We start from the raw sequence: 122,884 nt of genomic DNA on the forward strand, positions 1-122,884 counted from the left end.
TCTCCGACCACTCCTGCGTTTTTTCCGGAAACGGTAGCGTTTTCAGCCACACGCCCCTAAAACGCCGTGTTTCCGCCCAGTAACACCCATTTCCTGTCAATCACATTACGATCGCCGGAGCGATGAAAAAGCCGTGAGTAAAATTACTTTCTTCATAGTAAAGTTACTTGGCGCAGTCGCAGTGCGAACATTGCGCATGCGTACTAAGCGGATTTTCACTGCGATGCGATGAAAAAGAACGAGCGTACAACTCGGAATGAGGGCCAGTGTCTGGTGAGAGATAGAATGAGATGGGCAAGATGGGAACAGGCAGAAGAAGAGAGGTAGCGGAGGAGGTGGGAGGTGATAGGGTCACATGGGGAGGTGGAGGGGTGAGGAACGGCTGAGGGCCATGACTTCCACACTAGATAGAGAGAAGAGAGATGTCAGAGTTGGTAGGAGGTAAGGAGAGAGAGAGAGAGAGAGAGAGAGAGAGAGAGAGGGAGGGAGGAGGGGTCAGGAAATGGAGGAGGGCGTTGCTCAGGGTCTGGTGGGATGTGATATCCTGCCATAGGGAGTGAATTCTGGATGGGAAGTAGGTGGCAAAGTGAAGAGCAGAGAGTGAGCTGTAGCGGATCTTGCCACGGGCAAGCAGGACTTTTGCACCAGGGCAAGGACTTTTGCACCAGGGCAAGATCCGCTGCTGCTGTGCCCCCCGCTGGCCGCTGTGAAGGGAAACTAGTTTCCCTTCGTAGAGAGGTCCTTTACTGTGCGGTGCGCAATTACGTCATCGCGCAACGCACATTAAAGGACCTCTCCACGAAGGGCTTCACAGCGGCCAACGGCAGCACATTTCAAAGCGCTACAGTAGTCTGTACAGGGGGCGTAAATGACCATGCCCCCTGTATGAAGCCACGCCCCCATTGCCACCTGGGGCGCGCAAAGCCCCAGAACCGGCCCTGAGAGTGAGGGGGCGGGGGTGTGTAGAGGAGCGAGTTGACAGTGGAATAGGGGCGCCGGGGTTTGATGACTGGGAGGAGATGAGGTTCTTGACGGAAAGTGTACGGTAGGAATGCATGTGAAGTACCAGGGTTGCGGTGTCACATCAGGTGAGGGGGATAGAAGGGGACAGGCAGGGGACAGCAGGTGGGGGGATAGAAGGGGACAGGCAGGGGACAGCAGGTGGGGGGATAGAAGAGGACAGGCAGGGGACAGCAGGTGGGGGGATAGAAGGGGACAGGCAGGGGGCGGCAGGTGAGGGGGATAGAAGAGGACAGGCAGGGGACGGCAGGTGAGGGGGATAGAAGAGGACAGGCAGGGGGCGGCAGGTGAGGGGGATAGAAGGGGACAGGAAGGGGGTGACAGGTGAGGGGGATAGAAGGGGACAGGCAGGGGACAGCAGGTGGGGGGATAGAAGGGGACAGGCAGGGGACGGCAGGTGAGGAGGATAGAAGGGGACAGGAAGGGGGTGACAGGTGAGGGGGATAGAAGGGGACAGGCAGGGGACGGCAGGTGAGGGGGATAGAAGGGGACAGGCAGGGGACAGCAGGTGGGGGGATAGAAGGGGACAGGCAGGGGACAGCAGGTGGGGGGATAGAAGGGGACAGGCAGGGGACAGCAGGTGGGGGGATAGAAGAGGACAGGCAGGGGACAGCAGGTGGGGGGATAGAAGGGGACAGGCAGGGGGCGGCAGGTGAGGGGGATAGAAGAGGACAGACAGGGGACGGCAGGTGAGGGGGATAGAAGGGGACAGGAAGGGGGTGACAGGTGAGGGGGATAGAAGGGGACAGGCAGGGGACAGCAGGTGGGGGGATAGAAGGGGACAGGCAGGGGACGGCAGGTGAGGAGGATAGAAGGGGACAGGAAGGGGGTGACAGGTGAGGGGGATAGAAGGGGACAGGCAGGGGACGGCAGGTGAGGGGGATAGAAGGGGACAGGCAGGGGGCGGCAGGTGAGGGGGATAGAAGGGGACAGGCAGGGGGCGGCAGGTGAGGGGGATAGAAGGGGACAGGCAGGGGGCGGCAGGGGGGGTATGGGAGGCAGGCAGGGGGGTGTGGGAGGCAGGCAAGGGGGTATGGGAGGCTGGCAGGGGAAGCAGGGGAGGGGGGTTATGGGAGAAAGGCATGGGGCAGGAGGGGAGGGGGGTCTGGGAGGTAGGGGCTGCAGGGGAGGGGGGTATGGGAGGCAGGCAGGAGGGGAGAGGGGTATGGGAGGAGGGCAGTGGGGGTATGGAAGGCAGGGGCAGCAGGGGACGGGGATATGGGAGGCTGGCAGGGGCAGCAGGGATGGGGGGTTATGGGAGGCAGGCAGGAGGGGGTTATGGGAGGCAGGCAGGGGAGGGGGGTATGAGAGGCAGTTAGGGCGCAACTGGGAAGGGACAGGAGACAAGGGGCAACTGTATTCACCCCCTATGTGTGTATACCGCCCCCTATGTGTGTATACCTCCCCCTATGTGTATATACTGCCCCCTATGTGTATATACCGCCCCCTATGTGTGTATACCACCCCCTATGTGTATATACTGCCCCCTATGTGTATATACCGCCCCCTATGTGTGTATACCGCCCCCTATGTGTATATACTGCCCCCTATGTGTATATAGCGCCCCCTATGTGTATATACTGCCCCCTATGTGTGTATACCGGCCCCCTATGTGTATATAGCGCCCCCTATGTGTATATAGCGCCCCCTATGTGTATATACTGCCCCCTATGTGTGTATACAGCCCCCTATATGTGTATATACTGCCCCCTATGTGTATATAGCGCCCCCTATGTGTATATAGCGCCCCCTATGTGTGTAAACCGCCCCCAATGTGTGTATACTGCCTCCAATGTGTGTATACCGCCCCCTATGTGTGTATACTGCCCCCAATGTGTGTATACTGTCCCCTATGTGTATATACCGCCCCCTATGTCTATATATCGCCCCCCTATGTGTAACACCCCTGTATGAGCAGTGACAGCAGTGTGAGCAGCGCTGTGTGTGTGTATGACACTGGTAATATACTCTACATGCACCACACACTGCAGCACATACACCCTGCCCGGCAGGAGAGGGGGCGGCGGCCATTACCTGGAGGAGACCGGGGGCGGAGCTGTGTGTACAGGAAGGGGCGGGGCTCTGTTTCCGGGTCACCGTCTAGAGCATGGGATCAGCCACCAGCCCCGCCCACTGTCTCATAGGCTGTAGCAACCCGTCACTCAACACAGCCCCGCCCCTGTCTCTAGCTATTGGTCGCAGGGTCCAGTCACTCACTCACCTTTCTCCCGCCCATAGGTCGCAGCACCGCCCCCTCCCCCTCCTACACATGTCACGATGAGTGACGGGGCAGTCCGACCAATGGCGAGTAGAGTGGGCGGGGATGTATGATGGACTCCTTGGTGTATGAAATAAGGTGTGGGCGGGGCTATAAGATGAGTGACGGGTTACTACGGCCTATGAGCGGGAGAGCTACTGGTTGCTTAGTGACTGCGGCTGTGCCTACCCATAATCCCATGCGCTCCCCTCCAGTATATACAGGTCAGTAGCATAGTTTTCCCCCATTTATATTTATATATATCTATCTATATCTATATATATATCTATATATATATATATCTATATATATATATATCTATATATATATATATACATTTATATTATGTTTCTTTGGTGGTGGCTTGTGTTTGGGCTTTTTTTATATATTTTATTTTATGAATGTTGTTACTGGCACCGCCCATCAGAGGTGTCTTTCATACAGTCATTCCTCACACAGACACAGGGAGACGCTGCGGATGAATAGATGGGGTGTTACATTGTGTCACATGGCTGGCACGTGACATAATGATAGTGACCGGCGCTTCTCTGCACGCTATGGACATTATTCAGAGTTTTATCAAAATCTGCGACCACCAGAATGGCGCGCTGGGGGCGCCCAGAACAGTGTGGTGCTGCCCCGCCATGCCATCGCAATTCACATAGTGACTGACCCCGGCCTATGCATAAGCACCGCCGCCATGTTTCCAATCGCAGGAAATGCCATGACACGTCTTACTGTGACACTCCCCGCCAATGTCACAACACTGCCCACGGACACCCGTCGCCTGTCCATTATGATAGGAATGCATCCTTCCAGCACGCCATCGCATCATCATAGCCTGCGCAGATTGCTGAGAATCAGTCTGTGTCAGGGTCTGAATAAGGCCCATAATGTCTACAGGGGGTACACAGGGAGAGATCAGTGTGTAAGCAGGGATCTTCCGTGTGTTCCCCCACAGCGATAGCGATGCACGACCTGCATGCAGACTCAATCTAGTGGGCCGATGTGTGAAGTGAGCGGCCCCCGTCGTCATCCCCCCTCGCATCGCACTGTGCTGAGCAGGGGGAGAAATGTGTGCTGAGCCGTCTATGTTAAGATCGCCCCCGTCAGAATCCCCCTTACCACCGACTGGACGGGATGTAGTTACCCAGCTGTCGTGATCCCGGCATTAAGGATCCTAAAGCCGAAATCCTGACAGACGGGAATGCCGTCAGCGCTCGCCGCGGTTTTTCCCACTCGTGTGTCCACTACACCCATAGAGTGACAATAAAACCTGTGGTGAGTGCAGTGAGCCACCGTGCCGTGGCGAATGTACTCTTTGCGCTTGCCCCGCTGCCAGTATTCTTGCGGCCAGGATGCCGCTGTTGGTATATTGACCCCTGGCACCCCGTCTGCCGGGATATCATTACCATCCCGACTGGAGAACCAGATACCAGAAGAAAAAGTTCAAGAAACTGAAACTATCCACCTGACTTCAAGATCCAGAACTTATCTTCAGTCCATCCAGCAGCCAGACATAGCACTAATAATGACACTATATCCAAAAACTTAAGTTGGGCTTTTTTGGCAGCTTTTTAGTAACGGTTTGAGCTTGTTTTGGGCTTATTTTTTAGTCATCAGTTACTTGTTTTTCATTTAATAACACTGGTCAGTAGTTATTGCATATATACTTACACTGGTATGTATATATATATATTTCTCTGACGTCCTAGTGGATGCTGGGAACTCCGTAAGGACCATGGGGAATAGCGGCTCCGCAGGAGTCTGGGCACATCTAAAGAAAGCTTTAGGATCACCTGGTGTGCACTGGCTCCTCCCCCTATGACCCTCCTCCAAGCCTCAGTTAGATCTCTGTGCCCGAACGAGAAGGGTGCACATTAGGGGCTCTCCTGAGCTCTTTGTGAAAGTTTTAGTTTAGGTTTATTATTTTCAGTGAGACCTGCTGGCAACAGGCTCACTGCATCGAGGGACTAAGGGGAGAAGAAGCGAACTCACCTGCGTGCAGAGTGGATTGGGCTTCTTGGCTACTGGACATTAGCTCCAGAGGGATGATCACAGGTTCAGCCTGGATGGGTCCCGGAGCCGCGCCGCCGGCCCCCTTACAGAGCCAGAAGAGCGAAGAGGTCCGGAAAATCGGCGGCAGAAGACGATCCTGTCTTCAGATAAGGTAGCGCCCAGCACCGCAGCTGTGCGCCATTGCTCTCAGCACACTTCACACTCCGGTCACTGAGGGTGCAGGGCGCTGGGGGGGCAGCGCCCTGAGACGCAATAAATCGATAAAAACCTTATGGCTAAAATAAATGCATCACATATAACTCCTGGGCCATATGGATGCATTTAACCCCTGCCAAAACATACAGAAAAACGGATGATAAGGACGCCGAGAAAGGGGCGGAGCCTATCTCCTCAGCACACTGGCGCCATTTTCCCTCACAGCTCAGTTGGAGGGAAGCTCCCTGGCTCTCCCCTGCAGTCACTACACTACAGAAAGGGGTTAAAAAAGAGAGGGGGGCACAAATTAGGCGCAGTATAAACAATACAGCAGCTATAAAGGGAAAAACACTTATATAAGGTTATCCCTGTATATATATAGCGCTCTGGTGTGTGCTGGCAAACTCTCCCTCTGTCTCCCCAAAGGGCTAGTGGGGTCCTGTCCTCTATCAGAGCATTCCCTGTGTGTGTGCTGTGTGTCGGTACGTTTGTGTCGACATGTATGAGGAGAAAAATGATGTGGAGACGGAGTAGAGTGTCTGTAATAGTGTTGTCACCCCCTAGGGGGTCGACACCTGAGTGGATGTACTGTTGAAATTGCGTGACAGTGTCAGCTTTGTATAAAAGATAGTGGTTGACATGAGACAGCCGGCTACTCAGCTTGTGCATGTCCAGACGTCTCATACAGGGGCTCTAAAGCGCCCGTTACCTCAGATACAGACGCCGACACGGATACTGACTCCTGTGTCGACGGTGAAGAGACAACCGTGATTTCCAATAGGGCCACACATTGCATGATTGAGGCAATGGAAAAAGTTTACACTTTTCTGATAATATGAATACCACCAAAAAAAGGGGTATTATGTTTGGTGAGGAAAAACTTCCTGTAGTTTTCCTGAATCTGAGAAATAAAATGAGGTGTGTGATGATGCGTGGGTTTCCCCCCGATAACAATTGATAATTTCTAAAAAGTTATTGGCAGTATACCTTTTCCCGCCAGAGGTTAGGGTGCGTTGGGAAACACCCCCTAGGGGGGATAAGGCGCTCACACGCTTGTAAGAACAAGGGGCTCTACCCTCTCCTGAGATGGCCGCCCTTAAGGATCCTGCTGATAGAAAGCAGGAGGGTATCCTAAAATGTATTTACACACATACTGGTGTTATACTGCGACCATCAATCGCCTCAGCCTGGATGTGCAGTGCTGGGTTGGCGTGGTCGGATTCCCTGACTGGAAATATTGATATCCTAGATAAGGACAGTATATTATTGCCTATAGAGCAATTAAAAGATGCATTTCTATATATGCATGATGCACAGCGGAATATTTGCCGACTGGCATCAAGTATAAGTGCGTTGTCCAATTCTACCAGTAAAGTTGTCAGGTGATGCGGATTCCAAACGGCATTTGGAAGTATTGCCTTAAAAAAGGGGATGTACCCCAGGTCGCCTCTCAAAATAAGACGCCGTATTATCAGGCGCAGTCCTGGTTGGCAAGCGGACAAAAGGGTTCCTCTTTTCTGCTCGTGACAGAGGGAGAGGAAAATGGCTGCAGAGATCAGCCAGTTCCCAGGAACAGAAACCCTTTTCCGCCTCTGCCAAGCCCTCAGTATGACGCTAGGGCTTTACAAGTTCAGGCACGGTGGGGGCCCGTTCTCAATGAATTTCAGTGCGCAGTGGGCTCACTCGCAAGTAGACCCCTGGATCCTTCTGGTAATATTTCAGGGGTACAAATTGGAATTCGAGACGTATTCCCCTCGCCGTTTCCAAAAGTCTGTTTTACCGACGTTTCCTGCTGACAGGGAGGCAGTTTTGGAAGCCATTCACAAGCTGTATTCCCAGCAGGTGATAATTAAGGTAGCCCTCCTGCAACAGGGAACGGGGTATTATTCCACACTATTGTGGTACCGAAGCCAGACGGCTCGGTGAGACCGATTTTAAAATCTAAAATCTAAAATCTTTGAACACTTACATACAGAGGTTCAAATTCAAAATTGAGTCACTCAGAGCAGTGATTGCAAACCTGGAAGAAGGGGACTACATGATGTCTCGGGACATCAAGGATGCTTACCTTCATGTCAAAATTTACCCTTCTCACCAAGGGTATCTCAGGTTATGGTACAGAACTGTCACTATCAGTTCAGACGCTGCCGTAGGGATGGTCCACGGCACCCCGGGTCTTTACTTAAGTAATGACCGAAATGATGATTGGACGATTCCCTGATAAGGGTAAGATCCAGGGAACAGTTGGAGATCGGTGTAGCACTATCTCAGGTAGTGTTGCGGCAGCACGATTGGATTCTCAATATTCCAAAATCGCAGCTGGTTCCGACGACTTGTCTTCTGTTCCTAGGGATGATCCTGGACACAGTCCAGAAAGAAGGTGTTTCTGCCGGAGGAGAAAGCCAGGGAGTTATCCGAGCTAGTCAGGAACCTCCTAAAACCGAACCAAGTCTCAGTGCATCAATGCACAAGGGTTCTGGGTAAAAATGGTGGCTTCCTACGAAGCAATCCCATTCTGCAGATTCCACGCAAGACTTTCCAGTGGAACCTACTGGACAAATGGTCCGGGTCGCATCTTCAGATGCATCAGCGGATAACCCTGTCACCAGGGACAAGGGTGTCCCTCCTGTGGTGGTTGCAGAGTGCTCATCTTCTAGAGGGCCGCATATTCGACATTCAGGACTGGGTCCTGGTGACCACGGATGCCAGCCTGCGAGGCTGGGGAGCAGTCACACAGGGAAGGAATATCCAGGGCTTATGGTCAAGCCTGGAGACATCACTTCACATAAATATCCTGAAGCTAAGGGCCATTTACAATGCTCTAAGCTTAGCAAGGCCTCTGCTTCAAGGTCAGCCGGTGTTGATCCAGTCGGACAACATTACGGCAGTCACCCACGTAAACAGACAGGGTGCCACAAGAAGCAGGAGGGCAATGGCAGAAGCTGCAAGGATTCTTCGCTGGGCGAAAAACCATGTGATAGCACTGTCAGCAGTTTTCATTCCGGGAGTGGACAACTGGGAAGCAGATTTCCTCAGCACGACCTCCACTCGGGAGAGTAGGGACTTCACCCAGAAGTCTTCCACATGATTATAAACCGTTGGGAAAAACTCGACAGGTATTGCGCCAGGTCAAGGGACCCTCAGGCAATAGCTGTAGATGCTCTGGTAACACCGTGGGTGTACCAATCAGTGTATGGGTTCCCTCCTCTGCCTCTCATACCCAAGGTACTGAGATTGATAAGATGGAGAGGAGTAAGCACTATATTCGTGGCTCCGGATTGGCCAAGAAGGACTTGGTAACCGGAACTTCAAGTGATGCTCACGGAGGATCCGTGGCCTCTACCTCTAAGAAGGGACCTGCTCCAGCAAGGACCTTGTCTGTTCCAAGACTTACCGCGGCTGCGTTGACGGCATGGCGGTTGAACGCCGGATCCTGAAGGAAAAAGGCATTCCGGATGAAGTCATCCCTATCCTGATCAAAGCCAGGAAGGATGTAACCGCAAAACATTATCACCGCATTTGGCGAAAATATGTTGCGTGGTGCGAGGCCAGTAAGGCTCGACGGAGGAAATTCAACTGGGTCGATTCCTACATTTCCTGCAAACAGGAGTATCTATGGGCCTGAAATTGGGGTCCATTAAGGTTCAAATTTCGGCTCTGTCAATTTTCTTCCAAAAAAGAACAAGCTTCAGTCCCTGAAGTTCAGACGTTTGTTAAAGGGGTACTGCATATACAGCCTCCTTTTGTGCCTTCAGTGGCACTTTGGGATCTCAAGGTGGTTTTTGGGTTCCAAAAGTCACATTGGTTTGACACACTTAAATCTGTGGAGTTAAAATATCTCACAGAAAAAGTGGTCATGCTGTTGGCTCTGGCCTGGGCCAGGCGCGTGTCAGAATTGGTGGCTTTATCCTGTAAAAGCCCTTATCTGATTTTCCATTCGGACAGGGCGGAATTGAGGACTCGTCCTCAGTTTCTCCCTAAGGTGGTTTCAGCGTTCACCTGAACCAAACCTATTGTGGTGCCTGCGGCTACTAGGGACTTGGAGGACTCCAAGTTGCTAGACGTTGTCAGGACCCGGAAAATATATGTTTCCAGGACGGCTGGAGTCAGGAAATCTGACTCGCTGTTTATCCTGTATGCACCCAACTAGCTGGGTGCTTCTGCTTCTAAGCAGACTATTGCTCGTTGGATTTGTAGTACAATTCAGCTTGCACATTCTGTGGCAGGCCTGCCACAGCCAAAAATCTGTAAATGCCCACTCCACAAGGAAGGTGGGCTCATCTTGGGCAGCTGCCCGAGGGGTCTCGGCTTTACAACTTTGCCGAGCAGTTACTTGGTCAGGAGCAAATACGTTTGTAAAATTCTACAAATTTGATACCCTGGCTGAGGAGGACCGGGAGTTCTCTCATTGGGTGCTGCAGAGTCATCCGCACTCTCCCGCCCGTTTGGGAGCTTTGGTATAATCCCCATGTTCCTTACGGAGTTCCCAGCATCCACTAGGACGTCAGAGAAAATAAGAATTTACTTACCGATAATTCTATTTCTCGTAGTCCGTAATGGATGCTGGGCGCCCATCCAAAGTGCGGATTGTCTGCAATACTGGTACATAATTATTGTTACCAAAAAAAAAAAAAAAAATCGGGTTATTATTGTTGTGAGCCATCTTTTCAGAGGCTCCTCTATTATCATGCTGTTAACTGGGTTCAGATCACAAGTTGTACAGTGTGATTGGTGTGGCTGGTATGAGTCTTACCCGGGATTCAAAATCCTTCCTTATTGTGTACGCTCGTCCGGGCACAGTATCCTAACTGAGGCTTGGAGGAGGGTCATAGGGGGAGGAGCCAGTGCACACCAGGTGATCCTAAAGCTTTCTTTAGATGTGCCCAGACTCCTGCGGAGCCGCTATTCCCCATGGTCCTTACGGAGTTCCCAGCATCCACTACGGACTACGAGAAATAGAATTATCGGTAAGTAAATTCTTATTATATATATATATATATATATATACACACACACCGGGTACTGTGACGTCACTATGCACAGCGCAGACCCCAATACCCCAACTCACTGTATACACTGTGTCCTGCCCTGCGTGTATATATAACTATGTCCTGCCCCGCGAGTGTATATAACTGTATCCTGCCCCGCGTGTATATATAACTGTGTCCTGCCCCGCGTGTATATATAACTGTGTCCTGCCCCGCGTGTATATATAACTGTGTCCTGCCCCGCGTGTATATATAACTGTGTCCTGCCCCGCGTGTATATATAACTGTGTCCTGCCCCTAACTGTGTCCTGCCCCGCGTGTGTATAACGGTGTCCTGCCCCGCGTGTGTATAACGGTGTCCTGCCCCGCGTGTGTATAACTGTGTCCTGCCCCGCGTGTGTGTATATAACTGTGTCCTGCCCCCGCGTGTGTATATAACTGTGTCCTGCCCCCGCGTGTGTATATAACTGTGTCCTGCCCCCACATGTGTATATAACTGTGTCCTGCCCCCGCGTGTGTATATAACTGTGTCCTGCCCCCGCGTGTGTATATAACGGTGTCCTGCCACGCGTGTATATATAACTGTGTCCTGCCCCGCGTGTGTATATAACTGTGTCCTGCCCCGCATGTGTATATAACTGTGTCCTGCCCCGCGTGTATATATAACTGTGTCCTGCCCCGCGTGTATATTTAACTGTGTCCAGCCCCGCGTGTGTATATAACTGGGTCCTGCCCCGCGTGTATATATAACTGGGTCCTGCCCCGCGTGTATATATAACTGTGACCTGCCCCGCGTGTGTATATAACTGTGTCCTGCCCCGCGTGTATATTTAACTGTGTCCTGCCCCGCGTGTGTATATAACTGTGTCCTGCCCCGCGTGTATATATAACTGTGTCCTGCCCCGCGTGTGTATATAACTGTGTCCTGCCCCCGCGTGTATATATAACTGTGTCCTGCCCCGCGTGTGTATATAACTGTGTCCTGCCCCTAACTGTGTCCTGCCCCGCGTGTGTATATAACTGTGTCCTGCCCCGCGTGTATATTTAACTGTGTCCTGCCCCGCGTGTGTATAGAACTGTGTCCTGCCCCCTTGTGTGTATAGAACTGTGTCCTGCCCCCTTGTGTGTATAACTGTGTCCTGCCCCCTTGTGTGTATAACTGTGTCCTGCCCCCTTGTGTGTATAACTCTGTCCTGCCCCCGCGTGTGTATCACTGTGTCCTGCCCCCGCGTGTGTGTCACTGTGTCCTGCCCCCGCGTGTGTGTATATAACTATGTACTGCCCCTTGTGTGTATCACTACGTCCTGCCCCCGCGCGCGCGTATCACTGCGTCCTGCCCCCGCGCGCGCGTATCACTGCGTCCTGCCCCCGCGCGCGCGTATCACTGCGTCCTGCCCCCCCGCGCGCGCGTATCACTGCGTCCTGCCCCCCCGCGCGCGCGTATCACTGCGTCCTGCCCCCCCGCGCGCGCGTATCACTGCGTCCTGCCCCCCCGCGCGCGCGTATCACTGCGTCCTGCCCCCCCGCGCGCGCGTATCACTGCGTCCTGCCCCCCCCCGCGCGCGTATCACTGCGTCCTGCCCCCCCGCGCGCGCGTATCACTGCGTCCTGCCCCCCCGCGCGCGCGTATCACTGCGTCCTGCCCCCCCGCGCGCGTATCACTGCGTCCTGCCCCCCCGCGCGCGCGTATCACTGCGTCCTGCCCCCCCGCGCGCGCGTATCACTGCGTCCTGCCCCCCCGCGCGCGCGTATCACTGCGTCCTGCCCCCCCGCGCGCGCGTATCACTGCGTCCTGCCCCCGCGCGCGCGTATCACTGCGTCCTACCCCTGCGCGCGCGCACTACTGTGTCCTGGCCCCGCGCGTACCGTAGATGGTGCCGGCCTATCTGTATATGAATAGCAGTCTCACTACGGGTTCCGCAGATACCGTAGATGGTGCAGGCCTATGTGTATATGAATAGCAGTCTCACTACGGGTTCCGCAGATACCGTAGATGGTGCCGGCCTATCTGTATATGAATAGCAGTCTCACTACGGGTTCCTCAGATACCGTAGATGGTGCCGGCCTATCTGTATATGAATAGCAGTCTCACTACGGGTTCCGCAGATACCGTAGATGGTGCCGGCCTATCTGTATATGAATAGCAGTCTCACTATGGGTTCCGCAGCAGCGGTACTAAGGGGTGTGTGCACAGCGTTCGTCCCTATATTACACCTAGGGCTGCTCCAAATCCCATTAACATTCCTTGGGCATGTACTGAGTGCTGGGGTGGAGCTTCACTTACGACTCATATGCGAATTGGATGTCCATTCGTTACTCCCCCCACGCCTTCTGCCTCCTCCTTACTGAGCAACGCTGGTCGCCTCCTGTATCACATCCCCCGTTTCGTAGGCTGCAACTCTACCATCTTGTACTGCGTAGGAACACCCACCTGATGGGCACGTCTTTCACTATCCGCCACCGCTGCTTATGTATAAAAGGACACCCAGTGACCCTAGAGGAGCCGTCACTTGCCGTCGCTAACTAGCGGTACGCCCGGTCGGTGCAGCGCGACCGAATCTCCGGTCTCCGCGGTCAGGTCACTCCCCGTTTCTTCTGCCGAACTGCCTCTGCTTGTATCCAGGCCGCCGTCACACCACCAGTTCAGGCCAGGCTCAGGGACTCGGGACTTCACCCGCTGCCACCCGTCCACTCTCCGCCCTCTGCACCACACCGCCTCTAAACTCCGTTTACCGGTCAGTTCTTTTTCCAGTTAACGGTCTCTCTCCTTAGACGCTGTATCCTCATCCCCCAGCACGCAAACACCACTTTGTCCTGGCGCGTGGGATTCTAGTAGAATTTTCTCCAGTCCCGTCGTGCCCATCTACTCCCATTGTTCTGCTGATCCCATTGTACAGGGTGCATTGAAATAGGATCACCCTCAAGGGCATATAACTACCATATAAATTTCATTTATTTACACTCATACAAATCATAGCATCATACTAGGGAGCTACACTTATAGCTATAGTAATAATACAGGGACATGACTTGGGAGGTGAGGGGATCTGGGAGTGTCACAGTGACATCACATATCTATAGTAATAATACAGGGACATGACTGGAGAGGTGAGGGGGATCTGGGAGCATCACACCGACATCACATATCTTTAGTAATAATACAGGGACATGACTGGGGAGGTGAGGGAATCTGGGAGCATCACACTGACATCACATATCTTTAGTAATAATACAGGGACATGACTGGAGAGGTGAGGGGATCTAAGAGCATTACAGTGACATCACTTACATCTATAGTAATAATACAGGGACATGATTGGGGAGGTGAGGGGGATCTGGGAGTGTCACTGTGACATCACATATCTATAGTGATAATACAGGGACATGACTGGGGAGGTGAGGGGATCTGGCAGTATTTACAGGGATATTGATGCCTCCCCTATTTCGCAGGATTGCACAGTAGTGAAGAAGACATCCAATGAGTGTGAGACACCCAGCAGCCATTCCCGTTTGTCAGAAGGACTAAGCAGAACCCAGAGCTCCATTACGGTGCCTCCACCTCACTCACTGATACATGAGAGACACAGTGACCAGAAGATCCTTGAACTCACCAACAAGATCATTCATCTGCTGACTGGAGAGGTGACTGCTGGGAATGGGACATTATACAGTGACACCAGGGGATGTGTCTGGGTGATGACTAGAGAGGTGACTGCCGGGAATGGGGCATTATACAGTAACACCAGGGGACGTGTCTGGGTGATGACTGGAGAGGTGACTGCTGGGACTGGGACATTATACAGTAACGCCAGGGAACGTGTTTGGGTGATGACTGTAGAGGTGACTGTTGGGAATTGCACATTATACAGTAACACCAGGGGATGTGTCTGGGTGATGACTGGAGAGGTGACTGCTGGGAATGGGACATTATACAGTAACACCAGGGGACGTGTCTGGGCGTTGACTGGAGAGGTGACAGCTGGGAATAAGACATTATACAGTAACACCGGGTAATGTCTCTGGGTGATGACTGGAGAGGTGACTGCTGGGAATGGGAAATTATACAGTAACACAAGGAGATGTGTCTGGGTGATGACTGGAGAGGTGACTGCTGGGAATGGGGTATTATACAGTAACACTAGGGGATGTGTCTGGGTGATGACTGGAGAGGTGACTGCTGGGAATGGGGAATTATACAGTAACACCAGGGGACGTGTCTGGGTGATGACTGGAGAGGTGACTGTGAATTACACATTATACAGTAACGCCAGGGGATGTGTCTGGGTGATGACTAGAGAGGTGACTGCCGGGAATGGGGCATTATACAGTAACACCAGGGGACGTGTCTGGGTGATGACTGGAGAGGTGACTGCCGGGAATGGGGCATTATACAGTAACACCAGGGGACGTGTCTGGGTGATGACTGGAGAGGTGACTGCTGGGACTGGGACATTATACAGTAACGCCAGGGAACGTGTTTGGGTGATGACTGTAGAGGTGACTGTTGGGAATTGCACATTATACAGTAACACCAGGGGATGTGTCTGGGTGATGACTGGAGAGGTGACTGCTGGGAATGGGGAATTATACAGTAACACCAGGGGACGTGTCTGGGTGATGACTGGAGAGGTGACTGTGAATTACACATTATACAGTAACGCCAGGGGATGTGTCTGGGTGATGACTGGAGAGGTGACTGCTTGGAATGGGACATTATACAGTAACACCGGGGGATTTGTCTGGGTGATGACTGGAGAAGTGACTGCTGGGAATTGCACATTATACAGTAACACCAGGGGATGTGTCTGGGTGATGACTGGAGAGGTGACTGCTGGGAATGGGGCATTATACAGTAACACCAGGGGACGTGTCTGGGTGATGACTGGAGAGGTGACTGCTGGGAATTGCACATTATACAGTAACACCAGGGGATGTGTCTGGGTGATGACTGGAGAGGTGACTGCTGTGAATTACACATTATACAGTAACGCCAGGGGATGTGTCTGGGTGATGACTGGAGAGGTGACTGCTTGGAATGGGACATTATACAGTAACACCGGGGGATTTGTCTGGGTGATGACTGGAGAGGTGACTGCTGGGAATTGCACATTATACAGTAACACCAGGGGATGTGTCTGGGTGATGACTGGAGAGGTGACTGCTGGGAATGTGACATTATACAGTAACACCGGGGGATGTGTCTGGGTGATGACTGAAGAGGTGACTGCTGGGAATGGAACATTATACAGTAACACCAGGTGATGTGTCTGGGTTATGACAGGAAAGGTGACTGCTGGGAATGGGGCATTATACAGTAACACCAGGGGATGTGTCTGGGTGATGACTGTAGAGGTGACTGATGGGAATGGGACATTATACAGTAACACCAGGGGATGTGTCTGGGTGATAACTGGAGAGGTGACTGCTGGGAATTGCACAATAAACGGTAACACCAGGGGATGTATCTGGGTGATTACAGGAGAGGTGACTCCTGGGAATGGGGCATTATACAGTAACACCAGGGAACGTGTCTGGGTGATGACTGGAGAGGTGACTGCTGGGAATGGGGCTTTATACAGTAACACCAGGGAACGTGTCTGGGTGATGACTGGAGAGGTGACTGCTGGGAATGGGGCTTTATACAGTAACACCAGGGAACGTGTCTGAGTGATGACTGGAGAGGTGACTGCTGGGAATGGGGCTTTATACAGTAACACCAGGGAACGTGTCTGGGTGATGACTGGAGAGGTGACTGCTGGGAATGGGGCATTATACAGTAACACCGGGGGATGTGTCTGGGTGATGACTGGAGAGGTGACTGCTGGGAATTACACATTATACAGTAACACCAGGGGATGTGTCTAGGTGATGACTGGAGAGGTGACTGCTGGGAATGGGACATTATACAGTAACACCTGGGGATGTGTCTGGGTGATGACTGGAGAGGTGACTGCTGGGAATGGGGCATTATACAGTAACACCAGTGGATGTGTCTGGGTCATGTCTGGAGAGGTGACTGCTGGGAATGGAGTATTATATAGGAACACCGGGGGATGTGTCTGGGTGATGGCTGGAGAGGTGACTGCTGTGAATTACACATTATACAGTAACACCAGGGGATGTGTCTGGGGGATGGCTGCTGGGAACAGCACATTATACAGTAACACCAGGGTACAGTAACACTAGGGGATGTGTCTGGGTGATGACTGGAGAGGTAACTGCTGGGAATTGCACATTATACAGTAACACTAGGGGATGTGTCTAGGTGATGACTGGAGAGGTGACTGCTGGGAATGGGGCGTTATACAGTAACACCAGGGGACGTGTCTGGGTGATGACTGGAGAGGTGACTGCTGGGAATGGGGCTTTATACAGTAACACCAGGGAACGTGTCTGGGTGGTGACTGGAGAGGTGACTGCTGGGAATGGGGCATTATACAGTAACACCAGGGGATGTGTCTGGGTGATGACTGGAGAGGTGACTGCTGGGAATTGCACATTATACAGTAACACCGGGGGATGTGTCTGGGTGATGACTGGAGAGGTGACTGCTGGGAATGGGGCATTATACAGTAACACTAGGGGATGTGTCTGGGTGATGACTGGAGAGGTGACTGCTGGGAATGGGGCTTTATACAGTAACACCAGGGAACGTGTCTGGGTGATGACTGGAGAGGTGACTGCTGGGAACGGTGCATTATACAGTAACACCAGGGGATGTGTCTGGGTGATGACTGGAGAGGTGACTGGTGGGAATTGCACATTATACAGTAACACCGGGGGATGTGTCTGGGTGATGACTGGAGAGGTGACTGCTGGGAATGGGGTATTATACAGTAACACTAGGGGATGTGTCTGGGTGATGACTGGAGAGGTGACTGCTGGGAATGGGGTGTTATACAGTAACACCAGGGGATGTGTCTGGGGGATGACTGGAGAGGTGACTGCTGGGAATTACACATTATACAGTAACACCAGGGGATGTGTCTGGGTGATGACTGGAGAGGTGACTGCTGTGAATTACACATTATACAGTAACACCAGGGGATGTATCTGGGTGATTACAGGAGATGTGACTCCTGGGAATGGGGCATTATACAGTAACACCAGGGAACGTGTCTGGGTGATGACTGGAGAGGTGACTGCTGGGAATGGGGCTTTATACAGTAACACCAGGGAACGTGTCTGGGTGATGACTGGAGAGGTGACTGCTGGGAATGGGGCTTTATACAGTAACACCAGGGAACGTGTCTGGGTGATGACTGGAGAGGTGACTGCTGGGAATGGGGCATTTTACAGTAACACCGGGGGATGTGTCTGGGTGATGACTGGAGAGGTGACTGCTGGGAATTGCACATTATACAGTAACACCAGGGGATGTGTCTAGGTGATGACTGGAGAGGTGACTGCTGGGAATGGGACATTATACAGTAACACCTGGGGATGTGTCTGGGTGATGACTGGAGAGGTGACTGCTGGGAATGGGGCATTATACAGTAACACCAGTGGATGTGTCTGGGTCATGTCTGGAGAGGTGACTGCTGGGAATGGGGTATTATATGGGAACACCGGGGGATGTGTCTGGGTGATGACTGGAGAGGTGACTGCTGTGAATTACACATTATACAGTAACACCAGGGGATCTGTCTGGGGGATGACTGCTGGGAACAGCACATTATACAGTAACACCAGGGTACAGTAACACTAGGGGATGTGTCTGGGTGATGACTGGAGAGGTAACTGCTGGGAATTGCACATTATACAGTAACACTAGGGGATGTGTCTAGGTGATGACTGGAGAGGTGACTGCTGGGAATGGGGCTTTATACAGTAACACCAGGGGACGTGTCTGGGTGATGACTGGAGAGGTGACTGCTGGGAATGGGGCTTTATACAGTAACACCAGGGAATGTGTCTGGGTGATGACTGGAGAGGTGACTGCTGGGAATGGGGCATTATACAGTAACACCATGGGATGTGTCTAGGTGATGACTGGAGAGGTGACTGCTGGGAATGGGGCATTATACAGTAACACCAGGGGATGTGTCTAGGTGATGACTGGAGAGGTGACTGCTGGGAATTGCACATTATACAGTAACACCTGGGGATGTGTCTGGGTGATGACTGGAGAGGTGACTGCTGGGAATGGGGTGTTATACAGTAACACCAGGGGATGTGTCTGGGGGATGACTGGAGAGGTGACTGCTGGGAATTACACATTATACAGTAACACCAGGGGATGTGTCTGGGTGATGACTGGAGAGGTGACTGCTGTGAATTACACATTATACAGTAACACCAGGGGATGTGTCTGGGTGATGACTGGAGAGGTGACTGCTGGGAATGGGGCATTATACAGTAACACCAGGGAATGTGTCTGGGTGATGACTGGAGAGGTGACTGCTGGGAATGGGGCATTATACAGTAACACCATGGGACGTGTCTGGGTGATGACTGGAGAGGTGACTGCTGGGAATGGGGCATTATACAGTAACACCAGGGGATGTGTCTAGGTGTTGACTGGAGAGGTGACTGCTGGGAATGGGACATTATACAGTAACACCAGGGGACGTGTCTGGGTGATGACTGGAGAGGTGACTGCTGGGAATGGGGCATTATACAGTAACACCAGGGGATGTGTCTAGGTGATGACTGGAGAGGTGACTGCTGGGAATGGGGCATTATACAGTAACACCAGGGGATGTGTCTGGGTGATGACTGGAGAGGTGACTGCTGGGAATGGGGCATTATACAATAACACCAGGGGACGTGTCTGGGTGATGACTGGAGAGGTGACAGCTGGGATTGGGACAGTATACAGTAACACCGGGGGACGTGTGTGGGTGATGACTGGAGAGGTGACTGCTGGGAATGGGGCTTTATACAGTAACACCAGGGGATGTGTCTGGGTGATGACTGGAGAGGTAACTGCTGGGAATTGCACATTATACAGTAACACCAGGGGATGGGTCTGTGATGACTGGAGAGGTGACTGCTGGGAATGGGACATTATACAGTAACACCAGGGGATGTGTCTGGTTGATGACTGGAGAGGTGACTGCTGGGAATGGGACAGTATACAGTAACACCGGGGGACGTGTGTGGGTGATGACTGGAGAGGTGACTGCTGGGAATGGGACATTATACAGTGACACCAGGGGACGTGTCTGGGTGATGACTGGAGAGGTGACTGCTGGGTAATGGGGCATTATACAGTAACACCAGGGGACGTGTATGGGTGACTGCTGGGAATGGGACATTATACAGTAACACCAGGGGATGTGTCTGGGTGATGACTGGAGAGGTGACTGCTGGGAATGGGACATTATACAGTAACACCAGGGCATGTGTCTAGGTGATGACTGGAGAGGTGACTGCTGGGAATGGGGCATTATACAGTAACACCAGGGGGCGTGTCTGGGTGATGACTGGAGAGGTGACTGCTGGGAATGGGACATTATACAGTAACACCAGGGAATGTGTCTGGGTGATGACTGGAGAGGTGACTGCTGGGAATGGGACATTATACAGTAACACCAGGTGACGTGTCTGGGTGATGACTGGAGAGGTGACTGCTGGGAATGGGACATTATACAGTAACACCGGGGGATGTGTCTGGGTGATGACTGGAGAGGTGACTGCTGGGAATGGGGCATTATACAGTAACACCAGGGGAACGTGTCTTGGTGATGACTGGAGAGGTGACTGCTGGGAATGGGGCATTATACAGTAACACCAGGGGATGTGTCTGGGTGATGACTGGAGAGGTGACTGCTGGGAATGGGACATTATACAGTAACACCAGGTGACGTGTCTGGGTGATGACTGGAGAGGTGACTGCTGGGAATGGGACATTATACAGTAACACCAGGGGATGTGTCTGGGTGATGACTGGAGAGGTGACTGCTGGGAATGGGACATTATACAGTAACACCAGGTGACGTGTCTGGGTGATGACTGGAGAGGTGACTGCTGGGAATGGGACATTATACAGTAACACCAGGGGACGTGTCTGGGTGATGACTGGAGAGGTGACTGCTGGGAATGGGACATTATACAGTAACACCAGGGGATGTGTCTGGGTGATGACTGTATCACTGTGTGTGTCAGGTGTCTATAAGGTGTCAGGATGTCACTGTCTATGTCTCCATGCAGGAGGGGGAGTATATAGAGGAACACAGGGGTCTGTACAAGGACGTGATGATGGAGAATCACCGGCCCCTCACATCACTGGGTAAGAGGAGACTGTCATGTATTGTACAGGGGAGAGCAGGTATGGGGCCCCCTATATACACACATCACCTGATAATCACATATATACACTGTACTCAGTCACTGTGTGTCTCCTACAGATGGGCCCAGTAACAGAGATACCCCAGAGAGATGTCCCCGTCCTCTGTATTCCCAGGATTGTACAGAGGAGAATCAGAGGACCCCACAGGAGGATCAGGTAGGTGGGATTTAGGGTCTCAGCAATTTACCAAAGTGACTGTCACTATATGATGTGTAGAGGAGCTGTGTGTCTTATACACTGATGTTATACTGAATAATCTCACTGTATGCAAATGTCAATATAGTGGTTTTTGTTTCTCATACGTCCTAGAGGATATTTCGGTCCACTTCATGACTATGGGGTATAGACGGTTCCGCAGGAGACATGGGCACTTTAAGACTTTTCAAGGGTGTGAACTGGCTCCTCCCTCTATGCCCCTCCTCCAGACCTCAGTTTTAGAAATGTGCCCAGGCAGACTGGATGCACTCTGAGGAGCTCTACTGAGTTTCTCTGAAAAGACTTATGTTAGGTTTTTTATTTTCAGGGAGGACTGCTGGCATCATACACAGGAACTGCAGGGTGCAGGGCGCTGGAGGGGGGGGGGGGAGGGGGCACCCTGGGCAGCATATAACCTACAAAACTGGCAGAAATAGGACATAAGATGCCGAGGCACAGCCCTACCCCCGCCAGTATAATAAATTTACCTCATAAATGCTGAGGAGAGATGCGCCATTGCGGGGGCAGGGCTTCATCCTCAGTCAGTCAGCACACTGCTCAGCGCCATTTTCTCTCTCTCCTCAGGCTGCAGAGACAACGCTGGTCCTCCTCCACTACTGAATACAAGTATCAGGGTGCAAAACAGGGGGGCACAGTGAAATTGGTGCTTTATAGTGTGTATTTACATCATAAAAAGCGCTGCATGTCAGTGGGCATTTTGTGTTTTCACAGACATTGTGTTACTGGCGCTGGGTTGTGAACTGGCTGCTCCTATCTGTTTCCCTCTGACAGATTTTACTGTGGGTCTGTCCCCTATAAGCCCCGGATTGTCTGTGGTGTGATTGTGCACGCGTGTGACATGTCTGAGGCAGGGAGTTCTTCCCCTGAGGGAGCCATTTTACGGACACAGAGTTCTAATGTGGTGGCGCTGCCGGCTCACCACGAGCCTGAATGGGTGAAAGAATTACGTGATAGTGTGCATCATATCAGTAAGAGATTGGATAAGTCTGAGTCTCATGCAGAGCTGGAGAAAATCAGTGGAAGATGTGATTTTTTTTATGGTTCTGCCTTTTCATCCACAGGGGACCCCTCTGGGTCACATAAGAGATCATTTGCTCAAATAATACATACTGATACCGACACGGACTCTGATCCCTGTGTCGATGATAGTGATTCCAGGGGGATAGATCCTAATTTGGCAAAAAGCATTCAATACATAATTGTTGCTATAAAAGTTACGGAAGCCCCTCCTGTACCTCAGAAGACGGCTTAGTTTTATAAAGAAAAAAAAATTAATGTAACTTTCCCTCCTTCTCAGGAGCTAAATACTCTTTCTCTGACGTCCTTGTGGATGCTGGGACTCCGTCAGGACCATGGGGAATAGCGGCTCCGCAGGAGACTGGGCACAAAAGTAAAAGCTTTAGGACTACCTGGTTTGCACTGGCTCCTCCCCCTATGACCCTCCTCCAAGCCTCAGTTAGATTTTTGTGCCCGAACGAGAAGGGTGCACACTAGGTGGCTCTCCTGAGCTGCTTAGTGAAAAAGTTTAAGTTAGGTTTTTTATTTTCAGTGAGTCCTGCTGGCAACAGGCTCACTGCATCGAGGGACTAAGGGGAGAAGAAGCGAACTCACCTGCGTGCAGAGTGGATTGGGCTTCTTAGGCTACTGGACATTAGCTCCAGAGGGACCGATCACAGGCCCAGCCATGGATAGGTCCCAGAGCCGCGCCGCCGGCCCCCTTACAGAGCCAGAAGACAGAAGAGGTCCGGAAAATCGGCGGCAGAAGACGTCCTGTCTTCAACAAGGTAGCACACAGCACCGCAGCTGTGCGCCATTGCTCTCAGCACACTTCACACTCCGGTCACTGAGGGTGCAGGGCGCTGGGGGGGGGCGCCCTGAGACGCAATAAAAAATAAGAATTTACTTACCGATAATTCTATTTCTCGGAGTCCGTAGTGGATGCTGGGGTTCCTGAAAGGACCATGGGGAATAGCGGCTCCGCAGGAGACAGGGCACAAAAAAGTAAAGCTTTTACCAGATCAGGTGGTGTGCACTGGCTCCTCCCCCTATGACCCTCCTCCAGACTCCAGTTAGGTACTGTGCCCGGACGAGCGTACACAATAAGGGAGGCAATTTGAATCCCGGGTAAGACTCATACCAGCCACACCAATCACACCGTACAACTTGTGATCTAAACCCAGTTAACAGTATGATAACAGAAAGAGCCTCTTAAAGATGGCTCCTTAACAATATAACCCGAATTTGTTAACAATAACTATGTACAGTATTGCAGATAATCCGCACTTGGGATGGGCGCCCAGCATCCACTACGGACTCCGAGAAATAGAATTATCGGTAAGTAAATTCTTATTTTCTCTATCGTCCTAAGTGGATGCTGGGGTTCCTGAAAGGACCATGGGGATTATACCAAAGCTCCCAAACGGGCGGGAGAGTGCGGATGACTCTGCAGCACCGAATGAGAGAATTCCAAGTCCTCTTTTGCCAGGGTATCAAATTTGTAGAATTTTACAAACGTGTTTTCCCCCGACCACGTAGCTGCTCGGCAGAATTGTAATGCCGAGACCCCTCGGGCAGCCGCCCAAGATGAGCCCACCTTCCTTGTGGAATGGGCCTTAACAGATTTAGGCTGTGGCAGGCCTGCCACAGAATGAGCAAGTTGAATTGTGTTACAAATCCAACGAGCAATCGTCTGCTTAGAAGCAGGGGCACCCAACTTGTTGGGTGCATATAGTATCAACAGCGAGTCAGATTTTCTGACTTCAGCCGTCCTTGAAATGTATATTTTTAAGGCTCTGACAACGTCCAACAACTTGGAGTCCTCCAAGTCGCCAGTGGCCGCAGGCACCACAATAGGTTGGTTCAGGTGAAACGCTGATACCACCTTAGGGAGAAAATGCGGACGAGTCCTCAGTTCTGCCCTATCCGAATGGAAGATTAGATAAGGGCTTTTATAAGATAAAGCCGCCAATTCAGATACTCTCCTGGCGGAAGCCAGGGCCAGTAACATAGTCACTTTCCATGTGAGATATTTAAAATCCACCTTTTTCAATGGTTCAAACCAATGGGATTTGAGGAAATCTAAAACTACTTTTAGATCCCACGGTGCCACCGGAGGCACCACAGGAGGCTGTATATGCAGTACTCCTTTAACAAAAGTCTGTACCTCAGGAACTGAGGCCAATTCTTTTTGGAAGAATATTGACAGGGCCGAAATTTGAACCTTAATAGATCTCAATTTGAGACCCATAGACAATCCTGATTGTAGGAAATGTAGGAAACGACCCAGTTGAAATTCCTCCGTCGGAACACTCCGATCCTCGCACCACGCGACATATTTTCGCCAAATGCGGTGATAATGTTTCGCGGTGACTTCCTTCCTTGCCTTAATCAAGGTAGGAATGACTTCTTCTGGAATGCCTTTCCCTTTTAGGATCTGGCGTTCAACCGCCATGCCGTCAAACGCAGCCGCGGTAAGTCTTGAAAGAGACAGGGACCCTGTTGTAGCAGGTCCCTTCTCCGAAGTAGAGGGCACGGGTCGTCCGTGACCAACTCTTGAAGTTCCGGGTACCAAGTCCTTCTTGGCCAATCCGGAGCCACTAGTATTGTTCTTACTCCTCCTCACCGTATAATCTTCAATACCTTTGGTATGAGAGGCAGAGGAGGAAACACATATACTGATTTGTACACCCAAGGTGTTACCAGTGCGTCCACAGCTATTGCCTGTGGATCTCTTGACCTGGCGCAATACTTGTCCAGTTTCTTGTTGAGGCGAGACGCCATCATGTCTACCATTGGTCTTTCCCAACAGTTTATTAGCATGTGGAAGACTTCTGGATGAAGACCCCCCTCTCCCGGGTGAATATCGTGTCTGCTGAGGAAGTCTGCTTCCCAGTTGTCCACGCCCGGGAAGAACACTGCTGACAGTGCTATTACGTGATTCTCCGCCCAGCGAAGAATCTTGGCAGCTTCTGCCATTGCACTCCTGCTTCTTGTGCCGCCCTGTCTGTTTACATGGGCGACCGCCGTGATGTTGTCCGACTGAATCAACACCGGTTTTCCTTGCAGGAGTGGTTCCGCCTGGCTTAGAGCATTTTAGATTGCTCTTAGTACCAGAATGTTTATGTGAAGAGACTTTTCCAGGTTCGTCCATACCCCCTGGAAGTTTCTTCCTTGTGTGACTGCTCCCCAACCTCTCAGGCTGGCGTCCGTGGTCACCAGGATCAAATCCTGTATGCCGAATCTGCGGCCCTCCAATAGATGAGCCTTTTGCAACCACCACAGAAGATATACCCTTGTCCTTGGCGACAGGGTTATTCGCAGGTGCATCTGAGGATGCGACCCTGACCATTTGTCCAACAGATCCCTTTGGAAAATTCTTGCATGGAATCTGCCGAATGGAATTGCTTCGTAAAAAGCCACCATTTTTCCCAGGACTCTTGTGCATTGATGTACAGACACCTTTCCTGGTTTTAGGAGGTTCCTGACAGGTCGGATAACTCCTTGGCTTTTTCCTCGGGAAGAAAAACCTTTTTCTGAACCGTGTCCAGAGTCATCCCTAGGAACAGCAGACGTATCGTCGGAAAACAGCTGCGATTCTTGGAATATTTAGAATCCAGTCGTGCCGTCGAAGAACTACTTTAGATAGTGCTCTTCCGACCTCCAACTGTTCTCTGGAACTTGCCCTTTTTAGGTCGTGCAAGTAAGGGATAATTTAGATGCCTTTTTTCTTTGAAGAAACATCTATTTCGGCCATTACCTTGGTAAAAAGGCCCGGGGTGCCGTGGATAATTCAAACGGCATCGTCTGAAACTGATATTGACAGTTCTGTACCACGAACCAGAGGTACCCTTGATGAGAAGGACAAAATTTGGACATGGAGGTAATCCTTGATGTCCAGGGACACCATATAGTCCCCTTTTTTCCGGTTCGCTATCACTGCTCTGAGTGACTTTATCTCGATTTGAACCTTTTATGTAAGTGTTCAAAACATTTTAGATTTAGACTATGTGTCACCAAGCCGTCTGGCTTCAGTACCACAATATAGTGTGGAAAAATAATACCCTTTTCCTTGTCGTAGGAGGGGTACTTTGATTATCACCTGCTGGATATACAGCTTGTGAATTGTTTCCAATGCTGCCTCCCTGTCGGAGGGAGCCGTTGGTAAAGCAGACTTCAGGAACCTGCGAGGAGAAGATGTCTCGACTCTCCAATCTTTACCCCTGGGATAATACTCGTACGATCTAGGGGTCAACTTGCGAGTGATCCCACTGCGCCCTGAGACTCTTGAGACTACCCCCCCACCTTGAGTCCGCTTGCACGGCCCCAGCGTCATGCTGAGGACTTGGCAGACGCGGTGGAGGGCTTCTTTTCCTGGGAAAGGGCTGCCTGCTGCAGTCTACTTCCCTTACCTCTATGTCTGGGCAGATATGACTGGCCTTTTGCCTGCATGCCCTCATGGGAAAGGAAAGATTGAGGCTGAAAAGACGGTGTCTTTTTTAGCTGAGATGTAACTTGGGGTAAAAAAGGTTGGATTTCCCAGCTGTTGCTGTGGTCCCCAGGTCCGATGGACCGACCCCCAAATAACTCCTTCCCTTTATACAGCAATACTTCCATCTGCCGTATGGGATCTGTATCACCTGACCACTGTCGTGTCCCTTGGGAGATATGGACAACGCACTTATCTTGATGCCAGAGAGCAAATATCCCTCTGTGCATCTCACATACATATATATAGAATGCATCCTATTAAATGCTCTACATGAATAAAATATTTTCAGTCAGGGAATCCGACCAAGCCAACCCAGCACTGCATCTCCAGGCTGATGGCGATCGCTGGTCGCAGTATAACCACCGTATGTGTGTATATACTTTTTAGGATATTTTTCCAGCTTCCTATCAGCTGGCTCCTTGAGGGCGGCCGTATCTGGAGACGGTAACGCCACTTGATAAGCGTGTGAGCGCCTTATCACCCTAAGGGGTGTTTCCCAACGTACTCTAATTTCTGGCGGGAAAGGGTATAACGCCAATATTTGCTATCGGGGTAACCCTACGCATCATCACACACTTCATTTTATTTTATCTGATTCAGGAAAAACTACAGGTAGTTTTTTCACTCCCACATAATACCCTTTCTTGTGGTACTTGTAGTATCAGAAACACGTAACACCTCCTTCATTGCCCTTAACGTGTGGCCCTAATGAGAAATACGTTTGTTTATTCACCGTCGACACTGTATTCAGTGTCCGTGTCTGTGTCTGTGTCGACCGACTGAGGTAAATGGGCGTTTTTAAAACCCCTGACGGTGTTTCTGAGACGCCTGGACCGGTCCTAATAGATTGTCGGCCGTCTCATGTCGTCAACCGACCTTGCAGCGTGTTGACATTCTCACGTAATTCTCTAAATAAGCCATCCATTCCGGTGTCGACTCCCTAGAGAGTGACATCACCATTACAGGCAATTTCTCCGCCTCCTCACCAACATCGTCCTCATACATGTCGACACACACGTACCGACACACAGCACACACACCGGGAATGCTCTGACAGAGGACAGGACCCACTAGCCCTTTGGGGAGACAGAGGGAGAGTCTGCCAGCACACACCAAAAACGCTATAATTATATAGGGACAACCTTATATAAGTGTTTCTCCCTTATAGCATCTTTTATATATATACAATATCGCCAAAATCAGTGCCCCCCCTCTCTGTTTTAACCCTGTTTCTGTAGTGCAGTGCAGGGGAGAGCCTGGGAGCCTTCTCTCCAGCTTTTCTGTGAGAGAAAATGGCGCTGTGTGCTGAGGAGATAGGCCCCGCCCCTTTTTCGGCGGGCTCGTCTCCCGCTATTTTTGAAGTTAGGCAGGGGTTAAATATCTCCATATAGCCTCTGTGGGCTATATGTGAGGTATTTTTTGCCTCTAATAAGGTTTTTATTTGCCTCTCAGAGCGCCCCCCCCCAGCGCTCTGCACCCTCAGTGACTGTTGTGTGAAGTGTGCTGAGAGGAAAATGGCGCACAGCTGCAGTGCTGTGCGCTACCTTTATGAAGACTCAGGAGTCTTCAGCCGCCGATTTTGGACCTCTTCTCTCTTCAGCGTCTGCAAGGGGGCCGGCGGCGCGGCTCCGGTGACCATCCAGGCTGTACCTGTGATCGTCCCTCTGGAGCTAGTGTCCAGTAGCCAAGCAGCAAATCCACTCTGCACGCAGGTGAGTTCACTACTTCTCCCCTAAGTCCCTCGTTGCAGTGATCCTGTTGCCAGCAGGACTCACTGTAAAGTAAAAAACCTAAGCTAAACTTTCTCTAAGCAGCTCTTTAGGAGAGCCACCTAGATTGCACCCTTCTCGTTCGGGCACAAAATCTAACTGGAGTCTGGAGGAGGGTCATAGGGGGAGGAGCCAGTGCACACCACCTGATCTGGTAAAAGCTTTACTTTTTTGTGCCCTGTCTCCTGCGGAGCCGCTATTCCCCATGGTCCTTTCAGGAACCCCAGCATCCACTTAGGACGATAGAGAAACACCTTGGATGGCGAAAACTGCATCACATATAGCTCCTGGGCTATATGGATGCATTTAACCCCTGCCAGTTTTCCTTAAAAAAGCGGGAGAAAGGCCGCCGAGAAGGGGGCGGAGCCTATCTCCTCAGCACACAAGCGCCATTTTCCCTCACAGCTCCGCTGGAAGGACGTCTCCCTGACTCTCCCCTGCAGTCCTGCACTACAGAAACAGGGTAAAAAAGAGAGGGGGGGCACTAAATTGGCATAAGAATCTATACAGCAGCTATATAAGGGAGAAACACTTATATAAGGTTGTCCCTATACATTATATATAGCGCTCTGGTGTGTGCTGGCAAACTCTCCCTCTGTCTCCTCAAAGGGCTAGTGGGGTCCTGTCCTCTATCAGAGCATTCCCTGTGTGTGTGCTGTGTGTCGGTACGTTTGTGTCGACATGTATGAGGAGGAAAATGGTGTGGAGGCGGAGCAATTGCCTGTAATAGTGATGTCACCCCCTAGGGAGTCGACACCTGACTGGATGGTCTTATGGAAGGAATTACGTGATAGCGTCAGCACTTTACAAAAGACTGTTGACGACATGAGACAGCCGGCAAATCAGTTAGTACCTGTACTGGCGTCTCAAACACCGTCAGGGGCTCTAAAGCGCCCGTTACCTCAGATGGTCGACACAGACCCAGACACGGACACTGACTCCAGTGTCGACGGTGAGGAGACAAACGTGACTTCCAGTAGGGCCACACGTTACATGATCACGGCAATGAAGGAGGTTTTGAACATTTCTGATACTACAAGTACCACAAAAAAGGGTATTATGTGGGGTGTGAAAAAACTACCCGTAGTTTTTCCTGAATCAGATGAATTAAATGAGGTGTGTGATGAAGCGTGGGTTTCCCCCGATAAAAAACTGATAATTTCTAAAAAGTTATTGGCATTATACCCTTTCCCGCCAGAGGTTAGGGCGCGTTGGGAAACACCCTCTAGGGTAGATAAAGCGCTTACACGCTTATCAAAACAAGTGGCGTTACCGTCTCCTGATATGGCCGCCCTCAAGGAACCAGCTGATAGGAAGCTGGAAAATATCCTAAAAAGTATATACACACATACTGGTGTTATACTGCGACCAGCAATCGCCTCAGCCTGGATGTGCAGTGCTGGGGTGGCTTGGTCGGATTCCCTGACTGAAAATATTGATACCCTGGACAGTATATTATTGACTATAGAGCATTTAAAGGATGCATTTCTATATATGCGAGATGCACAGAGGGATATTTGCACTCTGGCATCAAGAGTAAGTGCGCTGTCCATTTCTGCCAGAAGAGGGTTATGGACGCGACAGTGGTCAGGTGATGCGGATTCCAAACGGCATATGGAAGTATTGCCGTATAAAGGGGAGGAGTTATTTGGGGTTGGTCTATCGGACCTGGTGGCCACGGCAACGGCTGGGAAATCCACCTTTTTACCCCAGGTCACCTCTCAGCAGAAAAAGACACCGTCTTTTCAGGCTCAGTCCTTTCGTCCCCATAAGGGCAAGCGGGCAAAAGGCTCCTCATTTCTGCCCCGGGGCAGAGGAAGGGGAAAAAGACTGCATCAGGCAGCCTCTTCCCTGGAACAGAAGCCCTCCCCCGCTTCTGCCAAGTCCTCAGCATGACGCTGGGGCCTTACAAGCGGACTCGGGCACGGTGGGGGGCCGTCTCAAGAATTTCAGCGCGCAGTGGGCTCACTCGCAAGTGGACCCCTGGATCCTGCAGGTAGTATCTCAGGGGTACAAATTGGAATTCGAGACGTCTCCCCCTCGCCGGTTCCTGAAGTCTGCTTTACCAACGTCTCCCTCCGACAGGGAGGCGGTATTGGAAGCCATTCACAAGCTGTATTCCCAGCAGGTGATAATCAAGGTACCCCTCCTGCAACAGGGAAAGGGGTATTATTCCACGCTGTTTGTGGTGCCGAAACCAGACGGCTCGGTGAGACCTATTTTAAATCTGAAATCCTTGAACACTTACATACAAAGGTTCAAATTCAAGATGGAGTCACTCAGAGCAGTGATAGCGAACCTGGAAGAAGGGGACTATTTGGTGTCTCTGGACATCAAGGATGCTTACCTCCATGTCCCAATTTGCCCTTCTCACCAAGGGTACCTCAGGTTTGTGGTACAGAACTGTCATTATCAGTTTCAGACGCTGCCGTTTGGATTGTCCACGGCACCCCGGGTCTTTACCAAGGTAATGGCCGAAATGATGATTCTTCTTCGAAGAAAAGGCGTCTTAATTATCCCTTACTTGGACGATCTCCTGATAAGGGCAAGGTCCAGGGAACAGTTAGAGGTCGGAGTAGCACTATCTCAAGTAGTGTTACGACAGCACGGGTGGATTCCAAATATTCCAAAATCGCAGCTGATTCCGACGACACGTCTGCTGTTCCTAGGGATGATTCTGGACACAGTCCAGAAAAAGGTGTTTCTCCCGGAGGAGAAAGCCAGGGAGTTATCCGAGCTAGTCAGGAACCTCCTAAAACCAGGCCAAGTGTCAGTGCATCAATGCACAAGGGTCCTGGGAAAAATGGTGGCTTCTTACGAAGCGATTCCATTCGGCAGATTCCACGCAAGAACCTTTCAGTGGGATCTGCTGGACAAATGGTCCGGATCGCATCTTCAGATGCATCAGCGGATAACCCTGTCTCCGAGGACAAGGGTGTCTCTCCTGTGGTGGTTGCAGAGTGCTCATCTTCTAGAGGGCTGCAGATTCGGCATTCAGTACTGGGTCCTGGTGACCACGGATGCCAGCCTGAGAGGCTGGGGAGCAGTCACACAGGGAAGAAATTTCCAGGGCTTGTGGTCAAGCATGGAAACGTCATTTCACATAAATATCCTGGAACTAAGGGCCATTTACAATGCCCTAAGTCAAGCAAGGCCTCTGCTTCAGGGTCAGCCGGTGTTGATCCAGTCGGACAACATCACGGCAGTCGCCCACGTAAACAGACAGGGCGGCACAAGAAGCAGGAGAGCGATGGCAGAAGCTGCAAGGATTCTTCGCTGGGCGGAAAATCATGTGATAGCACTGTCAGCAGTGTTCATTCCCGGAGTGGACAACTGGGAAGCAGATTTTCTCAGCAGACACGATCTCCACCCGGGAGAGTGGGGACTTCATCCAGAAGTCTTCCAATTGATTGTAAACCGTTGGGAAAAACCAAAGGTGGACATGATGGCGTCCCGCCTCAACAAAAAACTAGACAGGTATTGCGCCAGGTCAAGGGACCCTCAGGCAATAGCGGTGGACGCTCTGGTAACACCGTGGGTGTACCAGTCAGTGTATGTGTTCCCTCCTCTGCCTCTCATACCCAAGGTACTGAGGATTATAAGACGGAGAGGAGTAAGAACTATACTCGTGGCTCCGGATTGGCCAAGAAGGACTTGGTACCCGGAACTTCAGGAGATCCGTGGCCTCTACCTCTAAGAAGGAACCTGCTTCAGCAAGGACCCTGTCTGTTCCAAGACTTACCGCGGCTGCGTTTGACGGCATGGTGGTTGAACGCCGGATCCTGAAGGAAAAAGGCATTCCAGATGAAGTCATCCCTACCCTGATCAAAGCCAGGAAGGAGGTAACTGCACAACATTATCACCGTATTTGGAGGAAATATGTTGCGTGGTGCGAGGCCAGGAAGGCCCCGATAGAGGAATTTCAACTAGGTCGTTTCCTGCATTTTCTGCAAACAGGACTGTCCATGGGCCTAAAATTAGGATCCATTAAGGTTCAATTTCGGCCTTGTCGATTTTCTTCCAGAAAGAATTGGCTTCAGTTCCTGAAGTCCAGACTTTTGTAAAGGGTGTACTGCATATACAGCCTCCCTTTGTGCCTCCAGTGGCACCCTGGGATCTCAATGTGGTTTTGGGATTCCTAAAATCACATTGGTTCGAACCACTTGCCACAGTGGATTTAAAATATCTCACATGGAAAGTGGTAATGCTGTTGGCCCTGGCTTCAGCCAGGCGCGTATCAGAATTGGCGGCTTTATCCTATAAAAGCCCTTACCTGATATTTCATTCGGATAGGGCGGAATTGAGGACTCGCCCTCAATTTCTCCCTAAGGTGGTTTCAGCGTTTCACCTAAACCAACCTATTGTGGTGCCTGCGGCTACTGGGGACTTGGAGGATTCCAAGTTACTGGATGTAGTCAGGGCCCTGAAAATATGTTTCCAGGACAGCTGGAGTCAGGAAATCTGACTCGCTGTTTATATTGTATGCACCCAACAAGCTGGGTGCTCCTGCTTCTAAGCAGACTATTGCTCGTTGGATTTGTAGTACAATTCAGCTTGCACATTCTGTGGCAGGCCTGCCACAGCCAAAATCTGTCAATGCCCATTCCACAAGGAAGGTGGGCTCATCTTGGGCGGCTGCCCGAGGGGTCTCGGCTTTACAACTTTGCCGAGCAGCTACGTGGTCAGGGGAAAACACGTTTGTAAAATTCTACAAATTTGATACCCTGGCTAAGGAGGACCTGGAGTTCTCTCATTCGGTGCTGCAGAGTCATCCGCACTCTCCCGCCCGTTTGGGAGCTTTGGTATAATCCCCATGGTCCTGACGGAGTCCCAGCATCCACAAGGACGTCAGAGAAAATAAGAATTTACTTACCGATAATTCTATTTCTCGTAGTCCGTAGTGGATGCTGGGCGCCCATCTCAAGTGCGGATTGTCTGCAATACTTGTACATAGTTATTGTTAACTGGGTTTAGATCACAAGTTATATGGTGTGATTGGTGTGGCTGGTATGAGTCTTACCCGTGATTCAAAAATCCTTCCTTATTGTGTACGCTCGTCCGGGCACAGTATCCTAACTGAGGCTTGGAGGAGGGTCATAGGGGGAGGAGCCAGTGCACACCAGGTAGTCCTAAAGCTTTTACTTTTGTGCCCAGTCTCCTGCGGAGCCGCTATTCCCCATGGTCCTGACGGAGTCCCAGCATCCACTACGGACTACGAGAAATAGAATTATCGGTAAGTAAATTCTTATTATTTGGGTGAGTTTGGGTAAACCCTGAAAAGAAATTTCAGATTCCCAAAAAGATTCAGGTTGCTTATCCTTTCCCGGCAGAGGACAGGAAAAGATGGGAGTCACCCCCGGTGTTAGACAGTACCATGTCAAGGTTATCTAAAAGGTGATTCTCCCTGCGCCTGGGACGGCTTCACTAATGGAGCCGGCAGACTGCAAGTTGGAGACTACGTTAAAATCTATTTATGTGGCCAATGGTACGCTGCTCAGGCCTACCATTGCATTGCGCATGGGTGAGTAGTGCTATTAATGGTCAGATAACCTGTCATCGGAAATTGACACAATAGATAGAGACGAGATACTCCTAATGTTAGGTCATATCAATAGACGCTGCTGCATACATGCTAGAGGCCATGAAAGATATTGGGCTCTTGGGTACAAAAGCCGCTAACATGGCAGTCTCAGCTCAGAGGGCGTTGTGGATTCGCCAGTGGAATGCTGATGCAGATTCCAAAAGAAATATGGAGGCTCTCCCGTATAAAGGTGAGGCCTTGTTTGCAGTTGGGCTGGATGCTTTAGTCTCTGCGACTACCGCAGGTAAGTCGACATTCTTGCCTTATGCTCCTGCGCAGGCGAAAAATAAATATCACTCTCAGATGCAGTCCTTTCGGCTAAAAAAATAATAAACAAAAAAAGCCTGCAGCGTCTCCAGGATAGAATGAGCAGAATTCAACCCCTGCTTCTGCCAAATATGCAGCATGACGTTGGGGCTCCCTTGCGGGAGTCCGCTCGGATGGAAGCAAGCCTGAAATTTTTCAGTCAGATCTGGCTTCAATCTGGCCTGGACCCATGGGTCTTACAAATAGTGTCCCATGGATACAAACTGGAGTTTCTAGAGGTGTCCCCCCCCCCCCCCCCCCCATGCCGTTTTTTCAAATCGACCTTGCCAGCTTCTCTTCCAGACAGAGAAGTAGTGACAGCTGCAATTCAAAAATTATGTCTGGATCAAGTCATTGTCCTGGTACCCTTGTCACAGCAAGGAGAAGAGTTTTATTCAAGCCTCTTCGTAGTTCCAAAGACGGACGGCTCGGTCAGACCAAATTTAAACCTGAAAAATCAGAATCTCTACCTGAAAAGGTTCAAGTCAACATGGAATCTCTGAGAGCAGTGATTTACAGTCTGGAGGAAGGGGACTTCATGGTGTCAGTAGACATTACATGTTCCCATTTATCCTCCTCACCAAGCTTATCTGAGATTCGCAGTACAGGATTGTCGTTACCAGTTCTAGACATTGCCGTTCGGACTCTCCACGGCACCAAGGGTATTCACCAAGGTGATGGCAGAGATGATGGTCCTCATTCGACAACAAGGCGTCAATATAATTCCTTAACTGGACGATCTCCTGATAAAAGCGAGATCCAGGGAACGGTTGGTGCAGAACATTGCACTCTCCCTGTCAATACTCCAACAACACGGTTGGATCATGTATTTTCAAAAGTCGCAATAGGACAATCTTGTCGTCATCCATTCTGAGGATAATACTGGACACAGAAGTACAGAGGGTATTTCTTCCAGTAGAAAAGGCTCTGGAAATCCAGAGAATGGTCAAACATATTCTGAAACCATCAATGCATTCGGTTGTTGGGGGAAATGGTAGCGGCCTACGAGGCCATACAGTTTGGCCGATTCCATGCCAGAGTATTCCAGTGGGACCTGTTGGACAAGTGGTCCGGATCCCACCTACACATGCACCGGAAAATAATCCTGTACTCCAAAGCCAGGATTTCGCTCATGTGGGGGTTACACAGTTCCTACCTATTAGAGGGACACAGGTGCGGGATTCAGGACTGGGTCCTAGTAACCACGGATGGAAGTCTCCGAGGCTTTGGAGCTGTCACACAGGGGGAAATTTTCCAAGGAAAACGATCAAGTCAGGAAACCTGCCTTCACATAAACGTGCTGGAATTGAGAGCCGTTTACAACGGCCTTCTACAAGTGGTACATCTTCTTCAAGCTCAACCCGTGCAGATCCAGTCGGACAATGTAACAGCAGTCGCGTACATAAACTGTCAGGGCGGAATGAAAAGCAGAGCGGCAATGGCAGAGGTGACAAAGTTCCTCCTCTGGGCAGAAAGACATGCAAGAGCTCTGTCAGCAAGTTTCATTCCGGGAGTGGACAACTGGGAAGCAGACTTCCTCAGCAGACATGATCTCCATCCAGGAGAGTGGGGCCTCCACCAAGAAGTCTTCGCAGAGGTGACAAGTCTTTGGGGAATTCCTCAAGTAGACATGATGGCATCTCGTCTCAACAAGAAGCTTCAAAGATATTGTTCCAGGTCGAGAGACCCTCAAGCAATAGCAGTGGATGCACTGGTGACCCAGTGGGTGTTTCGGTCGATATGTCTTCCCTCCAATTCCAATAATATCAAAAGTTCTCAAAATCATAAGAAGATCAAGGGTTCGAGCAATCCTCATTGCACCAGACTAGCCAGGGAGGGCTTGGTATCCAGATCTTCAGGAGTTCCTTTTCCTCTTCGCGAGGACCTACTGTAGCAGGGGCCGTGCGTGTATCAAGGCTTACCGCGGCTACGTTTGACGGCAGGGCTGTTGAGCACCGGATCCTAGCCGAAAGGGTATTCCCAATGGAGTCATCCCCACTCTTATTCAGGCCAGGAAAGGAGTAACGTCTAAACATTACCACCGTATTTGGAGTAAATATGTATATTGGTGTGAATCCAAGAAGGCTCCTACGGAAGAGTTGAGTTAGGACGTTTTCTCCATTTTCTGCAGGCTGGTGTTGATGCGGGCCTTAGATTGGTTTCAATCGAAGTCCAGATTTCGGCTTTATCAGTTTTCTTTCAAAAACAATTAGCCTCCCTTCCAGAAGTTCAGACGTTCGTGAAAGGGGTTCTGCACATCCAGCCTCCATTTGTGCCTCCTGTGGCACCATGAGACCTTACTGTGGAATTGCAGTTCCTTCAATCAAATTGGTTTGAACCTCTACAGGAGATAGAGTTGAAGTTTCTCACTTGGAAAGTGGTGATGCTTTTGGCCTTGGCATTCGCAACGCGGGTGTCTGAGTTGGGGGCCTTGTCTCACAAGAGCCCTTACCTGATCTTCAATGAAGATAGGGCAGAGTTGAGAACTCGCCAGCAATTTCTTCCAAAGGTGGTTTTCTTCTTTCCACATAAACCAACCTATTGTGGTGCCAGTAGTTACTGACACGTTCACTGAATCAAAGTCTCTAGATGTGGTTAGAGCTTTGAAGATTTATGTCGCTAGAACAGCTAGGTTACAGAAAACAGAGACTCTGTTGTTCCTGTATACTCCCAACAAGATTGGGGGTCCTGCTTCTAAGCAGACTTTTGCGCGCTGGATCAGAGGAACGATTCAGCACGCTCATTCCACGGCAGGATTGCCCATTCTACTAGAAAGATAGGCCCATTCTACTAGATGCCCATTCTACTAGAAAGATAGGCTCGTCCTGGGCGGCTGCCCGGGGGGTCTCGACATTACAACTTTGCCGAGCGGATACTTGGTTAGGGTCAAACACGTTTGCTAAAATGTACAAGTTTGATACCTTGGCCGATGAGGACCTCAAGTTTGGTCAATCGGTGCTGCAGGGTCATCCGCACTCTCCCGCCCGTACTGGAGCTTTGGTATAACCCCATGGTACTGAAGTGGACCCCAGCATCCTCTAGGACATATGAGAAAATAGGATTTTAATACCTACCAGTAAATCCTTTTCTCCTAGTCCGTAGAGGATGCTGGGCACCCGACCCAGTGCGTACTTTACCTGCAGTTGTTAATTTTGTAGTTACACAATAAGTCACCATTAACTTAAAAGTAAATCCTTTCCTCGAAAAATGTCCGTCTCCCTGGGCACAGTTCCTATACTGAGGTCTGGAGGAGGGGTATAGAGGGAGGAACCAGTTCACACCCTTTGAAAAGTCCTAAAGTGCCCACGGCTCCTGCAGAACCGTTATACCCCCTGGTACTGAAGTGGACCCCAGCATCCTCTACGGACTAGGAGAAAAGGATTTACCGGTAGGTATTAAAATCCTATTTCTCTAACGTCCTAGTGGATGCTGGGAACTCCGAAAGGACCATGGGGAATAGCGGCTCCGCAGGAGACTGGGCACAACTAAAGAAAGCTTTAGGTCACCTGGTGTGCACTGGCTCCTCCCACCATGACCCTCCTCCAAGCCTCAGTTAGATTTTTGTGCCCGGCCGAGCTGGAGGCACACTAGGGGCTCTCCTTAGCTTCTAGAAAGAAAGTATGTGTTAGGTTTTTTATTTTACAGTGAGACCTGTTGGCAACAGGCTCACTGCACCGAGGCACTAAGGGGAGAAGAAGCGAACCTACCTGCTTGCAGCTAGCTTGGGCTTCTTAGGCTACTGGACACCATTAGCTCCAGAGGGATCGACCGCATGGAACTGGCCTTGGTGTTCGTTCCCGGAGCCGCGCCGCCGTCCCCCTTACAGAGCCAGAAGCAAGAAGAGGTCCGGAAAATCGGCGGCAGAAGACATCAGTCTTCACCAAGGTAGCGCACAGCTCTGCAGCTGTGCGCCATTGCTCCTCATACACACTTCACACTCCGGTCACTGAGGGTGCAGGGCGCTGGGGGGGGCGCCCTGAGAAGCAATAAAAACACCTTGGCTGGCAAATATATCACAATATATAGCCCCAGAGGCTATATATGTGATCAATACCCCTGCCAGAATCCATTAAAAAGCGGGAGAAAAGTCAGCGAAAAAGGGGCGGAGCTATCTCCCTCAGCACACTGGCGCCATTTCTCCCTCACAGCTCCACTGGAAGGAAGCTCCCTGGCTCTCCCCTGCAGTCTGCACTACAGAAAAGGGTTAAAAAGAGAGGGGGGGGGCACTAAATTTAGGTGCAGTAAATATAATAGCAGCTATAGGAGACATAATTCAGTTTGTCCCTGCATTATATAGCGCTCTGGTGTGTGCTGGCATACTCTCACTCTGTCTCCCCAAAGGGCTTTTGTGGGGTCCTGTCCTCTGTTAGAGCATTCTCTGTGTGTGTGCGGTGTGTCGGTTCGGCTGTGTCGACATGTTTGAGGAGGAAAATTATGTGGAGGCGGAGCAGATGCCTATAGAAGTGATGTCACCCCCTGCGGGGCAGACACCTGAGTGGATGGTTTTATGGAAGGAATTACGTGCAAGTGTCGACTCCTTACACAAAAAATTTGACGACATGCCAAATGCGGAACAGCCGGCTTCTCAGCTCGTGCCTGCCCAGGCGTCTCAAAGGCCATCATGGGCTCTAAAACGCCCATTACCTCAGATGGCAGACGCAGATGTCGACACGGATACTGATACCAGTGTCGACGACGATGAGTCAAATCTAATGTCCACTAAGGCCATTCTTTGCATGATTGAGGCAATGAAAGAGGTGTTACACATTTCTGATATAAACCCAGGTACCACTAAAAAGGGTTTTATGTTTGGGGAGAAAAAACTACCCGTAGTTTTTCCCCCATCGGAAGAATTAAATGAAGTGTGTGAAGAAGCGTGGGCTTCCCCCGATAAAAGATTGGTAATCTCTAAAAAGTTACTAATGGCGTACCCTTTCCCGCCAGAGGGTAGGGCACGTTGGGAAGCACCTCCTAAGGTGGATAAAGCGCTCACACGTTTGTCAAAAAAGGTGGCACTACCGTCTCCGGATACGGCCGCCCTCAAGGAGCCTGCAGATAGGAAGCAGGAGGCGATCCTGAAGTCTGTATATACACACTCAGGCATTATACTTAGACCAGCTATTGCGTCAGCATGGATGTGCAGTGCTGCCGCTGCGTGGTCAGATTCCCTGTCAGAAAATATTGACACCCTAGACAGGGACACTATTCTGCTAACCATAGAGCATATTAAAGTCTCAGTCTTATACATGAGAGATGCACAGAGGGAGATCTGCCGTCTGGCATCTAAAATAAGTGCATTGTCCAATTCTGCTAGGAGAGGCTTATGGACTCGCCAGTGGACAGGGGATGCAGATTCTAAAAGGCACATGGAAGTTTTGCATTATAAGGGTGAGGAGTTATTCGGGGATGGTCTCTCGGACCTAGTTTCCACAGCAACAGCTGGGAAGTCAGCATTTTTCCCCCATGTTCCCTCACAGCCTAAGAAGGCGCCGTTTTATCAGGTACAGTCCTTTCGGACCCAGAAAAACAGGCGAGGAAAAGGCGGGTCCTTTCTGTCCAGAGGCAGAGGTTGGGAAAAAAGGCTGCAACAAACAGCAGGTTCCCAGGAGCAAAAGTCCTCCCCCGCTTCTTCCAAGTCCGCCGCATGACGGTGGGGCTCCACAGGCGGAGCCAGGTACGGTGGGGGGCCGCCTCAAAAATTTCAGCGATCAGTGGGCTCGCTCACAGGTGGATCCCTGGATCTTTCAAATAGTATCTCAGGGGTACAAACTGGAATTCGAGGCGTCGTCACCCCACCGGTTCCTAAAATCTGCCTTGCCAAATACTCCCTCAGACAGGGAGGCTGTGCTAGCGGCAATTCACAAGCTGTATTCCCAGCAGGTGATAATCCTACTTCAACAAGGACGGGGTACCGAAACCGGACGGTTGGGTGAGACCCAATTTAAATTTGAAATCCTTGATCACATATATAAAAAAATTCAAGTTCAAGATGGAATCGCTCAGGGCGGTTATTGCAAGCCTGGAAGAGGGGGATTACATGGTATCCATGGACATCAAGGATGCTTACCTACATGTCCCCATTTACCATCCTCACCAGGAGTACCTCAGATTTGTGGTACAGGATTGCCATTACCAATTCCAGACGCTGCCGTTTGGACTGTCCACGGCACTGAGGGTGTTTACCAAGGTAATGGCGGAAATGATGATACTCCTTTGAAAAAAGGGAGTTTTAATTATCCCGTATTTGGACGATCTCCTAATAAAGGCGAGATCCAGGGAGCAGTTGTTGGTAGGAGTAGCATTATCGCAGGAGGTGCTACACCAGCACGGTTGGATTCTGAATATTCCAAAGTCACAGCTGGTTCCGACGACACGTCTACTGTTCCTGGGTATGATTCTGGACACAGTCCAGAAAAAAGTGTTTCTTCCGGAGGGGAAAGCCAAAGAGTTGTCATCTCTAGTCAGAGACCTCCTGAAACCAAAACAGGTCTCGGTGCATCACTGCACGCGAGTCCTGGGAAAGATGGTGGCTTCTTACGAAGCAATTCCTTTCGGCAGGTTCCATACCAGAATCTTTCAGTGGGACCTGTTGGACCAATGGTCCGGATCGCATCTTCAGATGCATCGCCTAATAACCCTGTCTCCAAGAATCAGGGTGTCTCTGCTGTGGTGGCTGCAGAGTGCTCATCTTCTAGAGGGCCGCAGATTCGGCATACAGGACTGGGTCCTGATGACCACGGATGCCAGCCTTCGAGGCTGGGGGGCAGTCACACAGGGAAGAAACTTCCAAGGACTATGGTCGAGTCAGGAGACTTCCCTACACATAAAAATTCTGGACCTAAGGGCCATTTACAATGCCCTAAGTCAGGCAAAACCCCTTCTTCTACACCAGCCGGTACTGATCCAGTCAGACAACATCACGGCAGTCGCCCATGTAAACCGACAGGGCGGCACAAGAAACAGGATGGCATTGGCAGAAGCCACAAGGATTCTCCGATGGGCGGAAAATCACGTACTAGCACTGTCAGCAGTGTTCATTCCGGGAGTGGACAACTGGGAAGCAGACTTTCTCAGCAGGCACGACCTCCACCCGGGAGAGTGGGGACTTCATCCAGAAGTCTTCACACTGATTGTAAATCGTTGGGAACGGCCACATGTGGACATGATGGCGTCCCGCCAAAACAAAAAACTAGAGAGATATTGCGCCAGGTCAAGGGACCCTCAGGCGATAGCTGTGGACGCTCTAGTGACACCGTGGGTGTACCAGTCAGTTTGTGTTCCCTCCTCTGCCTCTCATACCAAAGGTACTGAGAATAATAAGAAAACGAGGAGTAAGAACAATACTCGTGGTTCCGGATTGGCCAAGACGAGCGTGGTACCCGGAACTTCAAGAGATGATCTCAGAGGACCCATGGCCTCTGCCGCTCAGACAGAACCTGCTGCAGCAGGGGCCCTGTCTGTTCCAAGACTTACCGCGGCTGCGTTTGACGGCATGGCGGTTGAACGCCGGATCCTAAAGGAAAAGGGCATTCCGGAGGAAGTCATTCCTACGCTGATTAAAGCCAGGAAAGATGTAACTGCAAAACATTATCACCGCATATGGCAGAAATATGTTGCTTAGTGTGAGGCCAGAAAGGCCCCAACAGCGGAATTTCAGCTGGGTCGATTTCTGCACTTCCTACAGTCAGGAGTGACTATGGGCCTAAAATTAGGCTCCATTAAGGTACAGATCTCGGCTCTGTCGATTTTCTTCCAAAAAGAACTAGCTTCACTACCTGAAGTTCAGACATTTGTAAAAGAAGTGCTGCATATACAGCCCCCTTTTGTGCCTCCAGTGGCACCTTGGGATCTCAACGTGGTGTTGAGTTTCCTAAAATCACATTGGTTTGAGCCACTAAAAACCGTGGATCTAAAATATCTCACGTGGAAAGTGGTCATGTTATTGGCCTTGGCTTCGGCCAGGCGTGTATCAGAATTGGCGGCTTTGTCATGTAAAAGCCCTTATCTGATTTTCCATATGGATAGGGCAGAATTGAGGACTCGTCCCCAGTTTCTCTCTAAGGTGGTATCAGCCTTTCACTTGAACCAACCTATTGTAGTGCCTGCGGCTACAAGGGACTTGGAGGATTCCAAGTTACTGGACGTAGTCAGGGCGTGGAAAATTTATGTTTCCAGGACGACTGGAGTCAGGAAAACTGACTCGCTATTTATCCTGTATGCACCCAACAAGATGGGTGCTCCTGCTTCTAAGCAGACTATTGCTCGCTGGATTTGTAGCACAATTCAGCTGGCGCATTCTGCGGCTGGACTGCCGCATCCTAAATCAGTAAAAGCCCATTCCACAAGGAAGGTGGGCTCATCTTGGGCGCTGCCCGAGGGGTCTCGGCTTTACAACTTTGCCGAGCTGCTACTTGGTCAGGGGCAAACACGTTTGCAAAATTCTACAAATTTGGTACCCTGGCTGAGGAGGACCTGGAGTTCTCTCATTTGGTGCTGCAGAGTCATCCGCACTCTCCCGCCCGTTTGGGAGCTTTGGTATAATCCCCATGGTCCTTTCGGAGTTCCCAGCATCCACTAGGACGTTAGAGAAAATAAGATTTTACTTACCGATAATTCTATTTCTCGTAGTCCGTAGTGGATGCTGGGCGCCCATCCCAAGTGCGGATTGTCTGCAATACTTGTACATAGTTATTGTTAACAAAAGGGTTATTGTTGAGCCATCTGTTGAGAGGCTCAGTGTTTTCATACTGTTTAACTGGGTATAGTATCACGAGTTATACGGTGTGATTGGTGTGGCTGGTATGAGTCTTACCCGGGATTCAAAATCCTTCCTTATTGTGTCAGCTCTTCCGGGCACAGTATCCTAACTGAGGCTTGGAGGAGGGTCATGGTGGGAGGAGCCAGTGCACACCAGGTGACCTAAAGCTTTCTTTAGTTGTGCCCAGTCTCCTGCGGAGCCGCTATTCCCCATGGTCCTTTCGGAGTTCCCAGCATCCACTACGGACTACGAGAAATAGATTTACCGGTGAGTAAAATCTTATTTTTTATTTCGTCCTAGAGGATGCTGGGGACACCAAAAGAACCAAGGGGTATAGACGGGATCCGCAGGAGACATGAGCACTTTAAGACTTTGACAGGGGCGTGACCTGGCTCCTCCCTCTATATCCCTCCCCAGATTCAGTTTTAGAAATGTGCCCAGGAGACTGGATGCACTCGGGGAGCGCTACTGAGTTTCTCTGAAAAGACTTTATGTTAGGTTTTTATTTTCAGGGAGCACTGCTGGCAGCAGCCTCCCTGCTTCGTGGGACTGAGGGGAGAGAAGTTAGACCTACTTCGGATGAGTTCCAGGGCTCTGCTTCTGCTGACAGGATGCCTCTGCACGTGAGGGGAGATGAACGCTGGGTGCGCTCGGATGCTCGCTCCCACAGCCTGCCGTCACCCCCTTTCAGAGCCAGAAGACAGGTGAGTAGAAGAAGAAAGAAGACATCTCTTCATACTGATGGCATTCGGAGGTACCGCACAGCGAGGAAAGCACAGTGCGCGCCATGCTCCCACACAGACACCACCGCTGGGTGTAGGACGTGGGGGGGGGCGCGACCTGGGGAGCATATACCTCACTATACTGGCCAGAGGGGACATTAAGTGCCTGGGGCACTGTCCTAACCCCCGCCAGGATAAATAAATGATTAAATAAAGCGGGACAGTAGCGCGCCATTACGGGGGCGGTGCTTCGTCCTCACTGCTCACTATACTCGGCGCCATTTCCTCCCTCCTCAAGCAGCAGCCAGGCTGATCCTTTCTCCTGCTCAGTAAGTACCAGGGGACTAAAAAACAGGGGGGCACATTTATTTATATATATAATAGTGCTGCAGCTCTCAGGCACTCACGGGTGTTTACAGACCTGTGATTTAGCGCTGGGGTGTGAGCTGGCTATTTCCCTCTGTGTTCCCTACGGGCTTATATTTGTGTATCTGTCCCCTATAGGCGACATGTCTGAGGCAGATTATTCCTCTCAGGGGGATAACATGTTAGGGACACCAAGTATTATGGGGGTGGCCCTGTCGGCACCGCCGACTGCTGATTGGTTGACTACTTTGAATGCTAATGTCTCCCTTCTTAATCAGAAGTTTGAACAGACGGAATCTCAAAACCTAGCGTGGAAGAGATCTATGGAGGTCGCTTTATTGCAGGTCCAAGACCCCTCAGGGTCGCACAAACGTGGTAGTGACCAGTTAGTTGACACAGGCACCGACACGGACTCGGATACCGATGTCGACTATGCTGATTCTAGATTAGATCCAAAATTAGCAAAGAGTATTCAGTATATGATTGTTGCAGTGAAGGACATTTTACATGTCACAGAGGAGCCTATTACTCCTGAAACAAGGTTCCTTATGTATAAAGAAAAGAAGCGGTCCGTTATATTCCCACCTTCTTTTGAACTCAACGCTCTCTTTGATAAAATCTGGGAATGCCCTGATAAGAAATTTCAGGTTCCTAAACGGATCACGGTGGCGTACCCCTTTCCCCTTGCTGATAGGGAAAAATGGGAGACTGCCCCCACAGTAGACAAAGCCCTAGCGCGCTTATCTAAACAGGTAGCTCTCCCGGCCTCTCAGTCAACGGCCCTGAAAGAACCGTCCGATCATAAGCAGGAGGCTACCTTAAAAGCTATTTACACAACCAGAGGTACACAGCTAAGGCCTATCATTGCCTCAGCGTGGGTAAGTAGCGCTATTGAAAAGTGGGCAGACAGTTTATCTTCTGACTTAGATACGCTTGATAAAGATAGCATCCTAGTGACGCTTGGTTATATCAGAGACGCGGCTGCGTACTTAAAGGAGGCTGCAAGAGATTCTGGCCTTCTGTGTGCTAAAGCCAATGCTATGTCGGTAGCAGCTAGGCGAACGCTTTGGACTCACCAGTGGAATGCTGATGCTGACTCCAGGAGAAATATGGAGTCTCTTCCATACAAAGGTGGTGAGCTATTTGGGGATGGCCTGACTGATCTGGTGTCTACGGCCACTGCGGGTAAGTCGTCTTTTCTGCCTTATGTTCCTACGTAACAAAAGAAGGCACCCCACTATCAAATGCAGTCCTTTCGGCCCAATAAACATAGGAGATAATTCCTTCCTTGCTACCAGAGGTAGGGGAACAGGTAAGAGAACACCCGCCTCCTCGGGTTCCCAGGAGCAGAAGTCCTCCCCGGCTTCTGCCACTTCCACCGCATGACGCCAGGTCTCCCCAACAGGAGACCACGCCGGTGGGGGAAAGTCTAAAGCTCTTCAGTCAGGTCTGGGCTCGCTCGGGCCTCGACCCTTGGGTTTTGCAAATTCTGTCCCAAGTGTACAAACTGGAGTTTCAAGACGTTCCCCCTCGACGGTTTTTCAAATCAACCTTACCAGTTTCGTTTCCAGACAGGGCTCTCGTCTGTGGAGTGATACAAAAATACTGTCACAATCAGGTGATGGTCCCGGTCCCCCTGGCACAACAGGGGGAAGGTTTTTTATTCAAGCCTGTTTGTGGTACCGAAGCCGTATGGCTTGGTCAGACCTATCCTAAATCTAAAATCTCTCAATTTCTACCTGAAGAAATTCAAATTCAAGATGGAGTCTCTCAGAGCGGTGATCTCCAGTCTAGAGGAGGGAGACTTTATAGTGTCATTGGACATAAAGGATGCATACCTACATGTCCCCATCTATCCCCCTCATCAAAGTTACCTGAGATTTGCAATCCAGGACTGCTCCGAGGATTTTCACCAAAGTGATGGTGGAAATGATGGTTCTCCTTCGCAAGCAAGGAGTCACAATTATCCCGTACTTGGACGATCTCCTGATAAAAGCGAGATCCCAGGACCGGTTGCTACAGGATATTTCACTGTCCCTGCCGATCCTTCAACAGCATGGTTGACTCCTAAACTTGCCAAAATCACAGTTGGTCCTGACGACGTGGTTGGCGTTCTTGGGTATGATACTGGACACGGGCCAGCAGCGAGTGTTCCTTCCCATGGAGAAAGCTCTGGAAATTCAGAGTTTGCTAAAACTCATCCTGAAACCAGCAACGGTCTCTATCCATCAATGCATTCGGTTGCTGGGATAAAAGGTGGCGGCATACAAGGCCCTCCAGTTTGGGAGGTTCCATGCCAGACTATTTCAGTTGGACAAGTGGGCAGGGTCTCACCTTCATATGCACCGGAGAATAGTTTTGTCTCCACACACCAGAATATCACTCCTGTGGTGGCTCCAAAGCTCTCACCTCTTGGAGGGACGTAGGTTCGGGATCCAGGACTGGATCCTAGTAACCACGGATGCAAGTCTCCGAGGTTGGGGAGCAGTCACACAGGGGAAAACTTCCAAGGAAGATGGCCAAATCAGGAAACTCATCTTCACATAAACGTTCTGTAGTTGAGGGCCATTTACAACGGCCTTCTACAAGCGAAACATCTTCTTCAAAATCTGCCTGTCCTAATCCAATCGGACAATGTCACGGCTGTGGCGTACATAAACCGTCAGGGCGGCCGTGTTCCTTCCAGGAGTGGACAACTGGGAAGCAGACTTCCTCAGCAGACACGATCTCCATCCAGGGGAGTGGGGCCTCCATAAAGAGGTCTTCACACAAATGACAAGTCTTTGGGGGGGGGGGTCCCCATATAGACATGATGGCATCTCTCCTTAACAAGATACTTCTGAGGTATTGTTGCAGGTCCAGGGACCCTCAGGCTGCGGCAGTGGATGCACTGGCGACACCATGGGTGTTTCCGTTGGTGTACATATTCCCTCCGCTTCCTCTCATACCAAAGGTTCTGAGGATCTTGAAAATAACAAAGGTTCCAGTACTCCTTGTGGTTCCAGACTGGCCAAGGAGAATTTGGTACCCGGATCTTCGGGCATTACTAATAGAAGAGGCTTGGTCTCTTCCTCTTCGCGAGGACCTGCTACACCAGGGGCCGTTCGTCTATCACAAGTTACAGCGGCTACGTTTGATGGTATGGCGATTGAACGCCAGATTTTAGCTAAAAAGGGTATTCCCGATGAAGTCATACCTACTCTGATCCTTGCTAGGAACGGTGTAACGTCGAAGCACTATCACCGTATTTGGAGGAAATATATTTCCTGTTGCGAGTCCAAGAAAGGTCCAGTGGCGAAATTTGACCTTGGACGTTTTCTCCATTTTCTACAAAATGGAGTTGATGCGGGCCTGAAATTAGGCTCCATAAAGGTGCAGATTTCTGCATTGTCAATTTTCTTTCAGAAACAGTTGGCCTCACTTCCTGAGGTCCAGACTTTTGTAAAAGGGGTGTTGCACATTCAACCTCCCTTTGTGCCTCCGGTGGCACCTTGGGACCTTAACGTGGTGTTAACGTTCCTTCAATCACATTGGTACGTAAGGTGGAGTTGAAATTCCTCACTTGGAAAGTGGTCATTTTATACGCTAGGCAGGTGTCTGAGTTGGCGGCCTTGTCTCACAAGAGCCCTTATTTGATTTTCCATGAGGATAGAACAGAATTGAGGACTCCGCAACAATTCCTGCCAAAGGTGGTTTCCTCTTTTCATATCAACCAGCCTATTGTGGTGCCAGTGGCTACTGGCTGTTTGGCTGAGTCTAGGTCTCTGGATGTGGTCAGAGCCTTGAAGATTTATGTCGCCAGGACGGCTCCTATTAGGAAAACAGAGGCTCTGTTGGTCCTATATGCTCCCAATAAGATTGGGTGTCCTGCTTCTAAGCAGACCATTGCCCGCTGGATCTGTCAAACTATTCAGCGGGCTCATTTTACGGCAGGATTGCCATTGCCTAATTCGGTTAAGGTCCACTCCACTAGGAAAGTGGGCTCATCCTGGGCGGCTGCCCGGGGTGTCTCGTCTTTACAGCTTTGCCGAGCTGCTACTTGGTGGGGTCAAACACGTTTGCTAAGTTTTACAAGATTGATACCTTGGCCGATGAGGACCTAAAGTTTGGTAATTCGGTGCTGCAGAGTCATCCGCACTCTCCCGCCCGCTATAGATCTTTGGTATAACCCATTGTTTCATTTGGTGTTCCCTGCATCCTCTAGGACGAAATAGAAAATAGGATTTTAATACCTACCGGTAAATCCTTTTCTATGAGTCCGTAGAGGATGCTGGGCGCCCGTCCCAGTGCGTATTGTATCTGCAGTTTCGTTTTGGTTGCACACAGGTTGTGTTGGAGTTCTTCAGCTAGTCGCTGAACTTTTTTGGTTCATGTCTGTTGACGTGTTCAGTTGAATGCCATGTTATACAGCATGTTTATGGCATGAGCTGGTATTATGCTCACCTTGTTGTTGTAAATTCCTTTCCACGAAATGTCCGTCTCTCTGGGCACAGTTCCAAACTGAGTCTGGACAGGGATATAGAGGAAGGAGCCAGGTCACGCCCCTTTGAAAGTTTTAAAGTGCCCATGTCTCCTGCGGATCCCATCTATACCCCTTAGTTCTTTTGGTGTCCCCAGCATCCTCTATGGACTCATAGAAAAGGATTTACCGGTAGGTATTAAAATCCTATTTTTTTTTTAGGTAGAACGTCTATCTGATATTACAGAAGATATAGAGGGAGAAGAAGAGACGTATGTGACTGATATAAAGGCAGAAGATATAGAGGGAGAAGAAGAGACATATGTGACTGATATAAAGGCAGAAGATATAGAGGGAGAAGAAGAGACCTATGTGACTGATATAAAGGCAGAAGATATAGAGGGAGAAGAAGAGACGTATGTGAATGATATAAAGGCAGAAGATATAGAGGGAGAAGAAGAGACGTATGTGACTGATATAAAGGCAGAATATATAGAGGGAGAAGAAGAGACGTATGTGACTGATATAAAGGCAGAAGATATAGAGGGAGAAGAAGAGACATATGTGACTGATATAAAGGCAGAAGATATAGAGGGAGAAGAAGAGACGTATGTGACTGATATGAAGGCAGAAGATATAGAGGGAGAAGAAGAGACGGATGTGATTGATATAAAGGCAGAAGATATAGAGGGACAAGAAGCGACGTATGTGGCTGATATAAAGGCAGAAGATATAGAGGGAGAAGAAGAGACGTATGTGACTGATATTAAAACAGAAGATACAGAGGGAGAAGAAGAGACATATGTGACTGATATAAAGGCAGAAGATCTAGAGGGAGAAGAAGCGAAGTATGTGACTGATATAAAGGCAGAAGATATAGAGGGAGAAGAAGAGACGTATGTGACTGATATAAAGGCAGAAGATATAGAGGAAGAAGAAGCGAAGTATGTGACTGATATAAAGGCAGATGATATAGAGGGAGAAGAAGAGACGTATGTGACTGATATGAAGGCAGAAGATATAGAGGAAGAAGAAGCAAAGTATGTGACTGATATAAAGGCAGACGATATAGAGGGAGAAGAAGAGACCGATGTGACTGATATGAAGGCAGAAGATATAGAGGGAGAAGAAGAGACATATGTGAGAGGTGATCAGCAGTGTAAGGAGGAGGCGATCCCTACAGATATCAGCACAGGTGAGTAATAAACAATTATTACAGAAAAGAGTCATATATTCTCCTTGCTCAGTCACTACAGCAATCTCTTATCCTACACCCTCCTCTGTCAGTACAAACTAATGAGGAATATGTATTTCCCAGTGGGAAGTCAGGAGCCATCAGCCCCTATTATACTCCTGCTCTCCCCCTCACATCATGTCACTGTGTGTTACCAGCCCAGAGATCTGACCAGTCTCCTCCCCACACTCTCTGGTATATCTCATACATCAGAAGCCATCAGCCCCTATTATACTCCTGCTCTCCTCCTCACATCATGTCACTGTGTGTTACCAGCCCAGAGATCTGGCCAGTCTCCTCCCCACACTCTCTGGTGTATCTCATACATCAGGAGCCATCAGCCCCTATTATACTCCTGCTCTCCCCCTCACATCATGTCACTGTGTGTTACCAGCCCAGAGATCTGACCAGTCTCCTCCCCACACTCTTTGGTGTATCATATATCAGGAGCCATCAGCCCCTATTATACTCCTGCTCTCCCCCTCACATCATATCACTGTGTGTGTTACCAGCCCAGAGATCTGAGTTTCCTCCCCACACTCTCTGGTGTATCTCATACATCAGGAGCCATCAGCCCCTATTATACTCCTGCTCTCCCCCTCACATCATGTCACTATGTGTTACCAGCCCAGAGATCTGACCAGTCTCCTCCCCACACTCTCTGGTGCATCTCATACATCAGGAGCCATCAGCCCCTATTATACTCCTGGCCTCCTCCTCACATCATGTCACTGTGTGTTACCAGCCCAGAGATCTGACCAGTCTCCTCCCCATACTCTCTGGTGTATCCCATACATCAGGAGCCATCAGCCCCTATTATACTCCTGCTCTCCTCTCACATCATGTCACTGTGTGTTACCAGCCCAGAGATCTGGCCAGTCTCCTCCCCACACTCTCTGGTGTATCTCAAACATCAGGAGCCATCAGCCCCTATTATACTCCTGCTCTCCCCCTCACATCATGTCACTGTGTGATACCAGCCCAGAGATCTGACCAGTCTCCTCCCCACACTCTCTGGTGTATCTCATACATCAGGAGCCATCAGCCCCTATTATACTCCTGCTCTCCTCTCACATCATGTCACTGTGTGTTACCAGCCCAGAGATCTGACCAGTCTCCTCCCCACACTCTCTGGTGTATTTCATACATCAGGAGCCATCAGCCCCTATTATACTCCTGCTCTCCTCTCACATCATGTCACTGTGTGATACCAGCCCAGAGATCTGACCAGTCTCCTCCCCACACTCTCTGGTGTATCTCATACATCAGGAGCCATCAGCCCCTATTATACTCCTGCTCTCCTCTCACATCATGTCACTGTGTGTCTCCAGCAGCCATACTGTGTGCTAGCATTACCTCTGCCTATGGTATTACATGCCCTGAGAGTGTCTCTATTAGCACACGCCGGTCTGTATTTAAACCACTTTTCTCTTACGTTCTAGAGGATGCTGGGGTCCATATTAGTACCATGGGGCATAGATGGGCCCACCAGAAGCCACCGGCACCGCAAGAGTCCAACAGTGTGGGCTGGCTCCTCCCTCCACGCCCCCCCCCACCAGACCCAGTTTAGAAAATGTGCCCGGAGGAGTCGGTCACAACTAGGGGAGCTCTACAGAGCTTTCTTAGTAAAAGTTTTTCTTAGAGTTTTTATATTACAGGGAGGCTGCTGGCAACAGTCTCCCTGCATCGAGGGACTGAGGGGAGGAGCAGTGTCCGCCCTGCGGGGTCTGAGCCACTGTCTCCGCTGACTAGACACTGAGCTCCAGAGGGGATAGATCGCTCCCCGCCACAGGGGAACGCTCACCCCAGCAGCATGCCGCCAACCCCTTACAGAGCTGAAAAGTCATCGGCCCCTGGCAAGCGTGGAGCCGATGTGAAGATGGCGGCAACAGGGTAGGGAGCGCAGTAATAACTGCGCTCCGGGGCTCAGCAGCACTTGGTGCGGCATTGTGTGGGGTGCCCTGAGCCGACGCCTACACCCTATACTGACCACACAGCCTGTCGGTGTCCCTGGATCTCAGCCAGCACCAAAAATCCTTTGGCCAGTATAATCTTCAAGAGCGGGAAGACAACGCCATTACGGGGGCGGAGCTTCTCAGAGCGGACCCAGCAGCGTTCAGTGCCATTTTCCTGTCTGCATCCACGCTGCCTGTGAAGAGCAGTCCCTCCAGAGCAACTCCAGATATCTGTACGGTAGAAGGGGGGGAGGCTGTATATAGGCAGGGTCACCTATTAATGGACACAGTCAGCGCTGGTTTGGGGTCTCCCTATACCTGTGATGCGCTGTGTGTGGGTTGGCTCCAATCTCTGCGTCTCTCTGCCATTCTTGGGGAGGGGGGGGGGGACTGTCTTCCCTTTACCCTGTGTGTATGTGGGGTGTGTGGGGTGTACAAGCAGCCATGTCTAGAGACTCTGTCTCATATGCTGCAGAGGATTTATCTTCTCAGGAAGATCCCATCCCATGTAATCAGGATTGCACTGTTGTAGCGTAGAACCCAGCTAGGGAACCGGAGTGGTTAGCCTCTCTTAGGGGACTATTTCTCAGATTTCTGACCGTGTTGCTAGGACTGAAACTGCCACTCAGGTATTACAGTCCTCGATGGCTGTATGGCCCGGTCCTGTTCCCTCGGGATGTGTTGAATATTGCTGACACAACCCCTGAGCAGGTTGAGGAGGCCTTTTTCACGGATAGCAAGAAAGACCCACTCACCTTCCCTGCATCTAAGGAATTAAATGCTATCTTTGAAAAATCCTGTGAAAACCCGGAGAAAAAATTCCACATCCCTAAAAGGGTTCTGGTTGCTTTTCCCTTCCCGGAGGATGATAGAAAAAAATGGGATACCCCGCCTATAGTTGACGCGTCTGTCTCCATGCTGTCAAAGCAGGTGGTCTTACCTATCCCGGGATCCACCGCGTTGGAAGACCCAGCAGATCGCTAGGTTGATGCTACGCTCAAATCCATTTACACGGCTACGGGGGTGATACTGCGGCCCACTGTTGCCTGTGCATGGATTTGAAAAGCAATAGCAAAGTGGTCAATCACTCTGCAGGAGGACTTGACTATGATGGATAAAGGTGACGTTGATTTGTTTTTACGTAACATACAAGATTCTGCAGGGTTCCTGGTAGAATCCATGAAGGATCTGGGTTCCATGGCTGCGGGGATCTCCGCCACGTCCGTCTCGGCTCACAAGGGTCTCTGGCTGCGCCAGTGGTCTGTGGACGCGGAATCCAGGAAAAGTGTGGAGAACCTACCCTATACAGGTCAGGCTCTTTTTGGGGAGGCGCTGGATGCGTGGATTGCCACGGCTACCGCGGGTAAGTCTCCTTTTCTTCCCTCAGCTGCACTGCACCGGCTACGAAGAAACCTTACGTCACAGTCCTTTCGACCCGCTAGTACTAGAAAGAACAAAGCCTCTCACACCTTCTTTAGAGGTGGTCGAGCCAAATCCAAGAAACCTGCACCTGCAGGTTCCCAGGACCAGAAGCCTGCTTCTGGTGCCTCAAAATCTTCAGCATGATGGTGGACCGCCCAGCCTGGAAGTCGGTCAGGAGGGAGCGAGACTCCGACATTTCAGCCACGTCTGGATGTCATCCGGCCTAGATCCCTGGGTACTGGATATTGTGTACCGGGGGTATAGGCTGGAGTTTCAAACTCTTCCACCTCACCGATTCTGGTCAGGCTTGCCGGCTGACAGGGAAATCCTTCTGGAAGCCATAAAAAAGTTGGTAATGTCAGAAGTCATTGTTCCAGTTCCGCCTCATCAGCTGAACAAGGGTTACTATTTGAACCTTTTTGTGGTATCGAAACCGGATAGTTCGGTCAGGCCAGTTTTGAACTTGAAATTGTTAAACCCTTCTCTAAGGGAGTTCAAGTTCAAAATGGAGCCTCTGAGAGTGGTGATCTCAGGTCTGGCAGAGGGGGAGTTCCTGGTGTCCCTGGACATCAAGGATGCATATCTCCACATTCCGATTTGGTCGCCGCATCAGGCTTATCTCAGGTTTGCACTGTTAGACGATCACTATCAGTTTCAAGCACTGCCATTCGGTCTCTCCACAGCACCGTGGGTCTTCACCAAGGTGATGGCAGAGATGATGGTTCTCCGCAAGCAGGGGGTGAACATAATTCTATATCTGGACAACCTGCTGATCAAGGCATCATCCAGGGAGAAGTTGTTAAGGTCCATTGATCTCACGAAGCATCTGCTCTGGGAGCACGGTTGGATCCTGAACCTTCCCAAGTCTCATCTGGAGCCGACAAGGAGGCTCTCTTTCTTGGGGATGATCCTCGACACGGAGGTGCAGAGGGTGTTTCTCCCGGTGGAGAAAACGTTGGTACAGTCAATGGTCCGGGATGTCTTGAATCCTACCCAGGTATTGGTTCATCAGTGCGTCCGCCTTCTGGGGAAGATTGTTGCCTTATACGAGGCTCTGCAGTACGGAAGGTTTCATGCTTGGTCCTTTCAACTGGATCTCCCGGACCAGTGGTCGGGATCTCACCTACATATGCACCAGAGGATACGTCTGTCGCCGAAAGCAAGGATTTCACTCCTCTGGTGGCTGCAACTGCCTCACCTTCCAGAGGACCGAAGGTTCGGGGTTCAGGACTGGATCCTTCTAACCATGGATGCAAGTCTCAGAGGTTTGGGAGCAGTCGCTCAATGGGAGACCTTCCAAGGAAGGTGGTCAAGTCAGGAATCCTTTCCAATAAACATCCTGGAGCTAAGAGCCGTGTACAACGGCCTTCTGCAAGCAGCACTCCTTCTACAGGATCGGGCTGTTCAGGTGCAGTCGGACAATGTGACCACCGTGGCCTACATAAACCGACAAGGCGGAACGAAGAGCAGGGCTGCAATGTCAGAGGTGAAAAGAATCCTCCTCTGGGCAGAAAGACACGCGGTGGCGATGTCAGCAATCTTCATTCCGGGAGTGGACAACTGGGAAGCAGACTTCCTCTGCAGACACAATCTCCATCCAGGGCAATGGGACTTCCACCCGGAGGTGTTCGAGGAGGTATCCGGTTGGTGGGTGGTTCCCCACATAGACATGATGGCCTCCTGCCTCAACAAGAAGCTGCAGAGGTACTGTTCCAGGTCGAGAGACCCACAAGCAGTGGCAGTGGAAGCACCAGTAACACCGTGGGTATTCCCGCCAGTGTATGTGTTCCCTCCACTTCCTCTCATTCCAAGAGTTCTACAGCTTGTAAGAAGAACAAAGGTTCTGGCAATCCTCATTGCTCCAGACTGGCCAAGGAGGGCTTGGTATGTGGATCTGCTGGATCTACTGCTGGAAGATCCAGGGCCTCTGCCTCTTCAGGAGGATCTTCTAATACAGGGGCCGTTCGCTTATCAGGACTTACCACGGCTACGTTTGACGGCATGGCGGTTGAGCGCCAGATCTTAGCTCGAAAGGGTATTCCGATTGCAGTTATTCCTACCCTGATACAGGCTAGGAAGGGGGTAACGTTTAAACATTACCATCGCATTTGGAAAAAATATGTGTCTTGGTGTGAATCCATGAAGTTTCCTGCGGTAGAGTTTCATCTTGGACGGTTTCTCCTATTCCTGCAAGCAGGAGTGGATATGAGCCTGAGATTGGGATCCCTCAAGGTACAGATTTCGGCTTTATCCATTTTCTTCCAGAAACAATTGGCTGCCCTCTCTGAGGTTCAGATCTTTTTGAAGGGGTTCTGCACATCCAGCCTCCCTGTGTGGCGCCGACGGCACCCTGGGATTTGGACATGGTGTTGCATTTTCTGCAATCAAAGGGGTTTGAGCCTCTACAGGAGGTTGAGGTCAAGTTTCTCACGTGGAAGGCTGTCATTTTGTTGGCATTAGCTTCTGTGCAACATGTGTCTGATTTGGGGGCTTTGTCCTGTAAAAGTACCTAGGGCGGAACTCAGGACACGTCAACAATTCCTTCCTAAGGTTGTGTTGGCTTTTCATATCAACCAACCTATTGTGGTGCCAGTGGCTACTGACTCCTCAATTGCTTCAAAGGCCTTAGATGTTGTGAGGGCTTTGAAGATCTATGTGAAGAGGTCTGCTCGTCACAGAAAGTCGGACTCTCTGTTTGTCCTGTATGATCCCAAGAAAATTGGGTGTCCTGCTACTAAGCAGAATATTTCTCGCTGGATCAGGTTCACCATCCAGCATGCATGTTCTACGGCAGGATTGCCGTGTCCAAAATATGTTAAGGCCCACTCCACTCGTAAAGTGGGTTCTTCCTGGGCGGCTCTCCGGGGTGTCTCAGCTTTGCCGAGCGGCTACTTGGTCTGGGTCGAACACGTTTGCGAAGTTTTACAAGTTAGATACTTTGGCCTCTAATGACCTCAAGTTTGGTCATGCAGTTCTGCAGGAGCCTGCGCGCTATCCCGCCCATTCTGGGTGCTTTGGTACATCCCCATGGTACTAATATGGACCCCAGCATCCTCTAGGACGTAAGAGAAAATAGGATTTTAATTACCTACAGGTAAATCCTTTTCTCGTAGTCCGTAGAGGATGCTGGCCGCTCGCCCAGTGCTTCTTTATCCTGCAGTGGTTTTTTGGTTCAGTACTGCCTGGTTCCTAAGTAAGTTCTGCGTTCTTTACTGTTTCAGTACTGTTTCAGCTGTTGCTGAGTTTTCCGGCATGTTAGCCGGATTTGCCTTGTTGTGTGAGCTGGTATGAATCTCACCACTATCTGTGTATTTCCTTTTCTCGAAGTATGTCGTCTCCTCGGGCACAGTTTCTAGACTGAGTCTCGTAGGAGGGGCATAGAGGGAGGAGCCAGCCCACACTATTAAACTCTTAAAGTGCCAATGGCTCCTGGTGGATCCATCTATACCCCATGGTACTAATATGGACCCCAGCATCCTCTACGGACTACGAGAAAAGTATTTACCGGTAGGTAACCAAAATCCTATTATTTCTCTAAGTAATCGGGGCTGTCTGACATTAGGGGCATAGAGAGAAGTGAGGGTGACATATTTATAATGAATTTTCCCAACTAGAATCTAATATCTACCATTGCAATCCACCCACTTGCTTTCCAGGTGAAAGGGGCAGGATCTATTAGAAAGGATGGATACACCACAGGAGATATAGTATGCTGGGTAGTTATTGGTAAACTGAGGGGGAAAGTGCAATGGAACATGTGATTCCTGAATGTCTACCACCGCCGCCTTCTGGTCAGCAAAATATTTTATTGCAAGACGTCTCTTATGAGGAGAATTAAGACCTTTTACATTAAGAATTAAAAACGTCACCGTGATAGAGAGATCAGATCATGGAATGAAACATCTAGGATCATCTGTGTAAAGTCCATTAGAGTCTGTAGGACATGTGCATACTTCAAACTATCAAATAACAGAAGAAATAAAATAGGGAACAAAAATGGGAGACAAACAGAAATAGCGTCCATAAAGGAGCTAGAGATTCCGTCACTAGGGAACCGTGACAGAAAGGTAGAAAAAGGTGGCGGTCGGGCCTAAAAGGGAAATCCACCGACTACCCCAAGTAGCCATACGAGAGTGCAAAATCTAGTCATCATAGTAATAATTCTACAAAGAAATATCAAATATAGCATAACATACTGTACTACTATTCTTAATCTCAATGTAACCAAAGGAGGTAAAGGCCAAGAACATGTCCAGTTTATGTACTACCAACACTGTTATAAGAGCAACAAGATGTTAAAGACGAATCAGTCATGCTTTGCCTGAACACCTAAGCATTCTAGAAAGGTATTCTGAAACGTGACAGTGGAAAGAATTTCAGACCATATAGCAATTATATAGAACAGGAAATAAAGAGTAAAAAATATATGTTTTAAACTAATAACAGGAGCAAATAAATCTGTCCCAAACATAGATCCATGCCCAGTAACTTAGTCCCAGTTGGCACATGTTACAGTAGGAAACAAACTCTGAGTGTCTGCAAAAGTCTTGCTACTTTAGCATATTACTTCGAGACGGAAGACAACTCCTGCGGGATTGGTTTAGGTTAAGTGTCATGAAGGACTGTCAACAGGAATGTTCCACTTTTTCAGAATAGCAGGAGAAATATCTGCAGATTATCCAGGCACTCAGCTGTGGATGAGGAAGACAAAGCAGCCTCTAGAATGCGTTCTTTAATATGATAAAAGTGGACCCTGAGCAGAGTGTCCCTCGGTGCTTGGATAGGGGCCTGTTTGGACTTTGGGATCTATGGATCCTATCAATAAGAAGGTCAGCGGCAGAAACCTTTGGTGGAAGTTTCTGAAAAGAGAACCGTGGCATAATCATAAAGCTCAGCATTTGTAACAGAATCCGGAACGCCCATTATTCTGATATTATTTCTCCGAGACCTGTCTTCTTAATCAATTACTTTATCACGAATAGAGACCGGGGTCTTCCTGAAGGGTGTCATGCGCTGAAATCAGATCTTTGTGAGACACAACAATCTCTTTCATCTTAGTCTGTACGAGTGCCAATCTCACTGATATCTGACCTCAAAGCTTGAATATTAGAGTTAAGTTCTGAGGTTATTTCAGTCGTTAAATGCAGATAACATAGAATGTTTAGAGCGTAAAGTAACAGGACCATCTAGAGTGTCTTAAGACGTCTTCAGCCATTACAGCTGGGCTGTGCGTCTGACAAGAAGAAGCAGATGATGTTGTAGTGGTCTCAAAAGGACCACCTGAATTCGAGGTACCAAAGAGATGGACAGGCGGGGCCGATTTGGTACCTTTTAACCTTTTTTGGAGGAATAGTAAGCTGACTACAAAGAGACTGACCTCTCAGGGATAGGAAAATACAAATGATCTATAAATAAAAGGTACGCTGTCAGGAGGTTACATCAAGATGACTCCGTTCAAAATGACATTCTTAGTCGGGGTGACGGGGGTATCCGAGCCAAAATTTAAAGTAAACCTGATGTAATGCAACTCAAATAACACAGTAATAACCAAGATATTCCACTAGAGGTCAGTGTGATCACAGACGTGAAGTACTCAGCACAGAGAGACACAAAAGGCAAAATATATTCAGTCGATAAATCCACAAAATAATATACTGTTAGGTTGTATTCAGAGTGTAATGAGCTGTACTCAGACGATACTTGATACTGGGCTCTGCATGTAGACTGAGAGGAAGTAGATTATAGTGGTACCATATAAATAGAAGGTAGTTTCACCTCCAGGCAAATGCTTCAATTTAGTGTAGTGACCCCTGTCCAGCCGTCAGGACACTTATTTTTTTTTTTTTTAAATTGTTTATTTACATTTTCAGGTTATAGACATTACAATAACTTCCCCCCACATGTGGGGTGAACCGTTACGTTTTGACAATATAACAATATACTACTCAAAGCAGTGATATAACCTTAAGACAAAGGATATACGGTTCCCATAATGTAAAACAGAAAAAGAAATTAAAATTGTTTTTGGTACGAGAAACAGTGATGGGTATACAGAGGTTATTCGATTGGGCGGGAACCGAATCTTAAACTCAATATTATAGCAATAAAAAGAAAAAGATTAAAGAGAAAGAGCGAGAAGAAGAGACGGGTAAGATGGGAAGGGAGTAGAGTGGGAGGGGGGGGGGGGAGAGAAACAGGGTTAGTGGGGCCGCTGATGCGTCCCCAGATTCCGCCAACTGCGCTCCTGGTGTCAGAACAGATTGAAGAGTACTACTTGAAGGACACGAAAGGGGTATGCTAAAGGTAAACCCAAGTCTACTCGACCGATTAGGAGATTATAGAAATTATAGTAGGAGAGCCATCGAGCCCCCAGGGGGTCGTGATCTACTTGCAGATGTCTGAGAGTCGAACCATAATTCCCATATCAGGAGGTACTGGTAAGATCTATTATGAAGGTATGCCGTGATTTTTTCCATGCTTGCAAAGTACCATACTTTATTGATGACCTGTTGTATAGGGGGGGGGGGCTCCCTCTGTTTCCAGTGGAGAGCAATTGAGCACCGGGCTGCGTTTAGGATTTGTGTCAGTAGTTTACCAGAGTTTGGAGGTGCGTTAGCAATGGGGAGGCCTAGCAGAAAAGACCAAGGGTCTTTGTGTATCTGGGTCTGGAGCACAACTCTCATCAGGTGTGTGACTGAGTCCCAAAATAGAGTGATTTTAGGGCATGTCCACTATATGTGGAGGAAAGAGCCATGCCCTCCGCATCCTCTCCAGCACATGGGCGATGAGGAGGGAAACATTTTGTGAAGTCTAGAGGGGACAAAATACCACCTATATAAGATTTTATATGCATTTTCCTTTACTAGGGTTGAGATTGAGGACTTCGCGACCGCAGTGAAGACGTCCGACCAATCATAGTCAGTCGGCAACGGGCCTAAGTCCCGTTCCCACTGGAGTATAAAAGCCGGGGTCAACGTCTGGTCCCATGTCTGGAGAAGGGAATACAGTAGGGAGATGATTCCTCGGGCTAGTGGTTTGTGGTAGCAGAGGGATTCCAAGGTGGAGAAAGGTTGGAACGGGGACGGATTCGATAGAGAAGAGACAAAATGTCTCACCTGGAGATAGATAAAAGGATTAGCATCCGGGAAGTCATATTTTGACATGATCTCCGGTAGAGGTGCACAGGTACCCTTGGACAGCACGTCTTGAACAAATCGGATGTTATGTTCCACCCATGGCCGCGAACGGGCCAGAGAATGACCCGGGGCGAAAGAAGGGTTGTCCCACAGGGGGGTTAGCGCCGAGGGGGATGACCGCAAGCGAAAATGGCGCGTGCAATAGTCCCAAGTCTGGCAAGTGAATTCCAACACAGGGTGCAATTGTAAATGGGGAGATCTGGTTCTAGGAGGAGATAAGAGTAGAGACGATAGAGACGAAGTGTGGCTAAGCGCCGTTTCCAGCTGAAGCCAACGTAAAGACTGCGTAGGGGCGAACCAAGCCACCGCCTGACTGAGGTGGGTAGCCAGATAGTAAAGACGGATGTCTGGGAAACCTCTGCCCCCATCCTGCACTGGTTTGCGTAGGGTAGAGAATCCTATCCTAGGGGTCTTGTTTCTCCATACAAAGCGGAGCAACCATGAGTGTATTTGTGCTAAAACCGAGTCCGGGACTTTCACTGGTAGTGTCTGAAACAAATAAAGGAGACGAGGAATGATATTCATCTTCAGGGCAACAATACGGCCCAGCCAGGAAATGATCAATGATTGCCATTTATGGAGGTCGGCCTTAAGATTTTTAAGCAATGGTGAGAAGTTTTCTTTATATAAGTCTCCGTAGCGGCTTGTAATAAAGATCCCTAAGTATCGGATCTTAGAGGCGCACCAGGAAAATTTAAAGTTGTTTTGCATATGGGACAGTCGGGGAGGGGGGATGTGGAAGGGGAGAGCCTCCGTCTTGGACCAGTTAACTTTGTAACCCGAGACACGTCCGTATTCGGACAGGAGTTTAAAAAGGTTCGGCAGAGAAGTGTGCGGTGACGAGAGTGATAGGAGGACGTCATCTGCGAACAGAGAGATCTTGTAGACAGAGCCCCCCACCTCCAGCCCTCCAATATCGGGTGAGGTTCGTATGCGGGCTGCTAATGGCTCTATTACTAGGGCAAAGATCAGAGGTGAGAGTGGGCAGCCCTGTCTGGTACCGTTGGAGATGTATTGAGAAAAATACCAAAAAAGAAATGGAAAAAGAAGTAGACTCTTGTTTGGAAGCACTCTAACTCAGAGGAACTAAGTTGTGTACATGTCTTAGGCTGGTAAAATCATGATTTTATTGAATTCCTATTAAAATATAGAATTATCGGAGTTCAAAACTAGTTCTGTGTGATTCAAGACTATGTGCAAAAATATCTATGTCAATTTAATGGATAATTAGCGAAAATTGCTTATAATATAATGTAAGCCGGACAAACTTTATAATTCACAAAAAAAGGGTGGGACACCTACTAGTCTCAATGGTGTCTGTCAGATTAATATATATGAATATAATATATGACCATCATTCATACTGCAAAAATCCCAAATGGAAAAAGTAGTTGCAGGGAATTAAATCATGGGTCATATGAATCCGAGTACCCATCTGTGATTAGACTTGGGCAGCAAAATTTATTTGCAGTACCAGGATGTTCCAAGGTGGTCTCCCATCCGAGTACTGGTCCGGCCCTCCACTGCTTAGCTTCCAAGATTTTCTGGTGCAAGCAGTGGGAATGTAGGACGGGATAGATGCAGCTAATCCCCGCAGCTCCTGCCCGAGATCGAGCTCCAGCGGATGGGGGGAATATTGCTGCGTCCTGCCGCTAGCGGGTTCCAGACACTGAGGTAGAATTTTATGCCAGTGTCCGCCTCTCTTGTGCCCGTAATCGAGCTCCGGCGGGTGAAAGTAGCCGCTAACTTCCGCGGCGTGTGTGGTTGCCTGGTAACAGGCTGTGATGATCCGGCTTCCAGGCCACGTGTGCGCACCACGTGACCATGTGGGTCCTGACGTACGTTTCGCTGATAGGCTTGATCACAGGACGTGGTTTTGTTATCTATATACAATTAACTGGTGTATAGTACAATACAAATAAGGAAGAATTCACTGTGATTGGATATTTATGGCTTTGATACTTTCTTGCCATATAATTGTCATATCCAATCTGCACTTTTTGAGCCTGCCGTCTAAATGTGTGTCTGTCCCCCTTTTTCATTTTTCTTGTTGAAAATATGAACGATTTCATTTCTAATACAAAGTGACACATGTAAGGGCTAGCTTAAGAAATTGCGGACATACCCCACTGGAGATGCCCAATCTCTTCCGATCTTGGAAGCTAAGCAGTGGAGGGCCGGACCAGTACTCTGATGGGAGACCACCTTGGAACATCCTGGTACTGCAAATAAATTTTGCTGCCCAAGTCTAAGTCACAGATGGGTACTCGGATTCATATGACCCATGATTTAATTCCCTGCAACTACTTTTTCCATTTGGGATTTTTGCAGTATGAATGATGGTCATATATTATATTCATATATATTAATCTGACAGACACCATTGAGACTAGTAGGTGTCCCACCCTTTTTTTGTGAATTCTAAAGTTTGTCCGGCTTACATTATATTATAAGCAATTTTCGCTAATTATCCATTAAATTGACATAGATATTTTTGCACATAGTCTTGAATCACACAGAACTAGTTTTGAACTCCGATAATTCTATATTTTAATAGGAATTCAATAAAATCATGATTTTACCAGCCTAAGACATGTACACAACTTAGTTCCTCTGAGTTAGAGTGCTTCCAAACAAGAGTCTACTTCTTTTTCCATTTCTTTTTTGGTATTTTTCTCACTATATTTTTTGACTCATGGGAGCACCACTGAATGGTAACTATATTTAGTGCACCTTAGAAGATATACCATCTTATATGCACAGTTACCTTAATCTGAAGCAATTCTATAACATAAAATTCAGTTTCTCAGAGGACATTACTCATTACTTTTCGTACAAAAATTGTTGCTAGACCGGTGCGGCTCCCACAAACCCCCTTTTTTTGACCGTTGGAGATGTCCAAAGGGTCTGACTGCACTCCATTCACGGAAACCCTGGCGGAGGGATTCGTGTACAAGGCCTGAATCCCTGCAAGAAATTCCCCCTGAAAGCCAAAGTGAGCAAGGGTTTCGAACATGAAGGGCCACCCTATCCTGTCAAATGCTTTCTCCGCGTCCAAAGAGAGCAGGAGTACGTGTTAGGTTGATGTAGTGAGCCAGACTAACAACACGTCTCGTGTTGTCTCGGGCTTGGCGGCCGGGGATAAATCCCACCTGGTCATTATGGACCAGGTGGGGTAAGACATTCAGTCGGAGGGCTAAGATTTTTGCGTAGATCTTGATATCCGTATTAAGTAGCGAGATAGGTCTGTAGTTCGCACAGTTGGATGTGTCTTTGCCATCTTTGGGAATAACTATAATCTTAGCCTCCAGAGCCGATTTGGAAAAAGAGGCTCCCTGTAAGACGGCATTGAAGAGGGTTGAGAGGTGGGGCGCCAGTTGGGGGAGAAAAGATTTGTAATAGGCGGCCGTGAAGCCGTCTGGACCAGGGGCCTTGTTAAGTTTTTTAGGGATTTGACAACGGTGGCAATTTCTTTGTCGGATATCTTTGAGTTCAGTTCGGCGGAGACCGATGAGCTCAGAGTAGGCAGGTGGCAGTGAGACAGGAAGGTGCGAATGGCCCCAAGAAAGTCCGGGCTTGACTGAGTGGTCCCATGGGCATTATACAACTTCTCGTAGAAGCGGGAAAAAGTGTCAGTGATATGTTTGGGGTCATTTGTTTTCTTACCAGAGGATGACTGGATAGACATTACGTTGTTCCTTGCGAGTTTAGCCCGAAGCCTAGAGGCTAAGAGCCGATCTGCCTTATCCCCTTTTTCATAAAAGGATTGATTGAGCCATTTTAAGCTGGTTTCCACCTTTGCCGTCAGTAACATATTCAGTTCACCCCTGGCCGCAGACAGGGAAGAAAGGTCTGCTTCGGACCCTGTTTGTTTGTGTGTCAGTGAGAGGGAAGTTACCAGGTCCGAAAGCTCCCGAATGCGTCCGGATCTGGCCTTCTTATTATAAGATGAGGCATTGATCAGGCAACCCCGTATTACCGCCTTGTGAGCATCCCATAATAACATCGGGGGAGCCGACGGAGATATGTTTGTCTCAAAATAATGGGAGATTTCGGTGGCTAAATGGGCTTTCGTTTGGGGGTTAAGAAGGAGTCTATCGTTTAACCTCCACACATGGTAGCGGCCGGGAGGATGCGGACCTGGGACATCCACAGTGACCGGTCCGTGGTCCGACCACGTGTTAGGATGAATGGAGGTGTCAAGGATACATTGAGCGGGCTCTGAGCTCAGAAAAATCATGTCCAATCTTGTGTAAACATCATATATGGGGGAATAGTATGTGTAGTCCTTAGCATTCGGTTCCTTCACTTCTCCATGCGTCGAAAGGTGATGTGATAGTAGAAGGTTCAGAGCAGCTGCGTTACGCGTGTGAGAGGGGCGCATAGATCTGGGCAGGGGTTTCGATCTGTCTAGGGCACTGTCCAGAGTCACATTAAAGTCTCCCCCCCCAGTACCACGTTACCCCGTCTGTGCAGGGCTAAGAGGTTATTTAGGGAGTGGAAGAAAGGGGCCTGAAGTTGGTTTGGGGCATAAATATTTAAGAATGTGTAGGGGGACCCATTTAACAGCCCCACTAGAAGCAGGTATCTACCTTCAGGGTCCCTCAGTATTTCAGAGGGGATGAAATCCAAGTGTCTAGCAAAGAGTACTGAGACCCCCTTCTTCTTGCGTATGGGGTCGCAAGCATGGAAAGTGTTTGGGAAGGATTTTGACCTAAGTTCTGGATGTGACTTACCGGTAAAGTGGGTCTCCTGTAGAAATACGATGTCGCCTCTCAGTTGTTTAAGGGATTGAAATAAAAGAGAACGCTTACGTGGGCTATTCAAACCTTTCGTGTTCAGAGTAACTATTCTAAGAACCATGGTATAGGAGCGGAGCTCTCTTCACGTGGCAGCGCATCAGCGGAACCCTGAAAGAGACTGAGGAAAGAGAGGGGGAGAAGGACAGAAAAAGATGGGGAGAAAGAGTAGGAGAACAGATGAGGAACAGGCATGAATTAGTACCAATAACTAGAAGACAAATCAAATCCATTCTCGCTGGTCGGACACAAGGAGGAAATAGACCCGCAGGTCCAGTTCGTCCGACGTCGACCCTGAGGGTCGAGCGGGGGGTGGATGGACCTAGCAGCTCAGAGAGGGGACCGGGTCCCGTGTGTGAACAAACTCGGTTAAAATTTACACATTGCCATTAGTATGCTAAGGGAGCTATAGGGGGAGGGGGGGGGGGGGAGGGGAGCAGAGGCGATGGGGTAAGGGTAATACTTGGCATGGTAATCACATAACTGTAGTAACAGTAAAACTCGGTTGAAATAGATAGAGAGGGCCCGAATCAGTCGGGTCACCCGGGACCGGAGCCCACGCGGCCGCCCGCATAGAGCCCCGGCCCCGAGGGCCCGACCCGGCCCCCACACGGTAAACTTAGTAAGGCAATAAACGGTTAACCGTAACTAGCCCGAGGGCCCCACGCCCTTCGGGGATCTCAACATGGCTCAAAGAGATACCCTAAGGACCTTTAGAAGGCTAATACAATCGTCAAGTCCTTGTAGGAAGAACCACTAATGTTGGATCATGTATCTAGAGAGGCATGAGAAGTAGTTCCGACGGTGGTCCAATTTGGGGATGGGGCTGTGAGGGAAGGGGAGGTGTTGACTGGTAGAGAGCTTTGAGGAGTGGTCTGGGGGCCGGAGATGTTCAGTCGGTGGAGAAGCTGAAGGGCCTCGTCGGGGGATCTGGCGGAGAGGAATTTGCCATCTGCCTTGACTTGGAGGGCAAAAGGGAAGCCCCACCTATATCTGATGTTGTTGTCTCTCAGGGTTTTGGTTATGTCCTTTAGCTCCCTCCTTCTATTTAACGTGACTGGCGACAGGTCCTGGAAGATCGCGAGATCAGAGCCTTCAAAATGGATAGTCGAGGACCTCCGGGCTTTCGCGTAAACTTGGTCTTTGACCACAAAGTAGTGAAAACGCAGGATTACGTCTCTCGGTGTTTTAGCATCTTGGGATCTAGGACGTAGGGCCCTGTGAGCCCTGTCAAGGAGTAGCATGTCATCCGGGATGGAGGGAGCAAGTGAGCGGAAGAGACGGAGTAGATAGTCCGTGAGGTGGTTTTGTTCCACCGTCTCGGGGACGTTACGGATTCTAAGATTGTTCCGACGCCCTCTGTTGTCCAAATCTTCTTGTTTATCCGCTAATAGCATAACGTCTGTACGCATTTGGGTTATCTCCTATTCTGATTCTTGTTGGAAAGCGATAAGCTCCTCTTGTTTCTGTTCAATAGCATCGACCCTGGAGCCCAGACTGTCCACGTCTGTTTTCAGACCTGAGATAGCCTCCTGTACCTCCGCACGTATTGATTTTTTAATATTGCGCATTTCGGACAGGAGAAGGGCGACGTCCGCTTTTGTAGCGGGGGTGGAGGAAGAGTCTTCATCTGAGTCTCGATCAGACGTCGCTGAAGCAGGAGGAGTCGAGGAAGTTTTCCTGGTGGACGGTGGAGCAGAATTCTTGAAGTAGCCCACCAGGTTGTGGGTGTTCGATTTTTTACCCCCTTTAGGCATAGTGGCAGAAAGACGTGAGGTAATATGGTAGTCAACACCTGGGCGGGGTAGCTCCTATAGCATTAGAGTCACACACGTGATCGGGTGCATAACGTATCGAGATCACATGATAGACGTTTCACAGATGGTGATCAGGAAGGTTCAGTCGGGTGCACTATGATGTGTAGGTGTTAATCAGGCCCCAACGCAGTGGGTGTATGCTCCCGGCCCACGGAAAAGTTGGAATCCTCTGGAGACCGAGATGTCCGTTAGGGTCACCCAAGGCCCCGTAGCTGTTATATGTGAGGGTGTAAGGGAGGGCTCCCGCGGTGGGCTTTGAGAGGTCTCATCTTGTAGGGTATTATAGCCCCTCCGAGGTAGCACCAGCCCGTGGGAGCACAATTTAGCCTTGGTAGGGTATATTAAAGGAGAGAGGGCAATTGCAGGGTGAAGTGGTCGCTGCACATCAGGTTTTCCCCCCTCACAATTTGGCGTAGTGAGCAGCAGTGCCGAGGTACTGGGCACGGGGGTCTAGGCGGGGGTTCTGAGGGGTGCTGGGAACCCAATCCCCCAGCGGCGTTTTCAAGATGGCCGCCGGGCTTCACGCACTCTTGCCGTGCGGCACTATTTTGTGTTCGGTGCGATGAAGAGGTAGAGGTAATAGGGCCTCTTCTAGGTATGTAGCCGCCAGCCGAGCAATCAGGAGCGGTGTCAGAGGCCGCAAAATCTATCCGCGGCTATCGCGGGTGCGGCCCCGCAATCGAGGTCCCGGTCTGAGGCCCGCCGCTAGGCCGTGTCTCGCGGGAGCTCCGGGGACCGCTTCTCGGGTCCGCGGCACGGAGCAGGTTACAGCAGGTGAAGCGGTATAGGCACGGGCCGCGGGGAGAGGGAGGGAAGAGCCCCGATGCTGCGCTGGTGTGCACCGGTAAGGGGGGGACTCACCCACCGTACTGAGCCGCCTCCGCACACGATCCCGATGGCTGCTGCAGGGATCATGCAGGTCACACGGTCCCGATGGCTGCTGAGGATATCGCTTTCCGTCGGTCCGGCGTATGGGCTCGTCCTCCCGGTCTTCCCGGACGGCAGTCCCGATCAGCCTCACTTCCGGTGGGGTGGGAGGCCGCACCACAGACCCCGGCTTCTTATGGAGGGGAAGGCCGCAACCTGCAGGAGCCCTGACAAGGGCTCCCCGGCTCCGCAACCGACACCCTCTGGTACTAGCTGGAACAGGGAGCCGGTATACTCGTTTAGAGGTGTGTGGTGACCTGTGAAGTATATTTTATAGGTGATAGAAGGCCCAAACCTACAGGAGCGCACACACTTCACCTCTTCTCGGCTTGCTAGCCAGGCCACGCCCCCCCGTCAGGACACTTATTTAGTAGTTTATATAAATTTTCTCTGACGTCCTAGTGGATGCTGGGGACTCCGTAAGGACCATGGGGAATAGACGGGCTCCGCAGGAGACTGGGCACTCTAAAGAAAGATTTAGTACTATCTGGTGTGCACTGGCTCCTCCCTTTATGCCCCTCCTCCAGTTAGAATATGTGCCCGGACAGAGCTGGGTGCTTTTAGTGAGCTCTCCTGAGCTTGCTAATAAGAAAGTATTTTAGTTAGATTTTTTATTTTCAGAGAGCTTCTGCTGGCAACAGACTCTCTGCTACGTGGGACTGAGGGGAGAGAAGCAAACCTACTAACTGCGGCTAGGTTGCGCTTCTTAGGCTACTGGACACCATTAGCTCCCGAGGGATCGAACACAGGACCTGACCTTGTCGTCCGTTTCCGGAGCCGCGCCGCCGTCCCCCTCGCAGAGCCAGAAGACGGAAGCCAGCGGGTGAAGCAAGAAGACGTCAAAATCGGCGGCAGAAGACTCCTGTCTTCATATGAGGTAGCGCACAGCACTGCAGCTGTGCGCCATTGCGCCCACACTAACCCACACACTCCGGTCACTGTAGGGCGCAGGGGCGGGCGCCCTGGGCAGCAATTGATACCTCCTGGCAAAAGCTGCATATATACATCTGGGCACTGTATATATGCATGAGCCCCCGCCAGTATTTTTACACAAAATCGCGGGACAGAAACCCGCCGCTGAGGGGGGGGGCCTTCTTCCTCAGCACTCACCAGCGCCATTTTCCTTCCACAGCTCCGCTGAGAGGAAGCTCCCCAGGCTCTCCCCTGCAGAATCACGGTAGAAGGGTAAAAAAGAGAGGGGGGGGGGGCCCACATAAATTTAGGCGCATTAATCATAATACAGCAGCTACTGGGTAAACACTAAGTTCCTGGGTTATATAGCGCTGGGGTGTGTGCTGGCATACTCTCTCTCTGTCTCCCCAAAAGCCTTTGTGGGGTCCTGTCCTCAGTCAGAGCGTTCCCTGTATGTGTGCGGTGTGTCGGTACGCCTGTGTCGACATATTTGATGAGGAAGGATACGTGGAGGCAGAACAAGTGCAAACAAATGTGGTGTCGCCCCCGACGGGGCCGACACCTGATTGGATGGATATGTGGAAGGTGTTAAATGATAATGTAAACTCCTTACATAAAAGGTTGGATAAAGCTGATGCTTTGGGACAGTCAGGGTCTCAGACCATGCCTGATCCTACAGCGCAGAGGCCCTCAGGGTCTCAGAAGCGCCCACTATCCAAAATGGTTGACACAGATATCGACACGGATTCTGACTCCAGTGTCGATGACAATGATGCAAAATTGCAGCCTAAAATTACTAAAGCCATCCGCTACATGATTATAGGAATGAAGGATGTTTTACACATTTCAGAGGAAAACCCTGTCCCTGTCAAGAGGGTTTATATGTATGGGGAGAAAAAGCAAGAAGTGACTTTTCCCCCTTCACGTGAGTTGAATGAATTATGTGAAAGAGCGTGGAATTCCCCTGTTAAAAAAGTCCTGATTTCCAAAAGGTTACTTATGGCGTATCCTTTCCCGCCAGTGGACAGGGTGCGCTGGGAATCCTCCCCTAGGGTAGATAAAACTCTGACACGCTTATCTAAGAAGGTGGCCCTGCCGTCACAGGATACGGCTGCCCTAAAGGATCCTGTGGATAGAAAGCAGGAAGGTATCCTGAAGTCTGGATGTGTAGTGCTGTAGCAGCATGGACAGATAATCTGTCTGAGGAGCTGGATACCTTAGACAAGGATACCATTTTACTGACCCTGGGGCATATAAAAGACACTGTCCTATATATGAGGGATGCCCAGAGGGACATTTGCCTACTGGGCTCTAGAATTAATGCAATGTCAATTGCTGCCAGGAGGGTCCTGTGGACTCTGCAATGGACAGGTGATGCCGACTCCAAAAAACACATGGAGGTGTTACCTTACAAGGGTGAGGAATTGTTTGGGGGCGGTCTCTCGGACATGGTTTCCACAACTACTGCTGGGAAGTCAAACTTTTTGCCATATATTCCCTCACAACCTAAGAAAGCACCGTATTACCAAATGCAGTCCTTTCGCTCGCAAAGAAGCAAGAAGGTGCTTCCTTTTTTGCCAGAGGCAGGGGTAGAGGAAAAAAGCTGCACCTTACAGCTAGTTCCCAGGAACAGAAGTCCTACCCGGCTTCCACTAAATCCACTGCATGATGCTGGGGCTCCACAGGTGGAGCCAGGAGCGGTGGGGGCGCGTCTCCGACATTTCAGCCACCAGTGGGTTCGCTCACGGGTGGATCCCTGGGCTATACAGATTGTGTCTCAGGGATAAAAGCTGGAATTAGAAGTGATGCCTCCTCACCGTTACCTCAAATCGGCCCTGCCAACTTCCCCCATAGAAAGGGAAGTAGTGGTAGCGGCAATTCACAAGCTGTTTCTCCAGCAGGTGGTGGTAAAGGTTCCCCTTCTTCAACAGGGGAAGGGATACTATTCCACAATGTTTGTGGTACCGAAACCGGACGGTTCGGTTAGACCCATATTAAATTTAAAGTCCGTGAACATTTATCTGAAAAGATTCAAGTTCAAAATGGAATCGCTCAGAGCAGTCATTGCAAGCCTGGAAGAGGGGGATTGCTTACTTGCATGTCCCCATTTATCCGCTTCATCAGGAGTACCTCAGATTTGTGGTACAGGACTGTCATTACCAATCCCAGACGTTGCCGCTTGGGCTCTCCACGGCACAGAGAATATTTACCAAGGTAATGCCAGAAATGATGGTGATCCTGAGAAAGCAAGGAGTCACAGTTATCCCATACTTGGACCATCTCATAAAGGCGAGGTCCAGAGAGCAGTTGCTGATCAGCGTAGAGCGCACTCAGGAAGTGTTGCAACAGCATGGCTGGATTCTGAATATCCCAAAGTTGCAGCTGATTCCTACGACGCGTCTGCCCTTTCTGGGCATGATTCTGGACACAGCCCAGAAGAAGGTGTTTCTCCCGGTGGAGAAGGCTCAAGAGCTGGTAACTCTAATCAGAGACCTCTTTAATCCGAAACAGGTGTCGGTGCATCACTGCACGCGAGTCCTGGGAAAGATGGTGGCATCGTACGAAGCCATTCCCTTCGGCAGGTTCCATGCGAGGATCTTTTAATGGGATCTGTTGGACAAATGGTCCGGATCGCATCTTCAGATGCATCGGCTGATCACCCTGTCCCCCAGGGCCAAGGTGTCTCTTCTGTGGTGGCTACAGAGTGCTCACCTTCTCAAGGGCCGCAGGATCGGCATACAGGACTGGGTCCTGGTGACCACAGAGGCGAGCCTCCGAAGTTGGGGGGCAGTCACTCAAGGAAAAAACTTCCAAGGGTTGTGGTCAAGTCAGGAGGCTTGTCTGCACATAAATATCCTGGAACTAAGGGCCATATACAATGCCCTGAGTCAAGCGGAGCCCCTGCTTTGCAACCAACCGGTGCTGATTCAGTCAGACAACATCACCGCGGTGGCTCATGTAAACTGCCAGGGCGGCACAAGAAGCAGAGTCGCGATGGCGGAAGCTACAAGGATTCTCCGGTGGGCGGAGAATCACGTGCAAGCACTGTCAGCAGTGTTCATTCCGGGAGTGGACAACTGGCAGGCAGACTTCCTCAGCAGGCACGACCTCCACCCGGGAGAGTGGGGACTTCATCAAGAAGTCTTTGCGCAGATTGTAGGTCGGGAACTGCCACAGGTAGACATGATGGCATCCCGCCTCAACAAAAAACTACAAAGATAGTGCGCCAGGTCAAGAGACCCTCAGGCGATAGCTGTAGACGCACTGGTAACACCATGGGTGTTCCAGTCGGTCTATGTGTTACCTCCTCTTCCTCTCATACCCAAGGTGCTGAGAATCGTAAGAAGAAGAGGAGTGAGGACAATACTCATTGTTCCGGATTGGCCAAGAAGGACTTGGTACCCGGAACTGCAAGAAATGCTCACAGAGGACCCATGGCCTCTGCCTCTCAGACAGGACCTGTTGCAGTAGGGACCCTGTCTGTTCCAAGACTTACCGCGGCTGCGTTTGACAGCATGGCGGTTGAACACCGGATCCTAGCGGAAAAAGGCATTCCGGATGAAGTTATTCCTACGCTGATAAAGGCTAGGAAGGACGTGACAGCAAAGCATTATCACCGCATATGGCGAAAATATGTTGCTTGGTGTGAGGCCAGGAAGGCCCCTACAGAGTAATTCCAACTGGGCAGGTTTCTGCACTTTCTACAGTCTGGAGTGACTATGGGCTTGAAGTTGGGATCCATAAAGGTCCAGATTTCGGCCCTATCTATTTTCTTTCAAAAGGAACTGGCTTCTCTTCCTGAAGTTCAGACGTTTGTTAAGGGAGTGCTGCATATTCAGCCCCCTTTTGTGCCACCAGTGGCACCTTGGGATCTCGACGTGGTGTTGGGTTTCCTGAAATCCCACTGGTTTGAGCCACTCAAGACCGTGGAGCTGAAGTATCTCACGTGGAAAGTGGTCATGCTATTGGCCTTAGCTTCGGCTAGGCGTGTGTCAGAATTGGCGGCTTTGTCGTGTAAAAGCCCCAGTCTGGTTTTCCATATGGATAGGGCAGAATTACGGACTCATCCACAATTTCTGCCAAAGGTGGTGTCATCTTATCATTTGAACCAACCTATAGTGGTGCCTGCGACTGCTAGTGACTTGGAGGATTCCAAGTTGCTTGATGTAGTCAGGGCTTTGAAGATTTATGTAGCCAGGACGGCTGGTGTCAGAAAAACTGACTCGCTGTTTATCCTGTATGCCCCCAACAAGTTGGGTGCTCCTGCTTCAAAGCAAACCATTGCCCGCTGGATTTGTAACACGATTCAGCAGGCTCATTCTGCGGCTGGATTGCCGCATCCACAATCAGTGAAAGCCCATTCCACAAGGAAGGTGGGCTCTTCTCCGGCGGCTGCCCGAGGGGTCTTGGCATTACAGCTTTGCCGAGCTGCTACTTGGTCGGGTTCAAACACATTTGCAAAATTCTACAAGTTTGATACCCTTGCTGAGGAGGACCTTGTGTTTGCCCATTCGGTCCTGCCGAGTCATCCGCACTCTCCCGCCCGTTTGGGAGCTTTGGTATAATCCCCATGGTCCTTACGGAGTCCCCAGCATCCACTAGGACGTCAGAGAAAATAAGATTTTACTTACCGGTAAATCTATTTCTCGTAGTCTGTAGTGGATGCTGGGCGCCCGTCCCTAGTGCAAACTTTCTGCAATACGTGTATATAGTTATTGCTTAATAAAGGGTTATGTTATGTTGGCATCCATTGTTTGATGCCCTGTTGTTGTTCATACTGTTGACTGGATATCACAAGTTATACGGTGTGATTGGTGTGGCTGGTATGAGTCTTACCCGGGATTCCAAAATCCTTTCCTTATAATGTCTGCTCTTCCGGGCACAGTTTCCTTAACTGAGGTCTGGAGGAGGGGCATAGAGGAAGGAGCCAGTGCACACCAGATAGTACTAAATCTTTCTTTAGAGTGCCCAGTCTCCTGCGGAGCCCAAAATTGAATACAAAAGATTGGCGCTCTACAGTACACACACTATATCTAGTTAGATTCAGACGGCTGCTCACCAGTTGTGGGCGGGCTGCCCCAACAATGGATCAAAATGAATGTGAAAAAAGAAAAAATGGGAGCGCAGGATGAATCCAATAAGTATTTTTTATTAAAATATGGTTATATCAACCACATAAAAGTACAGTGCATGAACTAGCCTAAAAATAATGAACAATTAATAATGTATAAATATATACAAGACTGCCGTATCTCCTGAACCAATATGAATAAGAAAACCTTTAATAAACCCTAATTAAGGGCTGCATTGATGCTTCATGAAAATCAGCCGTGCGTCCACGGGCTGAAGTATTTGTAAAAAGGAGACTGATGAAAAGTGCCTCTGTTATAAATCACTGTTAAAGTGTACACTCTCTTCTCCTTGTACACAAAAGAACCTCATTGGCAAAGTGTATCCCAGTATTGAACTTGCGGACAACCGTGCTGTATTATTAAATGGCAAATCGACAGTGATGATCAAATTCACTTTGTAGTATGTCACCTGATGTGAGAGCCTCTCCGTCAAAGGCGCTGTACTGAGCCGGGTTTGCAGCGGCTCTATGCAGTGAAAGTACAGCTGATCACGTCACCAAAGCTTTTTATTAATTTCCTTCTGATGAAACGGCCAGCGTTGTAGGCCGAGAAACGCGTTAAGGTACTCCATTGAAGGACTTCATTTGACTGCTGCATTCTCCTGACACTCTGTGAGCCGCATATATCGAGTGGACCGTAACCGCAATTATAACGGACTTTCCACCAGCGGCTGGGGACTCTGCTGCTTCAATCTTTCTGCACTGCTGCACGTTTAAATCGGTACAGTACCCTTCAGCGGAGAAAAACAACCGTGTTCATCTGGATGGTTCACTGGTGACGTGATCAGCTGTACTTTCACTGCATAGAGCCGCTGCAAACCCGGCTCAGTACAGCGCCTTTGACGGAGAGGCTCTCACATCAGGTGACATACTACAAAGTGAATTTGATCATCACTGTCTATTTGCCATTTAATAATACAGCACGGTTGTCCGCAAGTTCAATACTGGGATACTCTTTGCCAATGAGGTTCTTTTGTGTACAAGGAGAAGAGAGTGTACACTTTAACAGTGATTTATAACAGAGGCACTTTTCATCAGTCTCCTTTTTACAAATACTTCAGCCCGTGGACGCACGGCTGATTTTCATGAAGCATCAATGCAGCCCTTAATTAGGGTTTATTAAAGGTTTTCTTATTCATATTGGTTCAGGAGATACGGCAGTCTTGTATATATTTATACATTATTAATTGTTCATTATTTTTAGGCTAGTTCATGCACTGTACTTTTATGTGGTTGATATAACCATATTTTAATAAAAAATACTTATTGGATTCATCCTGCGCTCCCATTTTTTCTTTTTTCCTACGGAGCCCGTCTATTCCCCATGGTCCTTACGGAGTCCCCAGCATCCACTACGGACTACGAAAAAATAGATTTACCGGTGAGTAAAATCTTATTTTACACCTTATTGAAAGCAGAAGCCAAAGCATGTGATGGCCGGGCGCCATGATCCAAAATGGCAGCCACCTCACTTCCCAATATCACCACCGGGCTCCAGTGACTATGGGCAGCCCGTTCTGTCCCCAGAAGTAGTGGGAGCTGTGCACCTGTGTGATTGGGAGAGCAAGTGCTCCCTCCTGAGCCAAAAGCTCCTCCAAGGTAGGTGTCCGGAGCGTGCAGGAAAGACTGGGCGCACATAGCCCCAGACTACAGCCCGTGACTTCAGCAGCGTCACTAGGCTGCGGCAGTGAACAGTGCCCGGAGTGAGCGGAGCGAGTGGCTTTTGCACAGTAGGAGTGGGGGACTTAATAAATTGGGTCTTGGTCCCAGTGGTGGCTGAGAGCTATCAGGTAGGGTAGATAAGAAGCTACTTAGTGAGGAGAACTCCAGAAAGCACGTCTGGATGGACTCAGGCCCCTCTTATTTATTATTTTATATACTAACGGGTGAAAGGTGTGGTACATCCCTACAAAGGCAGATCCAATCTCTTTCTCATCAGACTTTGCAGTCTTTCCTGCACTCTCACTCAGATGTTCACTGCTGCCAGTAGCACACGTATGAAAAGCAGAAGTATGGTGGCAGCTGTATAGATTCTGATATGTAATTCTCTATATCATACTTACCATACACACATCATCCTTATTACTATTGAGAGAATAGAGGTAAGACACTGATGATGGGGGTGTAAGAGGTGGATTATAACCTAGCAGATGATGATTACAGGGTATTATATGGTGTATTGCATGTAAAGTACTTTGTTCCACACCTACTCTGCTGCAACAATATACCTTATATAAGGGTAAGTAACACATGTACAGGCTTACCAGCGTATGAGCACACACATGAAGGAATGCTACCTTACCAATGCTTCCAGGAGTAACGTTAGGAGACATTTCTCTGATCCATCAGCTCATATGACTGATGTTATTGTTCATCTAGAATCTCCAATTCATACGATATGTTCCCCATCCATTGTTTTACATTGGTGCTGACATAGGACTTGGCGAGTGACTACATCTCCATATATACTTCATGGTTAGTTACCAGTACAAGAGAGAGTTATATCTAAGTCTTATTATAATATTACATTTGTTATTGTGAGTGTTCTCAGGAGGGTGGACACAATGATCGTCTGAGACACAATATTATAAAGCCTTCATTAAAAGTTATGTTTTATTATACACACACATTTACAATTAAGTGTCCCAGAGAGTCGTCTTCTCCTATTGTTTACAAGATTAATATTGTTACAGAAAATGTCTCATTTCCATAATGTGTTTTATTTCCAGCAGATGGACACACAAGCAGGAATATCTCAGAAGGACATCTAATGTTATCCCCGGATTGTGACATAAAAGATAATGACAGTAGACAGGAATCTCCCGGAGATAACCCCATTACCCCAATTATACATCCAGCTCTATCAGCTGATCCCTCTGATCCTGGGGAATGTTCTCCTGATCACTCTGATATTGGTGCATCTGTTACAGCTCTGACAGTAGATACAGTGTTTCCCTGTTCTATAGATGCCAAATGTTTTACACAGAACACAAAGCTTATCACCCATCAGGCAGCTAAGGCAGGTGATAAACCATTTCCATGTTCTGAGTGTCGGAAATGTTTTACATACAAATCATATCTTGTTAGACATCAGAAAAGTCACACAGGTGAGAATACATTTCCATGTTCTGAGTGTGGGAAATGTTTTGCACATAAATCATATCTTATTAAACATCAGAGAAGTCACACAGGTGAGAAGCCATTTTCTTGCTCTGAGTGCGGGAAATGTGTTACACGGAAATCACAACTTGTTGCACATCAGCGAAGACACACAGGTGAGAGGCCATTTCCATGTTCTGAGTGTGGGAAATCTTTTATACAGAAATCACAACTCGTTAAACATCAGCGAAGTCACACAGGTGAGAATACATTTCCATGTTCTGAGTGTGGGAAATGTTTTACACCCAAATCGTATCTTGTTATACATCAGAGAAGTCACACAGGTGAGAGGCCATTTCCATGTTCTGAGTGTGGGAAATGTTTTACACGGAAATCATATCTTGTTAAACATCAGCAAAGTCACACAGGTGAGAATACATTTCCATGTTCTGAGTGTGGGAAATGTTTTGCACATAAATCATATCTTATTGAACATCAGAGAAGTCACACAGGTGAGAGGCCATTCCCATGTTCTGAGTGTGTAAAATGTTTTGGACACAAAGCAGATCTTATTAAACATCAAAGAAGTCACACAGGTGAGAAGCCATTTTCTTGCTCTGAGTGTGGGAAATGTGTTACACGGAAATCACAACTTGTTGCACATCAGCGAAGACACACAGGTGAGAGGCCATTTCCATGTTCTGAGTGTGGGAAATCTTTTATACAGAAATCACATCTTGTTAAACATCAGCGAAGTCACACAGGTGAGAATACATTTCCATGTTCTGAGTGTGGGAAATGTTTTACACCCAAATCGTATCTTGTTATACATCAGAGAAGTCACACAGGTGAGAGGCCATTTCCATGTTCTGAGTGTGGGAAATGTTTTACACAGAAATCACACCTTTTTAGACATCAGAAAAGTCACACAGGAGAGAATCCATTTTCTTGCTCTGAGTGTGGGAAATGTTTTACACGGAAATCATATCTTGTTAAACATCAGCAAAGTCACACAGGTGAGAGGCCATTTCCATGTTCTGAGTGTGGGAAATGTTTTATAAAGAAATCATCTCTTGTTATACATCAGAGAAGTCACACAGGTGAGAGGCCATTTCCATGTTCTGAGTGTGGGAAATGTTTTATAAAGAAATCAGCTCTTGTTACACATCAGAGAAGTCACACAGGTGAGAATACATTTCCATGTTCTGAGTGTGGGAAATGTTTTGCACATAAATCATATCTTATTAAACATCAGAGAAGTCACACAGGTGAGAAGCCATTTCTATGTTCTGAGTGTGGGAAATGTTTTACACAGAAATCACATCTTGTTAGACATCAGAAAAGTCACACAGGTGAGAAACCATTTTCTTGCTCGGAGTGTGGGAAATGTTTTACACGGAAATCGCATCTTATTATACATCAGCGAATTCACACAGGTGAGAATCCATTTCCATGTTCTGAGTGTGGAAAATGTTTTGGACACAAATCAGATCTTATTAAACATTATAGAAGTCACACAGGTGAGAAGCCATTTTCTTGCTCTGAGTGTTGGAAATGTTTTGCACATAAATCAGATCTTATTAAACATCAGAGAAGTCACACAGGTGAGAAGCCTTTTTCTTGCTCTGAGTGTGGGAAATGTTTTACACGGAAATCACAACTTGTTACACATCAGCGAAGTCACACAGGTGAGAAGCCATTTCCATGTTCTGAGTGTGGGAAATTTTTTGGACACAAATCAGATCTTATTAAACATTATAGAAGTCACACAGGTGAGAAGCCATTTTCTTGCTCTTAGTGGGAAATGGTGTTTAAGTAAATCACATCTAGTTATACATCATAGAAGTCACACAAATGAGAAGCCATTTCCATACTCTGAGAAGTAAATCAGCTCTTGTTGCACACAATAGACATCACTCAGGTGAGGAACCATTTTAATATTCTGGAGTATACTCATCATTGCCATGTGGTTCTTATCCTATCTCCTATGCTATTTGCAATATACATGCTACCGCAGGGTGAAATAATCAGATGTCATGCCCTCATCTACCACTGCTATACAGATGACCTGTCTTTTGCTCCGGGTACTGAGAACCCAGTACCATTCCTAAATGGTTGTCTAGCTGAGCTCCAGGTGTGGGTGATGCCAGTTGACTGTGACTCAGTCCTGGTGAAACAGGTACACATGATAGAAGCTCACCGTCATAGGGCAGGGCTACAACTCAGCTTTGCAAACCAACGCTTGGGCGTTCAGAGTTACAAAATACTGATCCTGTGTGGAATCTTGGTTTCCTGGATTGTGGAGTGACACTTAGACATCAGGTATCAGCCACAATCAGATCCTCATCTGAGGAACATAGCCAGACTCCAGCACTTATTTCCCTCAGAAGATCTACCTACAGTCATACATGCACTTGTATCATCACGCATAGACTACTTCAATGTCCTCTACCTGGGTCTCCCAGCAAAATAATTGCACCGTTTGTAGCTTGTACAGAATGCAGCAGCCAGGCTGTTACCTAACCAGCCCGTTCCTGCCACATAACACCCATTCTCTGGTCCCTTCACCGGCTGCCTGTAATATGGGGACTCTATTACATAATCTTACTGACTCTCCCAGCCCTACATGACCAGGGTCCATGGTACCAGAAGCAAATTCTGCCTCCTTACTGCCCTGCTTTCTAACTTCCACCTGCAGTGCTGAAATGTCAGGGGGGAGACAGGGTAGGTGGCAGTAGTGGGGAGGGGAGACAGGGCATGCGACAGTTCACAGCCACCAGGAGAATTAAATTCTGGATTTCTTGACTGGGTGGGTGGCAGTAGTTGGGGGAGACAGGGTGGGTGGCAGTAGTGAGGAGGGACAGGGTGGTAGCAGTAGTGGGGGGAGACAGGGTGGGTGGCAGTAGTGGGGGAGTCAGGGCGGTGTCAGAAGGGGGAGGCAGGTGGATGGCAGTAGTGGGGAGAGACGGTGAGTGGCAGTAGTGGGGGAGAAAGGTTGGTAGTAGTTGGGGGGGAGTCAGGGCAGGTGGCAGTAGTGGGGGCGAAAGGGTGGTGGCAGTAGTGGGGTGAGACACGACGGATGGAAGTAGTAGGGAAGACAGGGCAGATGGCCGCAGTGCAGTACCAGGGGCTGCTGGAGGCAGTAAAGAGGTATATGGGTCCAGTACAGAATCCGTTGATAATAAGACTTAATGATTATTATGCTTCCTTATGTCTAATCCCTTGTATGTTACTGTTATTTGCAGTGTCAGCCTTTATGTGTGTTCTGTGTAATAATCCTGAAAGTAGTGCTGCTACCGATCTCATATCATTTGTGGTAACTTGGAAAAGATGAGATATGAGGTGCACTCTGGAAGCTTATAGGGGGTTAATCAGAGATGACCGCAGATGTGACATCACGCAGCCCCCCCCCCCCCCCCCCGGGAAAATGGTCCTGGCCCGCCCGCATTTACCCCTAGGGATGCGACCACAATGTGTGTCTGAGCAGCCGCTGCGCACGTGCATTTTGCCACCACCAGCAGACTGCTGCGTGGTGCTATTGCGGCTTGGTCTGAATGACCCCCATAGGCTTTTGGCTCCTGATATGTATCTGCTTTACTTATCTGCAAAACTGAAACATAACCTGAATTGTTTCTGCTTTAAAGAATATTTCTCTTATGTCATAGAGGTCCACTAGGAGCCATGGGCACTTTAAATGTTTCACAATGTGGGCTGGCTCCTCTCTCTATGCCCCTCCTACCAGACTCAGTTTAGTTAATGTGCCCGGAGGAGCCGGTCACAGCTAGGGGGGCTCCTAGGAGTTTTCTTAGTTTTATTGTTTTCTAGAGTGTTATTTTACAGGAGGCTGTTTGGCACCAGTCTGCCAGCTTTCTGGGACTTAGGGGGGAGAATGGACCAACTTAATACAGAGTTACTGGCTCCATTACTCCGCTGACAGGACACTGAGCTCCTGAGGGAAATGTCCGCAACCCCCACTATGGTGACCGCACACTCCCGCAGCACGCTGACACCCCTACAGAGCCAGAAGAGTGGTGAGTACAGCGCCGGATTCCCGGTTAGTGGGTCGCCGGTGGGTATGGTGGCACAATGGTGGGAGCGCAGCTCTGGTTTCAGGCTGCGCTCCTGGAAGGCTCAGCAACATATTAACTGTATGTCAGCGCTATGAGGGGCGTTCTGAGCCAGCAAGACTACCCTACACTGGTCTGACTGGGGCTGTGTCCCGCTGTCACACATAATACCACAAGGCCAGTATAAACAAAAGGGCGGGGCTTCCACTCAGGGCAGACCCAGCAGCTCACTAGTGCCATTTTCTCTGCAGATCTCACCACAGGATGCTGACAGGGAAGCGCTGCCCCTCCAGACAACTCCAGCATACCTCTGCGGTACCAGGGGGTTATAGAGGGGGAAGTGTAATTAAATGGTACTAGCTACCCTATTAAGGGTAATTAGTCAGCACCGGGCTTTTATACTATTAGCCAGATAGGGCGCTGTGTGGCTGGTTCCTCATACTCTGTGACTCTTTGAAGGTACTCTGGGGGAAGCTGACATTTTCCTGTGTGTGTGTGTGCGCATATATCTCACATTACCATGTCAGGGGACTGTGGGGGTGATTCTGAGCACAGCTATGATCAATCACACTGACATGCGGGGGGACGCACAGGGCTAGTCCGCCCTGCATGTCAGTGCCGGCCCCCCACAGAAGTGCAAAGGCATCGCTCCCGGCCAGCACAGCTTTAGCCGAGAGCTTGTCATCGCTCCACAGCTCGCTGCAGCCCACCACCCGTTTGGTACAGCCACGCCTACGTTGGCCGGACCGCTCCCACAAAACGGCGACCAAATGCCGCCGTTCCGCCCCCTCCCGCCTAGCGACTGCCTCTGCCTGTCAATCAGGCAGAGGCAATTGTATCCCTGATACGGCCTTCAGCTGCCTGGCCGGCGTATGCGCAGTAGGGACCCGTTCGCTCGGCTGTGACAAAAAGCAGCAAGTGAACTGGTCACAATGACCCCTTGTGTGTCTTGTACTGCAGAGTGTTATCTTCTCCAGGGAAGTCCCTGCTGTGTACTCAAAACAGTACACCTCAGGCTTCTGGGTCTGAACCCGTTTGGGTGGACTCCATAAGGGGTATGATATCAAATATCTCTACCAGATTATCCCATACTGAGAAAGAGACACAGTTTTTGAGAAAGTCTGTGGAGGATCTGATGAATAGGGATTCAGCCCCCACAACTGCGCCTCTCACCCCACCCACGTATCCACAAAAGCGTACACTGGCCCAGATAATGCATGCTGACACTGATACCGATGCCTCAGATACAGGGGATGGTGAGGTGGATCTGGTGGGTGGATGATGCAGCTCCTGCCCGAGGGGTACAAGCTATGATTGAGGCCATTAGGGATATTTTGCAGATAACTGAGAAGGTTCCTGTTCAGGAAGAGGAATCTTATTTTAATGTAAAAAAGAAATCCTCGGTTACCTTCCCTGCATCAAAGGAGTTATACTCCCTATTTATAGGAACCTGGGAAAACCCAGAGGAAAAATTCCAAATCCCTAAAAGGCTGCTCATTTCTTTCCCTCAGGAGTATAGGAAGAAGTGGGAAAACCCATCTATTGTGGACGCGTCTGTGTCTAGATTGTCAAATAAAGTTGTTTTACCTGTTCCTGGTACAGCCTCCTTACAGGATCTGGCTGACCACAAGATTGAGACTACGCTCAAATCACTATGCACTGCTACAGGAGTGGCTCACAGACCCACTATTGCTTGTGCGTGGATTTCTAGGTCCATAGTAAAGTGGTCAGGCACCTTACTAGATGATTTAGAGTCCATAAATGGGAGTGACATTTACATCTTTTTACATCACATACAGGATTCCGCAGGCTTCATGGTGGAGGCCATGAAGGAAATTGGCCTGCTTAATGCAAGGGCCACAACTGTGGCAGTTTCGGCAGGCAGGGGACTGTGGCTTCACCAATGGACTTGTTAACACAGAATCCAAGAAAAGTGGAGATCCTGCTCTTCACAGGTGAGTCCCTGTTACATGGATATCCAAGGCAGCTGCAGGTAAGTCGACGTATCTTTCTTTCGCAACTACACCGGCTAGGAAATCATATCCTACACCTACACTGCAATCCTTTTGGGCTGCAAAGCTTAAAAAGAAGTCCAAGGGTTCCTCCACATCCTTTAGAGGAGGTTGAGGAAAATCCAGAAAACCTGCAGTGACAGGTTCCCAGGAACAGACCAGGTTCTGCTTCCTCAAAACCTTCGGCATGACGGTGAACCTCACTGCCTGGAGACCAGGCAGGTGGGAGCAAGGTTAAAAGATTTCAGTCACATCTGGGTGACATCATGCCTAGACCCCTGGGTAAAAGCTATTGCCCAGGGATACAGACGGGAGTTTCAATAACTCCCACCTCACAGATTCATCAAATCAGGCTTACCAGCTTCTCAGGAAAACAGTACAATCCTGCAGGAGGCTATTCAAAATAAGAATTTACTTACCGATAATTCTATTTCTCGGAGTCCGTAGTGGATGCTGGGGTTCCTGAAAGGACCATGGGGAATAGCGGCTCCGCAGGAGACAGGGCACAAAAGTAAAGCTTTCCGATCAGGTGGTGTGCACTGGCTCCTCCCCCTATGACCCTCCTCCAAGCCAGTTAGGTACTGTGCCCGGACGAGCGTACACAATAAGGGAGGAATTTTGAATCCCGGGTAAGACTCATACCAGCCACACCAATCACACCGTACAACTTGTGATCTAAACCCAGTTAACAGTATGATAACAGCGGAGCCTCTGGAAAGATGGCTCACAACAATAATAACCCGATTTTTGTAACTATGTACAAGTATTGCAGATAATCCGCACTTGGGATGGGCGCCCAGCATCCACTACGGACTCCGAGAAATAGAATTATCGGTAAGTAAATTCTTATTTTCTCTATCGTCCTAGTGGATGCTGGGGTTCCTGAAAGGACCATGGGGATTATACCAAAGCTCCCAAACGGGTGGGAGAGTGCGGATGACTCTGCAGCACCGAATGAGAGAACTCCAGGTCCTCCTTAGCCAGGGTATCAAATTTGTAGGATTTTACAAACGTGTTTGCCCCTGACTAAATAACCGCTCGGCAAAGTTGTAAAGCCGAGACCCCTCGGGCAGCCGCCCAAGATGAGCCCACCTTCCTTGTGGAATGGGCATTTACATATTTTGGCTGTGGCAGGCCTGCCACAGAATGTGCAAGCTGAATTGTATTACACATCCAACTAGCAATAGTCTGCTTAAAAGCAAGAGCACCCAGTTTGTTGGGTGCATACAGGATAACAGCAAGTCAGTTTTCCTGACTCCAGCCGTCCTGGAACCTATATTTTCAGGGCCCTGACAACATCCAGCAACTTGGAGTCCTCCAAGTCCCTAGTAGGTGCAAGGCACCACAATAAGCTGGTTCAGGTGAAACACTGACACCACCTTAGGGAGAGAACTGGGGACGAGTCCGCAGCTCTGCCCTGTCCGAATGGACAAACAAATATGGGCTTTTTTGAGAAAAAAACCACCAATTTGACACTCGCCTGGTCCAGGCCAGGGCCAAGAACATGGTCACTTTTCATGTGAGATGCTTCAAATCCACAGATTTGACTGGTTTTAAACCAATGTGATTTGAAGAATCCCAGAACTACGTTGAGATCCCACAGTGCCACTGGAGGCACAAAAGAAGGTTGTATATGCAATACTCCCTTGACAAAGTTCTGGACTTCAGGAACTGAAGCCAATTCTTTCTGGAAGAAAATTGACAGGGCCGAAATTTGAACCTTAATGGACCCCAATTTGAGGCCCATAGACACTCCTGTTTGCAGGAAATGCAGGAATCGACCGAGTTGAAATTTCTTTGTGGGGCCTTCCTGGCCTCACACCACGCAACATATTTTCGCCACATGTGGTGATAATGTTGTGCGGTCACCTCCTTTCTGGCTTTGACCAGGGTAGGAATGACCTCTTCCGGAATGCCTTTTTCCCTTAGGATCCGGCGTTCCACCGCCATGCCAACAAACGCAGCTGCGGTAAGTCTTGGAACAGACATGGTACTTGCTGAAGCAAGTCCCTTCTTAGCGGCAGAGGCCATAAGACCTCTGTAAACATCTCTTGAAGTTCCGGGTACCAAGTCCTTCTTGGCCAATCCGGAGCCATGAGTATAGTTCTTACTCCTCTACGTCTTATAATTCTCAGCACCTTAGGTATGAGAAGCAGAGGAGGGAACACATACACCGACTGGTACACCCACGGTGTTACCAGAACGTCCACAGCTATTGCCTGAGGGTCTCTTGACCTGGCGCAATACCTGTCCCGTTTTTTGTTCAGACGGGACGCCATCATGTCCACCTTTGGTATTTCCCAACGGTTTACAATCATGTGGAAAAAACTTCCCGATGAAATTTCCACTCTCCCGGGTGGAGGTCGTGCCTGCTGAGGAAGTCTGCTTCCCAGTTTCCATTCCCGGGATGAAACACTGCTGACAGTGCTATCACATGATTTTCCGCCCAGCGAAAAGTCCTTGCAGTTTTTGCCATTGCCCTCCTGCTTCTTGTGTCGCCCTGTCTGTTTACGTGGGCGACTGCCGTGATGTTTTTCCCACTGGATCAATACCGGCTGACCTTGAAGCAGAGGTCTTGCTAAGCTTAGAGCATTATAAATTTACCCTTAGCTCCAGTATATTTATGTGGAGAAAAGTCTCCAGACTTGATCACACTCCCTGGAAATTTTTTCCTTGTGTGACTGCTCCCCAGCCTCTCGGGCTGGGCTCCATGGTCACCAGCATCCAATCCTGAATGCCGAATCTGCGGCCCTCTAGAAGATGAGCACTCTATAACCACCACAGGAGAGACACCCTTGTCCTTGGATATAGGGTTATCCGCTGATGCATCTGAAGATGCGATCCGGACCATTTGTCCAGCAGATCCCACTGAAAAGTTCTTGCGTGAAATCTGCCGAATGGAATTGCTTCGTAGGAAGCCACCATTTTCTACCAGGACCCTTGTGCAATGATGCACTGTTTTTAGGAGGTTCCTGACTAGCTCGGATAACTCCCTGGCTTTCTCTTTCGGGAGAAACACCTTTTTCTGGACTGTGTCCAGAATCATCCCTAGGCACAGCAGACGTGTCGTCGGGATCAGCTGCGATTTTGGAATATTTAGAATCCACCCGTGCTGTTGTAGCAGTATCCGAGATAGTGCTACTCCTACCTCCAACTGTTCCCTGGACTATGCCCTTATCAGGAGATCGTCCAAGTAAGGGATAATTAAGACGCCTTTTCTTCGAAGAAGAATCATCATTTCGGCCATTACCTTAGTAAAGACCCGGGGTGCCGTGGACAATCCAAACGGCAGCGTCTGAAACTGATAGTGACAGTTCTGCACCACGAACCTGAGGTACCCTTAGTGAGAAGGGCAAATTTGGGACATAGAGGTAAGCATCCCTGATGTCCCGGGACACTATATAGTCCCCTTCTTCCTGTTCGTTATCACTGCTCTGAGTGACTCCATCTTGATTTGAACCTTTGTAAGTGTTCAAAAAAATATTTAGATTTAGAATAAGTCTCACCTAGCCTTCTGGCTTCAGTACCACAATATAGTGTGGAATAATACCCCTTTTCTTGTAGTAGGAGGGGTAATTTAATTATCACCTGCTGGGAATACAGCTTGTGAATTTTTTCCCATACTGCCTCCTTGTCGGAGGGAGACCTTGGTAAAGCAGACTTCAGGAGCCTGCGAAGGGGAAACGTCTCGACATTCCAATCTGTACCCCTGGGATACTACTTGTAGGATCCAGGGGTCCTGTACGGTCTCAGCGCCATGCTGAGAACTTGTCAGAAGCGGTGGAACGCTTCTGTTCCTGGGAATGGGCTGCCTGCTGCAGTCTTCTTCCCTTTCCTCTATCCCTGGGCAGATATGATCTTATAGGGACGAAAGGACTGAGGCTGAAAAGACGGTGTCTTTTTCTGCAGAGATGTGACTTAGGGTAAAAACGGTGGATTTTCCAGCAGTTGCTGTGGCCACCAGGTCCGATGGACCGACCCCAAATAACTCCTCTTCCTTTATACGGCAATACACCTTTGTGCCGTTTGGAATCTGCATCACCTGACCACTGTCGTGTCCATAACATCTTCTGGCAGTTATGGACATCGCATTTACTCTTGATGCCAGAGTGCAAATATCCCTCTGTGCATCTCGCATATATAGAAATGCATCCTTTAAATGCTCTATAGTCAATAAAATACTGTCCCTGTCAAGGGTATCAATATTTTTAGTCAGGGAATCCGACCAAGCCACCCCAGCTCTGCACATCCAGGCTGAGGCGATCGCTGGTCGCAGTATAACACCAGTATGTGTGTATATACTTTTTATGATATTTTCCAGCCTCCTGTCAGCTGGTCCTTGAGGACGGCCCTATCTATAGACGGTACCGCCACTTGTTTTGATAAGCGTGTGAGCGCCTTATCCACCCTAAGGGGTGTTTCCCAACGCGCCCTAACTTCTGGCGAGAAAGGGTATACCGCCCATAATTTTCTATCGGGGGGAACCCACGCATCATCACACACTTTATTTAATTTATCTGATTCAGGAAAAACTATGGTAGTTTTTTCACATCCCACATAATACCCTCTTTTGTGGTACTTGTAGTATCAGAAATATGTAACACCTCCTTCATTGCCTTTAACGTGTGGCCCTAATAAGGAATACGTTTGTTTATTCACCGTCGACACTGGATTCAGTGTCCCTGTCTGTGTCGACCGACTAAAGTAAACGGGCGTTTTAAAACCCCTGACGGTGTTTTTGAGACGTCTGGACCGGTACTAATTGTTTGTCGGCCGTCTCATGTCGTCAACCGACCTTGCAGCGTGTTGACAATATCACGTAATTCCCTAAATAAGCCATCCATTCCGGTGTCGACTCCCTAGAGAGTGACATCACCATTACAGGCAATTGCTCCGCCTCCTCACCAACATCGTCCTCCTACATGTCGACACACACGTACCGACACACAGCACACACACAGGGAATGCTCTGATAGAGGACAGGACCCACTAGCCCTTTGGAGAGACAGAGGGAGAGTTTGCCAGCACACACCAAAAACGCTATAATTATATAGGGACAACCTTATATAAGTGTTTTCCCTTATAGCATCTTTTTTATATATTTCTAACGCCAAATTAGTGCCCCCCCTCTCTGTTTTAACCCTGTTTCTGTAGTGCAGTGCAGGGGAGAGCCTGGGAGCCTTCCCTCCAGCCTTTCTGTGAGGGAAAATGGCGCTGTGTGCTGAGGAGATAGGCCCCGCTCCTTTTTCGGCGGCCTCGTCTCCCGCTCTTAACGGATTCTGGCAGGGGTTAAATATCTCCATATAGCCTCCGGAGGCTATATGTGAGGTATTTTTAGCCAAAATAGGTTTTCATTTGCCTCCCAGGGCGCCCCCCTCCCAGCGCCCTGCACCCTCAGTGACTGCCGTGTGAAGTGTGCTGAGAGGAAAATGGCGCACAGCTGCAGTGCTGTGCGCTACCTTTAGAAGACTGAGGAGTCTTCTGCCGCCGATTCTGGACCTCTTCTTATTTCAGCATCTGCAAGGGGGCCGGCGGCAAGGCTCCGGTGACCATCCAGGCTGTACCTGTGATCGTCCCTCTGGAGCTGATGTCCAGTAGCCAAGAAGCCAATCCATCCTGCACGCAGGTGAGTTCACTTCTTCTCCCCTAAGTCCCTCGTTGCAGTGATCCTGTTGCCAGCAGGACTCACTGTAAAATAAAAAACCTAAGCTAAACTTTTCTAAGCAGCTCTTTAGGAGAGCCACCTAGATTGCACCCTTCTCGGCCGGGCACAAAAATCTAACTTGGAGGAGGGTCATAGGGGGAGGAGCCAGTGCACACCACCTGATCGGAAAGCTTTACTTTTGTGCCCTGTCTCCTGCGGAGCCGCTATTCCCCATGGTCCTTTCAGGAACCCCAGCATCCACTAGGACGATAGAGAAAAATTGGTGCAAACACAAGTCATTGTTCCAGTTCCACCTCAACTACAGAACAGGGGTTATTACTCCAATCTGTTTGTGGTACCGAAACAGGGCGGTTCGGTGAGACCGATATTGAACCTAAAATCCTTGAACCCTTGAGGGTATTCAAATTCAAGATGGAGTCTCTGAGAGCGGTAATCTCAGGTCTGGAGGAGGGGGAATTCCTGGTATCCCTTGATATCAAGGATACACACCTTCACATTCCGATCTGGCCGCCTCACCAGACTTATCGAAGGTTTGCACTACAGGACTGTCACTATCAGTTCCAGGCAGTGCCATTTGGCCTCTACAGCACCGAGGGTGTTCACCAAGGTCACGGCAGAGCTGATGCTCCTCCACAAGCAGGGAGTGAACATAATTCCATATCTGGACGATTTACTGATAAAAGCATTTTCCAGGGAGAGGTTGTTGCAGAGTACTACTCTCTCAACTCATCTACTTCACGATCATGGATGGATTCTGAACCTTCCAAAATCACATTTAGAGCCGACAAGGAGACTTCCCTTCTTGGGGATGATACTCGACATGGAAGTTCATAGAGTGTTTCTTCCATTGGAAAAAGTGTTGGTGATCCAGTCAATGGTCCTGGATGTCCTGAAGCCAGCCCGGGTATCGGTTCATCAGTGCATTCACCTTCTGGGGAAGATGGTAGCCTCCTACGAGGCACTGCAGTACGGAAGATTCCATGCAAGATTCTTCCAGCTGGATCTCCTGGACAAGTGGTTCAGATCACATTTTCACATGCACCAGCGGATACGCCTGTCGCCAAAAGCCAGAGTTTCACTTCTCTGGTGGCTGCAGACTTCTCACCTGATCGTAGGCCACAGGTTCGGGATTGAAAATTGGATTCTTCTAACCACAGATGCAAACCTTAGAGGTTGGGGAGCAGTCACCCCATGGGGAAAACTTCCAAGGAAAGTGGTCAAGTCAGGAAGCCATCCTTCCAATAAACATTCTGGAACTAAGGGCCGTATACAATGCCATTCTACAAGCGGCACAGCTTCTAAGAGATAAAGCCATTCAGGTTCAGTCGGACAATGTAACGGCGGTGTCCTACATAAACTGACAGGGCAGAACGAAGAGCAGAGCTGCACTGTCAGAGGTAACAAGAATTATTCTCTGGGCAGAAAGACATGTATTGGCACTGTTGTCAATCTTCATTCCAGAAGTGGAATACTGGGAAGCAGACTTCCTCAGCAGACACAATCTCCATCTAGGAGAGTGGGGCCTCCACATAGAGGTGTTCGAGGAGGTTACAAGCCAGTGGGGAGTACCTCAGATAGACATGATGGCCTCTCGTCTCAACAAGAAGCTTAGGCGGTACTGTTCCAGGTCGAGATACCTGCAAGCAGTGGCCGTAGATGCGCTGATAACTCTGGGTTTTCCAGTCAGTATATGTGTTCCCTCCACTTCCACTCATCCCAAGGATTCTCAGTAGAATCAAAAGAACAAGGCTTCAGGCAATCCTCATTGCTCTGGACTAGCCAAGAAGGGCTTGGTACGCGGATCTTCTGGAATTACTCATAGAGGGTCCGAGGCCTCATCTCTTTGTGAGGACCTGCTGCAACAGCGGCTATTTGTTCATCAAGACTTACCACAGCTATGTTTGATGGCATGGAAGTTGAGCGCCAGATCTTAGCTCGGAAGGGGATTCTGAACAGGGTGATTCCTACTCTGATCCAAGCTAGGAAGGGAGTAACGTCTAAGCATTACCATCGGATTTGGAAAAAAATATGTATCTTGGTGTGAATCCAAGAAGTTTCTTGCAGTAGAGTTTAAAGTGGGGCGTTTCCTCCTCTTTCTGCAAGCTAGTGTGGATGTGGGCCTACACCTAGGCTCCATAACGGTCTAGATTTCGGCCTTGTCAGACATTCTTGAAAGGGGTTCTGCACATCCAACCGCCCTATGGCACCTTGGGATCTTAATGTGTTGTTACAGTTCTTGCAATCGTATTTTCTTGAGCCTTTACAGGAGCTAGATGTAAAGTGTCTTACATGGAAGGCTGTCATACTGTTGGCCTTGGCATCAGCAAGACGTGTGTCAGAATTCGGGGCATTGTCACACAAGAGCCCCTACTTGGTTTTTCATGAGGATAGAGCTGAGATCAGAATGCGTCATCAGTTTCTTCCTAAGGTTGTGTCTGCATTTTATATCGACCAACCTATTGTGGCGCCAGTGGCTACTGACACCTCGGCTTCTTCAAAGTCCTTGGACGTTGTGAGAGCTTTGAAGATATATGTGAAGCGGACAGCTTGTCACAGGAAATCGGACGCGCTGTTTGTCCTTTATGATCCCAATAAGATTGGGTGTCCTGCTTCTAAGCAGACTATTGCTCACTGGATCAGGTTTACTATCCAGCATGCTTATTCCATGGCAGGATTGCCGGTTCCAAGATCTGTACAGGCCCACTGTACTCGTTCATTGGGTTCTTCCTTGGTGGCTGCCCAGGGTGTCTCGGCTCTACAGCTTTGCCGAGCAGCTACTTGGTCAGATTCGAACACATTTGCAAAGTTCTACAAGTTCGATACTTTGGCCTCTGAGGACCTCAAGTTTGGTCACTCAGTTCTGCAGGAACCTCAGCACTCTCCAGTATCCACTAGGACATAAAAGAAAATAGGATTTTAATTACCTGCCGGTAAATCCTTTTCTCGTAGTCCGTAGAGGATGCTGGGCGCCCACCCTGTGCTTCGTATTCCTGCATAGTTAGCTGTTGCTGTTCATGTTTCATGATTTGTTGGCATGGTTTTCCTTTGATTATGTGAGTGCTGGTTCAAATCTCACTACTGTCTGTGTATTTCCTTCTCTTGAAGTATGTCCGTCTCCTTGGGCACAATTTCTAGACTGAGTATGGTAGGAGGGGCATAGAGGGAGGAGCCAGCCCACACTATTAAACTCTTAAAGTGCCCATGGCTCCTAGTGGACCCGTCTATACCCCATGGTACTAAATGGAACCCCAGTATTCTCTATGGACTACGACTATTTTTATCCATGTTGTCCATAGTAAAGTATTTAAATATAGAGAAAAATCTGTGTATTAAAGATATGAAATAAAGTTTGAAAACAAAAGATTTCCGTTGAGTCTTTTTATTTGTGTATTATCTTATTTTCAGATGTTTTTGTACTTTTGCAGTGGGGGGACGGGCCTGACGTGGGGTGGACTAGCCCTGTGCTGAGCATCCCCCCCACATGTCAGTGTGCCTGATCGTAGTCCTGTGCTGAGCATCCCCCCGCATGTCAGTGTGCCTGATCGTAGCCCTGTGCTGAGCATCCCCCCACATGTCAGTGTGCCTGATCGTAGCTCAGTGTAGCCCTGTGCTGAGCATCCCCCCCGCATGTCAGTGTGTATCCCCCCCACATGTCAGTGTGCCTGATCATAGCCCTGTGCTGAGCATCCCCCCCGCATGTCAGTGTGCCTGATCGTAGCCCTGTGCTGAGCATCCCCCCACATGTCAGTGTGCCTGATCGTAGCCCTGTGCTGAGCATCCCCCCACATGTCAGTGTGCCTGATCGTAGCCCTGTGCTGAGCATCCCCCCACATGTCAGTGTGCCTGATCGTAGCCCTGTGCTGAGCATCCCCCCACATGTCAGTGTGCCTGATCGTAGCTCAGTGTAGCCCTGTGCTGAGCATCCCCCCCGCATGTCAGTGTGTATCCCCCCCACATGTCAGTGTGCCTGATCATAGCCCTGTGCTGAGCATCCCCCCTGCATGTCAGTGTGCCTGATCGTAGCCCTGTGCTGAGCATCCCCCCCACATGTCAGTGTGCCTGATCGTAGTCCTGTGCTGAGCATCCCCCCCGCATGTCAGTGTGCCTGATCGTAGCCCTGTGCTGAGCATCCCCCCACATGTCAGTGTGCCTGATCGTAGCCCTGTGCTGAGCAACCCCCCACATGTCAGTGTGCCTGATCGTAGCCCTGTGCTGAGCATCCCCCCACATGTCAGTGTGCCTGATCGTAGCCCTGTGCTGAGCATCCCCCCACATGTCAGTGTGCCTGATCGTAGCCCTGTGCTGAGCATCCCCCCCACATGTCAGTGTGCCTGATCGTAGCCCTGTGCTGAGCATCCCCCCACATGTCAGTGTGCCTGATCGTAGCTCAGTGTAGCCCTGTGCTGAGCATCCCCCCCGCATGTCAGTGTGTATCCCCCCCACATGTCAGTGTGCCTGATCATAGCCCTGTGCTGAGCATCCCCCCTGCATGTCAGTGTGCCTGATCGTAGCCCTGTGCTGAGCATCCCCCCACATGTCAGTGTGCCTGATCGTAGCCCTGTGCTGAGCATCCCCCCACATGTCAGTGTGCCTGATCGTAGCCCTGTGCTGAGCATCCCCCCCACATGTCAGTGTGCCTGATCGTAGCCCTGTGCTGAGCATCCCCCCCGCATGTCAGTGTGCCTGATCGTAGCCCTGTGCTGAGCATCCCCCCACATGTCAGTGTGCCTGATCGTAGCCCTGTGCTGAGCAACCCCCCGCATGTCAGTGTGCCTGATCGTAGCCCTGTGCTGAGCATCCCCCCACATGTCAGTGTGCCTGATCGTAGCCCTGTGCTGAGCATCCCCCCGCATGTCAGTGTGCCTGATCGTAGCCCTGTGCTGAGCATCCCCCCACATGTCAGTGTGCCTGATCGTAGCTCAGTGTAGCCCTGTGCTGAGCATCCCCCCCGCATGTCAGTGTGTATCCCCCCCACATGTCAGTGTGCCTGATCATAGCCCTGTGCTGAGCATCCCCCCCGCATGTCAGTGTGCCTGATCGTAGCCCTGTGCTGAGCATCCCCCCACATGTCAGTGTGCCTGATCGTAGCCCTGTGCTGAGCATCCCCCCACATGTCAGTGTGCCTGATCGTAGCCCTGTGCTGAGCATCCCCCCACATGTCAGTGTGCCTGATCGTAGCCCTGTGCTGAGCATCCCCCCACATGTCAGTGTGCCTGATCGTAGCTCAGTGTAGCCCTGTGCTGAGCATCCCCCCCGCATGTCAGTGTGTATCCCCCCCACATGTCAGTGTGCCTGATCATAGCCCTGTGCTGAGCATCCCCCCTGCATGTCAGTGTGCCTGATCGTAGCCCTGTGCTGAGCATCCCCCCCACATGTCAGTGTGCCTGATCGTAGTCCTGTGCTGAGCATCCCCCCCGCATGTCAGTGTGCCTGATCGTAGCCCTGTGCTGAGCATCCCCCCACATGTCAGTGTGCCTGATCGTAGCCCTGTGCTGAGCAACCCCCCACATGTCAGTGTGCCTGATCGTAGCCCTGTGCTGAGCATCCCCCCACATGTCAGTGTGCCTGATCGTAGCCCTGTGCTGAGCATCCCCCCACATGTCAGTGTGCCTGATCGTAGCCCTGTGCTGAGCATCCCCCCCACATGTCAGTGTGCCTGATCGTAGCCCTGTGCTGAGCATCCCCCCACATGTCAGTGTGCCTGATCGTAGCTCAGTGTAGCCCTGTGCTGAGCATCCCCCCGCATGTCAGTGTGTATCCCCCCCACATGTCAGTGTGCCTGATCATAGCCCTGTGCTGAGCATCCCCCCTGCATGTCAGTGTGCCTGATCGTAGCCCTGTGCTGAGCATCCCCCCACATGTCAGTGTGCCTGATCGTAGCCCTGTGCTGAGCATCCCCCCACATGTCAGTGTGCCTGATCGTAGCCCTGTGCTGAGCATCCCCCCCACATGTCAGTGTGCCTGATCGTAGCCCTGTGCTGAGCATCCCCCCCGCATGTCAGTGTGCCTGATCGTAGCCCTGTGCTGAGCATCCCCCCACATGTCAGTGTGCCTGATCGTAGCCCTGTGCTGAGCAACCCCCCGCATGTCAGTGTGCCTGATCGTAGCCCTGTGCTGAGCATCCCCCCACATGTCAGTGTGCCTGATCGTAGCCCTGTGCTGAGCATCCCCCCGCATGTCAGTGTGCCTGATCGTAGCCCTGCAGAATTGTGCAGGGCTACGATCAGGTCTGAATTAGGCCCAAAGTGCAGATTTCTGAACAGTGCTTTTAGAAGGAACACAAGAAGTGCATAGATCACAATGATCAGTACTCCGGGACACTGAGGTCAAGAAACAAACACTGGTACTAATGACTTCAATACAGATCACTTGGAGCAAGAGACTAGGGTAAGGGGAACAACTATTTTTCAAACACAAAAAACTGGTTTGAAAAAACTAATTATAGATTAAAAAATGAGGATCGTCCAGTACAGAGGACTGTGTACTCAGCATGTCTAAGTACGTGCCACTAGATGATGCGCTGGAATGGGAGGAGGGGGTGGGCTGTATGGGTCCAAGGGGAAAACAGCTCATCTGTTGAGGGTTTCACGGCGCATACTGCATGGGTTGGTGATGTGGGTGGGGGCACATTTGGGAGACAGCGCCTGGCAGGTGGTTATCTCACACGCCTTCATAAGAGATTTGTCATTCGTGCGTGAGGTAACATCAAGAACCAGATGCTTGTAGATCTTCTTTTGATCCTTCATCTGGCACATATCTGCCACAATGTAATTGCCAAATGATTGCTCCAAGTCCAGGGTCCTATTAAGAACCTCCGTGGCGTGAGTAAAAAACTGTTGTGAGCTGAATGGGGCAGAAGTGGGTTTCCGGATGACCTTCACTGTTTCGGGGTCATGGCTGTGGGGTTGGGTCATCCACTTCAGTTGCCTCACTAATGGAAGGCTCCACTTCCAGCTCCAGTGTAATATCCTGCAATATAAAACAATAATAAACTCCATGTAAAAATGTGTGGGTACAATACAATACAAATGTGTATGTACTTACCAGATCCAGACTCCAATGCCTCCTCTTCCACAAGAGTAGGAGAAACCAGATCCAGATTACACTGTGACCTTATCCTTGTCTCTTGCTCCAAAGTGAATTTCATGAGGTCATAATACCACAGCGTTGGCTTATAAACCTCATCCATCCTGGCTCCTGAATGTTGCAATTCCATGTACTTATTCTGCTCCTGTTCGGAAATTTGCAATGTACTTTGTAACAGGAGTCTTGCTAGAATGTGCTCTGCTACTAAAATACCACCAACGACCAACTCCAGGCTTGTGCAAAATCAACATATACCTTTTATTCAGGTTGTTCAAATACAGAGATACACATAAACAAAGATCACTATCTTTAGTATAAACAACCAGGGAGGTTAGGACCTGCCTTACTCCCTCTTACTTAATAAGGAACCCTTCAGGTGCCGGCATCCTGACACTAGTGCCCCAGTCTTCTGGATCCCACTGTCCCTAGCAGACCTATCACCTGGACACTAATTGCCGTCAGGAGCCCTGACTCATGGGAGAGACTCTGCTTTAAACCCAGCAGCCAGGTGCTGGCTGATGAAGCAGCTTATTGGGCTAAGAAGCCTGTAAGACCTGGACTGGACCAAATGGATGGGAACCCGGTCCATCCACACTTCCCATCTACCCCCAAGACAATGTGTATAGCTTACAGGTGGCAAAGTACCTCTCCTGCTACAACTTCTTTACCCAATTTAGGTTTGCAGCACAGTTCCTGGCTCTACTGTATCTGATCAGCTGGTCATATGCCTGATTCCTCTTTGTCCTGTTGGCATAGTCTGCGCTATTTACACACCACAGGCACTCGTTCTCATGATACATACAATGAATCCAGACCAGAATTTGTGATTTTCCTCTGCTGACATATCTGCGGGAAAATTATTATACACAATTTAACTACAAAGTACAAGTGTAATGTACACACCTGTGTCATACAACCTGTATAGTAACACACACAAACAGCAACTTCATTTATGAGCACCCAGCGGAAAATAGAAACCCATCTCCAGCCCCGTTACACATTATTACACACCGTAATCCCCATTACACATTATTACACACCGTAATGCCCATTACACATTATTACACACCATAATGCCCATTACACATTATTACACACCGTAATGTCCATTACACATTATTACACACCGTAATGCCCGTTACACATTATTACACAGCGTAATGCCCATTACACATTATTACACACTGTAATGCCCATTACACATTATTACACACTGTAATGCCCATTACACATTATGCTACACACCGTCATGCCCATTACACATTATTACACACCATAATGCCTATTACACATTATTACACATCATAATTCCTGTTACACATTTTTACACACCGTAATGCCGATACATTATTATACACCATAATGCCCATTACACATTACACACCTTTATGCCCATTACACAGTATCACAAATCCGTAATGCCCATTACACATTATTACACACCATAATGCCCATTACACATTGTTACACACCGTTCTGCTTCATAAACATTGGGTTAGAACTATCTAGATGAATGCTCAGGGGCGTTGTAACTTGTTGATTTCATCATTGTAGACCAGCTGTTGTACTGATGTTCTGAGCGTGTTTGTGTGGGTCACCTCCTCAGCAGACACATCGTCCTCTGTTATAGACGCTCCTAACAAGTCGCTACATTAGATGTCCTGAATGCTGTCATTAAAAAAAAATAAGTTAGATATACAGTTGTGTTTACATTTGCGCTGTGGAAAAAACATTGAGACTAACACGCCTATAGCGTACTTTGTGTAACTTACTTTGTATAAAGGGGGTGATTTGGAGTTGATCGCACAAAGCTACATTTTGCAGCTTGTGTGATCAGCTAGACGCCGCCTGTGGGGGTGGGATTTTTTGCATAGCAAGGCTGCAAACGCTTGTGCACCCCTGCTATGCAAAAAAAATGGGCAAAAGAAGACCAGGGTAAAAGTTAGTTACCCTGTGCGACGGATCCAGCGATGAAGGTCCTGGAATTGATGTCAGACATCCGCCCTCCAAACGCCTGGACACGCCTGCGTTTTCCTCACCACTTCCGGCAACAGTGAGTTGACGCCCCCGAAAACCTCCTGCCTGTCAGTCTTCTTGCGATCGCCACTACAATCACTTTATTAGCTAGCGGCATGCGTAATGTGGCCGCCGCGCATGCGCAGTTTTGACCCGTTCACACCTCTGCGACAAACTGCAGCGTGCAAATGGGTCGGAATGACTCCCAAAATGCGATTGTTTTGTTTCTTGCTTCTGAGTTTGCGGCGGTGGCTTTAGTACATCATTTAGGAATCTCCGGCTGGTCCGCTGGTATAGTTGGACGATCCACAATAGAGTAGGCGTAGGAGCAACTTTTACAGAGAAAATCATTTCTCATCAGCCTTTTAACATATTTACTCACAGCTGTTTTCTGAATCGGGCTGTTCACTGTATGTTGGATAATTAGTTCTGTAATGTATAACTATCACTTCCAATGGTGTAATCTGTGCCGAATGATCCGTTTGTAACCATTTAGTCATAGCCTTCGTTATTTACAGACCCTGCGTATAGATAATTATGGGAAATATGTAAATGTTTATAATAGATTAAAATCTAGTGCGCGAGTTATGATCACACATTTTAAACTTTTAAAAATAAATAACAAATATGTATGTGCCAATTATCTTACGGTTAGAGGTTGGTAACTTGTAATATCGCCAGAATCTTAAAGATCAGTGGTACTATTATCATCAAAGATATCCAGATTTGTAGGTCTCTAAAAAAAGAAATAAATAAAGGGTATGGTGCAAATGGATTAATAACTGTATACTTTTCAAACGTTCCACAGTTAATGCAATATGCATTTAAATACCTTTAAAATATTTTTGTAAAATATATAAGGTGATGTATACAGATTGAAACAAATAAAAACTTTTTTTTATTTATGCAATTACATTGCACAACATATTACATGTGCATTAATAAAATAGGTATAAATTAAATATGCCGTAGTTACTGTACAATAATTAATATGATATTTAATCTTCACATCTTGCTAGAGAGGCACAAATGAAATATACAGTAGATACTGTACAATAATTAATATATAGTATTTATTTTATGCCATGTTCTTCTCTTAAAGGCATAACTGTATTATGATAAACAATTTGATGAACCGTATTCACTTTATTAGTAAGTTCTACTCAAATTAGTTGCTGTCTCATTAACCTTTGTATTTTATTTTGTTTCTCACTCTGTTCACTTATATAAAACTTTAACCTTTCATGTTGCTCTCTGAGCGGGTCACATTCAAGTTTCACTTCCTAAAACTGAATCTGAAGATCATTAACAGATGGAATGGTAAAATACAGAATTTACCGATCATTTTCCTATCTCTTTGTCTGAAAAGAGATAAATCCACTTTTTGTAAAAAAAAATACAAACAGTATCAGAATCACAACTAAAGTAAATTCTGTGCGTAGCATCAATTGGATTCTCAACTTGTGAAGGCTGAATGTCTTTACAACACTCATCCATCAATGGTTGCCACCGGCCGGGTCTCACCAACTATGGTGGATGCTTGGAGCTTTTTTAGAAGCTTCCCTGAACCATTTTTTAAACATACTCATGTTAAATGCAGTCTTCATTTAACCCCTTGTATCCTGCCAACTACACCAAATGTTGTCGGTTGATAAACTCAAGCGACCAGGTTCTGGGATACAATGTGTTAAATATGGATAGTGGCACAGGACATATAAAAGTGATAAGCATTTATTTATCTAAGTTACAATAATGAGAACCTGCAAATAAGTAACAAGTTATACTCAGTTACAATAATAAAAGAAAACAAGTTAAATACTCTGCTGTTTCTCTCAGATGTTATATGATCTGTCCCAGACGATGGTCATCCATTAAGTAATTTAAATAATAATGTTCAGTCGTTCTCCAGGGTTCCGCCTAAAAACTTTGTCACAAGTTAAAAGCTGGAGGGGATTTGTAGAAGTCTATATCCGCTGCAGACAGACCTAGCTTGCTCAGAACTAACCTGCTATGTGTAAGTCTCTAGGCTTTATACCCTGCAAGGATATACGCTGACATTGTCTTACCAGATATTACATTCAGGTCTGTGATGCTGGGTGCAGTAGTCATTCAGTATAACATAATTTATCTTATCCTGGACAACTGTCCCCTTTCACCTACTTATGTATACAATACCCCAAACATCTTATTAGACAGTTTCCATCTGAGATGCTGATAATAGGAAGATATATTTATTATAATCAGCCAGCCTAAAAGCTGTGTATATTCTTCCCTCTCACTATGTCTTTCATACTAGGTCAAAGGTGAAAGATAACTTGCAACTTAATATGAGACAATATTTCTAAATGGTGCCTAAATGTCTGCAAAGCACTAATCCTAATAAAATGTACATATATAGAGCAATGAGGTCATACATGTATAAAATAGAGAAGAAAAGTTATTCACTACGGTACTTTTTTTCACTCATTTCTTACTAGGGATCAAAGAAGATTATTATTGGACTCAGTATTTGAAACCAACAGTGGAGATAAGGACAAAACTGAGGTATTAGTGGATACAAAGAAATGGACATCACTATGAGAAAACTTGAGTATGTCCTAATTAGGGAAAGCAAAATCTGGTGGGGGATTATAACACTAGAAAAATACATTGCGGAGAAACTTATCCCTAGAGGGCTTAGAATAGAGAAAAGACCCTCTTCGGAAAATGAGAGTGAAGATTTCTACAAAAAATGGAATAACATAGAGAACTTCTCCATATCACTTATGGAATTAATAATACAGGAAAGAAAAAAAGATCTGAATTTGATAGAAAAACAAATAGAAAGTTTCACTACAAAATTAATTTCATTTAGAGACTTGGAGGAATATGTCGAGAAAGAAAATAAAATGGAAAGTAGAATAATCAAAAAAGAAAAAGAAGTAATAATGAGAAAAAAAGGAAATACACAAGGGATAAGAAAGAAAGAGAAATAGAACAAGAAGAAAGAGATAAAAGAAGAAGTGTCACATTAGAGGAGGATAGAGAAGAAACCCAGTGCAACTGTGATATTAATTCAATACGAAGATCAAGGGAAACGAGAAATAATAAAAGGAATTATGAAGTAAAAAGGAGAAATACGAGAAGACCCTCACCCTATTTAGAAGAGGAACATGGAGCAAGAAGAAGAGATATGAGAAGATTTTCACCTTATCCAGGTATTAGAAATTAAAAGAGAAGGGAATTTACGGGCAGGAGGAATCAAAATTGGAAAAGACCGGAAGATAAGAGAAGGGAAAGACAAAATTATGACCGGAGTTACTTTGTTAAGGATGAATGGCATATCAATCAAAGAAACTATGAACCACAAATCAGAGATAGCAGCAATCGGTTTAGAGCATTCAATGACGAAGCTTTTTTAGGACAGAACAGGAAGAGAAACAGAAGATACTAGTCTTCAGAAGAGAGCGTAAGAAAAGGGGAAAAAGGGGGAAAGGCCATCAAAATAAATGTAAACACTCAGAAGATAAGGATGTTAACGACCCTGAATTGGGGACAACAAAGATCTTCAATTTAAGTAATTATGAACTAACAATGGACGAAACAAAGATACTAGAAAAAGGCCTCAAGTTTGCTCCGGATAATAAACTAAACAAATTTGAAACCTATCTGGACATTCAGAAATTTGTTAGGAAGGTTTCGCTTAAAAAATACTTTCTAAGTCAACCAGGAGAAACGACATCTGAGAGGAACCCCTTCAAATTAAAGTCAACTTTCAACCCCACTTTTTCTAGAGGATGCTTCGTAGAAAGCTTTAACAAAGCCGTAACTGCGGATCTGGAAAAAATCCAACCCCATTGGAAGAAGGAACCTAATACTACAAGGAAAGAAAGAGAAACAATTAAAGCACTACAAGACAACAAGGAAATTGTCATTAAACCTTCAGACAAGGGAGGGGGAGTCGTAATTTTGGATGCCAAAAAATATGAGGAAGAAATCACCAAACAAATAGAGGATGAATCCACCTATATGGTCTTGAGAGGGAACCTGAATGATAGAATAGAACGAGAATTAAAAACCCTACTCAATAAATATAAAAATGAAGGCATCATTCAAGAGAAAGAGGAACAATATATCAACATCAATAATCCTACTCTACCTGTTTTTTACGTACTGCCAAAAATCCATAAGAGTTTATCAAACCCCCCAGGAAGACCCATACTAGCAGGAACAAACTCAGTTACATCAAATCTTTCCCACTTTATTAATCATAATCTCCAGCCTGATGTTTCGAAAGTAAAATCATACATTAAAGACACTATGGACATCCTACAGAAAGTGGAAAGTTTTAAATGGGAACGTAACTTCATCATGGGCACTGCAGATGTCAGTAGTTTGTATACAATTATTGACCATGAAAAAGGTATCAATGCTGTAAAGTATCATCTACAAAACAGCAATTTTGAAACAGGTAAAATTCCCTTCGTATTGGAGAGTATTAGGTTCATCCTAAACAATAACTTCTTCTGGCATAACGGCAAATTTTATTTACAAAAAATGGGGACTGCTATGGACACACGTTTTGCTCTGGCATATGCCAATCTCTTTATGAGCTATTGGGAAAACCACCACATATGGACAGAAAGCAACCCCTTTTTAGCTAATATTAAATTATGGTATCGTTTTATCGATGACATTATTTTTATCTGGGAAGGCGATGAAGAAACTCTTAATTCCTTTTGTGAATCTCTTAATAAGGACGATTTTAATATATCCTTGGTGTTTAATATTAGTAGAACGGAAGTTAATTTTTTAGATCTTACTTTTTATATAGAAAATGATGTTTTAAAAATGAAATCCTACTTCAAACCAACGGACAGTAACTCCTATATTTCAGTTTCAAGTAACCACCATCCTAACTGGTTAAGGAATGTACCAAAAGGTCAAATCAAAAGAATAAGAAGAAACTGTACTGATATCACTGTCTTTAAAAATCAATCAGTAGACATGAAGAAAAAATTTGTTTCCAAAGGATATGATGGTAATAAGGTTGATGAATACATTAAGGACATACAAGACGCGAACAGACAAGTTTTTTTAAAACCAAAAAGAAAATCTCAGGAAAACGTATGCACTTTACCTTTTTATACCATAGTACAATGGTCAATATAAGGAAATAGAGCAAATTGTCAAAAAACATTGGCATCTTTTAACTAGAGACCCGATGTTAGAGAAAATTATATCACATAACCCAAAATTTGTTTACAGAAAAGCACCTAACTTAAAACAGAAGCTAGTAAAAAGCGCGATTGCCCCCCAAAAAATCAGGCAGAATAAAAACAAGAGCATTTCATAGATGTGGACTGTGCTTAATGTGTAGAAGTCACACCAAGCAGCCTAGCAAAATGGAGGAATTCAAGTCTAATACAACAGGGTATATATACAACATCTCTGATTTTATTACATGCAACACTAAAAACTGCATTTACATAATTGAATGCAGCTGCAAATTACAATATATTGGTCGGACTTCCAGACCCCTTAAGGAACGCTGGGCAGAACATATTCGGAACATAAAAAAAGGATTTGAGAATCACTCAGTTCCAAGTCACTTTAAGGAAACCCATAACAAAAATTGTAATGGTCTAGAGAAAGTGATAGGCATTAAAATGGTTCACAACCACTGGCGCAATGGAAATATAGAGGAGAATCTAGCACAGACAGAAATGCAGTGAATTTATAATATGTGGACCTTAGCCCCCAAAGGACTGAATCTGGACTTTGAACTGAAATGGTTTTTATGATAATTTATAAATTTTTATTTCTTACTGATCATCTTTTATGGCTATATGCTTCTTTGATGTATTCATTCATTTATCCCCAACTTCATATTGGGGTTTATATAATTTTTATAAGCATGGGGTATCAAGATTTATTACGGTAATACTTTCCCATATTAATTATGCCGTTTTCATATATATATGTGTATGTAATTTTTTTACTTTAAATTTTACTCTATTTTATGAATATACTGCTGGAATGGGACATCTGTTTCAGCTATTCGCTTTGCACTAAGTCCCGATTGTAAGCCTGTGTAACGCATATTGACAAATATGTTGCAAAATTAGTGCTCTCCGTGACCGGAAATCCTAGGAGTGGGTATTGTACCACTGCTACCAATAGCATAGAGTCCGGGCGGAAACGGAAATAACATGCGTTCCAACATATGGAACGCATGCACTGCTGGAGGATAAACAGCTCCTGGTGCGTATCTGAACTAGCGGCGGGCGGAAGCGGAAGTCAGGTGTGCGTTCCACGAGCTGGAACGCACGCCTAATTACGGAGCTTTTCAATGTTTTAAAGCCTATTAAAAGTTATATTTCATGTTTTCACCACCAACGGGGCCATAAAATATATTTATAAGACCCTCCACAATGAGCATTATAAGGTAACTTATGGAGGGAGCAATTTTCTTGTACTGGGCAGTCCTAACCAATCACACCATAGCACTGGGTTTAAATATTCCCAGTTCTCCATTCCACCATACACCATGAGAAAGGCTCCCTGTGAGCAGAAACGCGTTGGTGTTGTGGGACAGACTGCGGCAGAACAAGTAAAAGTGGAGGTACCCAGGACCACCATAGCTAGAGGAGGAACAATGCCAAGTTCCTGGGAGGTACCTGTTCACCATCTCACAAACGCTATAGGGTAACCATCACTGGGGACCCCACGGATTCTGGTACGCATATTTGCCCCATCAGAAGTTGGTGGAATTGTTCATTATACTATTTTTATGTTGTTTGTATTCACAATAAAACTGTACTTCACTATATATTCCCTCATTTCTGTTTCTTTTGAGGGAATGAAGAGGAACTCTGTTCTGTTCTTTAAGGAAGGATCCTAATATTAGGATATTTGACTGTTTCCTACGAAGTCATTACTCAAGTATTAATCCCACACTACCCCGGGCGTTGTGCACATCTGCATCTTGTGAATTGTCTAATATACAAAATAGAGTTACACATGGACAAAATGGCAACTAAAAAGTATTTAAAAATATCACCCCATACACACAATTTACATATCTTACAGTCATATTTTTAATGTTTCAATGTACATTGCTGTCAATTACTTTTTTAAACCGTACAATATTATTATGCTATCATGAATTAAATTATGAAATAATCCAGTTTTTGGCGCAATGATTCATGTTTACTAATAAATAAAAAATCCTGCTTTTAACACGATCATTTGTGCTTACTAATAAATAATAAATCAATAGTAAAATTAACATCTCATTGCTTAAAGACATACCTGCATTTTGATTACCAAAAGCAACGGATTTTGAGGATACCAAAGGTTAGTAAGCCCTGCAAAATATAAACACAATGGGGGGATATTCAATTGTTTGAAAAGTCAGTTGGGTGTGTTTTTTCCTATCTAATAGACAGGAAAAGACAGACACCCAACTGACTTTTCAAGCATTTGAATTCCCCTCAATGTATTTTTTTTTAAATATATTACATTACAATGAGTCACCGCTATTTTGTTAACACAGCTGTACAATGCAGAACAAATACAGTATGTGGTTCTCTAAAAACAAATACGACGGTGTGTATTAAAGATAGATGATAACTAGTTGAACAATGCAGCGCATTTTTGCATTAAAAATATTTACAAATTGATTAAAATAATCATAATATAATAGATAATATAATCATAATATATCAGTCATAATATAAGAGATATACCCTATTCAAACAGAAACACAATCAGCAAAATAATATGTACAGCGTACAAAACACATCACAACACCCATAAAAAGAGATACACATTCAACCTCCCACTGTGCTACAATTCTCTAAAAACAATTACTGCTGTACGTATTGCAGAGAACACCCGTAACTTGTAGAACAATAATATAAAGCACTTGATGACCTCATTTATTAATAATATTAATAATAGCGAGGCGCACACATATGTATCATTTTAAATCCCATAGTACGACACAGATTTATCCAATCGTGAATACAAAAACTTAACACTGCTATTTTAGGGCATGTAAATTACATCAGTAACATGCAAACGATATAAAACTAATCTAATCCAATGTATAATAATGCTAATAATCACTAAAATAAAAGACAACCAAAATAAGTCACAACTGCATAAATAACTTTGTTTAAATTGTAACACATCTAAAAATATCGGTAATAACAGCCAAAAACAAATATATACACACACATAAATCAGCATCCAAGTAAAAGAAATACTACACATAACAATACAACACATTTTTGCATTAAAAATATAAAAAAATTATTAATAATAATTATAATCACTGTCTCTGAGCAAAGTTTCAGCAGTCTCCAGTCCAAACAGATGTGTGTGCGAGTGGCTCTTAGCAGATATATATAACTGGCTTGGTGATGACACAAATACGGCACCACCCAGAAATGAGACTGTTAGGGGGCATATACTATTCAAGTGTTAAGAATTTTGTCTTATTTCTTAAAATGAATATATCTTTCATCTTGAATGTTCTATAAAATGTAAAACTGGAAACTAATAATAATAAGCTGATAATAACAAGTGTTTTGAACCTAAACATGATATATTTCTACATATGATAACAAAATACAGCAAAATATTTTAAAATGCCGAAGTGGTAACTGATAGTGATGAGCGGGTTCGGTTCCTCGGAATCCGAACCTGCCCGAACTTCAGCCTTTTTTGCACGGGTCAGAGCAGACTCGGATCCTCCCGCCTTGCTCGGTTAACCCGAGCGCGCCCGAACGTCAGCATCCCGCTGTCGGATTCTCGCGAGACTCGGATTCTATATAAGGAGCCGCGCGTCACCGCCATTTTCACACGTGCATTGAGATTGATAGGGAGAGGACGTGGCTGGCGTCCTCTCCGTTATAGTAGAACTATAGTAGAACTTAGTTAGTTATAAATTGTGGGGAGGATTGGGGACGGGGAGCAGCTGTTAGGGAGTGCAGGGTTTTGAGTTTAATTAATCCGTTGTTTCTCTGCCTGAAAAAAAACGCTCCACCATATCTGTGCTCACTCAGTGTGCTGCACTGCTGCATGATATATCTGTGCTGAGTGCACTGCTCACACTGCCTAATTGTGGGGACTGGGGAGCAGTTATAGCAGGAGTACAGTGCACAGTTTTGCTGACAGTGACCACCAGTCCAGTATACGTTTGTCTGCCTGAAAAACACTGTGGTGATTTTTTTTTTCTTTCTTCATGCTAGTTTGTTTAGCAGTCTGCTGACAGTGTCCACCAGGTCCGTTATACGGTATATTATATATATAATTAAGCACTAAGCAGCAGTACGGTAGGCCACGGCTGTACCTACCTCTGTGTCGACTCGTCACTCGTCGTCCATAAGTATAAGTAATACTATCCATCCATCTACATTATACCTGTGGTGTTTTTTTTTCTTTCTTCATACTAGTTTAGCAGTCTGCTGACACTGTCCACCAGGTCCGTTATACAGTATATTATATTTATATATAAGCACTAAGCAGCAGTACGGTAGGCCACGGCTGTACCTACCTCTGTGTCGACTCGTCACTCGTCGTCCATAAGTATAAGTAATACTATCCATCCATCTACATTGTATACCTGTGGTGTTTTTTTTTTCTTTCTTCATACTAGTTTAGCAGTCTGCTGACACTGTCCACCAGGTCCGTTATACAGTATATTATATTTATATATAAGCACTAAGCAGCAGTACGGTAGGCCATGGCTGTACCTACCTCTGTGTCGACTCGTCACTCGTCGTCCATAAGTATAAGTAATACTATCCATCCATCTACATTGTATACCTGTGGTGTTTTTTTTTCTTTCTTCATACTAGTTTAGCAGTCTGCTGACACTGTCCACCAGGTCCGTTATACAGTATATTATATTTATATATAAGCACTAAGCAGCAGTACGGTAGGCCACGGCTGTACCTACCTCTGTGTCGACTCGTCACTCGTCGTCCATAAGTATAAGTAATACTATCCATCCATCTACATTATACCTGTGGTGGGTTTTTTTTCTTTCTTCATACTAGTTTGTTTAGCAGTCTGCTGACAGTGTCCACCAGGTCCGTTATACAGTATATCATATATATAAGCACTAAGCAGCAGTACGGTAGGCCACGGCTGTACCTACCTCTGTGTCGTCACTCGTCATCCATAAGTATAAGTAATACTATACTATCCATCCATCTACATTGTATACCTGTGGTGGCTTTTACTTGTGCGCAAAATATGGAGAACAAAAATGTGGAGGTTAAAAAAATAGGGAAAGATCAAGATCCACTTCCACCTCGTGCTGAAGCTGCTGCCACTAGTCATGGCCGAGACGATGAAATGCCATCAACGTCGTCTGCCAAGGCCGATGCCCAATGTCATAGTACAGAGCATGTAAAATCCAAAACACAAAAGATCAGTAAAAAAATGACCCAAAAATCCAAATTAAAAGCGTCTGAGGAGAAGCGTAAACTTGCCAATATGCCATTTACGACACGGAGTGGCAAGGAACGGCTGAGGCCCTGGCCTATGTTCATGGCTAGTGGTTCAGCTTCACATGAGGATGGAAGCACTCATCCTCTCGCTAGAAAAAAGAAAAGACTTGTGGCAAAAGCACAGCAAAGAACTGTGCGTTCTTCGAAATCACAAATCCCCAAGGAGAGTCCAATTGTGTCGGTTGCGATGCCTGACCTTCCCAACACTGGACGGGAAGAGCTTGCGCCTTCCACCATTTGCACGCCCCCTGCAAGTGTTGAAAGGAGCACCCGCAGTCCAGTTCCTGATAGTGAAATTGAAGATGTCAGTGTTGAAGTACACCAGGATGAGGATATGGGTGTTGCTGGCGCTGGGGAGGAAATTGACAAGGAGGATTCTGATGGTGAGGTGGTTTGTTTAAGTCAGGCACCCGGGGAGACACCTGTTGTCCGTGGGACGAATATGGCCATTGACATGCCTGGTGAAAATACCAAAAAAATCAGCTCTTCAGTGTGGAAGTATTTCAACAGAAATGCGGACAACAGGTGTCAAGCCGTGTGTTGCCTTTGTCAAGCTGTAATAAGTAGGGGTAAGGAAGTTAACCACCTCGGAACATCCTCCCTTATACGTCACCTGCAGCGCATTCATAATAAGTCAGTGACAAGTTCAAAAACTTTGGGCGACAGCGGAAGCAGTCCACTGACCAGTAAATCCCTTCCTCTTGTAACCAAGCTCGCGTAAACCACACCACCAACTCCCTCAGTGTCAATTTCCTCCTTACCCAGGAAAGCCAATAGTCCTGCAGGCCATGTCACTGGCAAGTCTGACGAGTCCTCTCCTGCCTGGGATTCCTCCGATGCATCCTTGAGTGTAATGCCTACTGCTGCTGGCGCTGCTGTTGTTGCTGCTGGGAGTCGATCGTCATCCCAGAGGGGAAGTCGGAAGACCACTTGTACTACTTCCTGTAAGCAATTGACTGTCCAACAGTCCTTTGCGAGGAAGATGAAATATCACAGCAGTCATCCTGCTGCAAAGCGGATAACTGAGGCCTTGACAACTATGTTGGTGTTAGACGTGCGTCTGGTATCCGCCGTTAGTTCACAGGGAACTAGACAATTTATTGAGGCAGTGTGCCCCCGTTACCAAATACCATCTAGGTTCCACTTCTCTAGGCAGGCGATACCGAAAATGTACACGGACGTCAGAAAAAGACTCACCAGTGTCCTAAAAAATGCAGTTGTACCCAATGTCCACTTAACCACGGACATGTGGACAAGTGGAGCAGGGCAGACTCAGGACTACATGACTGTGACAGCCCACTGGGTAGAAGTATTGCCTCCCGCTGCAAGAACAGCAGCGGCGGCACCAGTAGCAGGATCTCGCAAACGCCAACTCGTTCCTAGGCAGGCTACGTTTTGTATCACCGCTTTCCAGAATACGCACACAGCTGAAAACCTCTTACGGCAACTGAGGAAGATCATCGCAGAATGGCTTACCCCAATTGGACTCTCCTGGGGATTTGTGACATTGGACAACGCCAGCAATATTGTGCGCGCATTACATCTGGGCAAATTCCAGCACGTCCCATGTTTTGCACATACCTTGAATTTGGTGGTGCAGAATTATTTAAAAAACGACAGGGGCGTGCAAGAGATGCTGTCGGTGGCCAGAAGAATTGCGGGCCACTTTCGGCGTGCAGGCACCGCGTACAGAAGACTGGAGCACCACCAAAAAAACCTGAACCTGCCCTGCCATCATCTGAAGCAAGAGGTGGTAACGAGGTGGAATTCAACCCTCTATATGCTTCAGAGGATGGAGGAGCAGCAAAAGGCCATTCAAGCCTATACATCTGCCCACGATATAGGCAAAGGAGGTGGAATGCACCTGTCTCAAGCGCAGTGGAGAATGATTTCAACGTTGTGCAAGGTTTTGCTGCCCTTTGAACTTGCCACATGTGAAGTCAGTTCAGACACTGCCAGCCTGAGTCAGGTCATTCCCCTCATCAGGCTTTTGCAGAAGAAGCTGGAGGCATTGAAGGAGGAGCTAAAACAGAGCGATTCCGCTAGGCATGTGGGACTTGTGGATGGAGCCCTTCATTCACTTAACCAGGATTCACGTGTGGTCAATCTGTTGAAATCAGAGCACTACATTTTGGCCACCGCGCTCGATCCTAGATTTAAAACCTACGTTGGATCTCTCTTTCCGGCAGACACAAGTCTGCAGGGGTTCAAAGAACTGCTGGTGAGAAAATTGTCAAGTCAAGCGGAACGCGACCTGTCAACATCTCCTCCTTCACATTTTCCCGCAACTGGGGGTGCGAGGAAAAGGCTACGAATTCCGAGCCCACCCGCTGGCGGTGATGCAGGGCAGTCTGGAGCGACTGCTGATGCTGACATCTGGTCCGGACTGAAGGACCTGCCAACGATTACTGACATGTCGTCTACTGTCACTGCATATGATTCTCTCACCATTGAAAGAATGGTGGAGGATTATATGAGTGACCGCATCCAAGTAGGCACGTCAGACAGTCCGTACGTATACTGGCAGGGAAAAGAGGCAATTTGGAGGCCCTTGCACAAACTGGCTTTATTCTACCTAAGTTGCCCTCCCTCCAGTGTGTACTCCGAAAGAGTGTTTAGTGCCGCCGCTCACCTTGTGTTAGGTTCCTGGTGCTCAGAACAAGGGAGATGTTCATGAAGTGAGTCCAGAGCACCAGGACGTAACGCTGGGAAAGGGGAATGGAAAGGGAATAGCCCCTGGCGCCCTAACTCTGTTGTCTCACCCATGCTGTCAGAAATCCCTTGCGAGACTATGGTTTCTTGAGCCCTTGGCAGCCGCGTTTGAAGGGCGGATTATGTCTGCCCAACTCCGATGCCCCCCGGTCTTAGTGAGAGACAAAGGGAAATCCGAGACAGGATGATAACAAGAGGCCCTCTAACTAAGCAAACAGGCCAGGGGCTACAAGCTAACTAAAAACCTAAAGTATGTGCGGAGAAACCGCCAAAGGAAAAGAACAACAAAGGAAATGCTGATCACACGCTGACACAATACCTTTGTGTACCGGCGGTGACAGCATAAGCAGAACCCTCTGCAAAACACCAGGGACAGAAACAATAATGGAATACAGCGGCCTAGGCCAACGGACGCGGCAGAGCCGCTACTCACGGAACCGGTACGAATACTGGCAAACGGACAGGAACTTCTAATGCTGCCGACACCGACTCTCAGAACTGGAGGACAGGCAGGATCCCAAACGACAGACCGGTGGACACCAGGAAGCCAGAAGACTTGACCAGGGACAGGCAAAGCCACTGGACCTCAGGGCCGGAACGCCTCACAGCAGGACACGGAATCAGACACAGGAATCGACACAGGGACTGACACAGGAATCAACACAGGGACTGACAGGAACCAGCTCAGACTTCAAGCAGACTGCAAACCAAGAAATATCACCAGCATCTGTGAATTGCAGTCAGCCAGCATATAACAGAGAGGCCTAATTAATAATCCCATGCAGCTGCCCTGTTGCATGAGTCCAAACTGACAAGATGCAATTAGCAGCCAGGTGAGGCTGAACACATGGGATCAAGCTGCAATTACGCAGACTCACCAGCGGCAGCAGACAAGAGTATTCTAAAACAGAGCAACGGGAAATCCTGGCATGCAAGACAACTTTATAAACATAAAATAGGAATGAACCACTACCTGTGGTTCATAACAGTATCCCCTCCTTAAGGGTGAGCTCCGAGCACCCCATGACACCCACGGGGAACATAAACAGAAGTATAACATAAAATACAGAACAAAAATGCAAAACAGGAATGAGCCACAGCCGTGGCTCATAACACCTTGTCAGCAATCTGCGTACGAGGCTACTTCCAGAAAATGTGGAGAAGATGATGTTCATTAAAATGAATTATAATCAATTACTCCTTGGAGACATTCACCAGCAGCAATTGCCTCCAGAAAGTCCACGGGGATCTGAGATGGTGGATTCCAGTGGGGACGAATTAATAATCTGTGAGGAGGGGGATGTACACAGTGAAAGGGGTGATGAATCGGACGATGATGATGAGGTGGACATCTTGCCTCTGTAGAGCCAGTTTGTGCAAGGAGAGATTGATTGCTTCTTTTTTGGTGGGGGCCCAAACCAACCAGTCATTTCAGTCACAGTCGTGTGGCAGACCCCGTCGCTGATATGATGGGTTGGTTAAAGAGTGCATGTCCTGTTTATACAACATAAGGGTGGGTGGGAGGGCCCAAGGACAATTCCATCTTGCACCTCTTTTTTCTTTTTTTCTTCTTTGCATCATGTGCTGTTTGGGGAGTATTTTTTGGAAGGGCCATCCTGCCTGACACTGCAGTGCCACTCCTAGATGGGCCAGGTGTTTGTGTCGGCCACTAGGGTCGCTTAGCTTACTCACACAGCTACCTCATTGCGCCTCTTTTTTTTCTTCTTTGCGTCATGTGCTGTTTGGGGAGTATATTCTTGAAGGGCCATCCTGCGTGACACTGCAGTGCCACTCCAAGATGGGCCAGGTGTTTGTGTCGGCCACTAGGGTCCCTTAGCTTACTCACACAGCTACCTCATTGCGCCTCTTTTTTTTCTTCTTTGCGTCATGTGCTGTTTGGGGAGTAGTTTTTGGAAGGGCCATCCTGCGTGACACTGCAGTGCCACTCCTAGATGGGCCAGGTGTTTGTGTCGGCCACTAGGGTCGCTTAGCTTACTCACACAGCTACCTCATTGCGCCTCTTTTTATCTTTGCGTCATGTGCTGTTTGGGGAGTATATTCTTGAAGGGCCATCCTGCGTGACACTGCAGTGCCACTCTTAGATGGGCCAGGTGTTTGTGTCGGCCACTAGGGTCGCTTAGCTTACTCACACAGCTACCTCATTGCGCCTCTTTTTCTTCTTCTTTGCGTCATGTGCTGTTTGGGGAGTATTTTTTGGAAGGGCCATCCTGCGTGACACTGCAGTGCCACTCCTAGATGGGCCAGGTGTTTGTGTCGGCCACTAGGGTCGCTTAGCTTACTCACACAGCTACCTCATTGTGCCTCTTTTTTTTCTTCTTTGCGTCATGTGCTGTTTGGGGAGTATATTCTTGAAGGGCCATCCTGTGTGACACTACAGTGCCACTCCTAGATGGGCCAGGTGTTTGTGTCGGCCACTAGGGTCGCTTAGCTTACTCACACAGCTACCTCATTGCGCCTCTTTTTTTCTTTGCATCATGTGCTGTTTGGGGAGTATATTCTTGAAGGGCCATCCTGCGTGACACTGCAGTGCTACTCCTAGATGGGCCAGGTGTTTGTGTCGGCCACTAGGGTCGCTTAGCTTACTCACACAGCTACCTCATTGCGCCTCTTTTTTTTCTTTGCGTCATGTGCTGTTTGGGGAGTAGTTTTTGGAAGGGCCATCCTGCGTGACACTGCAGTGCCACTCCTAGATGGGCCAGGTGTTTGTGTCGGCCACTAGGGTCGCTTAGCTTACTCACACAGCTACCTCATTGCGCCTCTTTTTTTTCTTCTTTGCGTCATTTGCTGTTTGGGGAGTAGTTTTTGGAAGGGCCATCCTGCGTGACACTGCAGTGCCACTCCTAGATGGGCCAGGTGTTTGTGTCGGCCACTAGGGTCGCTTAGCTTAGCCATCCAGCGACCTCGGTGCAAATTTTAGGACTAAAAATAATATTGTGAGGTGTGAGGTGTTCAGAATAGACTGAAAATGAGTGGAAATTATGGTTATTGCGGTTAATAATACTATGGGATCAAAATGACCCCCAAATTCTATGATTTAAGCTGTTTTTTAGGGTTTTTTGAAAAAAGCACCCGAATCCAAAATACACCCGAATCCGACAAAAAAAAATCGGTGAGGTTTTGCCAAAACGCGTTCGAACCCAAAACACAGCCACGGAACCGAACCCAAAACCAAAACACAAAACCCGAAAAATTTCAGGTGCACATCTCTAATAACTGATTTGTGTTACTATAAAATAAACATCTGAGATAGGACTCTGTTCAAGATGTGGCATAGAATAGATGATTCGTATTGCTGGTTAATATAAGTTTATACTTTACAATATGATTCATGTATATACAAGCCCGGAAATGTTATATATATATATATATATATATATATATATATATATATATATATATTCCTCAATACCTGTAATTTCACACACTGGCCGATAGATGTCACCATTGCACCACTAATAGTTACCACATCTGTTATAACTGCCCCCTCCCCGGCTATCCTTTGACAGTGCATCAAGTCTAATACATAATAGTTCCACTTACACAGGCTGTGTGTGGTGACCCGTTACACTGAATAGGTGAGCTCAGGATACACTCTCATGCTTATTAGTTCCACTTACACAGGCTGTGTGTGGTGACCCGTTACACTGAATAGGTGAGCTCAGGATACACTGTCATGCTTATTAGTTCCACTTACACAGGCTGTGTGTGGTGACCCGTTACACTGAATAGGTGAGCTCAGGATACACTGTCATGCTTATTAGTTCCACTTACACAGGCTGTGTGTGGTGACCCGTTACACTGAATAGGTGAGCTCAGGATACACTGTCATGCTTATTAGTTCCACTTACACAGGCTGTGTGTGGTGACCCGTTACACTGAATAGGTGAGCTCAGGATACACTCTCATGCATATTAGTTCCACTTACACAGGCTGTGTGTGGTGACCCGTTACACTGAATAGGTGAGCTCAGGATACACTGTCATGCTTATTAGTTCCACTTACACAGGCTGTGTGTGGTGACCCGTTACACTGAATAGGTGAGCTCAGGATACACTGTCATGCTTATTAGTTCCACTTACACAGGCTTTGTGTGGTGACCCGTTACACTGAATAGGTGAGCTCAGGATACACTGTCATACATATTAGTTCCACTTACACAGGCTGTGTGTGGTGACCCGTTACACTGAATAGGTGAGCTCAGGATACACTGTCATGCTTATTAGTTCCACTTACACAGGCTGTGTGTGGTGACCCGTTACACTGAATAGGTGAGCTCAGGATACACTCTCATGCTTATTAGTTCCACTTACACAGGCTGTGTGTGGTGACCCGTTACACTGAATAGGTGAGCTCAGGATACACTCTCATGCATATTAGTTCCACTTACACAGGCTGTGTGTGGTGACCCGTTACACTGAATAGGTGAGCTCAGGATACACTCTCATGCTTATTACTTCCACTTACACAGGCTGTGTGTGGTGACCCGTTACACTGAATAGGTGAGCTCAGGATACACTGTCATGCATATTAGTTCCACTTACACAGGCTGTGTGTGGTGACCCGTTACACTGAATAGGTGAGCTCAGGATACACTCTCATGCTTATTAGTTCCACTTACACAGGCTGTGTGTGGTGACCCGTTACACTGAATAGGTGAGCTCAGGATACACTCTCATGCTTATTAGTTCCACTTACACAGGCTGTGTGTGGTGACCCGTTACACTGAATAGGTGAGCTCAGGATACACTCTCATGCTTATTAGTTCCACTTACACAGGCTGTGTGTGGTGACCCGTTACACTGAATAGGTGAGCTCAGGATACACTGTCATGCTTATTAGTTCCACTTACACAGGCTGTGTGTGGTGACCCGTTACACTGAATAGGTGAGCTCAGGATACACTGTCATGCTTATTAGTTCCACTTACACAGGCTGTGTGTGGTGACCCGTTACACTGAATAGGTGAGCTCAGGATACACTGTCATACATATTACTTCCACTTACACAGGCTGTGTGTGGTGACCCGTTACACTGAATAGGTGAGCTCAGGATACACTCTCATGCTTATTAGTTCCACTTACACAGGCTGTGTGTGGTGACCCGTTACACTGAATAGGTGAGCTCAGGATACACTGTCATGCTTATTAGTTCCACTTACACAGGCTGTGTGTGGTGACCCGTTACACTGAATAGGTGAGCTCAGGATACACTCTCATGCTTATTAGTTCCACTTACACAGGCTGTGTGTGGTGACCCGTTACACTGAATAGGTGAGCTCAGGATACACTGTCATGCTTATTAGTTCCACTTACACAGGCTGTGTGTGGTGACCCGTTACACTGAATAGGTGAGCTCAGGATACACTCTCATGCTTATTAGTTCCACTTACACAGGCTGTGTGTGGTGACCCGTTACACTGAATAGGTGAGCTCAGGAAACACTCTCATACATATTACTTCCACTTACACAGGCTGTGTGTGGTGACCCGTTACACTGAATAGGTGAGCTCAGGATACACTGTCATGCATATTAGTTCCACTTACACAGGCTGTGTGTGGTGACCCGTTACACTGAATAGGTGAGCTCAGGATACACTGTCATGCTTATTAGTTCCACTTACACAGGCTGTGTGTGCTGACCCGTTACATTGAATAGGTGAGCTCAGGATACACTCTCATGCTTATTAGTTCCACTTACACAGGCTGTGTGTGGTGACCCGTTACACTGAATAGGTGAGCTCAGGATACACTCTCATGCTTATTAGTTCCACTTACACAGGCTGTGTGTGGTGACCCGTTACACTGAATAGGTGAGCTCAGGATACACTGTCATGCTTATTAGTTCCACTTACACAGGCTGTGTGTGGTGACCCGTTACACTGAATAGGTGAGCTCAGGATACACTCTCATGCATATTAGTACCACTTACACTGGCTGTGTGTGGTGACCCGTTACACTGAATAGGTGAGCTCAGGATACACTCTCATGCATATTAGTTCCACTTACACAGGCTGTGTGTGGTGACCCGTTACACTGAATAGGTGAGCTCAGGATACACTCTCATGCTTATTAGTTCCACTTACACAGGCTGTGTGTGGTGACCCGTTACACTGAATAGGTGAGCTCAGGATACACTCTCATGCATATTAGTTCCACTTACACAGGCTGTGTGTGGTGACCCGTTACACTGAATAGGTGAGCTCAGGATACACTGTCATGCTTAATAGTTCCACTTACACAGGCTGTGTGTGGTGACCCGTTACATTGAATAGGTGAGCTCAGGATACACTGTCATGCTTATTAGTTCCACTTACACAGGCTGTGTGTGGTGACCCGTTACACTGAATAGGTGAGCTCAGGATACACTCTCATGCTTATTAGTTCCACTTACACAGGCTGTGTGTGGTGACCCGTTACACTGAATAGGTGAGCTCAGGATACACTGTCATGCTTATTAGTTCCACTTACACAGGCTGTGTGTTGTGACCCGTTACACTGAATAGGTGAGCTCAGGATACACTCTCATGCTTATTACTTCCACTTACACAGGCTGTGTGTGGTGACCCGTTACACTGAATAGGTGAGCTCAGGATACACTGTCATGCTTATTAGTTCCACTTACACAGGCAGTGTGTTGTGACCCGTTACACTGAATAGGTGAGCTCAGGATACACTCTCATGCTTATTAGTTCCACTTACACAGGCTGTGTGTTGTGACCCGTTACATTGAATAGGTGAGCTCAGGATACACTCTCATGCTTATTAGTTCCACTTACACAGGCTGTGTGTGGTGACCCGTTACACTGAATAGGTGAGCTCAGGATACACTCTCATGCTTATTAGTTCCACTTACACAGGCTGTGTGTGGTGACCCGTTACACTGAATAGGTGAGCTCAGGATACACTCTCATGCTTATTAGTTCCACTTACACAGGCTGTGTGTGGTGACCCGTTACACTGAATAGGTGAGCTCAGGATACACTGTCATGCTTATTAGTACCACTTACACAGGCTGTGTGTGGTGACCCGTTACACTGAATAGGTGAGCTCAGGATACACTCTCATGCATATTAGTTCCACTTACACAGGCTGTGTGTGTTGACCCGTTACACTGAATAGGTGAGCTCAGGATACACTGTCATGCTTATTAGTTCCACTTACACAGGCTGTGTGTGGTGACCCGTTACACTGAATAGGTGAGCTCAGGATACACTGTCATGCTTATTAGTTCCACTTACACAGGCTTTGTGTGGTGACCCGTTACACTGAATAGGTGAGCTCAGGATACACTGTCATACATATTAGTTCCACTTACACAGGCTGTGTGTGGTGACCCGTTACACTGAATAGGTGAGCTCAGGATACACTGTCATGCTTATTAGTTCCACTTACACAGGCTGTGTGTGGTGACCCGTTACACTGAATAGGTGAGCTCAGGATACACTCTCATGCTTATTAGTTCCACTTACACAGGCTGTGTGTGGTGACCCGTTACACTGAATAGGTGAGCTCAGGATACACTCTCATGCATATTAGTTCCACTTACACAGGCTGTGTGTGGTGACCCGTTACACTGAATAGGTGAGCTCAGGATACACTCTCATGCTTATTACTTCCACTTACACAGGCTGTGTGTGGTGACCCGTTACACTGAATAGGTGAGCTCAGGATACACTGTCATGCATATTAGTTCCACTTACACAGGCTGTGTGTGGTGACCCGTTACACTGAATAGGTGAGCTCAGGATACACTCTCATGCTTATTAGTTCCACTTACACAGGCTGTGTGTGGTGACCCGTTACACTGAATAGGTGAGCTCAGGATACACTCTCATGCTTATTAGTTCCACTTACACAGGCTGTGTGTGGTGACCCGTTACACTGAATAGGTGAGCTCAGGATACACTCTCATGCTTATTAGTTCCACTTACACAGGCTGTGTGTGGTGACCCGTTACACTGAATAGGTGAGCTCAGGATACACTGTCATGCTTATTAGTTCCACTTACACAGGCTGTGTGTGGTGACCCGTTACACTGAATAGGTGAGCTCAGGATACACTGTCATACATATTACTTCCACTTACACAGGCTGTGTGTGGTGACCCGTTACACTGAATAGGTGAGCTCAGGATACACTCTCATGCTTATTAGTTCCACTTACACAGGCTGTGTGTGGTGACCCGTTACACTGAATAGGTGAGCTCAGGATACACTGTCATGCTTATTAGTTCCACTTACACAGGCTGTGTGTGGTGACCCGTTACACTGAATAGGTGAGCTCAGGATACACTCTCATGCTTATTAGTTCCACTTACACAGGCTGTGTGTGGTGACCCGTTACACTGAATAGGTGAGCTCAGGATACACTGTCATGCTTATTAGTTCCACTTACACAGGCTGTGTGTGGTGACCCGTTACACTGAATAGGTGAGCTCAGGATACACTCTCATGCTTATTAGTTCCACTTACACAGGCTGTGTGTGGTGACCCGTTACACTGAATAGGTGAGCTCAGGATACACTCTCATACATATTACTTCCACTTACACAGGCTGTGTGTGGTGACCCGTTACACTGAATAGGTGAGCTCAGGATACACTGTCATGCATATTAGTTCCACTTACACAGGCTGTGTGTGGTGACCCGTTACACTGAATAGGTGAGCTCAGGATACACTGTCATGCTTAATAGTTCCACTTACACAGGCTGTGTGTGGTGACCCGTTACATTGAATAGGTGAGCTCAGGATACACTGTCATGCTTATTAGTACCACTTACACAGGCTGTGTGTGGTGACCCGTTACACTGAATAGGGGAGCTCAGGATACACTGTCATGCTTATTACTTCCACTTACACAGGCAGTGTGTTGTGACCCGTTACACTGAATAGGTGAGCTCAGGATACACTCTCATGCTTATTAGTTCCACTTACACAGGCTGTGTGTTGTGACCCGTTACATTGAATAGGTGAGCTCAGGATACACTCTCATGCTTATTAGTTCCACTTACACAGGCTGTGTGTGGTGACCCGTTACACTGAATAGGTGAGCTCAGGATACACTCTCATGCTTATTAGTTCCACTTACACAGGCTGTGTGTGGTGACCCGTTACACTGAATAGGTGAGCTCAGGATACACTCTCATGCTTATTAGTTCCACTTACACAGGCTGTGTGTGGTGACCCGTTACACTGAATAGGTGAGCTCAGGATACACTGTCATGCTTATTAGTACCACTTACACAGGCTGTGTGTGGTGACCCGTTACACTGAATAGGTGAGCTCAGGATACACTCTCATGCATATTAGTTCCACTTACACAGGCTGTGTGTGGTGACCCGTTACACTGAATAGGGGAGCTCAGGATACACTGTCATGCTTATTACTTCCACTTACACAGGCAGTGTGTTGTGACCCGTTACACTGAATAGGTGAGCTCAGGATACACTCTCATGCTTATTAGTTCCACTTACACAGGCTGTGTGTTGTGACCCGTTACATTGAATAGGTGAGCTCAGGATACACTCTCATGCTTATTAGTTCCACTTACACAGGCTGTGTGTGGTGACCCGTTACACTGAATAGGTGAGCTCAGGATACACTCTCATGCTTATTAGTTCCACTTACACAGGCTGTGTGTGGTGACCCGTTACACTGAATAGGTGAGCTCAGGATACACTCTCATGCTTATTAGTTCCACTTACACAGGCTGTGTGTGGTGACCCGTTACACTGAATAGGTGAGCTCAGGATACACTGTCATGCTTATTAGTACCACTTACACAGGCTGTGTGTGGTGACCCGTTACACTGAATAGGTGAGCTCAGGATACACTCTCATGCATATTAGTTCCACTTACACAGGCTGTGTGTGTTGACCCGTTACACTGAATAGGTGAGCTCAGGATACACTGTCATGCTTATTAGTTCCACTTACACAGGCTGTGTGTGGTGACCCGTTACACTGAATAGGTGAGCTCAGGATACACTGTCATGCTTATTAGTTCCACTTACACAGGCTTTGTGTGGTGACCCGTTACACTGAATAGGTGAGCTCAGGATACACTGTCATACATATTAGTTCCACTTACACAGGCTGTGTGTGGTGACCCGTTACACTGAATAGGTGAGCTCAGGATACACTCTCATGCTTATTACTACCACTTACACAGGCTGTGTGTGGTGACCCGTTACACTGAATAGGTGAGCTCAGGATACACTGTCATGCATATTAGTTCCACTTACACAGGCTGTGTGTTGGTGACCCGTTACACTGAATAGGTGAGCTCAGGATACACTCTCATGCTTATTAGTTCCACTTACACAGGCTGTGTGTGGTGACCCGTTACACTGAATAGGTGAGCTCAGGATACACTCTCATGCTTATTAGTTCCACTTACACAGGCTGTGTGTGGTGACCCGTTACACTGAATAGGTGAGCTCAGGATACACTCTCATGCTTATTAGTTCCACTTACACAGGCTGTGTGTGGTGACCCGTTACACTGAATAGGTGAGCTCAGGATACACTGTCATGCTTATTAGTTCCACTTACACAGGCTGTGTGTGGTGACCCGTTACACTGAATAGGTGAGCTCAGGATACACTGTCATACATATTAGCTTCCACTTACACAGGCTGTGTGTGGTGACCCGTTACACTGAATAGGTGAGCTCAGGATACACTCTCATGCTTATTAGTTCCACTTACACAGGCTGTGTGTGGTGACCCGTTACACTGAATAGGTGAGCTCAGGATACACTGTCATGCTTATTAGTTCCACTTACACAGGCTGTGTGTGGTGACCCGTTACACTGAATAGGTTGAGCTCAGGATACACTCTCATGCTTATTAGTTCCACTTACACAGGCTGTGTGTGGTGACCCGTTACACTGAATAGGTGAGCTCAGGATACACTGTCATGCTTATTAGTTCCACTTACACAGGCTGTGTGTGGTGACCCGTTACACTGAATAGGTGAGGCTCAGGATACACTCTCATGCTTATTAGTTCCACTTACACAGGCTGTGTGTGGTGACCCGTTACACTGAATAGGTGAGCTCAGGATACACTCTCATACATATTACTTCCACTTACACAGGCTGTGTGTGGTGACCCGTTACACTGAATAGGTGAGCTCAGGATACACCTGTCATGCATATTAAGTTCCACTTACACAGGCTGTGTCGTGGTGACCCGTTACACTGAATAGGTGAGCTCAGGATACACTGTCATGCTTATTAGTTCCACTTACACAGGCTGTGTGTGGTGACCCGTTACACTGAATAGGTGAGCTCAGGATACACTGTCATGCTTATTAGTTCCACTTACACAGGCTTTGTGTGGTGACCCGTTACACTGAATAGGTGAGCTCAGGATACACTCGTCATGCATATTAGTTCCACTTACACAGGCTGTGTGTGGTGACCCGTTACACTGAATAGGTGAGCTCAGGATACACTGTCATGCTTATTAGTTCCACTTACACAGGCTGTGTGTGGTGACCCGTTACACTGAATAGGTGAGCTCAGGATACACTGTCATGCTTATTAGTTCCACTTACACAGGCTGTGTGTGGTTGACCCGTTACACTGAATAGGTGAGCTCAGGATACACTGTCATGCCTTATTAGTTCCACTTACACAGGCTGTGTGTGGTGACCCGTTACACTGGAATAGGTGAGCTCAGGATACACTCGTCATGCTTATTAGTTCCACTTACACAGGCTGTGTGTGGTGACCCGTTACACTGAATAGGTGAGCTCAGGATACACTCTCATGCTTATTAGTTCCACTTACACAGGCTGTGTGTTGGTGACCCGTTACACTGAATAGGTGAGGCTCAGGATACACCTCTCTGCTTATTACTTCCACTTAC

General features: G+C 48.1%; 1 protein-coding gene and 1 pseudogene across 2 annotated transcripts; both read left to right on the forward strand.

Moving 5' to 3' along the window:
• Nucleotides 1–3,293: 3,293 nt before the first annotated feature.
• Nucleotides 3,294–79,754, forward strand: LOC135032397 (zinc finger protein 585A-like). 2 transcript variants are annotated; one of them, XM_063954087.1, is made up of 6 exons: nucleotides 3,294–3,501; nucleotides 13,930–14,121; nucleotides 20,635–20,713; nucleotides 20,832–20,929; nucleotides 48,661–49,633; nucleotides 76,561–79,754. In XM_063954087.1, the coding sequence occupies exons 3-6, from the start codon at nucleotides 20,680–20,682 to the stop codon at nucleotides 78,726–78,728; spliced, it is 3,273 nt and encodes a 1,090-aa protein (XP_063810157.1). In that variant the 5' UTR covers nucleotides 3,294–3,501; nucleotides 13,930–14,121; nucleotides 20,635–20,679; the 3' UTR covers nucleotides 78,729–79,754. The 2 variants fall into 2 exon arrangements, with proteins under 2 accessions (XP_063810157.1, XP_063810158.1); XM_063954088.1 differs by having other exon boundaries at nucleotides 76,564–79,754.
• Nucleotides 62,357–62,476, forward strand: LOC135032399 (5S ribosomal RNA; annotated as a pseudogene).
• Nucleotides 79,755–122,884: the final 43,130 nt, after the last annotated feature.

Source organism: Pseudophryne corroboree, unplaced genomic scaffold (assembly GCF_028390025.1).
Source record: "Pseudophryne corroboree isolate aPseCor3 unplaced genomic scaffold, aPseCor3.hap2 scaffold_543, whole genome shotgun sequence".
Taxonomy (NCBI): Eukaryota; Metazoa; Chordata; class Amphibia; order Anura; family Myobatrachidae; genus Pseudophryne; species Pseudophryne corroboree.

What these genes read in the sequence shown, in the direction of transcription:
- LOC135032397 (XM_063954087.1), top strand. Translation starts at nt 20,680, where the DNA reads ATGATGGAGAATCACCGGCCCCTCACATCACTGG. An exon ending in CCGGCCCCTCACATCACTGG is followed by an intron (nt 20,714 to 20,831) that starts GTAAGAGGAGAC and finishes TGTCTCCTACAG; the next exon opens with ATGGGCCCAGTAACAGAGAT. An exon ending in CCCTACAGATATCAGCACAG is followed by an intron (nt 49,634 to 76,560) that starts GTGAGTAATAAA and finishes TTTTATTTCCAG; the next exon opens with CAGATGGACACACAAGCAGG.